Source organism: Melanaphis sacchari, unplaced genomic scaffold, assembly GCF_002803265.2.
Source record: "Melanaphis sacchari strain LSU unplaced genomic scaffold, SCAv2.0 Contig112_pilon_pilon, whole genome shotgun sequence".
Lineage (NCBI taxonomy): Eukaryota > Metazoa > Arthropoda > Insecta > Hemiptera > Aphididae > Melanaphis > Melanaphis sacchari.
In genome coordinates this window covers 166381-282510 of record NW_020270434.1, presented here as the reverse complement: position 1 = coordinate 282510, position 116130 = coordinate 166381, and the positions used below count along the sequence as shown (strand labels likewise).

Genomic DNA, 116130 nt, shown 5'->3' with positions numbered 1-116130 from the left:
AAAAAATAAAATATCGTAAAAATAAACGAAAGATAACAGATTATGTTCTTAGCTAAAAGTTTGATAATAAGTCAACTCACTCTAATATCAAAACAAAAAGTACACTATTGGAACTGGAGAACGAAAATTTACCGTGTCGTACGCGTGTGAGTCGGAAATAAGTGATAACACATGTGGGCGCGACATCCTCTTAACCAAACTCATTTTAAAAAGTTATCCATAGTCTTTCTTACGGGCGCATGTAAACTCCACCTCAAGTACCTTTTTTTACTGTAAACTCCGCCAGAAAAAAATAACAGGTAAAATTGAGTTCATGTAAACTCCGCCAGTGAAGAAAATCAAGTAGTAGTATAAAATTAATATGATATATTATTAAAAAAAAAAAGTTATAATAATAATATCATATCGTTAAAAATAGTACCTAATAAATAATCGTTATATCTAATAATACAAAAATATATATTTATGTCATGTATGTAAACTAAAATGATGTAGTGATATAATTTGTAAATATTCTAAGTCTTGTATTACTTCATTAGTATAGTATATATCATCGCAATAGATATTAACGTAATTAATGTGAGAAGGCACACGGCAATGTGAGCACTAAACACTGAACGAGTAAACAAAAAAAAAAAAAAAAAAAAACTGGTGGAGGTTGGGTTTTTTTTAATTAGACCTTTTATTACCTATCTTTTTATCTCAACCTGTACGTTCTGGTGGAGTTTACGATCGCCCTTTCTCACAAATAAATAAACATACACACACTCTTTGCGCCGTCGAAGTGCTTAAGCACGGTTGTCCATCAACAGCAGTCGCGGCACAGCGTAACTGGGCGACGAGGGTCAGACCCGACCGCGGCCGGCGATGCGATTACGTCGTCTCGCGCTAATGCAGATCGGCCGCCTCGTCCCGGATTAATAGGTCAGCCGACGGTTCGGCACCGGAAACGTGCTGCAGCATACCTGTGCTCGATTGACCGCCCCAAATGCGGTGGCTGCGGTCGCGGTGACCTTCCGCGGTCAACCTCCTTTGGCTGCAATTCTTGCGCCGCCGCCGCCGCCGTTGCCGGTGCACCTCAGACCGGCACGTGCACTTGCAACTGACGTAAGTCACCGTCGCTACAACCGCCGTCTTCCGAAAAGGTTTCCAATCGATCGGCAGAGTTATTATAGTGGTCGCCGGCCGGACGAACAATCAGAATAGATGCGAGGTTAATACGGCCATTCCCGAACATGCGTTTCATGCGCACCCAAACCGTCGGAGACGGCGCTTTTCTGTTAGTCACCGTCGACTGTAGACGGCTGTTAAGATATAATAATATTGTTATTTAGTGCTGTACTAAACATCACATAACCAGCGATTTTCAAAACTGGTGGCCGACCAGTTTTTTAGGGTCGCCAATGTATAAAAAAATATTTACGTATACCAACGTTAGTAACCTACCCACGCAATATAATGTTCACGTTTTTTAAAAATGTATTTAAAAAAACTTATTATTTTTTCAAATATTAGTTCCACGAATTTATCAAGTACTTATATTATTTTAATTATAGGTACATACAATAATAATAATAATATTAATTATCGCTACTTTTTAATGTCTTTCAAAATCTTGGTGACATTATAGGGGTTCGTAGCTTCAAAAAGATTAAGAGTAACTGCTGATATATTATATCATGTGTTCTTCGCTCAAACGTTCCAATACTTTTTTTCAACATTAGTATTTTATATTCTTTTTAAGGATAATATTTTAAACAACAAGTGAATAGCATTGAAACACGTCGAAGTCTTAACTGTTTTTAAGATTTTAAGAATATTAAAAATTATTATAAATACGTCACAGACGTGAAATTAAGGTACATAAACAGCAGTTATTTTGTTGAACTTTGTATAAAGTTGCTGTGTGCAAATTTCCTCACTACTTTGGCACATTAAATGGCAGCGTTGTATGGGTGCCGTTTAAAAGATTGAGGTATTGCACGTGGTGTTTTTTTTTTTTATTGTGGTATCCCCGTTAAGGCCTAATCCACAAAATTACAAACAAAGCGTCAATTTTATTCACACTTTCATCACCACCACTGTCGTTTGCTGTTAATTTACGACCAATAGTCGATAAAAGTCTTATTTTTTTTTTAAAATGTATCTATGTATATAATTGTAAAAGTTATTTCACAGAGTTATACCTGTCTTAACACTATTGACAATAATGTTGGAAAAATAAGAACGTAACGATAATATAGTAAAATTTGCAGTTTGAATTGATGGTAGATTTGTGGCTTTAGATTCAAACTAATTGAAAATATCAAAAGATTTTAATTATTTACATTTTTAAAAGCATACACTAATGACTTTTTTTATTTAAAACAATTCATTTTAATACTGTTAAATTTTTCCGGCAATAATATTCATAAGTTACACGCATCAATCTTAAAGAACTTCACTTCATATTATTTTCTAAAGAAAAATGGGTTTTTTTTATTACTAACACATAAATTATTGCTTAACAATTTAAAAGTAATAATTTAAAATATAGGACCTATAACATAGGCACAAATATTTTGGTCTTGCAGTTCGTGTGAGAGAAGGAACATATATATAGTATTATAATTAGTAAATTGTATGTGTTAATATTTAAATCACATATTAAATAAATACCTAAATGATAATCACTAACTATTTTTAAAACAAAATAAATTGAAGAAATATTAAAATGTTGTTTATTCATTTAAAATAATTAGTTTACTTTAAAGTTATACAGTTACATTTTTTTAATGTATTTTATTACGTGCATGATTCGTTGACTCTAGCAAGTAAAACAAATCCATTAAGTTTGTCTTTCATTAAGTTTATAATTTATTTATCTTATAGTTTTGTATTATTATTAATTTTAATAAATAAAATTCTGTGTTAAGGTATATGACACTTTCCAAACATTGAAGTTGTAACGGTGGCGAACTTATTAGAGAATCATAACCATTTAAAAATTCACAAATTTGTTGACAGAAAAAACACTAAGAGTTCACTTATTTATACGACACTCCATAGGCTTGGACAACGTGATACATAAGTAAATAGTAATACACTACATTATATATTAGTAATAGCTTTATTTTAGATAAAATATGAAATAATATAATAATATTTACTATTTGGTTAAACATAGACATAGATATCTCTACTTCTAAAAAAACACTCAGTGTTATGAAGATTTATGAATACTGTTGGGCGATTATTGTACATGAATGCGTTTGTATATATATTTAGATAGGTTTTGGCACAAAATATTCAGCCGTCATAGTGTGTATGTTGAGGTTTTAATTTGATTAAATTTCGCGTTTATTAAGTGTGAAATCTGTGACTATTGTATATTACCAACAAATTTTACACAATAAATAAGCGGTTTATAATATTATATAGTATTATATTTCACTGCATGTTTATCCGGTTATGAATTATTCTCAAATAAACATTCATTCCATTTATACGTTAGTCATAAAATAAAATAAATTAAACTTATAATACTATAACGATATTTTGTCTCGTTTTTTGTCAAATAGCACTGAAATTATAAAGTAGTGTTAGTTTGACTATGTACCTACATACTACATATATTATAATTAAGTTATAATACTAATTTTGAACCGACGAGGGCATATTAAAATATATTCATGAACAATAACAATAATATATAACAATGTTATAAATTGTAATATATTTATTATGATATTATGAAAACACTAGGGTTCGTTTTATTTTATTTATTTTTTTTTATTTACTTAACGGTATATTTTAGTTGACGGATAAAAACGAAAACGATACCTAAACGTTGCAAAGCAGCACGGTAATCAAGGACAAGAAACTCATTTTTTTATAGACACAAAATACAAAATAACAATTTTTATCTTGTAATAGAATTGAAAATGGAAATAATTATGTCTTTTATTAATACCAAAATCAATTATTATTCACGTTAACTTTGAGTAAAAGATATAATATGTATAGTATTTGTACTTAATTGAAAGGTGTTTGGAGTGAAATCGAGTAAAGTATCGCTTAACATACTATAATTTCTTAATTAAAAAATTAAAAACGACTTCCGTAAAACAAATAATAATTTATTTATTTTATAGGATTTTTTTGAAACAAAAAGAAGAATTTGTTCTGATTTACAACACCTCTACTTAAAAACAATTTATATTTTAAAACGTTTTTAGTTTCAACACCGGTTTTCATGGTTCGATTGTAAACGGCCAGACAAGTTATTTTATTAATTACAATACATTATAAAATTATAAACGTGTGAAAAAAATATTTCAAAGTATGCAAGGTAATTGATCAAAATGTTATTATTCATTAATAATTTAGTTGATAAAAAAATTAATCAAAAGCACTAGGTTAGCGAATCGCATAGAGTTATTTGCCGTGATAAAATAGCCTGTTGATGTATACTATGCATAAAATACTCGAATGTGTTGCCAGTTGCCAGTGCTGCCTTCAAACAAACCATTATAATAATAATATAATTATTATAATTATATGACCTAGTGTATTGTATACATTGTGTTCACGGTAAGAGTACCACTAAATATTTCAGTTCGATGACTTTATATTGAAATGGTGTTTTCACTGAATGATAGATAGTACTTAACTACACATTCTCAGACAAATTTTAAATTTGTAACACTTTCGATACACGCATATATGATACAACTTACTTTTTTTTTAAATGATAACACCATTTTTTTTTTTTTATATACTCGGTAGAGTATTTTTTTCTGATTACAAAATTAGCATATGAGACTTAACGATAAAATTTAATATTTACGAGTAATTTGTTTTTGACGAAATTTAAACTAAATTCAACTTAATGTTACTTATTAATATCCAATATTGTTAAATACCTGTTTGCACACAGATAAGATATTATAAATAAACACTTTTTTATCAAAATTCACTCTCATTTTTTTCAATCATTCTTCTGAAATAAGATAACTAATTGAAAGTAATGAAAACTATACAATTGTAGGTACACACTATAAATTTGAAATAAAGATTTAATAATTTGTAATTAAGTTTTACAGTTTTATCTAATGAATTGTTCGAAGTGTCCACCTTGATGTTCCAAACATGATTCCAAACGTATTAAAAATTCCCTTGATGTGGCAGTGTTTATTTGTTCTTCTTTCAAAATTATTACAAGCCAGTTGTATTTTGTTTTTTAAATCTGGGAGATTGATTGGTGGGTCTGCATATACAACATTTTTTAAATGCCCCCATAAAAATAAAATCCATTGGGATCAAGTCTGGAGATCTTGCTGGTCATGAAATTACTCCATGGGTACCAATCCATCGGTTTGGAAAAATATCATTTAAATATTGTTTAACAATGATGGCGTTGTATGCTGGTGCACTGTCTTGTTGAAAATATATATTTTCTCGCGTGGCTAATGGAACATTTTCTAACAGTAATGGTAATTGATTAACAAGAAAATCTAGATATTTTCTACTTGTAAGTGTTTCGTCGTAAAAATAAGGACCTACTAGTACTCCACCAATTAATTCACACCACACATTTATAGCCCAAACTGTCTAAAAGTTAGTTTCTCGGGACCAGTGTGGATTTGTATCGTCCCAAAACCTATCGTTTTGTTTGTTCATTATACTATTGTTTGTGAATTTAGATTCATATTATAAAGGAAAAAAATCATATTATTATTCTTTTATGATTGATTATTGTAAATTTGTTTTTAATAGAATTTTCTACTTAACTCAATTATAAAATGTAAAATTATAAATAATAAGTAATAATATTTGAACTATTAAGCTATTATAGACAGATTACCAAGTGCGGATATAAACATCTTTTATTGTGTTACCCATTTCATTGCCATACATAGTGTTTATTTATGTTATTTATTTTTTGGTAATTTTAAGCTTTATATATATATAATATATATCCAATAAGTTACTTATAAAAACTATAAATGGTGATTTTTGAGATTTTCAAAAATATGGTAAACCTTGAATTAAATTATGAATACCATAATTTAAATATTATAATTAGTCTAAGTAAAAAAAGATATGAATATTTAATTATATATTAAAAAAAAAATTATAAAATGTTATAAAATATGTTTTATTACTTTGAAGGAATTGATAATTTGCTTCTAATATTACATATTAGGTATAAATGCATGTAACTTAATTTACATATTTTTGAAGTGGATATAAAATAGTATTTATGATAAAATTATTTAATAAACAAATAAGTTGAATTCTATAAAACCTTGAACACGAACATGAAGATTGACCTATTTTATAAATTGTAGGTGGGTATATTGAATTCTACGAATAATTACTAATGCCCCACTATATATTTCCAATATAATTCAACAATTTCAACACACCGATTTAAACATTATTTATAAAGACGTAAAAACATACTATCATTGATTATTGACTAATGACACTATATAAAGGATTTTAAAATAGACTCACACCTCGCTATCTTAATCCTATTATATATATATATTTTTTTTTATTAAGGAAAAAAAGGAAAGCCTCGATGACGGGACCATTGGTTTTTTACAAGTTACTTAAACTACGTTGTACAATTTAATATTTTTCATAAATAATATTATGTTTTGGATGGCTTCTTCGTCTGGACCGAGTGCGTCGTGAAGGTGCTCAGGTATGTTGTACTTTATTCAGGCCTCTTGAGTGTCTCTGCATTCTGTGAGGATATGTTTTATTGAGGTTGGGTGTCTGCATGTATCACATATTTTGGGAGGTTCTTTTTTCATTAGATGTGCGTGCGTGTAGTGTGTATGACCTATTCTGAGGCGATTTAAAATGACTTCATCTCTTCTTTTGAGGAAGATTGGATTATTCCATTTTTCTGTGGTTCTTTTTATTTAATTTAATTTAGTGTCCATTTTTAGCCATTCGTTTTGCCATTTGTTTTTAAATCGGTTGTATATAATTGTTTTGATATCTTTGTCTAAGTTTATATTCCAGACGGTTTGTTGATTAAGATTGTTCGCTTTTTCCTTGGCTAGTTTGTCCGCCCTTTCGTTGCCAGTTATTTCGCAGTGTCCAGGTATCCATGAAAAAATTATGTTGTTGCTAAATGTATGGGTCAAATTGATAATTTTATTGACGATGATATTATCGTTATTAACATTACTAATGCTAGTTAAAGTGCTTATTGAGTCTGTAAAAATTATATACTTTTTATTTTGAAAATTAGTACTTATTATATAGGATATAAGACTTGTATAATTTTTAGAAACCATCCACGATGATTAAAAAAGAAAATGTCGGTTATCAGTAGTCGTAATGTCAAGTTGTCCATAGCGCTGTGTTACTTCATAAACGCGTACGTTTATAATAATCAAATGCATTCCAACAATAAAAATTTTACCTAAAGACCTCAACTTTTCTGATATTTCTAAGAAATGAAGTATCAGTGTTGCTCTTACAACTCCTCATACAAGCAAAAGTAGATTCTTTTCATTACTAACTATCCAAGACAACGGTGAAATGGACAATAATTCAGAAAACCACAGTTCTCAATAACCACAGGTTAGACCTAAACTTTCACGTATTTATGTTTATAACATTTTCGATTACATAAATGTTCATACATCATTAGCTAATATAATTTTTGAAAATTTATCTTTCGTAAAAACCAAATTTTCTCTAAAATTAAACTTAAACTCGATAGATGACTGTAGAACCGCAACAAAACTTTTTGATGAGTTCAAAATTGAATATCACACATATCAATTTCCTGAAAATAAATAACTATCTGTACCTAGTTATTATAAATCTTCCAGTAAACATATAGGAAGGTTGTATTTATAACGAACTTCAAAAACTTAATTTTGAAGTCGCTTCATTCATATGTCTTTAAAATCAGTTTAAATTTCCAATATCAATTGTAGCCATTTTACTATCTAAATCATCCATTGAAATATATTCTTTAAACAGACTTCTTCATTGTGTAGTTGTAGTAAAATCAAAAAACTCTCCAAGGATATCCCACAATGTACAAATTGTTAACAATTTTCCCATACCAAAAAGTTTTGTGATTTACCACCAAGTAGTTTCAAATGTGCGGATGGCCATCATTATAGTCAATGTCAGATATCAACAAAAGTCTCTTCAAAATGCGTCAACTGTGAAAATAATTTCCTAGTTAATTATAGAAAGTGTACATTCTATAAAGAAATATCAAAAAATAAAAATAAAAACAAAACTAGTATAAATTCGATTCATAGCAAGAATTATCCAAACATAAAAATTAACGAAAATACTCAAAATATACATTTAAATAAAGACAACACTAATAAGCATCACACATATACCTCTGTATTTAACAATAATAGTAAAAAGTTATGAGCAACGATATTGATAATTCGATACGATTCGATATCGTGCTACATTTTCGACACCGATATCGTTCTATAATGTATGATATATCGCGATATCTATCAAATTAAATAATTATTTTAGAAATACATTTCATATTTTAGATTCTAATAGTTTTAGTAAATTTTATTGTGTGTGCTGTGTAATAAACTATTAACTAATAACTAATAAGTATCTAATACTATTTGTTAATAATAAATATCAAATAATAAATTTTATTAATTAATTTTTAAAAATATAATTCGATATGATATCGATATTGAATAATACGATATTGTGATACAATATCGGGAAAATCGGAACGATATCGATATACAATATTATATCGTTGCCCAACACTAATAGTAATGGTAATAATTATAAAAGCAAATCAACCAAAAACGCAAATAATGATAATGATTTCATGAAAACTCTTTAACCACTAATTAACACAATATTTTGTTACTCAACTCATGGAGAAAATAATTGCGAATCTGTCAGTTATCATAAACAACTTAAATTTAAACACAAATGGATCTTCATAATACTTTGTTATTAAATTGAAACGCCAACGGTCTAAAAAATCTAAGGAATACATTATTAGCTTTTCTCAATCATCATAACATTGATATCGCACCCGAAATCCGTAATCTTACATGGATAAAATTGAATTTTCAAGCTACAAAATATACCGTGCTAATCGTGTCACACAATCACGTGCCATGGGTGGAGTTACCATTCTAATACGTAACAAAATCAAACATCAACAATTGCCCACACTCGTCCTTAAAAACATACTTAAAAGCCGTAGCAGCTTCAATTAACATAAACAATCAGTACATAATGGCTGGTGATTTAAATTCTAAATACATTAATTGGGGCTGCCGTGTTAATAATCTAAATGGTTCTAAATTATAAGCATTTATAGTCAACACGCCTTATTCAATTTTAGCTTCAAATGTAGGTACCTTAGGTACTTACATATTTCCTCACAGACATAAACCGAATGACCGATAGATTAAATATTTTAATGATTAAATCCGTTCCATTTACATGCGTACATGAACCTCTTGCTGAACTCGACTCGGATCACATTCCTGTTAAAATAACGATTAATTCACCTTATCTTTTCTACCGTACAAAAAATCCACTAATTAAAGGTAAACCAGACTGGAATAGATTTTCTAATCTTTTAAAATCTATTTTTTAAAATACCAAAAAGTATACCTAATACTCAAATAGCAGAATAAACTGCTGAACATTTGACGGATGTCATAACAGAAGCCGCGCAGATCTGTTCAAATTACGTTCACATCACAGAATCTACATAGCTCAGGCACCTTACCACACTCCGTATGTTTTGTTGTGACAAATCTTACAATTATGGCAGTTGTTTGCCGCAACTCGCGTGGGTAATAGGCGGTAGATGACCAATTTAAATAATATGTAAGATGATGATAATAATAATATAACACACCGTATTTTAGTTGTAGGGGACACAGTCCTACAGTATTAATAAGTGTATTAAAATTACTATATTACAATATAATTATATGTGTAAAGGGCGCCCCAAAAAGTATATATCAAAATCAATACAATGTTAAAATAATATAAATACACAACAGTACATAAACATTTTACACGACATGATAAAGGTTGTAAGTAAAATTACAAATTTAATGATACCGTTATCGGACCGGGATTAAGCGCCGACCGTGCGGAATGGACGAATCTCCAATACCCGAACTTCCCGGGCGTATATCGAGTCCACCGATTTTATATCGATTCCGCCGGCTACTGTTTATCGGTGAACAAAAATTTGCTATGTCGTACATGTGTAAGACATATTTATTAATTTTATTAAATAATATTAATTAGATTATACATTTTAATTTTGATTTATACATTTATACAATTATTATTATCATTTTATACAATTTAGACTATACATTTTAATATTTTTTAATATATTCACATATATTAATATTAATATTAATAATTATTGTTTTTTTTTTTTCATAAAAATTAAAAATTTTGTAATACTTTAAATAGAAATTTAATAATATTTATTATTTATTTATTTTATCACAACAATAAAAATATTTGGATAATTAAATCCTATAAAATTGTTATTTATTTATTCATAGAAGGTGCAATTCATTTTTTTATTTTTATGATGACGTAAACTAAAAAAATTTGGAAATCGCTGCTATATATTTAAAAATACATATATAAGGGGGGGATAAACTGTGTCCAGCAGACTCGATATGTAAATATTATAAACAGTAGCCAGCGGAATTAATAGTTGGCGGAATCGATGTGTAGATATTTTAAACAGTAGCCGGCGGAATCAATACAAATCTTTTTTCTAAACAAGTAGTTATGGCGGAATCAATAATTCCCAACTTCCCGTTCTTGGTAATGAAACGATGATGACGATGACCAATTATTAATTACCAGATTTGAACTCACCATGTGTCTCGGAGAATCGGCGTGCTTAGCTGGATGACGATGATGATAATAATCGCAAGAGGTTCAGCAACGACGCTAGATACCAACCACGTGAATTGTGGCGGACAGTAAAAGTGTCACAGTGCAGATGTAGGAACGACCGGGTAAAAAACATCACCGAATAAATAATATAACAGATACTCGACGTTTTGCGGTAAAAACCCGACGACACACATGCGACGTTTTAATACGATCTGTACGGCTAATAAAACCGAACGGCGACACCAAAAAAAAAAAAATTATGCAACTACAGTCACGTCGTTGTTGAGAGCGGTGAAAAAGATAGTGACACAAAAGTTCGTAGTGTCCGAAAAAGCCGATTCGCGACGGCGACACGCACGATAACGATGCACGGCGCGGAGGGTGGAGGGTACGAACAGCTGTCTCTTGTTGTGCAATATTGTTTATGTTCGAACACTGTATATTCACTTATTGGACGAAAATATTTGGTCAGGCGTACTTGACAAAATCACAGAAACCCTGTAGATAAAAAAAACACTTAATTTGCTCACTAAAGAAGTCCAACCAATGACCTTAAGAGTAAAGTACACCTTAGAACTACCAAATTATGCAGTCCAAAATACTGCAAATTACGTCGTGTATACTCTTTTTAACTCTAGCAGGTACAAAATAAGGCTCGGATTCAGGATATTTATTAGGGAGGAGGTCTTTTATATTATTATAAACGTCATATTACATAATTATAAATCAAAATGTATTAGAGTTGTTGAACTATGAAGTTCATCTTATATTAGTTTGCATTAAAAAAAAAGTAATTTTTCAACCAACAAATCTTATTAAAATTGGATATTTACGCGTAAAATAATGAATAAAATATATTGATTAAACAATTTTAGTTTATTTTTGTTGTAATTAAAAAGTATTAATCATAGAATGAAATACTTTGCTGTTCCTTAAATAATCTTTTTATACAGTCAATGGATTTTCAATATATTTGGATTAATTTTTAATTATTTATAGATATTTAAATTTTTGGAGTTTTTAGTGGTTTTTTTAAGTGCTGACAATCAATTTTAGGCTTATTTAAAAAGCTTAAAAAAATTATTTAAAGTTTAACTCTCAATTATAAATTCGTTCAAATTTAATGAAATACACAACTCGCAAACGAACAATAAATTGTAAAAGATGTTCGTATTAAAATGTATACCTATATTGTGATTATTGTTTTTTGAGTGGTATATTTATTTTGAGTCAAATCGATAGCACAATATACGAAAATTGACCTCACAGAAACAACTACAATTATTAACACTTTAAAAACTTATTTTAAATCTATATCAATCAGTAATCACTAAAACCTAGGCGCAAAAAGTATTTTAGTGATCAGGTTTATAGAATATTGTTTTATATTCATAACGATAATCTCCGAAACAGTAAGTACTACTGTAAGTGCCTGTTTTAATGCGCATTTTACAGTGAAATGTAACAATATAATTTATTTACAAATCGACATTGACACTAATGACATTTAACAATTCATGAAGTCGAATTCATAATAATAATTAAATAAAATAATTTTAAGCGTGGTCTGTGATGTCACGAAAGCTGTTTGAGGTATTTTTGTTTTAGGCCAAGCGACGATGCTATAATATTTGAGATCAGTTTACATTAATTTGTATGCACCGCCCGGTATAATCAATGTATCATATTTCTTTTTTTCTTCTATAATTGTACAGGTAGACATTTTGAAATGAGCATTAAAAGTTCATTATTAATAATTGTGATTTTCGACAATTTCTTCGTCTATCTTTACGTTTTATAATAATTTATACACACAACTGCCATTACAACCCCCCCGAAATCTTTTCATACGGTCAGCGACAACTACGATTATAACGTCGTCGACGTCGTTTATACGCACGTAAGCGCGCGCACACGTGTATATTGCACTGGAATAACGGTGTGCACGGTTTACTTCCAACCGCGTCTGCAGCGACAGTAATAGAACGACGACGTTGGCGGCCGCGGAGGACAACCGACGGCACGCAGGAGACTATGAGACAGCATCCGTTTAGCGACCGAATTGTAGTGCGGCGAACCGACAGCCGCGACCAGTGACGATGGAGAGCGCCGCCGAGTGCATTGGAATGATAGTGTCACCGCCGAGAGTGGACCTCAACGACGATCGGCCGTTCCACGCGAATGCATAACGCTCCTGTTCGTTTGTTCCGCAGCGCGCAAACGGTATATTGGCGCGCGTCGAGTGACCGTTTCAGTTGCAGTGTCTGCACGTGGCGCAGTCATGCGCCCCTCCCCATTGGGGCTGTAAACCGCGCACTGCCCCACCGGTTTACACTCAGACCCAGATCGATTCACCCGTCCCACGGCGTTGTTAGTATATAACTCGAGCCCGCATTTACCAACTACCCCGCGGCTCGCATTTCCGCGTGTTTATGCGTCCGATAATCTGACTTCATCCGTCCATCGTCGGAACCGGTCAGTCGGGTTCCGAATTTTGACGATTTTATTCAATTGATTGGGCCACGGAAAAAAAAGTAATTGGTTAGTCGAGTCCCGGAAAAAGTTAAAAGGTTGTAGGTGAATCCGAGTCCCAGGGAAAAAGCTGCACCTATCGGTATAAATACGTTTTTGTTCCTTTTTCGCTGTTTTTAGTAAATCTATGTTTTGCGTATAGTGTATGTATAGTGAAGAATTAATAGTTAACAGGTACCGCAGCTAGAAGATGATCTATTAAATCTCGCAACAGTATGAAAGAAGTTAATAATTCGAACCTTTCAGTCGGTGATTTAAAATTGAAAAAAGATTAGCTTAGCGTTTTTGTTATTGTTATACATAAAGCATATGCATAGGCTTAACCATAGAGTGTTATTAATTCTTTCAAGATTATTAAATCATTTTGTAACGGTAGTAACTGTTTTTTGATTTTCAAGGAAGGTCTAAATTCAAATTTTTAATACCGGTTGCGCCAATGCGATGTAACACTAGCACCCTGATTACCTTCAAAATTATTTTCAAAACTAACTAAAACAGGAATATCAAAAGACAATATTATGGTTATATATACTCATCAATGTATTTAGTAATAATCATAACACCAATTATTGTATCCAAGTACACTTTAGGATCTGAGCCAATAAACGCAATTATTATTTCACTTAAATAAGTAAGTATCAATTCATATTGACTAATTTGAAGTTGTCTAATTTATATATTGATGCTTTATAGGTTCTAATAAGTTCTATCATCTTATTAAGAATCCAAGAGTGGATAAAGTTGCTTTATTCGATCGATTTAAATTACACCATTGAATGCACTTTCAAAATTAGGGGTATCATTTTCAACTTTTTAAAAAATTTTAAATTCGAAAAATGTTCAATAAATTATAAGAGCTATTATTCTTTATCCAATTCAAAAAAAAATAAAATATAAATCAACTATAAATAATTTTTTATGTATTTTAAATTCTGATCAATTAATAGCAGATTTATAAATAATTCGATAGTATATTTTTGTCCTGATAGGTTAGGTTGTTTATAATATAGTAATAAAAAAAGGACTGGTATTTTTTTTATATAACATTTTGAATTTGAACAGGCTAGTGTTTTTTTTTTATTTATCTTTATATGATACCAAAGCTTTGAATCATATATGGCCTATTTGTGTGTTATACCATAACAATCATTAAAAAATTAATTTATTTTGTTGGATTTAATTTAATGATTTCTTGCTATTGATATAATTAATTAGTAAAGTATGTAAGTAATAAATCCATTAATCAAATTTCAATTTTTTCCCCCCATTGCAGCGTGTAAAATGAATGGAAATAGTTTATTTACAGTTTTAGGCAATAATCATAAAAATGGGTCACAGGAAATACAACAATAACTTTATAAGTTAGCAATATTTGTACAAAAAACTAGATCATAAACAAATAACATATTTAGCTAGTTAAGCATTCATCGTATATTTATTTAATACTTAATCAGGTCAAACTCGCCTATAAAAAGAGAGATGACCAAGGTGCTATTAAGACTTAAGTTATAATTTATAATCTGTATGTCTATTTTTGTATGAAATCTAGGTATTATTTAAAGGTTTTAATTATTGTTCGTATTATTATTGTTGATTGTACTTAAAATTATTCTTAACTTATGATAACATTTTTTTTTTGTATGATGCTGAGTTAACTTTATTCTAATATATTATTAGATTTTATCTTTATTTTTAATTAACGTTCTTTTATATTTATTTTTTTAATAAAGTGTTTAAGTGTGTGAATTTAAATATTACATAAAATTAATATTTTATTTAAATTTATATTTACTTTAATTTAAAGTTGAATTACTTAAACTAATAACTAATAACTGCTTTAAGATTTACAATAAAAAAAGAAAGTATTTTTTTGGAAACAGAAGTTTATATTGACGCATGATACTCTGTAATAAAAAATTTAAAATTTTGAAAATATGACAATTACGTATGTATATATTTATAAATGTATTTATATGTTTTGCCAGTTACCTTGTGGTTTTTATAATTTAATCAACTCAAAATTATTTATTGAAATATAAGAATCATGTTGTTATATAATTGATATTTTTTTAAGCTATTCAACTATGACTAGCTACTAATCTGATGGCATTGAATGCGATTTTTACTATGTTGCAAGCCATGAAGGATAAGATTCAAAACAAATATATCTAGTTTTACATTCTCTTTAGTATAAATAGTGAAGCGATCGGTACAAATTCTTTTTTTTCAACTTGCGTTTATCTTGAATCACACGCGTAATATAGCGAAGAATCAACGTCATGACTGTACCAAAATTTGGAGATGAACAACAAAAACCTGCGGTAGTGACAGATGATTCGAATTCAGTTGATAAGCCAAATTTGAAAGGAGATTGGTTGAATTTTTTCCTATTGATGTTACTGTACACGATGCAAGGCATACCATTAGGTATAGCGTCAGCAATGCCGATAATTTTGCAAAGCAACAAGAATGTTACTTACAAAGATCAAGTAAATATTTGTTTTGACACATTAAAAATTGTGTACCTACCTAATATCTATACGATTGTATACGATAAATTTAATGTCTAAAACAATTGATTTCAAATCTACGAATTTATACACTTGGCTGTTATAACATGAACGTGGTTATATACTGTTTCAGGCTTTATTTAGCTTAGTAGCATGGCCGTTTAGCTTAAAACTGATATGGGCCCCTTTGGTAGATGCTCTCTACGTGCAAAAGATGGGAAGACGAAAATCTTGGCTTATACCGGTTCAATATTTAATGGGTGCGTGTTTTAATACGAGTATAAATATCTATGTTACTTACGCATATTAAAATGAGAAACGAGTATCTCTTTAGATTAATTTATGGTTTATTTATATTAGCTGCATTCGTATGCAATTGTTAGTATGTATATTTTACGAATCCAAACATTTTAAAAACACTTATTGAATGTAATAGTGATATTTAATTTTTTTAATATATAGTATACACAGTTTACTTGTATTTAGTAGAGGATTTCTATAATTAAAGCCATTTGTGTTGAACAGGAGCATGTTTCATTTATATGGCTAGTAACATCGATGAATGGTTGCCAGAAACACAAAAACCGGATATACTGAAATTAGTATCCGTATTTTTCTTCGCGAAAATCTTGGCTGCCACACAAGATATAGTCGTCGATGGTTGGGCGTTAACAATGTTGAAGAAGTCGGTGTTATTTTTAACTATTTTTATTATTCCGAATAGGTATAACAACATAATGAATAATACATTTAATTTATTTTCACAGGAATAATGTGGGCTATGCGTCTACTTGCAATGCAACGGGCCAAGTGATGGGTATAATGTTAAGTTCTGTATTTTCTGTCTTGTTAACGTCAGAAGACTTTAGCAACAAGTACTTACGGATTAAGCCAGATGTCGGAGGAGTGTTCACCATGAAGAGTAAGCGAATAAAACTCATTTTAGTAAATCTTTAGTGGATAATAAAAAAAAAACTAATTGTCAAAATATAAAATATTTATTATTTCTTAATTTGTATAGGTTTATTCTATGTGTGGGGTATTCTATTTATATTAATAACGTCATTGATTGCAATTTTTAAAAAAGAAAAAGATAACAGACTAGAGGATGACCACGTAAAGCTCAACATTGTTCAAAATTATTCACTACTATGGGACATTTTAAAATTACCAAATATTCAATTATTGGCAATATCATTGTTGACAGCTAAGGTAATATCTAAACCTAATAAAAGCATTAGTAATTACATAAACCGATTAATTAAACTTTTTTACAAAATCCGGGGGTTTTAGAAATATTTTACTCTCGTTGGTTTCATAATTAATAAAATTAATCCGTTCTCTAATATATATTATTTATTTAAAGTTAACATACTTATTTATATCATTATTTATTGAACTTTTATAAAGCTCTGTTGTGATAATAGTTTATTACACTTCATGAAATTGTTTTTGTATTACAATTTAAATAAAATTTTTATTATTTCTTTATTTTAATCAGTAACAATGTGTATTACGTATTTTGGTATTAAAGATTGGATTTGCTGCAACTGACAGTGTGTCGATATTAAGACTCATTGATGCGGGAGTACCGAAAGACAATATTATGGTTATACACACAACCATGTTTGCTGTAAAGATTATTTTGCCACTTATAATAGCAAAATACACTTCTGGTCCGAAACCGATGAACGTATACCTATCAGCAATACCCGTCAGGTAGATAAACCTAAATATCTATCATATTTGAGGATATGATTAAAAATAATAATAATAAATAGTAACAACTGTGTTTAGTTATTAACAATATTATAATTATGAAATACCTAAACCACAATTAGGGTAAACCAATAAGTGGATATACATATCGACTACGATTATGTCATCTTCTATAGTTCCATTTGACAATTGGGTTAGACAGTGGGTAACATAGTGTTCCGATGGTAACTAAATCAATATAGAAACAATTACCTATTCCTAATTATTTGCTTTTTGCGTAGCATTTACATTATAGATAAAATACTTTTTATGGTTTAATTGTTTAATTGTGTATTTGAAATCTTCTATACCATGAAAAATTGAAAGCATAATATCTTTGTCCAGTGGGGGTAGTAACCATTAATAAATATATACTGTAACCGGAATGTGGCAAACAACTACGTATCATCTAAAGATAATAATTTTTGTGCTTATAATTCTATACAAACATACAGTAGTAATATTTCTATACGTTACATAATATAATCATTGTATAACCTAAGCTATATTGTTTCATTAGAGTGTGTCCTACTGTGTCCTACTGTGTCCTACTGTGTCCTACTAAACCTGTATCGAAAGTTAATTAATATTTAGTATTTATGAAATTGTAGTGTCAAAATATTTCATTGATTCTCATACGCCACATATATTACATACAAATATATGATTACCTAAATGTTAATTCTAAATTAACACTCATAGAGGCTTTTTTAATTAAAAATAAAAACAGGTACCTGTATAAGATTGTTGAGATTTTACGTTTAGATTTGGAGACAACGTAAGTATTGGATTTATACAAGGATTTGTGTTTTTTTGATAAGTATTTTCAAATGAAAATAAATACTAAAAAGATCCTTAATTTTTTTTTTCTGGCTTATATAAGAAGTTATCACTATAGCTAGAGATAAAATGTAAAAATTTACCAGTATTTTTTAAAAACACGCAGTAAAAATGTAATTCTTATATTATAAAGATATACTTATGAGTAGGTATTTGTTTTTTTTACAACATATTGACAATTCTTTAAAAATATTGATTTTTTTTTAATTTCATGATTTGTTATTGATTTCAAGTAATGACCTAAATATTTTTTATTATTATTAAAATTAAACACCAATGGTTTATGAAATAAGACGTTAATATTTGTTGTAATAAATTATTGTCATTATTAAATTATTTTAATAGTTTTTAACAATTTTTTGACACTTTTAATGTAAATTAAAAATTATCGAACAATTTAAAATTCTGAATAGAGCGAGAAATATATTGGTTTTACAATGATATATATATATATTATATATATTTTAAATACAATAAAATTGTTGTATCTGTGATCTTATTATGACACAGAAAATTTGTTCTGTAAAATTTTCAACATTGAGGATAATTTTTAAACCAATTTTAATATAAATTTTAGTTTAATATTTATTGTACAGAAGGCAAGTTTCCTGGTTTTTTTTTCTTATAACTTTTAAACTATTTTGAAATCATTTGTTACTATATTATGGCACAATAGTACATGCTTTCCATTTCACAGTTATAAACTTTAAAAAAATAGTGTTTCCAATAAAATTTAATTAGTATTTTGATTAAATAATAAATCACTCCAATCCCACCATTTACATTTCTACATTCCTAAAAAAATCTTCCGTATTTTTTATAATTGTATATGCGATGAAATTGAGTATATTATTATTATGATAATTTTATATTATTTAAGAATATTTTAAAGTGTCCTTTTGTTTCACAAAGCGTCGTAACAGATATTTTTTCCGTTACCTTCTTTTTAGATTTTTTTCTTAAATATAATATGCTCAAAATATTATCTTCTCTATAACACGGTTTATATACACTGTAATTCGTCAGGCATGCCTCTTTTTTATTTAATAATTCAAAATTTTAGTCTTGAACTTTTTAAACATATCTTAAGATCATATTTTAAAATAAATGAAATTTTTGTACCCCTTTGCACCAAATTTGGAAATTATTAACTAATTGAGTTTAAGGATTTTAACCGGTCTTCAAAATGAAACGTTTTGTTTATCGTGACAATTTTTTTCTTTTTATTGTTCAAATTTCGAATGTATTCAAATATATTTGGACACTTATTATATTTGGTAATGCGCGTAATGAGTAATATTCGAAAAAGATCGTGTAAATAAATAGTGTGATACCTTACTTAGCTGGTATTTATCACATAAGTTTAATCAATTTTGCGAAAAGCGTTGACTAGAAATCTATTATTGCCGAATATACACGATTTTTTAAACGCGGTTTTCGTTCCGATAATTATAATGATCGATTGAAAATTTTAAAGTTCATTTATTTATTATAAAAATCATTTAATTAATAATTTAAAGTGAAAAAGGGGTTATTTATTTTGAAAAAAAATGTTTGTTTAACCTTTGACTCCTCTATTAGGTACGTTAAAATCTTAAATATTCAAAAATATGGTATTTGAAAATTCTAAAAACTAGATTTTAAATAAGTGCATGATTAAAGGAAAAAAAGAGGGTGGACATATTTGGTAAATCACTCAGTATTATTTATACATATATACATATATTTCTGATATTTTTTGTTTGAAACGTAAAACAATTTAAATGATTTAAATCTCATTATTTTATTATCACTGTATTAGTTGTGATACTGCTAAATACTTGTATCCATACTGTATACTTTTGAGTGATTTGAAATACAATTTCAGATTACTTTGGAATATTTCATTTGTGGCATTTATTTATTATACACCAGTAATGATAACAATGATTAATGGGTTTGTTAATATTCCAATATATTACTATGCACTTTTAGTATTTATACTATCAATACACGATGTAAGTAATAATTTTTTATTAAATTAATAGGTAATTAAAATTAACATTATTTTAATTCAAATAATGTTATGGTAAATTGTATAGTAAATTATAAAAATATTTTGTTTAAATAAATAATTTTGTGATTTAATTTGTATATAGATTCTAGCGAACATAATGACTGTAGCTATATTGGCATTTTTCTCTCGAATAAGTGATTCTCGTTTTGGTGGTACTTATATGACATTATTGAATACACTTTCAAATTTGGGACATGCATGGTCGTCTTCAGTTGCTATTGGAATGATAGATTTTCTAACATTTAAAGAATGTTCATTAGATCGCAAGAATAATTGTTCTACCTTAAATCTGAAAAACGTAAGAAATTTATGAATAATTGATTAATGCATGTAATGACAATAATTAAGAATATTTATACGCTTGCAGTATCTATATGATAACATTCTAAAAAATTGTTCTGTTACATTTTTTCATAAACAAGTTGATTATTGTATTTAAATTTTAAATGTAAAGCCGAGGTCTGTATATTATATGGGCAAGTGGTATTTTTATGATAGATAAGAATCATAATATGTCAAGAAAAATATTTAAAATTGCAAAGTGTTCCAATTGAAAACGCAATATAATTTTTTACATAATATTATAAATTACTATAAATAAACAAAGCAGATAAAAAGTATTATTTATTTGTTTTGTTAATTTTTTGAAATGTAAAAAATATGGTTTCCATTTTTAATCTTTGTTTCAATCTATTTTTTAGGTTTGAACATTTTAATAGTATTAAAATAAATATTTAAGATATTTTTTTTTTTATTAAATTTATGACGATATTATTACCTATTTTATTTTTTCAATATAGGTGTGCGAAACAAATGGAGGTGATTGTAATGTTGTAGTGAACGGTTATTACGTAGAAACAGCCGTATGTACCGTGATCGGAATCGTTTGGTTTTTTATTTTCAGAATTATCCTTAAGAACATTCAAACTAAGGATTCTTCTCATTGGTTGGTCAACATAAAAAAACCTACCTGCAAGGAAAATAAAACAAGTGTAAATTAATCATCTATGTTCACTCTTAAAGTCATAATGAGTGAATATTTCGAATGTATAAAAATGTATTGTAATTTATTTATTTTTATTTATTATTTTAGTACTATGTATCGATAATTGTTATTAGGTTTTCTATTGAGAATTTAAATTATAATGTTATAGTAATGGTTATCAGTTATCACTTATTCATTTTATTTTATGTGAAATTGTACCATATTTCCTATATACTAGTTTGGTAAAAATAAAGTTAATCATTGTAAATTTAACCATGACGAAATCAAAAAAAGTTTTAACAGACATTTATTATGAACAGACTAGATTTGTACTCAAATACAGCTGATGAACAAATATTTAACATTTCTTATGATATTGGTCACCTCAAACGCCTAAAGATGTTCGATAGAGATACTACTTTAAACGTACATTATGTATTATTATTTGAAATTATACAGGTATTGTGTATTGTACTTATAATTACTTCAGATTATTTCAATAAAGAAGCTTTAAGTTAGTTAAGTATTTTCTACTTATAATTTGAGTAAAGATATTCAATAAATCATAATTTAATAGCATATGTATATGACTTACCAAATATTAATTTTATTTATTCATATAGTTTTATAATGTTGTAATTAAATAATTGATGCAAAGAAACCAGGTTTATTTTTTTTGGATGATTAAATTGAAATGATTAAATAAATGTATATAGGCGGATACAATGAATCGCAACAATGTGTATTATTCACTTTTTTATGTTAGAATCAAATGTATTACAAATAAATAATTTTAAAATGAAACATTTAGACTTATAGTAACTCAAATTATAATTGTTTAATATATATTTACTTTAGGAAGTTAACCTTTACGATTGATAATACTGTATGATTTAATGTTTAGGTACCAAGTAGTTGCGTGCCCGGCGATATTCGTTTGCGCACAGTACACAATTTTTTACCTAGAAACTAATAACTCGTTTACGTACAACTATTAAATCTCATTTCAATATAGTCTTATATTGTAATTTGCAGTGCTTAATAATGGACAAAATTAATCACATTTAAACAAATCATCAGAAATTGGCGCATGGCTTAACTGTTTTTCCGGTTTAAATTATTTACAAGCAGATGAAATCTCGGACGGCTTTATGGATTTGTTATCAAACGCGCCAACGACTATGTTTACCGAATTCACAAATCATACTCTGGAAAATTATATTTTGCTCGACTCTTATTTTCTTCCAGTTATGTGGGCAGTTGCATCAAATAATAACAATCTAGAGACATCAAATGGCGTGGAAAAATTTCATCGTCATTACGATAGTCAATTTTGCTTGTCACATCCAAAAATCTATCTGGTTATAGACATAATATTACGAATTCAATTAGAATCAGAGTTAAAGTTTAAATTTTAAATTAATAAAATAATATGACAAATTTAATTTAAATTAACAAAAAAAAAAGACATTTTTAATCACGTCTGTTGTATCCAGAGTACAGACAAAGACAGTTCTAAGCCTGTAAAAGTCAGAAGAAAAACGTTTGAAAACAATCTTACAAAGCAAGTAAACATTATTTTTGTAAGTTCTTTTGAGTTTTAGTAGGCTTTTGCTATAGTTTATGTGTGCAAACGAGTCTTATTTATGAGTTATTTATCGCATGTATTAAAAATTCGTGTGCGTAATTGAGTTGTACATTTATACGCAAACGAGTCGCAAAAAAGGTTAAATACACGCAAACAATCGGTTTGCCTTATGTGCCATATCACACGTTCCAATAAAAGATTAAATTAAATAGGTAGTAAATTGGCTATTACCATTAATATAAATTATCTCCTTATTATAATATCTCCTTTATTTTATTATCATGAAGTGTATTATGTTTAAAACAATTTAATTTATCTATTACTTAGAATATACTATTATAGAAGTATTTATTAGTACTTATATTAAAATTTTGTAATTTATATTAATATTGAATATTGAAATAAATTATTAATTAGTAAGTAGTTAATATGTTCACATTTTCAAAAAATTTGTTTATTTTTTGTGTAACTTAAACGACAACATTTGTAAAAATCGCTAAAAACTAATAAATATTTTGTAATTGAAGTTCATAAAAGCTGTTTTTTTATATCTAAGTTTTGAAAATTTAGTACAAAGTTCTTTACAAATAGCTTTTACAGAACCATCTATAAAATCTAATAAATATATAAAGGCAATTATTTTCTTTAGACATTTTAAGTTCAAATTTGAATGCAATTTATTTACTTAAAGATAAATAAATACCTATGTTGATTATTTTGTTTTAGCTTAAAAACATTATTCATGAAAACTTAAAACTTTTACTTATATTCTATTATTATGAATTTTATTTTAAACCTATGCAATGACATTATGATGTATTTAAAGATATTATCTTATTATACTATAAACTTAATTTTACTATTTTATGATGTTATTAAATGTTGAGTTATGTAAGTTGATATAAAATGGTATAAACACATATCTTTATAATAATAAAATAAATGCGATACTTTCGGTAAAAATTATACCAACCTATACTGTAATATTAAAAGTAAAATAAATGATTTCAATAAGTAAATATATCATAAAATAATAATTGATGATATAGATTGCCACTTTTACAGAATTTATTCACGCAGTATTGTATTTCATGTACAATGGTCAATGATATATCATTGAATTTAAATTTAATACACCTATAACAGTGACCCACTCGATACCAGTATAGCCGAACGGTATCCAATTGCCTACACTTTTTTTTCGTTGATCATATTTTTTGTTAAAAATCTTTGTTTCAATTATCTTAAATATGATTTAACTCTTTAAAAAGTACGTATAAGTAGGTTCAATACTTATTGAATGAGCGTTTTACTGAAGTAAGTCATCATAAAAATTGATACGTTATAATTTATAATACTTCATAGTTTTATCACTTTTTTAACATTTGTAATATAATAATAATTTGTATAAACACGCGTGTTATATAATTAATCTTGATATCCTATAAGCCATAAGGGCTGCCTAGTGAAATTCTCTCCCTCCCCCCACCTGGTCACTCTTCTCTAAATTCGTCGTTGCACCTTTCCTTTGTCTTAAAATAAATCAATATCCGTAAAAATGTTAATAATGTAATAAATTAAAACTCAATAACAGTATACATAAACATATTTTATGTGATGCGACGTATTATTTAATTTATTGTATACTGTATGATAAAGTAAAACGTGTATAAAATGGAATCTAAATAACGTAGAAACCTGACTTTTATGGTAAAATGTTACGATCTCAGTAAGCCTAATATATCTTTGAATAAATCGTTCCTTGAATAAAATGGAACCTGTTTAACGAGGTCATGGAAAAGATATTTTGCTATGTACCTGTATGGTATGGAAATATGTATATGCTACATGGTGTATTTTAAAATTATCAGTCAATGAATATAATCTATATCAGTAAAATAGAATATAGATTACTTTATTGCAACGCATTTGTCTTATCGATAAGTGTAGCAGTGTATGACACGGACTGCGTATACACTTATGTTCGATATGACATCCAAAAATAAATGTTTAATTCTAAATGAAGAAATTAATCTAATTAAGTTAAATGAAAGAGATAAATTACCAACAATAAAACAAATTTGTGAAAATTTAAACTGTAGAAAAAAATCAAGTATATATTATATTAAAGCAAAAAAAAAGAAATAAAAGAACAATGGATGAATGTTAATAAGCTTAACTATAAAAAAAAAATTTTAATTTAAAATTTAAAATATTTATTTATAATTTATGTTTTAGGAAATAGGAGAATAAAAATAAAACCAAAATCCAGTGCAAACGAAGAAATTAATAATTTGACTTATGAGTGTTAGAGCAAAAAATATATCGATCTCTAAACTAATTATCCAGTCTAAAACACGCCAAATTGCTGAACAAATGTCAACCACCAAACTTGAATCATTATTGATCTATTAATGATAATAATAATATTAATATTTTAAATTATATGTTATAATTTAATTGTATTTATATTATTTCAGTTATATTTTTAATTGTATGTTCACCCCAAGGTTAATATAATGATCAAGTATAAACTTATTTATATTTACATTAATTATTACGTTTATACGCACAGCTAAAACCGATTTAACACAATTCAAATTAGTTAACTGCCGGAGTTAAATGCATATAAATGGCTGTGAACTCGGTTTAATATCAATTCGGTTTGCCTAAAACGGTTTAGTTCATTCACATTTGAAATGCGCATAGGAAATGACTATGGGTATGCAAAATGCATGTAAACGGATCACACTAATATACATTATAACAACCAAATCAGGATTGCGACGTAGAGATACTAAAAATAATTAATTATTTATTCGAATTTAGGTAAAATGGTTTAAACTGTGCATATAAACGTTGCAACGTTAACTGGTTTTATGGAAGTGTATTACACTAATATGGTATTAGACGTGCATGTATAATTATTGTACCTATTATGACGAATTGATTCAATATAGATCAAGTTAATTTGAATTAATGGATGCATGTAAACAAGGTAAATGTTAGGTCTATTCTTTCGAATAGGGAGTGAAACACGATATATAGGTACTTTAGATAGTGTACTAATATAATAGTAATATCGTTTACTGTGTTGGATAAATAATCATTTTGAGTACATCTACGCTTAAATTAATTTAATAATAGTAGTGTTTCTTACCTTACTCAGTGTCTATTAAGATGGGAATTTTTTCTTATCCTCGTTAATACCCGCCAATACTAGTTTCAAATAATACATAACTTTAAAGTAAATATATTTTGGAGGTAAATACTGGTGCTAAATATTTTTTATCAACATTTTTATCGGTTTATATAAAAATGTTTATTATAATACACATCAATTGATAAAATATTACAATTATTATTACAACCAAGAAAATAAAGAACTCAGACCAAATAGTCCATGTTAGTGAACATTAATCATTAAAACTACAATTTTAATATAATAATTATATCAGCGCTATATAGCGAGCTTAATAAATATGTAATGTTTAATGAACATAGGGTTTCATATGAGGTATTATTAAAGATGTAGAAATAATGAGTATTCGGAACAATACACGATTCTGTCATACAATTTTTTTATGTCTTTATAATTCTTATATGTAGTAAAGAGTTAAAAGATATATTATGTTTTTTATACACATTTCATAAGTAACTTTACATCATATAATTTTATATTTATTAACAGAAAAATAAACTAATAAAGGTTTAGCAGAGTAAGAGGAAAATTATATTAAATTAATTTTTATTGTTAATAAATAAAAATAAATATACTTAAATATGTTGGTAATTTAATTAATTATAAATTAAAATCTCTTATTATGATAAATTTGAAAGTCAAACATTTTAGAATACCTACCCAGTATAATTCTCTACACTCTACAGTAATATAAACAAATATGACTGTATTTGGATTGAATTCATAACCTCAAAAATGTATTATTTATTCTATAGTAAATACAATTTATTATAATATTTGTGTCCCTGATGACAATAAACATGTGAAAATATTATATTTAAGTACTTAAGCACTTTTTTTTTTTTTAACATGAAAACGTGAGGGAAAAAGCCATCCGGTGAAAACACTTAAGCACTTTGAGTTAGTAATAAACAAGTAACGACAATAACAGAGTGCAGTATAAATTTTATTCGTTAAAAAACACTTATAATTCATTATTCCTTTAATAGTTAAAGATTTTAAAATCGTATGTACGTCATTAGTGTCCTTTTCTTAGATTACTAAAGAAGATCCGGCATAGTGAATATTTTTTATCATTAAATTTAAATTTTCAGTTGTTAGAATATTAGTATAATTTGCAATAAGCTATTTATGTGAAAGTTCACTTGGTCTTTAACAGACATAAATATTTTATTAATTAATATTACTTATTACACAAAAGATAGATATATCTTGGTTTTAAATTATTAAATGTACCTATATCAGGACTCAAATTCTATTAACAACGTGATTTGTTTATAAAACACCATTATATACACATATAATATGTCGATACTTATGATAAGATTACATTATAATATTAATTTGGAATAAAATTTAATTTAAAAAATGTATTTTTATATACCTATATGATTTATTACGAAACAAGTTTTATATTTTAATTAATGTGGTAGTATTAATTCATGCTAATATTTACAAATTTTACGTATACAATATTAGTTCCAGTTTATTAAGACTGAAAATATCACTTTTTCCTTTTCTAAAACTGTCCGGAAGTTGCGTTATGTGGTGAAATACATTTATTAAATGTGAGCGGGTGTAACAATATACATGTTTCTGACGCGTTATTTTTGCTTAGGTGAGAAGAACACAGGAACGTAGAGTACAAGAATATATAAATCATTGATATCTAGTCGGTCGAGCTTTGTTTGTCAAGTAGAGACAACGGTCATCTCTATATTTTTAAGTAACGTTTTTTAATTTTATTTACTATAGGTATAACAACCTATCTTATAAATAAATCATAATATTTTCTATTGTTTCAACTCGTACTCCGTTACTCCTATGATCTTTAATATACTACTCTCAAGAACAGGGTTACTCAGGTGATAGTTTACTGTATAATTTTGTTAATATTTAGTCATATAAATATCGGCATATCGCTATAATATCTTTTTTATTGCGTTAGTTTATGAACACAGGTCATAAGTTTCTATAGGATCTGTCATATTTGACTTAGAAAACTGTATTTGTATCAATTCAACAAATCGGTTCTTAAGACCGGTTCGTGTAGTGGGAGTAGCTAACCAACTACCTCTTAACTGGATAGAATTAGACATAAATATCGACGGTCACTTAACGGATGTAATAAACGGGTAGGTGTGTTGCAGGGGAAATCATAAACATATACACGATGTTGCGCAATAGCCGGTAACTACAGAATGTAGATTACGTTAAGCAGTTATTTTAACATCCCTGGAAAATATTTTAACATATTAAGTACTCATAATATCGATTTCAATATTTTTCATACTATTCTAATTTAAATTAAAGTATAGGCATTGCAATTTTAGACTATGATTTTAAGATATAAATATTATGTACATCGTGTCATTGTACATAGTAGTATAATAGGTACCTATACTGGCTATATCACGCATACTTAATTGTTGCAATATTCATTATTGGATATATTACTTGTATCATCTCTTTATTTGGCAAAAAGCGTCGAAAGCTTGAAGGCGGACAAAGCGTGTAATTTCATTTTTTTAATTACTAATGCTAAAATACCTGCAGACAATTTTAAAACCATTACCAGATCACAATATACTTGGCATAGTTATAGTACATAACTGTAATATGTAAGTAGCAGTGATATATGTACGGGTGGGTTTAACCTCCTCCCCCCTCCGAAATGTATTGTTATTACGGGCGTTGATTGTATAACTAGGAATGTTGAAATATTAAATTGTATTTAGTTATCATCCTGTAGAATTTAGTTATAAGTATTTATGCTCAACTGTAGAATCGATATTATAATATCTAATATTATTACTATTGTTTGGATTACATCACAACGTTTATTATTAAATTTTTTTGATAAAAAAGTAGTTGTGAATGAGCCTGAAAAAAGTGATCATATTCCTTGTTCATTTAATATAATTAATGACACCGACATTGAAAGTAATACTGATATGACTGATTTAATTGAATTAATTGAAATTCTTGATATTGGTTTATATATTTATAAGAATATCTAACAGTAAGTTGAAATATAATTTTTTGAAAAAACTATAGCAATCTCTTACTTCATACAACATTTCGGTAGTTTCAAAAAGAAAATTAAAATTTCAATTATCTTGGATCACGAGTTTCTCTTGGTTAATATATTCTAAAAAATTAGAAGGTTTGTTTTATAAAACATGTGTACTATTTACAAACGAAACTTTGGGGAAAGGTAGTTTTGTAAAAGCTGGTTATTAGCTAATAAACCATTTATTAGATGGAAAAATGCTGATATGTTAAATAAAATGATTATTCAACGAAGTAGTTCTGAATATGGCAACTCAATAGTATTAGGAAAGAAAAAAAATGGAGATTTTAGAATGTGCAATAACTAACACGTGCTAAATAAACATGTAATAAAATATCGATACCCACTAGTCACTACCGCTAATAGATGACAATTAAGATTTATATCAAGTAGAAAAAAAAACAAGAAAAGAAGAATTATAAAAAGGAAAAAAACAATGTGCAACAGATGAATAGCGTGGTCGTACGTTTATTTGGTTAAACACAAAACAAAAAAAAAAAGGAAAATAAGTAAACAGAATAATTGTCCAAAATGACTGGTTATACAACTTCAGAATGATTCTGAGAGAAGAATAATAAGTGTATTGTTTGTCGAATCGACGGTTATAGAAATGTGAAAAAAAATGCAACAGTAATATCGTCATTGGCGGTCGTGACGAAAAAACGAAAAATGACGACGGTGTTGACCGGTTCACGGTGGTGACAAAAGAGACCGATCGCCGGCAGCCGGTACTCGTCCGGCGCGACTTTTCTTCCTGTCCCGTCTAGGCCTTTATGGCGTTGGTGGGGGAGTTGACGATATCGCGTCTCTACCCGTGGTAATAGTGGTGACAGTGTAGATCGGTCGCTGCGGTGCTTATGCTTTGCACCGGCGACCGTTGCGTACTCTGTCAAGTAAAGTAACCTTAGAGTTATAGAGTATAAATCCTGTAGACTCGACTTATTAAATTATCCTTCGGACTGCACTCATTAACGTGGTCACCGAAGGACGGTCGAGTAAGCTCTTGCCGCAAGTATCTATATTTATTTGTTTGACGGTTTGAGAATCGAAAACCGAGATTCCTGTTATATATGTTGAGTCATTGCTTGGCGTATACAACAACATTTAGAGTACTTGTATAGAGTGCTAAAAACAATGAAAAAATAAACAGTTAGAGATCCGTTTGGACAAGATTATATTTTTTAAACGTGAGGTAATTTATTTTGACTATTATGTGAATCTAAATAGTATTCAACCGAATCTAAAATACGTGTTTCTATAATTGAAAATTATCCCGTGCCAAAAAATCATGTAGAACTCTTAAGTTTCATTGGCCTATAATTGTATTTCCTACGATTCATTCCGAATTTCATAATTGTTAAACCACTCTATATCTTACTTACAAAAAATATCCCATACGAATTTGGAGAAGAGCAGATAAGGTCGTTTAATTCTATCGAATTGAAATTTGGTGAACAATTATTGCTATATGTGTAATTCTAATTCAATAACGGAGCTTCACTGTGATGTTAGTAACCACAGATGGTTCTATTTTACTTCAAAAACAATCTGATATTTAGTAAATTTCATTCGATTTTTTATTATAACCATACAACTACCTGGTTCGAGTCGCAACACCATAGTTACGAACTAGAGATGCTATAGCATTTCATGATGATAACACTGCCCACCGGTGGTACTGTCGTTGTTAGTCCCCGGTCTGATGGGTCAGTAGTTGTGTGAGCGCGTCAGTGGACTGCTGTTGTGCTGTAAACTCGTGCTTTTCATAACGTTAGGTATATTAATTGAGTTTTCTTTTCTATATTTTGATGTTCGCACTGTACTGTTAACTAGTATTTTCTATTATAATAAACGAACAGTGTCAATAAATTGACTTGGTGCGTAGTATTTCTTTTGGATAAGGGCTGCAACCCTTCCTGTCTGTATAGTCTCTATAATATCTATACACACGTATGTATTTGCTCATATTTTTATTTATATTTGTCTGTGTTTAAATCTTTTAAGTCCATAAGTCTAGAAGTCTAGCTATAACCATTAGTTTTTAATAACTTTCAGTTTATGTTACAACATCCAAGCTCTAGTTATAATTAATATTGGATTAATCATATCTTTATGTTGTGAAAAGGTTATGTTCTTTCAAAATCTGCTCGATTTTATATGCATCATTTAGCCATTTAGCATTATGTTGAGCTTAAAGTTTAATCAAACAAGTCTTTAAAATCAATGTTGTCATTTTTCAGTGTTTAGAAATGGTATATATAATATTAAGTTGATTCAAATAAAATATGAAAGTAGGTATGTTATTACTTATTATTTAAATTAAAAAATATATTTAGGTACCTAAATTAGTCAAAAAATACAAGCGGCACTAGCTATTTGTATACATTTTAAATAATAAAATTGTACAACGATATGGTATAATCATTAGTTATTATCTATCTATCTACTGTATGAAATTTGTTTATAATTTTATATTATTAATAATAAATATTATGTCAAATTATTGAGAAGATAAAAACCGTTCCAATAATGGCATTGATTATAAAAATGCAGTACAATATACTGTATACACATTATATAATATTATCTTAATAAGAAGAAACAAATTACTAATGGCAATGGTGTTTTAGGTCAGGACACTGAAATTCTAAATGGCGTACCACTTGGTCCTATTATATTTATTATCTTTGTAAATAATATGTGAAATATAAATGTTGATGGTAAAATAGTAGTTTATGCTGATGATACGTGTATGCTATTTTTTAGTACAAATTGAGACAAAAAAATAAATTGAATTTTAATGAAGTAATTAAGTGGCTAAATATTAAAAAACTATCTTTACATTTTAACAAAACAATAATTATAGTTTTTTCAGTAAATAATATTTTAATACTGTTTGATAAAATTACTTTGCATAAATGTTCTAAAATGTCAAACTGTAACTACTCAAAAAAGAATATGGTCAAAAAAATCAAGATTTTTACTTGATTGTAACCTTAAATGAAAAATTTATATAGATAATATGATAGTTAAATTTCGTTCTATAATGTTTAAATTTAATATATTAAAACATATAATTTCACCTCATACATTGAGGATAGTATATCTTTATTTATACCAATCTATATTAAAATAATATGTCAATATGGTATAGTATGGTATGGTATAGGGTGGTGCTTCAAAAAATGTTCTTAATCCCTTAAGGGTACAACAAAATAATATAATCGTATATGTATAAGGAAAGACAATTTCATAAGGTCCCATATTCAAATTTCAAATTATGAAAAATTTAATATAATTCTGTTTGAATCGCTGTTAAAAAAAAAAAAAAAAAAAAAAATAGCTATAATGTTTGAACATAAAACATCTAATTTATTCTAACTATGCAAAATGATAAGCGTTTGAGTGGAAATAGATTATTTAATACTAAAATTATATATATTAGTTACTAAGTTTTGGTCAATAGTTCATTAATTATCTTAGTTTTTTTTAATTTTAACTGACGTATTTGACCTCATAGTAATATTATGAAATTAAATTAAGATACCAAACACACGTTTATTATTATCATAAATAGATGGATATCGTATAGATTATAAGGTTGTACAACAATGTATTAAACATATATTATTATTATTATTATTCATTGATAAAATTATCCCTAAAACCTCCCTTTTTTAATTAACAAAAAAAAATAATTAATATATTATTAGTATATATTACATGATTTAAAGAGGTTTTCACATAATTAGGTCATTTTTTTCTACTTTAAATATATTATGCTTAAATCTACTGTCACATAAAATTTGAAACACCCTGTGTATATTATATAGATAATAATATATACTAATGTATACAATAATATTATGTTTATGTATTATATGTAAAGTATGTATATACCATATACGTATTTTATGTTTCAATGAAAATAACTCACTAACCACATTATCAGGGTAGTATTTAGTATTTTTTTTTTTATGCAATATGGTTTTTCTTCTATATATTACATACCAGGCCGCTTATTTTATATAATAATATATTATTTTGTACCGGAGCTTAACTTAGTTTTCTAACTTATATTATACTCGTATGGTGTGACTGTGGAATGTAAATACTTGTCGAAAATGATTAAACTAATTCAAATTTTAAAATGTTTAATTGCCAGACACATTAACTGTAAACTTTAATATCTAAAATATTATTTATGCAATTCAAAAATAAAAATGAATTTTTTTTTGTTATTTTAGTTTAAGTATTAGCAAAAAATTAGGTATTTAAAACGTAAATAGTACATAGGTAGTAAATTAGTCAAGCGAAAATCGGCAGATAAGAACAAGTATAATCAACCGTTTAGTATATATTTTATATACTATTTAATATAAGCATGAATTTCTATTATAAAATGTTAATTTATTAATCATATTATATTAGAATAATTATATAATATGAAGGTGGTATCTATCGAGATAACAACAAATGTTAAAATACTTGTAATAGGAATGCATTGCTAATCAAAAATAATTGAATAAATTTTGAACTCAGTAAGTATCTATAGTTAATCTATATTATATTAAACATTTTTAAAATAAATTCTACTTTACCGATCCTGTTCTATATATTTCAAAAATTAAGTTCTATAAAACGCTATCACGCTGATAAATTTAACCTGAAGCAATTAATAAATTCTCTCATGGTAAACAGTGAAAAAAACAAATTAGCTTAATTATTTGATTTATTCAGAAACTTCAATTTAATTTTTAAATAAATTATGCGCATTTTTAAGTATTTATATTTTTCATACTCGATCATAACTCACTATAAAATAAAAAATCGTAAAAACCCAATGAGAGAACACAGATAATGTTCTTACTTAAAAGTTTGATAATAGGTCAATTCACTCTAATATAAAAACTAAAAACATACTCTTGAAACTGGAGAACGAAAATTTATTATGTCGTACGTGTTAAGATGGAGACAACACATGCGGTTGCGATGTAATATTTTTTCTATATTGATCGAATTTTTATTTTTATATCACTGCTTTCGAGCTTAAAGAACTGTTGATATCGGTTTTATTGATTCATACCTCTTACCAATACCAAGATTTTGTCCCCAATTGTTTAATAGTCTAAGACAAGTACGATACCATGAAGATAGCTAACTCATGAGTAGTCATGACTATTTGCTCAAACCAGCTGAATGTCTATAGTTTTAGTTTACTTACAAGTACAGCATATTAGGCACCATTATTGTTTTGCCTAAAAAAATGCGATCACTGTTTTTAGATTAACTGGATTATTACGCATTTGCGCATATTTAATACCTGGAATCTGTGCATTAATGTATAGACATTTCTTCTTATATATGTGATAAACTATAACTTAATTTATTATGGCTGGATCTAATATGTGAATAATGTTTTTTTTTTTTTATCATATTTACTATGTACGTGATTATGTTATGTATTCCCAATTAATATCATTAAGATAATTTTATTGTTATATTCTTATAAATAATATTGTGTATACGTAAAATAAATAATAAGTAATACGTTGTTAATAACCATCATAGTCTTCGGGCGTTAAATAATTATTATAAATTAGTTACAAACGACCAGAGGAACATATTATTACCGTCCTATGTTTTGAATTTATAACAAGTAATATTTTTTATATTTAATCAATTAACAAGTACTTACTATAATATATCATTATTACAATCTATTATTATATGTGTGAAATTACTTTGGTTATGCGTTTAATATTGCTCATAAGTCATAACTCACCTCAAAGGATAGACCATTTTCAACCTCGTGGTTCCGAATAACTAAATATACATTATATATTAAATAATAATCATAAAATAAATGAAAATTAAATTTAACATCATCTTAAGCCTTAAGATGATGGTTGTAACCGTTAACCGATAATATTGCGTGTTGTCAAACTCTGTCGTTAACTGGTTTTACTGATTTAGTTATGTTCCTACTTCAAATATATATAATGGACTGATTATTAATCTTTCAGTTTAACGTTGGACTTTGACCGATCACCATCTTACATACAATATTATACTTTCATCAAACCATCTAAATATCGCAGGAAATATTTACATCAAACATCATTTCTAGTATTTTTAATAAATGAAGCGTTAGATAATATTATAATATCTTAAGTAGGTTTAATGTTCGTTTTTAATTCATACGTAATTCGTCATTAAAATACTAAAAAACTTTTTTTTATATTTATTTTAATCTTTATTAATCGTAATCGATACAAATACGTTTATAATTGTTTATAAAATTCTTACTTCATGAATAACACAGTATTTTAGAAGATAATAATTAAAAAAAGAATTAAATATAAATATTTACATATATATATATATTATTTTTAAACTAAATAAATAATTCATATGATAAAAATTGTATTGTCGTTGATTACTTAATTAGATGAACATTATTTTGAATTGATATTAACAATATATTTAACAATACTTATTAAATACTTAATTAAAATAATCATATTGCCGTATTTTATTTTTGTAATTATATAACATGTAAAAAATATAATGAATATGGTATGGAAATATTCAAATAAAGTTGCATTATTTTGTTTACTGTTTAGTATCACCAATCCGTGTTAACTAGTTAAATTTAAAAACAGAATTGTTTGTTAACGACCAAGTTCTATAGAATAATAACAAAACATGAAAAAATTAATCAAGCATAATGATGATCCAACTGAGGTGTATATAGTATCGCTCAAATCTAAGTCAGAAAAACCAAACCTGGACGAAGATTTGTTTAATATAATCCTATTAATATTACTATACACAATACAAGGATTTCCTGTTGGTATATCCACAGCTCTTCCATTGATTTTACAGAGTAAAGGACTTATAACGTTTGACGATCAAGTAAGTGGATAGGTTTTTATTAACTTTTTTTTCATTTAAAGTTTAATTATTTCAAAAAGAGATTAATGTATACAAAGTCCATGTATTATAAAACACAAAATTTATTTTTAAGCTTCGATAAAGTAATTTTTTTAAATGTGATATTATTGATTACAATATTATAATATAATTATTAATTTAAAAACCACTGTAATGGATGGTTCATTTATCAAACAACACACATTATTTAAAAATCTATTAGCGTTTTTGAAAAACATGTTTTTTCTTAATTATTTCAAGTCAAAATAAAACAATTTTTTTAATTATTTATATATATATGTATTTTTTTATCGTTATAAGGTTTTTACTTTTTAATGACTGCATACATTTGTAATTTCATACTCTGAAGTAAAAACTTTTTGAAGTACTTGTTTTGATACATAAAAATCAAGGTTATTATAAATATTTTTAGTTTAGGTATCTAAACTAAAAAGTAGACTAGAGTAGATTAAAAAGTCTTAAAGAGTAGATTATTAGACCAAAATTTTGCAGGTATTCCATATACTTCTCCATTATGCTCTAATAAACTTTAGATATTTATAAATCATTAACTTGTAATAGCTTTGTACTGAAAAATATAAAAAAAAAAATCATTAATTACCTACCTACTCGTATAACCAAATTTCGATTTTTTTGTATCGAAATATTTCGGAAAATATTCTACTTCAGAATATGAAATTTAAAACGTATATTATCATTAAAAAAATTATTTTATTCTGACTAGAAATTAAATACATTTTTTTTTAAACACATTTTTAATATAACAAAATATTAAATAATATACTTTGAATAATTATTTAATTTTCAATACTGCTCGCGAAATTATTGTTTTTTTTTTTTTTTATTTTAGGCATTATTTAGTATAGCATTATGGCCTTACTGTATTAAACTTTTATGGGCTCCAATTATTGATGCACTCTATATAAACTCGATCGGTAGACGAAAATCCTGGCTATTACCTCTTCAAATATTAATGGGTATGTAAATTAATTTTTTAACATATACCTAATTGTAGGTATTTACAAGGTATAAAAATATAGAACAACAAAGTTCATATGATAAATTAAAATAATATTTATGCATTATACCCTTCAATATGGTATGTTAACATAGAACATAAACATTACTGTAATAATGTCTACTTACAAATTATTTACTTTGCAGTACCTGCAATACTTGTAAATTCAGAATTTATTAACTAGATTTTGGTAACAAACAGGGATCACATTTTTTTATATGGCCATCAATATGGATGATTGGTTGCCCGAGACAGGACAACCAAATCTTAAAATGTTAGTGTGTATAATCTTCGTCGTTAATTTTTTATCTGCAACTCAAGATATTGCCGTCGATGGTTGGTCATTGTCGGTGTTAAAGAAGTGAGTACCTCAAAAGATTTACCCAATTTACAATAACATTTTGAAATAGTATTTTTCTTGTTTTATTTTATGCAGGAAAAACATAAGTTATGCCTCTGTGTGTAATTCTATAGGAGTACCGATTGGAATGTGTACAGGTTCAGTTTGTTTCACTTTGCTGATATCTGAGCAGTTTAGCGTCAAATATTTAGGAACTTCTATTGGTACAGGAGGAATTATAACTATGAAAAGTACGAACATAAAATTAAATTGAATACACACATTGATTTAGATATTATTTCACACGATATTTTATTTATTTTCGTTAAGGTTAATTTCTATTACATAACTTACAATACTTCAAGTACCCAACAATATAATATATCTAAATATAATAATTTCTTTGTACGTAAAAAAAAGATAAAGCTTTTAATTTTTTAAATGATTGGTGTAGACATGGTAAATATAATTGTAGGTTTGTAATAATTTATCAGTAGCATACTTTTATATTTTAGTCATTTTAAACAGTTAACAGCAAGTTTAATAATTAGTACAGAAAATATAGATACTTTAATTTAGGCCCACATTTTTTCACCCACTGTTCTGTTTAGAATACAATTGATCAGCCCATCAAGAAAAAATTTAAATTGTGCGTATAGAAGATAGATCTCTACCGTATTTTTTTGTTTTACTTTATTAGCTAATGATCTTTTTTTTTTACATTTTTATCTAATCAGAAAAAAATCTTATTAAGAAAGTGTATTTTATTGAAACTAACTATTTTTTATTATTATTTTATATTTTAATTAGTTTTTTTCATATATTTTATTTGTTTAGGTTTTTTTAATATTTGTACAATCATAATTATAGCAGTTACAATAATCATCGGATTGTTTAAAAATGAAAAGTATACAATGGAAGATGACTACGAACAAATTAGTGTTTGTCAGAATTATCAATTATTGTGGGACATTATAAAGCTACCTCGCATTAGAGTATTGGCGCTAGTATTGTTTACAGCAAGGGTAAAAAATAATAATAATAAATCATACTCTCTCATATATTTATTTAATTTAAACTATCTTACTTAGAGACTGTAATATTAAAATAATAAATTTATACTACAGTGATTAAGTATATAATGAATTTTATTTTTAATATGTAAGTTTAAAGATATTTTTTTTATTGTTCTTAAAATTATATAATTTCTGCTTCGAATACTAAGGCCATTAGCAATATGTTTATTGTTTATATATATATATATATATATATATATATATATACATTAAATTAAAAAAAAAAAAAAATTTAAATTAAATAATTAGATATTTATGCACATTTCAATATTTGTTGGCTATATTAGATTTGATATTTTGATTAATTTAATTTAGAATTGTATTTGTGTTATTCATCTAAAAAAATATAACTTCTAACATATTTTAATATTTTTATGATCCAAATAAAATACGTAGATCTGAATTGAACAGTGTTACGTTTACATTAATTTATAATTTTTTTTTTGACATTAAAGATTTAAATATTCACAAAATATTTATTTCAGTATTTTACATAGATATTTATCATTTTAATAAAATATTTATTGATTTCGGGTCATGGTTTAAACATTTTATTCTTAATTTAAATTTCTAATACCTGAAAAATACATAATTATTTTTACATTTTATTAACATTATATATTATGTTTGATTATTATAACAATCACAGGGCTGTAAATAAAATAATATTTTTTATTTTCAGAATTCAAAATAAGTGAGATACAAATTTGATTTAACTATTCTAAAATATAACATTTTATTTTGCACATTTTTGTGTGTTTAAGTCAGTTCATATAAATATATATAGTGTGTTTTCTTTTTAAATGTCTTTATTATACCTATATTTAGTTGGAAAATTGTGATTTTAGATAAAATTAATGTATATTTTGTACTTAAATATGATATTATAAAAATGTTCATTATACGAGTACATAGTTTTTTTTTTATATAGGCTTTGTATTTATTGGCCTATTTACTAAATCTTGTAAGAATAATATTTAACGTTTGAAATTGAGTATATATGTATAAGTATACTCGTATAGAATTGAAAATAATATCTCTGCCTACAAAATAATTGATTTTTTTTTAAATATTTTTATTGTAAAGCTTATTAAATACCTACAAAACCTTGAAAATAAATGAGTAAATATATATGTATATATATATAAATATATAGTAAATACATAATATATTCAATGCAGTTATTAGATATTAAGAAGTACATAAATTAACTTTTCATTTATTAATCTAAAACCACGAAAACAATAAAATGCTTGAACAGAAAAAATAATTTAAGTACATTTATTTTTACAAAATTCTAATATTTTATGCTTACTATTTATTATATTTCTAGTAATATTATACATAATAGTTAAATTACGTTATTTGGTATATTTTTGAATTTAACTAAAAATATTCTTCTATTTTGAATGTATATTTTATGTCTTTTTAGAGCATAGTATTCTCGTTATTAATAAATATAGCTGAAGAACTAGTTTTAATAAGTAAACATTTTAAAATTTAAAAACTTAACAGTGTAACACTCATAGCAGTACTTAAAAAATATAAAAACACGTATTGAACTATTGGTTTATTGAGCTTTAAAGTATCAGCATTTAATTAGCATATATTATATAATATTAACATTTAATAAGTATAGTATTATTATAATGTAACATTTAAATATTTAAAATACACTTAATCTAATATATTTTTATTATAAATATTTCAGTAAATAATGATTTTACTGCAGTATTTGTTATTTTAAATGTTTTATCTCTGTATTTTAGATAGGATTTACTACTTTGGAAATTATACCAAACCTGAAATTAATTGATGCTGGTGTACCTAAGGATGAAATTATGATAATAACTTTAGTGATGTATATAGTTAAATTTTTTTTCCCAATAATTGTAAGTAAATATGTTACGAGTTCAAAGCCAATGAGTTACTATCTGAAAATGACACCTATTAGGTAAATAGATTTAGTTATAAGTTATCAAACATATATGATATTGTTATTGAATATTACGATTATTATACTAATTTATTTGAATAATTCACACTAATTTAGCAGTTATCAGAATTTTTATAATGTTATATATTGTTCACAACTGATTTTTTTAATTACGAAAAAAAATTAACATTATGCATCATCGATAACTAAAATATGAGTTATATTTAGTACAATATTTGTGGCATATCTACCTAATATAACAATTTGATAAGTTGTAAAAATTAAAAAGAAATACCATGACTTATACCACAAAGGCCTCTGTAAATATTTAAACGTGTACTGATTATGTGAATATAAATTGCAAAATTTCTTACAAAATTACCCTAATATCGTATTTATATAAATTTGACAATTTTCACTCTGAAAATAAAAATGTTCTTGTTTGATTACGTATAATATCTTGACCAAAAAAAAATCCTAATGACCTAATCTATTTTAAGGTAATTAAATTCTTAATTATACATATTTAACTATTGTTACAAGTTATAAATGTTATAATTTTATGATAGAAATAATATTAAACAATATATATATATATATATATATATATATATATATATGTATCACACATAATAAAACTTATTTATTATTGTGATATTATTTAGAGCCCACAGGACTAATAGAAAAAAAATTTTTAACACATTTTAATGTAATTTAAAGACAGTTAATTATTTAAGACATTATATATTTTAATAAAAATAAATGATCAAATATAAAATATTTAAAGTAATTATTATAAGCCATTAAATACCACTTAAATATTTATGATTATTTCTGATTTTTTTTTAACTAATCTTCTATTTTAAAACGTTTATCTGTGTACAAATTTTGAAAATATTTATGTAAAACTCTATGCAAGTTAAATATTACCTAGGTAAAATAATAATAAAAAAAAAAATAAATAATACCATAAACTTTTAATATGATATTTTAGTTATACTGGTACTAACATTTTTACTTTTAAAGTTAACCTGTGCGCGGGTAAAAAGAGCTCATCTAAGCCATCTTAAGTGCAATGAGATTAATGGGTGAAAGTTTTTATTAATACAATTTAATTTGTGAAATAATACTATAAATATATTTACCGACATACCACTAATTACTATGTACCTAATTAAGTATGTGATATGTTAATTAAATAACATAATATTTTATTTTAACAAAATTTTTTCCAGATTAATGTGGGGTATTGTATTTGCTGTGCTAGTTTATTATACACCAAATTTTATACAGAAAAAACACGGACATATTATTATACCGCAATATTATTATCTTATATTAGGATTAGTATCTCTTGTAAACGAGGTGAGTTAATAAATCTATAGACTATAATACTTCTTTAGTCTAAATATTCCTTTAATTATAAAAAAATTATAATTAAAGGAATATTTATATAATTATAAATAACTATATTATGTATTTCTTAACGTTAATATTAAATTGTAAACTATTTATTTATTTTTTAAATATCAAGTATTTTTAATATCTCTCGCTATATAATAATAAGAATGTATATATCGTTATAATTCACGGATTATCATTATTTAAGACAACATAGATATTTTTTTTAAATAATTTTAAGTTATTATAAAACAAAATTTTTGGACAAAAATGGTATTTTTACTATTTTTTTTATTACTGTCGGTTTTTAAATATTTTTTTTTATTAATCTTAATAAACCCGGAAACTAAGGCCATTATTTGTGGATAGGAACAGTAAGTTTTTTTGTGTAAGGTTTGATTGTAAAGTCTGGTTACTACGGTTAGAACACGTGTGTGTATGTGTGTGCGCCATTGATTTATCACTAAGAACTCGGATGGTCACCAAGCTAGCGACGTCGACCGATGCTTGACCTCAGAACACATAAGTGACTGAGACCAACTACCGCACCACACTAGGCCAAAATATTTTATTATTTTAAATGAAAATATACATTTTTAACTTCATACTTTTAAGCAGGACATTATTTAGAATATTTTGATCTATAAAAATTAAATTTTGAACAAGTTGTTTATTTATTGTAAGTACTCATTTAAAGTTTAGATGAACAGAGTAATAAACAAACATTTTGATATATCCCTGTACCATTTCACTCCACCATCTAAACATTGAACATTTATAATTTATAAAATACTTGTCCAAATTTGATTTTTATGTATCAAAGTATTTAAAAAAATATTTCTAACAAGGAATTAAAATTGTATATTGTCATAAAAAAGTAAATAATAAAATAATATTTTAAAGATAAAAAAAAAACAAAAACATATTTATGTTTTTGAAGAATGTTGTTTTTACAACCTTAAATTATACATATGTATATAAATATTTATAATTGAAATTTTATGTTGAATAGATCACCAGATATGAAAATATTTATCAAACAATAATGTTAAAAAATATGAGTTATGAAAAATAAAAAATAATATATCCTAATTTTTTTTTTTTTAGCTATTAAGTTTATTTTTGTTGCTGACACTAGTTGCATTTTTCTGTAAAATAAGTGATCCTCATTTTGGTGGAACCTATATGACATTATATAACACATTTTACTTTTCGGGTTGGTTAATATCAAATACCTTGATTTATAAACTGATTGATATTTTGACTTTTAGTGAATGTTCAAATGATATTCAAAATAAGTGTAACACAGAAAAGTTAAAAAATGTAAGATATTTTTAAATATTTTTTTTATAGAAATTAAATCGTTTATCTTTAATTATATTTTATGAAAAAAAATCTTTAAGTTTAAAAATTGTGTTTAATTTAAGTTAATCTTTAATTTTTTTTTTTTTTTTTTAGTTATGCACTAATAATTATGGAATTTGTGTAATTCATAAGGACGGATACTATGTAGCAGTATTCATATGCACGATTCTTGGGTTAATTTGGTACTTAAGTTTTAAAAATATTATAAAAAAATACCAATTAGTGGACCTTTACCATTTCATGGTACATAAGAAACAACTGAATGCTGAAGAACTGAACACACAATGAGTTATATCTTCAGCGTAATTTCAAACAATAACCATATTAAATACTTAAAAAATTTAAGTTTATTTTAAATATTTTAGTGTAAATTAAAACATTTAAAGTAAGATTAAAAAGATAAAATCATTTACGTTCTTAATACGTACAATTATTTGATTACATAAAATAAAATTGTAACATTTTTCTTTTTTTTTTATATATAATTACAAATGGTTATTTATTAAACCAATTTGTTATATTTTATGTATATTCAATAAATATTAAGTAAATTGTTATTGTGATGTAATGCGTATAAAGATTTAATAATAAGTTGGATTTTTTAATATTTACAAATGTTTATAAGAGAGTAGAAAATTTAAACTAAATATGTAAGAATAAGCGTTTAACTTATCTGTATAAGATGTCTTACAATATAAAATGTTTTTATTTTGTTTTTGTTTTTATACATGACTTAAAGTTATGTATAAAAAATATGATATTATATATTATATTTATATATTTAAATATGATTTAAAGTCATATTGATCCACCAGTTTTTGTTTAAATTATAATATATTAAATTAAGTATTACTCGTACTTAGATTACAATTTGATAATAAAAAAATTATTTATTTCTAATTCTCGAAATATATGCTTAAATAAATTAAACTTGAATCTCTGTTTGAGCTTGATGATTGGTTGAATATGTGCAAGTAATATTTCATAATTAAAAAAAAAATAATAATATCCCTTGTAAAATTTAAAATACTACAGTAGTTACAGTTGAGTATATAGTATTAAATAACTAAGGCTCTATTTTTATAAGTGTAGTTTTTATTTAAATATTTTTGTGGTCGTTTTGGCGGCATTTTTTTTTCTGTTTTGTGTTTTCAAATTGATATAATTATTGTTGTTGAGTCTTAATTAAATGTGTTTTAAAATACTAAATTAATTTATTAGTAACTACAAATGTATAATCCTTTTGGAGTTTTGCAGCATAAAAAAGATAGTTAGATAAATAAACTTAAGATTATATTACTGCAAAGTATTTTTTATTTAATAGTTGCTATTATACACAATTTAAAACAAAAATTAAAACTATGGTTTTAAACAGAAAAAAATCATTTTTTTCGCTATTAGATTTTTTTCTTATGGTTGATTATTGGTTTTAAATAAATAGTATAATATAAGTTATATAAAGTAATTTATTTTCTAAGATTTTTAAATGCTAACGTTAAACCTAACCTAACGTATAATAGTTATTGCTTTCTAAACACTAATAAGTAGCTATCGTATTCGACTAACTGCATAAAATAGGGAAGTTTACTATTTATATTGGAACAGCGGATACCAAGATCAAAATATTTAGAAGAAATGTGGAGTCAAATAATAATTTTCCATCTTAAAAATATCCTATATTAAAATATGTCTTATTACATTTTTTTGTTTTTTTCACTTTTTAAGTTTAAATTTATTATTATAGTTAATCATTGCACTTATAGCGCCAACTCTTGTACTCTCGTTACCATACCTAGATTATATTCAACTAACACATCACATAATATAATCTTATTTTTAGGTTTCTTAGATATTAAGTTGAGCAATCTAATAAAGTCAACGACATAGAAATATTGATTATTGTTATTATCAAATTATATAATATAGTAGATTAGGTGACAGTTTATCGTAGGAAGATATGTCTAACAAAGTTTATTTATTAAATATACATAAAATATAATAAATTGGTTTAATAAATAATCATTTGTAATGATAAAAAAAAAAAAAAAAAAAAATGTTACAATTTTATTTTATATAATCAAGTATGATTATCAATATTAGAATACTTAAAGATTGAAATATTTTTTCATAAATTTCTTAGATAAAAAAAATACCAAATTAGTGCACTGCAATATTGCCAATTGGGTTAAGAATTTATCAATTATTTTAATTGTATAAGTTTTTAAAAATTATTTTCTATGAAATGAAAAATTATTATTATTACTTAATTGATATATTTTTTATAATAATAATTCATAATTATCATTAATTCAATTTATAGTTACAATAAAATTTAGATATTTTTAATTTTGTTTAAAAATAATTAAAATCCCTTCTTGCGCTAACGACAATATCACGTTGAATGTACCAGTTCTCGTCCGATCACTGAAATTAGGTGACGTCGGGCGTAGTTATTACTTGGATGGGTGACTGCTTGGGAACACTATTATGTGCCGTAGGCATTTTTCTTGTATTGTTGTTTATATCATTAAAGATACAATTATGCAAAAATTCTTAATTTTTTAATCTTTATAATAATAAACCAGTCTTGTGTATAATACTTTTCAAGTGTATTTAGAATACGTAATTAATGTCATTTGTATTTCTTTATAAATAATTTTTAAAAGTATTCAAAACACTTAAATATCTAATAAATTCTTTTTTTTGTTATAGGTAATTAAATTATTTTTTATTAATAATTAAGAAAAATAATCCACTATTGTTGATATTTTATAGTTAATGGTCTTAAGTGAAATTATGAATGAATTAAAATTTGTTTTTAAAAATTGTATCTTATAAAATATAGATCAGTTAACTTGATGAACGAAAAGTACATATATTTAACGAAAAAAGCATTATCGATAGGAAAATATGAAAGTTATTATTAAACAAAATGTTTTATGTATTTAAGGAGTTCGAAAATACTCGTATATTTTGAAGAAAATTAAAATATACTACTCCATTCAAATAATATGTAATTTAGTAAGTATTTAAACTAATTTATCGACTAACTTTGTTCAAATGGTTCTTGTTTGGTACCACATTGATTTTATGCGTAATCGTATCAATTGTGAAAATATGAAATTATACATAAATACTTGCTGTTTGACCCAAACCTTCACGTCACAACACGATTGCATGTGTTCAGCGTAACGTAATAATCATTAAATTATATTTTTTTAGTATAAATACCTAATTTGTTTGAATTAGTCAAGTAGACGTTTTAGAAGGGCAGTGCTGCATACACATAGTACACGGGACCTTACGAGTTCACTTTTAATATCGATCTTTCAACCGATTCCCGACGCGAACGAGTAATATCGCTAATACCACGTTCAGAGTGCCGTGAAAGACACGTCAAGTGTTTAACCACGACTATAGTCTATACGTATAAAATACATGGGACCAACGTATATTATTATTATTAAAATATTTTTTTAAAACGTCAAACTCGAGCTCAAACGTTCACGTACCAGCTACCACCTATGTATTATTATAATTTAAAATAATAATATGCGCGTAAGTAAACGTTCGTTTTTATTTTACGCACACGATAATAATATTATTATTATACCTGTATCGTTGTAATACCGGCCGTGAACTTATTATAAAGCGTGTTTATACATTCGAATCGTTTGGCGTTTAAAAAAAAAAAACAATATACAAAATATAGGTACGCAAGGTGTGGTTGGTTGTATGATTGTGTTAAGGATTGTTGTTATAGTATTCGTAATGCGCCGTCGAAAGTATACCCATTACGAGAATACATGTTTAAGATTCAATTTAATACGACTACACTGAACTATTAATACTACTAACGGATAGAACGTAATATGTACAGTATCAACGTCACTTCGCAGTTACATGACTTGTATTCATTAAGTGAATTTACTCATACCTTTAAATGTTTCCACATTTTCGTAAGAATAATGTCTAATAGGTAAAGAAAATGAAATTTTTTTTTTAAATTAAAAATTAATTTTATTTCTTTACCCACATCGTGTAATCTTTCATTATTTGTCTATTAACATTGTTTTTGGATTAGTTAAAAATTAAAATATTTTGTTCTACCAAGGTTATTCTTAGGAATCAACGCATAATATAATCACGTTACTATCATAACAACCTAAAAACTAGTTACATAGACAATTTTTTTCTAAATATTATATTTATTATAAAATATATAATAATAATTAATATTATAATGTAAGCACATTTCGCTTTATTATTTATTTTATTTTATTTTATATTAGAATGTTTTCTTTAATATAATATAACAACTAATAAGGAAAAATATTTTGCACGATAAATTACAAAATTATTACGCTAAGAAGCCGAAGAAAAAATCGTTTAATTAAAAAATAGATTAAAATAATTCTAAAAATTGAAACAGATATAACTAAAATGCAAATATTTTATCATATAAGAAATTTAATAAAATAAATTATCAAGTAATAAATTAAAAAACAATGTTGAATGGAAATGTATAATTATAGATTATTGTAGTATTTTGAACAACTTTTATTACGATTTTTGATTTTTACTAAATAATTACCTACTCAATATTACTTAGATAATTTAATGAAAAATTTGTTCATCAAGTTATTGTTAAATATAAAATAATTATTCATTTATTTTAATAAAAATAGATTTAAATAAAAAATAAGAATAATATTAAATTGTACGATAATAATATTAATATCATTAATTATCTATGTAATTTTTTTCTTAAGTAGGTATTTTAATATCTATTTTATAAATAGAATTAAGCATTTAGTAATAAAGTGATTATATTGATATTAAATAAATAAATTATAGAAAATAAATTAACTAAATAACTAAGTGGGTTTTTATAATATAAAAATATAATTACTATAAATAGATTTAAAAGTAAAAATGATTTTAAAGTATACAATTAAAAGATTCACAATGATTAATAAGTAATGAGAATTAAATTAATTTTATTCACTTAATGAAAAGGGGTAAAACATGTTTCAGTATTGAGTAGGTAGTAAACTGTTATTTTCATCATAGTATGAAATGAGCGATTTCACTAAATTGATCAAACAATACTACAACGAATGATGATGCACGAAGATTGATTTAATTCATCTAAAATTAGTTAAATTAGATGTGATAGTCGTGGTAACGATCAGTTGCATACGAATAATTGCGTCCCTGATATAAAAATTGCGATTTGCGGCATACTAATTGCATCCCGGGTTTTTTATACTATTATACTAATAATTGCGTATTTGCGTCCCGATAATATTTAAAAACTACTAGGTTCAACTACACGGACAACAAATAGTTATGAAGCTTTCCATTCAAAATTTAACGGTATGTTTTATTCTGCTCATTCAAATATTAACAATTTTATTGATATACTTAAAAACGTACAAAAATATACTTGCATGAAAATTCGCAAATTCGCAATAGTAGTCTATTAAAAGAAATAAGACGTGAAATATGTTAAAAACAATAATTATTGTTAAGAAAAGAAATGATTAAATACGACTTGAACGAAATAACACGTTTTGTCCGTTTTAATTTTGTCAAAACTGTTTCGTTCAAATTTTTTCAGAGCCATAAATAATATTTTAATAGGTAACATACATATAACTTGCACATTATAATTTATGTTTTTACTATTTTTTTTTTTTTTTATATTCTTTTATTTTTATATTAAACGACGAAAACAATATTTTTAACTTACTTTAAGCAATATAATATTTATTTAATGTTGTTATTGAGACTTAAGTCTGTATTAATTGGGAATGAAAATAATGTATTTACATAGGACACAATTAGTGTAGTTATTATTTATATCGGGACGCAATTCGTTTTCACCATAATAATCAATGGAATAGAATATAGCCTATAATATCTAATATTATTTCGCTCAACGATTGCATTCGAAACTTTTGTATACTTATTGACCATAATATAATGATATTGAATCATCTATTTTTATTTTTAAGTAAATGAAAATAATATACTTTAATAGTATCTACTCATATTAATAATATTTACATAATATTCGTTTTTAATTATTTTATGTAATACATTTATAAGCGAGCTTATGTTTGATAAAACTGTTGGCGAAAACAAAATAAAACGTTTAAAAAAAAAAATGCTCGGAAACAAACGTAGATTAAAGACGGTAACTGTGTAGTATTATGCACAGTTATTATAATATAATAATGAGGATAATTATTGTAGTCAATGGTTTTCAAACAAAATTAAAATCTTGCATAAGTCGTAGAGGTATATTCAGGTATTTGTTGCTTTCGAGCACAAATAATTATTAAAGCACTCTATTTCAGTACGCATTAATAACGATAATAATTTACATACGCGCAACTAAAACTATTATTTTATCATTTGCTTTTCGTGTAACTACTGTTCTGTAATTTAGTTATTTATTAATTGTTTTTTGTCTCTCTCTCTCTTGCACACACGCTAGTCTGGTTGCATTACGTTAATGTAGCAAAATAAGAAAAATTCGCACAGGATATCGTTGCATCGACTACATTCTACAGTTATCGTACTTGCATTTAGTATATCGTATGTAAACAGAGAATGCCGCGATATTCGCTCGAATAGCTGTTTTCTGTTTTTTTAAACCTGCATGGCTTAAAAAACTTTTAATTTTGTTGATGCGGGTAAGACCTTATTGACTATTGTGGTTTGTAATAAAAAGCGCTTGTACACAAACGTTGTTTTACAGGCGTTCAGCATTTCCGTTGTATAACATGCTTTCTACACGTAAAATAAAAATAGTACCTAATCAACAAAAAAAAAAAAAAAAAAACTCTTCATTTGTGGAGTTCCGATGATCCTGGAAAAAGTGGATACCGATAACTCAAAATGTTGACTTCAGTGTACTTTTTTCCGACTAACTTTTAAATTCTGTTTCGGAAATTCGAAAACTAAAGACGCAAGGTGCAATGAAGTCATTTTTCTCTCCACCAATGCGATGACGGAACGTACAGCGGAAACGAGTATTGACAGCTCACGAAATTTCCGGTCGTTCATCGCAACGATGATAAATTCGAAATCCGTAGTACGATTTTTGTTTTGTTTCGATGACCGTTTGAAAACCGTGACAAACCGAAAAGAACCACATAGTATTATGTACCGAGATCAGCGAGGATTTGTTTTACCTACAACTATTATCAGTTTATCCGAGCGGATTTATTACGATGTATAACGAAAAGTCATCACCGCGGAAATAATAATACATCGGTTGATCTCATAAAGACTTTTTATCGTGACTCGTTCAGATCTGTAAGTACTCCATAATAATAATTTGATGACGACGTTGACACACAAAAACCGCCCTTTTTCTACGTACGATTACAAACTTGTTGGAACGAACGCTGAAGTTCAAACACCACGATGCTGTCGAATGTTATTATTATAATATTATTGTCGATCACGGAAACCGGTTGTCCACCGCGGCGTGGAAGTTAGGAGCGATAAATATTCGTCGCGGCCACGGATATAATATTAAAAAAAAAAAAAAATGTGTTTTCATATATTTGCGGTCACGGCACACGATATTATGTTATAACGTATTGGAGGGGTATAATATAATATTATTATAATGGTGGTTCATGTGTGATAACGATCGACGGATCGCTTTCAAAAAATGACGATACACGCCCGACGCGCTTGTGTTATTATTTATTACAAATGTTATTTTTTATTCTTCACACAACATAATTCAGGTATTAATATTATTTATTACCGTCGGCTACCGTCGTCGGGTAAAAGTGCAGTGAATTTCTCTCCGCCGTCGACTCGGTGACACGATAATATTATTTGTATATTATTATTTTACTGTGAGGCTGTTGTATCGTGTGTGTAATTTCCAATAAATCGTGCAATACAGCCAATATAATAAACCTCGCGTACTTGTCCCGATAAGGACCGGCCGATAGCAAATTCGATCGTTTTTACCGGCAAAACGGGAAAACGCGTTCGCGTTTCTCGCGGTGTTTACGCAATTATTTTCAGCGGGCGACGAAAACGCGACCATCCGTCGAAAGTAAATACCCGCCGGAAGACGTGAAGGTGAAAGATTTTAAGTGCGCACATGTGAAAATGTGTTTTATAGCATAAATTAAGTGTAAGTATACATGTAATACCTATATATTTTATTATTTTACGTTTGCCAATACGTCGATGATTGGTGTAGCACTGATGTTTGTGATTTTCGTCGAGAAATGATTCGTTGCAAAAAAAAAAGGAAATAATGTGGACAGTAAAATATTTCATTAAAACTATAATGTATTGGTTGGTATTATACGCTATATTATGTCCGTAGTAATTGGCATACAACAATATCACGTCAAATCCAACCTATCGTTAATTAACGCTCATCGATGACGTATGACCGTGGTTCAATAACTATTAAATCCTTAACTATGCTACATTTAGATACAAATAATAATATGAAATTTGTGTGTACATGATTGAAATATTATTATGTACCTGCGGACTTCTTTGTATACAGTGCGCCTATCATCTGCGGCGTCTTTACTTTTAATACAGTTTAAGTTATATAGGTTAATATCTCACCACTGCGTATATCATACGCCTACGTGATACGGTTAGGAAATGATGTGACATAACGTCGTATTTACGCGAATTTGCTCGTCGAACGTCCATAGTATAGTGTGTTTTGTAAACGAACATAATTGTACACGTGTATGTAACTCATTTAATTAGTGTGCAAATAATTCAAATGACCTTAAAAATGCCCACATTCGCATATTCCAATGTCCGCTTGCGATCCAAACCGTTATTGCAACGAGCTTGCACATGTACCTAGATTATATCTATATTATTTTAATAATATCCGTCTAGAACGCGATAAAACACGAACGCATTATTCAATACACTTTACGTACAAGTTCAATGTGTGTTAACCGACCTATACGATCAATATTGCATTGTATTAATTATTATCAAACGACAAACACGTGCGTTATAATACAATATTATACCGGGTGATTTTTTTTCCTATCTGCTAATCATCACTACAATATTGTAAGTTACAGCAGTCAGCAATGCTATAAATTATAATACCAGATATTTATTTATGACGTGTGTAAAAGTAAAGAAAGACTTATAAATAAATTACATCAAACGGGGATTTAAAATCAGAAAATCGATACACGGATGAGTTTAATGGATTCACTGCGTAAAGCATTTCAACAATTAATAACAATAACATTTACTATTGAGTAGGTACCTGTAATATTATTAAACGTTATGGCTACGGAGAAAGGGTGTTGTCGACTTCCGACGTTTACAGCATGTATGTTATATATTACATTATATCTGTATAATATGACACATAAATAAGTTGTTCATTCCGTGCCGCATCGGTGTTAAACAAATTAAATAATTCAATAAAATATTCGACAAATTGTTGAATTAACAGTGCTGCTGCTCAAGGATTACGATATGACGTGTTTGTTTCGCATATCGGCTACAATATGTCGTAGTTTTAAACGTTATGCATTACGTATAGTGTTACTATATTAATAAAATATTTGGCAATATTATGGTACCTATCTATGGGACTAGATCGTAGACTTTGAACGGTTTTATTACGCGTGTGGCTCGAATTAATGTGTAAATAACGGACAAACGCCTCTAGTTGAATCGGTGTTTTTTCCGCTTTATAATATTATAATAATTGTTGTTAATACGCCCTATTATTATATTATTATTGCACTCTAAATGAACGATGGACGTTTAAAGTTTTAAACCGAGCCGTAACATTAGACATAACTACTCATAACTCATTACAGTACTTACTTTGTATTGATATAAGACGAAGTGTGTAGTCGAAGCGTAGTGGATGACAACTACTGTGCGAGACAATAATGGGTTGGAAAAATGTTTCGGGCATAAATGATATAATTTTCAAAATACAGAAACATTAAAATAAAGCGTTAACGATAAGTGTTTTTCGCAGACACATTAAGCAAAAATACTGTTATTCCTTTTTTTTTTTCTATTTAATTTTTTTGTTTAACCTTTACATATCTTGTTCACTCTACTCCGTCTTATCGTCGATGCGAAAATTTGATATATGCTTTTATGTTTAACGGTATAGTATTTGACACGAAGAACTATTTTAAAAATGAGTACTCTTTTGGTTCCGTCGTCATAATTGTGCAGTACAGTAAATCATATAGTACGCGCATCACAACAATAAAAAAATAGCTGTCAATAGAATTTATACTTAATATCTATTAAAAATGGTAATAACAACTTAAATCTATCGTAAAGATACCTAAAACTAAAAAATATAATTTTTGTTCATTTGTACAATTGGTTTATAATAATTAATGTTAAGTATTTGATTTAATATATTATAAGTACAATCACAATACTTCTTAAATTCCAATGGTTTATGACGACGTAAGTCACAATAAAAAAATAATATTGATGAAAAATGAATTTGAGCGAAGATGAGGGTTTGTTAAATTTCAGCATACTTAGCTTGTATTAAATTTTAAAGCTACTTTACTCACAAAAAAAAAAATTATCATGCAGTAAACGAATTAAGACTAAAAAGTCAGCAATTACTGTATATGTTTATAATTACCACAAAAAAAGACAAAATATTTTTAAATTTTATCATGTTTAGAAAATTATAGAAAAAAAAGATATTTTTCATTCGACTCAAAATCTAAAGTATATAGTATTATATCTTCTACTACTACTTATTTCATAAAACACGCAATGGTTTGTAGTGTTTGAAATTGGCACACGTCCTACATAATAATACGCACGTCATCGTCCGAGGGAGGCTGTACGTAAAATATATTTTTTTTTCTGACGACCGTTTTATTTTTACAGCGTATACACAAGTACGCACGTACATAACAGTATAATAGATGTCTACAGGGTGTAACATATAGAATTCAAAATTTAAATAAACTTATTATTTAGGTATACATTTAGGTATTTTTTTTATCTATATTAAAATAAACAATTATAATAATATAATTGTTTTGATTATTCATGATCTTAATGATATCTTTTTTTAAACTATCGATTGGAAAAGAAGTTATTACATTGATGTTTAATTACATTTGTCAGTAAGTTATTTCTGCTACACCCTGTACATGTACGTATTATTCTCCCCTCGAATACAACCCTATACCTTTATAGTAAATCTGTCCGTTACTTCAATTTATAAGAAATGTTGCGCACCTCCAGCGACAAACAAACGCACATTTTAACGGGCCATACGGTGCCATGCACTATAACTGGTAAACATATACATAGGTAGACATGTACTCATATGCGCGTTTTGACTGAACAATGGACTTTGACAAAAGGGGCACCCGCCTATACATTAAAAAGGTTTCCCCCCAGTTCTTGCGCATGCTGCTGTTGTTATTCATATTCGCAATTCGTATAAAGCTATTTATATTTATACTCAAGAATAGAAATTTTTTACTTCGTACGATTCTTACGAGATGTTTTTTTACAAATTTTCTAATGTAGGTATATTAATCGATTTAACTGCTAAATATATTTGTTACGGACATAACATTAAAACATGCATATCATATTATATTTTATATAGCGGTTTTATATTTTACGGCAATTAGTTTTTAAGATGTGTTATAAAATTGCTGGTAGAAAATAAATCGTCAACTAAATATAATATGTATGTATGTTTATTGTTATTTATAGCTTATATAGGTAGTAGGAGGCACCTACTTGTACATTATTTTCCACTGTACTTTATTTGACGGTCTATACCGAGTGACATAATCTGTAATGTCGAATCTAACATCAATAATGACGTGTGATAAAACATTTTAGATAACATTTTACGGCGGTCCTTATATGTGCCCAAGCAAGTTATAATATTTTGCCAATCTTTTAAGTGTAAATATTTATGTTTGCAGAAAATGTCTTTTTTTGGAATTTTCATTTTATTGGTTCTAAAAATAAACCTATTGTCGAATGGTGATGCATTAATCATAAATATATACACATTCAATTTATTCGATTGCGGTATAGAGGTATACGTAAATATAATTATGTTGTAGCTAGTACTATGTTATTTTAAATGAATAAAAAAATTATACGTAGAAAAAAATATGAAAATTATGCCGAACACGAGAAAGTTGTATAGTAATTTATCGGTTTATTGATCCAATATTTGTATAATGTACCTACGCATTGAGTATCATTTAAGTACATAATATTATAGGTATTACGTTTACGTTGTTAAAAATAACCTCGTATTATAATTCAAGTGAGCATATCTCTTTAAAAATGTATAACTTTACAAATGACCTACGGGATTTTTAGTGCACATTTAACCATAATCTATGCATTTTTATTATACATATATTGTATCCCTATATAAATTATATATATATTGTATCGTGTATATAACGTAATATACACCTATTGGAATATGTATATTGTATATGTATGAATACATATATAAATTGCGCATGTTTTTAACTATCTTTCTCTCTTCGCGTTTTTACTTTGTAATTACACGTCGTTGTACGGTATTGCACGTCACGGAGAAAGGACGAATAATTATTGTTGTTGTGGTATCTAGCATAATATAATACAATATACGCATGTATAATAATATTATGTACCTTATCAAAAAAAAACCGCATGATGTGGCGTTTGATTTCCCGTGGATGATAATTGATTTATTGTAGTGGTGTACAGACGTCTACATACTTCGAAATACATATTAATTAGACGAATTAATGGAAACAAAATATATAACTAGCCAGTGTTATGTTTGTACACCGTGGCTGTAGGACATTAACCTCGAGAGAACGTCATTCCACGAACAGCAGCCACTTTATATATATATGTATGTCGCAGAGACAGACGAGTAATAAAGTAATAATATTTAAAATATATTTATATATATATATATATTATATGTTTCCAGTCGATGTATTCAAACGAATCGAAAACATTACAGAACGGATTTGCTAATTAGATGTCATTCATTTCTTAGTTAAGGCGCATTAAGTATAAGCAACTGGCAAGGTCGGTTTACATAGGCGCGCTGCCGGTGAGTTTTCGTACGTATTGCATTCCACCCAAACAAGTTGATCAACAAATTTAATTTCGTGCAAAACCATTCATTCGTATGTATTTATATCTATACATGCAATAGTTATGAACTTATTTGTGGCAGGTAAAAAATAAAAAGTGTTTTCGACAATATATTTTTGATTACGCCAAATTACGGATTCAGTGCTTGTAAAAATATTAATTGATTATATATTAATTTGATAAATAGAAATGCTTATTCACGTAATAGCGTTTTTAAATATTATTTGTGGTATTAATATTATCAAGTGGATAAAATTTAAATATTAATTTAGATACACCGAGTGACGAGTAGTATCGTTGATTATGTGTTGAATATACACGAATTTCAATTACATATTTAGTTCGTTATTACTCATTAGTCATTACTTATAGACTATAGTTACATCAATTATAATAATATTGAAATATGTATTGTTTTTCAATACAATACATGCTTAAAATAATTATTCACAATTACTAAAATAGATTTTATCTTTAGTATAATATGTAATATTATTTTAAAAATCTATTATGACAATCAAGTGAATAGTGGTTTATAATAAGTTCATAGGCCAGATTGATTTTATCTTTGATTACATCGATACCTTACTACTATACAAGTACAAAAGTAGTAGTACGAAATATTTAATGGATAATATAAAAATTAGTATAATTTTGGTATTCAAAGTCTACAAAATTAACCTTTTAATAATTTACGATCGGTCAGTAAACAATTTGTAAGTAAAAGTTTCTTTTTCTATTTTTATTATAAAATGTATCTAAAGAATAATAAAATTTATCATTTAATAAGTAATATTACGATAAATTTAAATTATGATTTGTCTAAAAAAAGTTTAAATAAGTAAAAATACGTATATGTTTAATATGTATTTTAAGCCCTGAAAGTGTTGATGAGCTTATTGGTTTTATAATGATTTTTTATTTGTCTCAGAAGACACTATCTAGAAGCAGAAAAATAACTGCTCCGATTCTCACTTTGATAGAAATTTCTTATAACAAATTTGATATTGTTGATACTTTCGAGAGATAAAAATTGAAAATTTTTAGTACTTTTTAAAATAATGTGATGGGGGAATACGAAAATTTGTTAAAATTTGAATAATATTATCAAAATAACTGTTAACTTTGTCTACCAAAAAGTAAACCGTCCTTGTTTAGTATTATTTTTAATCATATTGTATGTATTAAGATTCGTATACAATGATTAATTATTCAATTAAATTTAACACATCCATTACAAACTACAGAGTCTACTTAATGCTAAGGTACACAGTACACTTGATTCCTACAGCAAAGTGGTTACCTAATTTTTCACTTTTTAGTTTTTATAATGTTGAATACTTTAAATTTGTTCAGTCTAATTGAAAATTAATTCGTAACAATAATAAATACTGTTACTGCTATAATTTAATCATAGGTTTTTAATCATAAAAACAATTTGTTCTATGTTTTACTTCGTTATAATTGATATTTAAATACTATATAATATCTCTTTTGTGTTCTTGAAAAATGACTGTTAATGTATAGATGACTTATTAACTTAAATAAATATTTTTACGTGAATTAAATATCATAGCGTAAAAATATTATACAAATATGATTAATAATTATAAAAAAAAAAAATATAAATGTTATTAGGTAATAAAAAATAAGTTTAAACTATTATTATAAAGATCTTAGATCATTATATAATATGTAGCTATAGTTACCATAATACTTTATACATACCTACTGCAGGTAATCAAATAATATAACTATATAAGTTTAACTCACCGTATGTATAAAACACGCAGTATACTCGTACTACATAGGTCAAATATAAACTTTACAAAACTTATAAGTTATAACTCATAAGATATAAAATATATTTATCAATACAAATATTATTTTTATAAAAGTGATCTGAATTGTCGAAATTTATGTACATATAGTTGTCATAGCCACTATGTTATTTTAAAATACCTTAATAATAACACTATTAATTTAATGTAACAACATGCATCAGACAATTTGATGATAATAAATAGCAATTAATTATATATAATACGTATTATAAACAAAGACAAAATAGGCATTAAACATGCTACTCGTATAGCCGTATATGACTGAATTTATTATTTATATTATTTATAATATACCAGTATACCACTATATACTTTAAATAAATTGCAGCTTACATTATTATATACCTTATTCATTATTGTTTGTGTATTTTAAAGGATTTAATTATTTGAATTTTTATTTTAAAATCCTACTTAATATTTCAACGAATATGTAGTATATGGTATTCACTATTTAAAATAGATATTAAGCATTTACAGATTATTTTTCAAAACTTTTTTTTTTTAATATTGTAAATAATGCAAAAAATAATGTGAATGAAGCATATATAATATATATACAAACTACTCTTTTGATTTTCGTGCAGATTATATTAATGCCGAGAAATTCATCAGTCTGATCTACTGCAGAACATATATAAGTATATGAAATAATATTTAATTTGTTATAGTGAGATATTTACTGGGATTAAAATCTTTTATATTTAAATAGGATTTTAAACGACATAACTTACCATTGTATTCAAATATTTTACAATAGTATTTTATTTTTATCCTATACGTATTTTTACTATTTTACTCCATTTATATAATGAGGTGCTAAATGATTAGTCATCATGTCTGCAGATAGTAATTTCCAGGATACGCATGTCCATAACAAACATATGGCATAAGAAATTGGATACACATGTATCCTACCGAACATCCTAATGAACAACGTGGGTAGCTCGTAAGATAACATTTTCGCTAAGTTAAAGAATTTGCTTACATGTATAGTTTTTTTAAAGCAAGACATTTGGTGCAAATTATAATATGGAAGGTATAGTCACACACGTGGATGGATTATATCATACTAATATTTTACTGGCTTTGTAGCATGTTTGTGTATGCTATTCATCATTAGTCCGTACAGTAATTTATTATATTTAATTGGTATATCTATATATATTTTAATTAAAAATCCATTAGTCACTAATCTTCAGTTTTATTTGAAAAAAAGTAATTGCGATTATATCAAAAAATACTTTGGAATTAAGTGTTAGTATTATAATAATATATTACTCAAATAAAAATAAAGAAAAAAACGGTCCATAAAAATGTGTTTGGGTCAGATAACTCTGATAGTATCCTAATAAATAGCGTTAAGGATTATTTTTATAATTTTTTTTCATAGGTATTAAGTATTCCCACGTAAAATGTATCTTCATAACATAATATTTTCATGCTATTTCATTGTTTTATATCTTGCACTTCCGCTGATGTAATCTTAAGGATTTGATAAAAGTTTATAATGCCATAATATTATGATATATATTTTTGTTTATACATTAACGATTTACTAAATTATTTCAATGTCTATAGTACATAGTTTTTTCATATTTATGTTTATCCTAAAATAATTCATGATAAAAATATTCAACTGGAAAAAACAAGTCAAGTTGTGCACTTATACATAAATCATGATTTATATAATAGGCACCTTCTCTTCTTGTTTACCTTGAAACGTTGTAACTATTATAACAACTGTCATCAAATATGCGTGTACTGCATATTATCATTAATATAATATTAACCGTAACTATAAAAGTGTGTTCAAATTTTCCAAATTGCATACATGTTTTAGAAAATCAGGCACTAAAAATAACTATTTTGGAGATTTATTTTAACTTTAGTTATGAATTAGATAAAAGTTTTTAGACTAGAGTATTTCAATACAACTAAAATCCAAAACTTTTTTAATATCCTGTGTCTATAAAATTAAAGACATTAATTTCAGTTTATGTAATTTTTGTTAAAAATTAATCACTAACATTATTATTTATTTGTTATATGCACTAAATAAATAATCTAATTATTCATCGTATTATGTCTTGTTTTAGAATTCTGTCTGTTAGACAGACTAATAAGTACCTATTTAAAATATAATATAATATTTTTTGTGTGCTATATAGTATACCTGAATGTCAGTTTCAAGCGATATTTACGATTTTCATTGTGTGTTTCGATGAAAATGCACGTATATTTTGTAACAAGAAATATGGTTGTGTTAGAAATTTTGTTAATATTAGTAATTACATTCGTTTAATGCTCTATTTGTAAATACTCATTATTATTCAATGTTAGATTAATTAAAACAGTAAATTAAACGCATAATAATCTTTATCGTTATTATTAAGTAATTAAAAAAAAAAAAAAAATTATTTTTGTAGTTAACATATTATGTTATTTAAGCTATTATAGTTATAATGAAGTATAATATGCTCGTATATATTATATATTATATATATACATTTTTTTTGTATAAAAAATGATTAATTAAATTAATTTTGTACATAAAAATATACACTAAGTCATTTTGATGACAAGTAAATAAATGGAGGGAATAATAGTGTTGGGAAAGCACTTTGTAGTGCTACCCGACAAATTAAATGAGTTATTCTTTATTAGCCAAATCCATTTAGACGTTTCCGTGGAGTATTGGAAATTGTGTGGGAGGATTGTTGATCAATTAACGGATTTTTATGATGGTCAACTTTGAAAAAAATTAAAAATGATAGGATTTAATTGTTTGGTATGAAAAGCTGCAGAGCTGAGCTACCTACATTAAAAATTAAAAATTGATGCAATTTATGAGTTAAATTATTGTTGTTCTTTGTGGTGTAATTGATTCTGGTAGAATCGGCGTATCTTTGCCATTAATAAAGAATTGTTTAGTGAATTCGATGAAATAATGGACCGAGAAGAAGAGATGATTTACGAAGTGAAATTGACTGGGAGGCTTAAATTATTCTGAGGTTGGAAGGTTTTGTAATCCTATATTTACATGTCATAGGACTACATTGATCTGATAATAATTTTATAAATTTAGATTTATTGCTTTTGGATAACCCAAAAAAGTAAGCAGAACAGTAAGAATTTAGAGTTGACTGGTTTTCTTTTATTTTTAAGATTTTAAAAATTGATTTAATCATCATGTTTGTATACGTCTGTATTTAATAGATACATATAATTTATAAACTCCTTTCAAAAATTAAATAGTAAATTTACCTAAAAACATTTTGCTACTGTATTATATTCAAGATAATTTTCCTGAAACATCTTACTATCTCAAAAAAAAAAAAAATAAAAAAAAAATAGAACCATCAAGCATTATTCATTGACACCGCTTAGAGGCGGTTTTAGTTATCCTCCAAAAATATTTATATTTATACTTCTTTAATCATATTTTATTTAACAAATAAATCATATTTATTTAATTAAAATTGTATTTATTTTTGTAATAATGTGAAATTGTTATTATATAATAAAATGTAATAAATTTTATTGTACAATAATTTGATTAATATTATTTATTGACAATTAAATAAAAATATATTAATCTTATAAAACATAAAATATGAATAAATATAAATGCAATTTGAATTATCTTTATTACCTTTTAGAGGAATATTAGCACAAGTTTAATACTTACTATATGTTTGTAGGGAGATTTACGTAAGCATATTATGTTAACAATATATTTTTAGGGGAATAAATAATATTTTAAAGGAGTTAATATACAATATTATAATGTGTATAGTAAAATTAAACGTATTTTTGGATTATTTATTTATTAATTTGGATGAATTTGTTTGAGTAAATAATTTATTTTAACTGTGGCTATATATATATATAAAAAAAAAAAAACAAGTTGAAATTCATTATAAAATAATGATATAATTCATTATGTAGATGTAGAAATAACTATCTACAATAATATAAGCTATGGATATATTTCAGTGTTTAGATAAGCTATTCAACATTATAACGATAATAGTGCGATGACAATATAATTAAGTAATATTTATAACTAACATGGATAATATTATATATTTATATATGTATAGATTTTGCATGAGTTACTATTTAAAGCGTAAAATGTAGGTTTGCTGTAATATAGGTGTTACAGGTGAATTATTCTTGACCTCGAGTTTGTACAATAAAAAAATACAAATCAGCTGTTCAAAGGGGGTATTTTTATGTTCTTAATTCAATATCATAAAAAAAGCAAATCTACGTGTGAATTTTCCTTTTCGTGTAAGTTTTGCCCAATCATTGTGGTTTTAATTAAGCATTCAACGGTTAAATGTATAAGTGTCATTAAAATATTGATATAATAAAATATACTTAAAATGTCTAATATAATATAATAACTTATAAATTACATATTTAATTATATCTTTATATGCTTGTTTATAAACATATGATAATAAATAATAATAATATGAGGTTTGTAATTATTAATTTATATACCTAGCTATAATATATTTTACATAATACAAAAATATGTTTCATTTTATGCGTGTGGTAATCTTAAACCATGTTATTTTATTATTGCATTATACTATCATAGTATGTATAATAAATAACAATAAGAGTCCGAGTTGTTCAATTGAAGATAAATTATTGTAATTTAATGATGTTTGTCGTCCATTGCTCAACACGATTAGTACGAATAACGAATTACGGTGCATTCGTCAGTACCTATTGTAGTATTGTGATATAACTTAAATACTTATTTGTATATAAATATTAAGTATAACAAACGTACTAACGTTTGATATATTGTTTTGACATAAACTTCATAAATTATAAAATTGTTTAGGTATAATATACTTATATACCATGACACTATAATATGACATTAAATAATATAAATGAATAATAATAATATTATAAATAATAATGATAAATGATCACTTATTTAATTCAGTCCAAATAATATCGAGGATTTTGTTACATTATACGATAGATGTCTAACATTAAATTTTTATTTCCTACTTGGCTGAATAAGTCATACAGTATTTTTCTCATTCAATTTATTCTCTGTGAATATCCTATTGTAGACTGTAAATCTAAACTTAGTGTACCCAAGCTTATTTTAATTTTAGAGATCTATGATATTTTAAGTTATACTACATTGTTTTTTTTCTGATTAAAAGTGTTTTATTATAAGTTTAAATATCCAAGTAAATTAAAAATGTTTATAATTTTTTATAAGCCCTTATACGTTACGGTTATATTTATAATTATTTTTATTTGATTAATATTATTTTATGTATAATATGTAAATATATCCGATACCTATAGGTTATACACCATAATTATATTTTAATTGAGTTGTTTGTTTTGTATAATTATATGTTGGTTCTTCGAATTTTTATTTAAGGTAGTTAGTTAAACCAAATTTGTTTTTCTTTTGTATTACTAATGTAGTACCTACTTAATGCATTATACAATAATTATTTTGTTTATCATAACGTTATTTTTATCGTGTATTTTTCTCTCGTAATGACACATAGTGATTTTGTGGTGCAAAAGTTATTCAACAGTAATATCGTGTTGATTAAAAAAAAAAAAAATTGTCGTTGTACAATTTAAGATTATATTTGTAATTCAGTATTCACCTTTTAATTTAAAACTTAATTCAAAATTCTAACAACCATTTTAGGTATACTACTATGTATAAAATTAAATTATACAGAAGCTTATCTTAAATAAAGGCAACGATAATTACTTATTTGTAAAAATGCACTAATTTATTTCCTTTACATTTTATAAAATTATACGAGTATGTAGTTTGACAACGTTGCAAATTACTGTTTGCTGAATCTGGATTTATTGAAATTCGTATTCTTTGATCAATTGGAAAATTGGCCAATGTTTAATTTAGTTTACCGAAAAACATAATATAACAGACATTCATAATAATTTATATTCAAGCGTAAGCGGATTATGAGAGGGGGTGGGAAGAAGAGGCTTGAAGCATAACTTATATATTATGTTGTTGTTTACATGGACAAAATATTTTTATTCGTGTTTTTTTTTTAAGTTGTTAAAAATATAAACGTTTTTACATACAAAAATAAATTTGTTAAAAATACTTTAAATATTTAATGATACGCTGATCAAACCATTATACGCATTTAATATGGTTACACACTTAAAGCGGATTACTTGTTGTATGGGTATTTATTTTCCGTTTCAAGTGTACGGCTTACCGTTAAAATTAAAACTTTCAACAACAAAGCCAGGATCAATTTTAATCGACGGATTCGGTTTTAAACAATATACTTAATATTCAGGAATGTATATAAACGCGTCTTTGTCAAACCTCGTTGCTCTTTTAGCGCAATAAAATGTGGACCGAATGCTTATCACATATTTATAATTAACATAATATATTATGTTACCTATTCACGAAACGAGGCCCTATTCAGTGTTTTATTTCCGATCCCGTTACACCGTGTTATTTTTCAGTAAATATCATTGCGCATTATAAAAAATATAATGCGTGCGCGTGTACCTACGCTGTATGCGCACTCGTGGACCAGACATTTGTTTTGTTCTCATCGCCGCGTGTTGGACCATATTTGTAACGATACTCATAATATCATTTCACATATTCGGTAAAAAAACAAATTTCTTTTTTAATAATTGCCGAGTGTATTACACCGTTGGTGATAAGGCGGATATTATCAACGGGCGGTAATAATAATTGGCAGAAAACACGACTATAAAAAAAAAAAAAATTGTCGTCGCAAGACGCGTGTCGAGTTAAATAATATTAATAATAATAATAATAACGATACAAAGTAAAAACGATTTTGAACCGTAGCGAGGCAGGTAAACAGCCATTACAGCCGCCGACGACAGATGGCGCTGCTCGGTTTTGCCGCGGTTCAGTCTCCCGACGACGACAACGACGACTCCCCGCTCCCCGACCGGTCCTCGGCGCCGACAACACAGCGGTAACCACGCATCGACACGACCGTCGACGGCGCAGAGCCCGCACGGCGTCCGTCCAGGTCAACTGGTTTTTAATCGCGTCGTCCGTTGCGTGTTTTCCTTTCTTTTTAAATCGTTTTTCGTTGCAGTCGCTGTTCGCTACCGTCGTCATAGCGCTTCGCGAGTATTCCGAACGCAGTGTGGTGCAGCGTGTTAAAGCAGTGTGCAGGTGTGAGTCGATCGGCAGTTGATATTTTATTTTTTCGGGCAGCGTGCAATACGCACGACGCATCGCCGGTAAACGGGACATTACACTGCACAGGAGCCCGGTGTTGGTCGGTGTCGGCAAACAAACGAGGTACGGCGACCAAGTGTTTTCTCACTATACCGCGGTTGTTCGTTTTAATTACGATTTTTTTTTTTTTTTTTTTTTGGCACACCTGTTGCCCGTGTCCGTGGTGCGGTAATCTTATTTTTTTCGGTTTTTCGCGCTATGCGTTTCGCGACGGTTTATGCGAACATCGCGTCGTCGAACACCGCTGCTGTGGCGGCGACTAGTCGGTAAACGAGAGCGCGGCTGTTCCGAGCCGACGACATTTATAGTTTTGACACTGCGGGGCCTATCTACGAGGTTACCTACCGCTCGTATTATAACGGTCACCGTCCGCCGTCGCCATTCGGTCCATAGTCGAAATGCTGTGTGCCGAGGAACTGATCGGCGGCATCGACGAGGCGGACGCGTCGGCGTTCAAGTCGCCCATCCGCAGACTCGGTTCCACCAGAAAGATACTGTACTTCAACAGTAAGTACTGAACACCGCAATTTCACGTCATAATGTATATAATATTATCACGGACCTGGTCTTAGCCTGTGGATTACTATTGTTATATTACCTATATTACACTACGTGTCTGTTTGGGTTAAGGCTATAAACGAGGTTCATAAAAACAACCGCAATACGAGTAGGTACAATAGGTATATGCATTTATTTAAAAATACTTTTTAGTTTTCTGTGGTAACGACTGACATACGTACTATTAAGATATTTTATTTGTAGACTGGCTGGTGTTCTAGATTAAAAAAAAACCGAATTACTGTTTGGGAAAAGACTAGAGAAGGTTTTGGTAAAACGTATTTTTTTTATCAAATTATGTTGCGAACATTTTATTTAATGATATATCTTTTTTGATTTTGGTGTTATCAATCTATAGTCTATATTGTATGCATGTGTGCCTTCGAATATTTATCACTTGTTTCGTAGACCGAAACGGTTAATCGAAAGCGATATCCTTATGTCATCCGTTTACCGCCGTATAGTCATCACAGTCTGGTGACATGTTAACACGTATCATAGGTAGTAGGTACCAGGTACCTATTGGCTTCTGTAGTAGGTACATATCTGATTTCCCGTTAGTTTTTTTTTCCAACGTATACGGGTTTATGGTGTAGGTACATTTTAAATGGTTTTCATTTGAAAATATTGAAAAATACGATCAGTCTACTGGTAACAGTTGACTAATTTTCGCGATGATGAATTATTTAAGTATTATATTTAAAGTAAAGAAAGTAGGTATTTTGATTAAAAACTATAATAAAGTTTTGTAGACTACGAAAATTGAGAAATTATATACTCGAGAATTCATACGTTGTGTGAAAATAAAACTAAATAGTAGATTTTAACTCTGTGAAGTATCTGAAATTGATTGTATCCCAGTAATATTTGTCCAACTGCAGGTTGATAATTGAAAATATTTAAAAAATATATTTCTCAAACTTTACATGTCAATAGTAAATTTTTGATAGAAAAAAGTGTCTGTGTGTAATACCGTCTATTAATAAACACGGAAAAAATAGAACTAGGTACCATTGGTATTGTTTAAAATTTAAATACGTATTTAGAACATACACAAAATATATTGAAGTATACAATTATTATAGGAATCCGTATTTATTTATGCGAGTATCAACAAGTGTAAATAGTGAATTTTGATGATGTTGAAAGTGAAAGTAAGTTATTATTAAATATTAGGGACTATGTCTTATGAGTTATGGAAATACGGTAAAAGGTACCCACTTTGATTTGATAACATTATAATATTTTGATTGAATTGAGATAATTAATTAGTAAATATATTCTTTAGTTGTATGGTATTAAAATATTAAATATCTAATATTTGGTTATTGATGTAAGCACATAATATTGTATAAAGCACACAATATCAATTTTACCAGAACATAATTGGATTAGTTTTTGTGAAGCACACTGTCGTCGATAGTGACTGGATAAAGTATAGTTATTACTTATTGTCTTGTATGGTCACTCGGTATGTTTAATTTAAAAACAAAAACTAATCGTTTACTTGTGTTATGATAACTGATTACCTTTGTCCTTTCAGTACTATATCTTAATCTAAAAATTAAAGGAAAATGTCAGTTTATTTATTAAATTGTGCATTAAAAATATAAGGAGTTAAAAAAAAAAAGGTGATGGTAATCATTTGTTTTTATCAAGAAACCTTCATATTATAACTCTTATTTCTAATTCTATTTTTTCTTTAATTGCTAACATAATTTTATACCAAAGTTTATCCAAGTACTATTTATTATACTACGGTAAAATAGAATGGTTACAATTTATTTATGTAATATATTGTATCTGGGTTGATTTACGGTTTTGTGTGTGTTTTTTTTTATTATAAAAAAACTGATAATCAATTATGCATTAAATATGATAATATTTGCAATTATAAAACAATGAATTATACGTTTTATTACTATGATTGAATGATCGATTGGTTTTATAGTAAGTACCTGACACAATTACTCACATATAATATTATTTAACTAGGCAGTTGCTTATTATTAGTTAAAGTATGTTTATGATAACATACATCACTTGATAATTTGTTATATTATAATTATCATAAAATAAGAATACAGAGAAATTATAGAGAAAATATACTAATAGTATAATAGTACTATGTTAATGATTTATGCCTATGTCATACTTATATCATGTGTTATATAAATTATATAGTAATTGAATATATATTATTAATAAAGGTGTTTTGATATAAAAAGTATATGTAATATAAAGGTTCTAATAAAAGTTGATTAAGCCCAAAAGTGTGATTTATTATAAGATATGTTTTGTATCACGTACACTATTATTTTTATTGATTTGACAATTATTTGAAAAATATATACTTAGAAATAACAAATTTTCGTGGTCATGTGAATGTTATATTATATCCATCAGTATTTCTCTTTTTTTAATACTATATTTTTAAATAATAACTATATTAATGTAGATCTAATGAATGCAAAATATTAGTTTTTATATGACTACGTGTCTATGTCCAATCATAAAATTAACATAAAACTAACTTCAGTCCCGGTTTAGTACTTAAACAGAAATACGTATTGTTATTTTGAAAGAAATATTAATTTTTACGATACGGTTTTATTTTACTTTTCATTGTGAAAAGCCAATGCAGCTGCACAGCGTATTCTTTATCGAAATATCTAAATGCGTTTGTAAAAGAGGATTTATCGTAGTCGAGCCAAGCTAGAGTTTTAGGGCTGCTATTGTTAAGATATTGACAATAGGGTGAATGATTTTTATCTAAACTTCTTGACACTGCTTGCATATAGATGCCTCGTGTGTAATGGTAAATTTAGTTTAAAATTAATTTCTGGTGTTCAAAAAGGCTTCTCAATTTTATATTGTTGTTGATCTAGTGATACACTCGTATCATTTTAAACAATTGACAATATAATATTTCCGTTGATGTAGGTGAGTAACATTTTGATCTGTAGAGTGATTTTATTCATAAGTTCTATTCTTTAGTACAATTATTTTTAATTTTTCAATAATGATAGTAAATTTTGTTTCATACTATTATTTTAAGTGTAACTGAATATTATTTAAAAGAATACCTATTTATAATTTTTGTAATTTTTTTACGTTATATGTTTGGTTTTTAAAGTTCTACTGCAACGTCAGGTAATATTCGTTGGACCATTGCTTATTTATTACAGTTATACTTATATTTTATTGGTGAAATATTTTACGTTTTATTTTTTGTATACGTTGATTAGTTAAATTAATAATAGGTACATAGAAACTGTATAATTTTGAGTTTATAATAATTTGACGTTACATTTTTTATCACAGAAGATATTTTTAGGATAGGTTGATTCAAGTACCTAGTTTAGAGTCGTAGAAAGATTCCCTAAGATTAATGTAATTTAATATTTGACAGGCTGTACAGGAATTATATTTTCGTATTCTCTGGTATTTGAAAATGATTGAGACTATCAATGTTGCCATTCAGTATAATATTATGCCCGTTATTGTTGAAATTATGATAATAGATGACACGAACAAAAATAAATAAATAAATACCTGTCAATGAACATCAATACATTTTCATGTATAAATAATAATCAAGATACTTACTACGTAAACCCTACTTCGTACAAAATTCGTTATTGCGGACTTAGTAGGACGTTCAGCTGCTGTCAACGGCAGATATTAACGTGACTGTAAAAGATGAAAATATCTATAGGTTCTGTATGTTTTTGTTGGTTTTTTTTTTCATCACTCCACGTTGGTGAGCAGATGTTCATATTATATCCTTTCCCTACGAGACGGCCACCACCATTGGGCTACCATATGGCTGTGAGTAGTTTTTGACACAAAACTAATTAATCATTTAAAACAGTCAAATATAATATGTCACATTGTTATTTCCTAATATTATTCGACCAACTTTATGAGTATTTAATGCAATTACAAAACTAATATAACATAAAAGCGAGCATAAAAGTAATATAATATTTAGTTCTCCATATGATATAGAGATTTAGACTATAGTTTATAACTTTTAATTATACAATTATATTTAATTAAGTTAAAAAAAATGTCAATAGGTGCCTATTTAAATTGATTTTAAATTCCAGAAAATAATAATAAAATATTTTAGTTATATTAATTAAAATGTTTTTAATTTATTTAATTAAAATATAACGATATATTGTACTTATTATTTTATGAAAAAATTTATAGTTTATTTCAATGAATTTAGTTGAAACATCCTGTTATGATCATTTATTAGCAAGTTATAAGTAATTTATTAAAAAAATCTTTTCATATTTAATATAATTTTAAAATATTTGTTTTATTTTTTATCATGTACTTGGTACATATTTAGGTATAGTTACTATTTAGATTTTTTTCCTTTTTTAAATTACAATACGAACAGTAAAAATTAAAATCTTTGAAATTGGTTTTATTTGAACATTTTAATGAATGCTGATCAAATATCAAATCAATAGTTAATAAATATAAGCATATATTTAAAGATAATTATTCTTGGGAAATAAAATTGTAGAAAACATTAGAAATTGTGAAATACTTCGCAAAAACGTTGTGCATTAGCTGCTATTCTTAAACTTAATAAAAAAAAAAAAATCTAAAATAATAATAATAACAAAAAAATACTGATGATTATCCTTTATATAATTTTGATTTAAAGATTATGGTTTTATTTGTGTTTCAACATTAAATAGAATTTAAAATATTTGTATAATATAATATTTGGTTTGTGTTTAATGCATGGAAATGTATAAAATTAATTAAAGTATTACCCATATTTTTTTTTATCGTTTTTATACTTAAATATAAATAAAATTAATTAACATTTATTTAAAATAATTCAAAAATAATTCATGAAAGTATGGTAAATATCTTAAGCAGAAATCAGCTAATTTAAACTTGTTGACTTATATATTATGTGTTGACTAATATTTTTATTTCTAAACCATTTAAAATTATATTTCTATAGTTATTTATTTTCAGCGTAAATTTATTAGTATTATTATGTTAATATTAGTCATGGGCTTATGATTCTAAAAGAGAAACGATAAACTTAACATTTATTAACATGTGCTAAGAATTATTTACCATTGCTTAATGTTTAATGCATTATTTTAATTAATAAAAATTCAAGAATTGAAAAAAAAATCCTTTTTAGAATTTATAATTTTCATTTAACAATTTAATATAATGGTACCACGTAAATAATGTTTTGGGTATTATTTTATTCAATTTAGGTATAATATGTTAGAATTCTTAGATTAATAATATTAATCGATTGTATCTAATTTGTTTCTAATATTTTATCGGGGTTTGATGTTTATTATTTGCCAGATTTACTATAAAAATTGTTTTAAGTAATTGACATATAAAATATATTATATTAATTATATCTATGTCTAGTATAGTAAATAAGTTTAAGTCAGACGTCAGTAGATAGTAATAATTTCTATTTATATTTAACCGCGTACTTATAATTTGTTCAATCATAATTTTTAACACTTATATAATACGGTTATTATTATGTTACTGTTTCTATTTGTTTTAAAAATATTGTAATACATAGAAATTGACGTAATTTCATGAGTTGGTAATTGTAATAATAATATTAATTGGTATTTATATTTACAGTAAAAATATTAAGTTTCAGTATAATTATTATTCTACAATAAACAATTAAAGTAAATATATTATGATTAAAATAATTAACTAAATCTGTAAATTAACCGTTTAGAATTGAAATTTTTTTCTCTGATATACAGTTTATAGTTGCTTAATTTTATTTTGTATATAATATTAGTATAGTGTTCTGCAATTAGCTTATAAATCATAAATAAATAAAAAATTAGTGTTTTTTTCACGCTTAATTATAAATTATAATGTTAATTTTTTTTATATAATGTAGTAAGTAAAAAAAAAAAAAATAATGCGTTTTGGTCAGTTTATTTTTGTTCTACTGGACCATATTATATTAGATATTTAATAAAAATTAAACTTGTTTTGACTATATTGTAATAGGTTTATAGTTTAGTTTTTGGAGAGTATCGAATTTATAATTTTTATGAACTAATTTCTTAATATGCATAGTGGCTTACTTTTTTGTATGAATTGAGGTTTTTAATAAGTACCTAAAATATTTCTCTTTTTTAGTGTTATTTTTTTATTTGAACCATGACATAGACTTATATTTAAAATGAAACTCTTGAGAACTATTATAGTGACATTGACGTGACTAGCAGAACAAAAGAAAAATAATACTCGAATGAAAAAACCCAGATGCTGAAGTAGTAGTGCTGTTAGGATCGAGGGGGTACAAGAAAAAAAATTGACACCATTTTATATTTTTATCATTATTATTATTAGACTATGATGATTGCCATAATATTATCATATAAATAAGTTGTATTTGTAGAGAAATCGATGTCAGTAAAATTAAAATGAAAACGAAATATTCCTTAATAAGTTTGTAAAACATTTAATAATTTATTATATAATTAGGGAATTAGATTATGCTATTCATTTGGGAAGAGCCGGGGATTGATTAAAAAAAAAAAGAGAATCATCACCAAGGTAAAGGCGCAGCTCCAGTTTTCCATTAGGTTAATAATGAGGATGTAACGGATTAAATCGAAAACATATACTGTACAACGAAGTGAACCGTGTAATGTGCAGCAGACTCATCTGTATTGGGATGCATATTATAAAAGTAAAGTTTTTAGAAAATTACTGATCTTTAAATGTTTATTTATATAATTAGAGAAATAAATAAAGTAGAGAAATGTAATATACATTAATATAACTAATAGTTTATATGCCAATAATTATAATGTATTATGTCAGGAAAACCTACGAGTTTTTTATTCATAAAGAGCTCTCCGGCTAACAAATAAATATAAATGAGGAATAAAGAAAATAATTAGAATATTATATATAAGGTAAATTTGTAAACAAATATAGATCCTCTATTAAATAGACCTCTATTAAATTACACACATTTTAATGGATATTTTATAAATTATGAATATTTAATGTTTATTTTTTTTTTGGTTATCTATTAGTAAAGTCAAAAGTTTTTTCTATTAAATATATTGCATTTAATAATAATATATTATAGCTTATACACGTCGGGATATTTTAATTATTAACAGTGAATAATAACATTATTTTTCTGTAATTTTTACGAAATATAAGTTATTATTTTTCTGAATAAGATCCAATTATTATATTTTACAATTTAACAAAATAATATCGAATATTTAACAATATTATTGCATATTTAATATAATATATGGTATTGGGAAATAAACAAATTTAGATACTTAATAAATAAATAAGTTTTCAATCTAAATTATTATTATATGTATGCTTATTATTATATTTTTTACTTAATTTACATGGAAATAGTAAATTATGCTGTCATAATTATTTAAAAAAATAGATTTATGGTATTTTTTGATATTTTTACAGTTTTTTTGACAATATTTTATACTCCTCAATATACTACCAATGCGTAGGCGTTTGCAAAGTAATTCTGGCGCACACTGTAAAATAATAAATTGAATGTATGCAACTTGTGTGAGTCAAGGTTTTCGGAATTATTTGTCAAGGTCATGTTCTACGGGTAATAATATTATTATATTTTGTCCCTCACGAACGCAGGAAATTGTTGATATTCAATATGTTGTGCTTAATTCATTTCGGAGAGATGCCCCTATAACTTTTTCTCGTGACGATTTTTTATACATATTATATATATAGCATTTAAAATAATGATATAATATATTATTTTTATAATAAATTAATAAATGTATTATCTTAAAGTTTTAAAAATACATAAATTAACAGTGAATGCAGATGTGCATAAATATTGTTTATCTGTTTTATTTAATAAAATAATATTTAGAGTCTATGTTTCAATCCAAAGCTAATCAAATAAATATTGCAAGTAATATGATGTGATTTATTTAAATGCATTTGATTTGATTTTTTTGGTGTATTATTAAATTTTTTTGAAAAAATTGAAACTGAAATGTTTTTTTTGGTGTTAAGACTATAAAAATTGACAAGTCACTTCTACAATGAATTACTGTAATAATACTTTATTTTTTATTGTATAATTTTACAAATTATTCCTTTTTTTATGGTCAGGTTTATATTTTTTGCAATAATTTTAGTCTTTCCGTAAAGAACCAGAAAATAAATTAAATATTAAACACGTTAATCAATCGATATATATAATTTTATTAAATTAGAAATTTTAGAATTCCTGTTGTTCAAAATAATGTTTTTTTATGGTATTTTTTTTTATTTTATATAATATGTTTATTCTAAAAAGGTTTTACACTTAAAATCGTGTTTCTATTTTTATCTATTTTTAGATTTTGTTATTAAAATTGTCTTGGTCCTTAAATTTGGAGCTTATTACACATAACATATTTTTATGTATTTTCAATAGAATAGTTTTAAAATTATTCTATCTAATATTTATTATGTTAATAACATAATTTTATTATTTGAAAAAAAAATACGATTACAAAAAAACAGTTATAAAACAAAATTATATTTTGATAACGGGGATTAATGCAATTTTTACACCTAAGCTTTAAGTTAATTAAGATCCAAAAGACACCAACAAATCAAATCATTTTTTTTAACTTATTTTAATTGATATTATCTTAAAAAGGTTTTGTGTACGCTGTGCATAATAAAATGTGTTTTTAATCTGTACTTATTACAAATTATTATGCTATCATGTTATTTAATTCTTGCGTGAGTGTCTTTTTGTGGTTTGAGCTCTTTAGGGGTTTTTTTTTTATTTAATAATTGACAACATATAAGTTGTATTTTGGTATGTTGTACACTACGTCACTTTCTCTTTTTGGTTCATATTGAATTTCTATCATGTTTCGGCTTCATACGTTTCTCTAACCGTAAAAAATCGGCAGGTCTATTGTGCATTTAAAAATACAATAGGTGATTTATTTTTGAATATGTTTTCGTTGAGTTCATACATATTGTATATTTTATACATAGACATATGTATATTTAATACACACCTCACTAAGTTCGCTAAATTTACAATTAAATCAATTAGAAATGTATATAAAGGTTAATTATTTCCTACGATTCATTCGATTTAAATGTCATTATATAATAATATCGTACATGGATTATTTTGATTTTTTTGAAAACAATTTTTTAGTAACCCGTTATTTTGGGTGGTCATATTGATGTATAATATAAAATGGTACACTTTGTTAGTAGACCATGTGTTTTGAAACTCTGTTTTCTGTTCATTTTCACTCTTATATCTTAACTACCAACATCTTGATTTAATTTGAATGTGTTTATGTTCTCGTATATTGTGTTAAATTATATAGACTATTGGCTAACGTATTCAGTGTCTTATTTTCGCTTTATTACATAGGCTTGGTCAGTACCTACCTAATTGATATTTGGTTCAGTTGTTTTTTTCTTTTTTTCTTTTTTATTGTCTGTTAAAATTAATTTAAGATTATTATCTTATTATTGTTTATTACGATTTATATTTGTTGGTACCTAAATACTAAATCAGGTAGTAATCACTAAAAAAAAAAATTAATTATATAAAGTAGGTCCTATCTATAATATTTATTTTTTTAATCTTAAGTTTACGACAGTAAAAACATTAAAAAAAAAAAATCAGTAATTCAAATATTCTTTTCTATATCATATAAGTTATTTATTTGAGTACCTAATATTATTTTTAATGTTATTTCAATGATACAATTGATAATTTAAAGTACAAATTTAAAATGTATATGATTAATAATCATTAAGGTTGATTCATTAACTTAAATGTTAAAAAACATATGTGTTAATTTATACCTAAATTATTAGGTACTGCATTTAGACAGTTAGTGAATTGGCAACATTGTAAATAGCAGCGCCTAAACGAAATAGCTGTTCATATTACATTAAGTAATCAACCTACCGTAAAGTCTCTTGGTACAATTATTCTAACATATATTTTTTATAAAATATATTTATCTATAAATACAGTATAGTATAATGGCTATCTCTAAATTATGATAGTTTAAAAATATTTATATTAGCTTTTTAAATAAATAATGACAATTGATAATTCATATATTATATATATCATTTAAAATGTTTACTTTTTACTTTTATTATTATTTTAAATATAAATACAATTTTTTATTGTTATAGTTTGGCAAAAAAAAAAAAAGTTAATGGATTATTTCGATCAAGTGTATCATTAAATAGATTTAATGATTTTTTTTTTTTTTTATTATTATTAAAAACATATATTGTATACAATATTTACATAAATAATGAATTAATTATTTCACGTGTATGATAAATATACAGATAAAAATAATTTTTCTTTTTAAATTTAATAAGGCTTTGACATCAAAGGTCTTTAGCCTACATTAGATTAATATGAATAAGTGTATATTATAATTTTTATGAATATTGACATGTTAAGTGTGCTTACAATTTATGACTTATATTTATATTATGAATAAAAATAATAATTATTTAAATAATATATTATTGTAAATTTAAAGTTGTAGGTTTGATGTACTGATTCAAATATATATTTAATTAGTATATTTTGTATTGGAATGGGGAGGGTTTAAAGTATTGATGATATTTAATAAAGTACATTTATTTACAAACAATCTAGTTGGCTTAAATAGCTGTTATGTAAAAAATGTATGAAATATCTATTTATTTTAAATATTTCTATGATATTTGTATTATGTTATTAGCGATATTATTTCGTATATGTTCTAGATTTGGTTGTAAAATTATCGGTGCCATAAAACGATATAACATTTAAATCTATTTTGTGCTAGATAGTGTGTTATTAAAGATTTTATTAATGATTGATTCATGACATGGATTCAATCCATATTTATACACAAGTCACGTTTGACACCAGGTTTTCTTATGACTTAATTTTTTCAACATCCTGGAACATTCTCATATAGTATGTTATGGCTCATTGTAATTCGAAAATAATGTCTCTACATTTTACATACATAATACATATATATAATACGTATAGTATTAGTGTATTACTATTGTATACGATCTAGACCATTGAAACGATTTAAACCCCGTATTACCTCGATTTGATTTCTAGTGTACTTATAACTAAGTATGTTTTATAGCGATGGGAAAATACGTTTTTTCATATCATTCAAATTTGATTTTTGGATAGTAAATTAGCTATGCCCCGTATGAACGCACCCGTGGGCTAGGGAGGCGGGGGTTGGCAATGACGTCATAATGTTATTGAAATCCTGGTGTAGTGTGGTGTGGTAGTGCGTAAACAGCGCATTTCCCCTGCGGCCAACGGCGACGGTCGGAAAAGCGCATGATCCGAATGGGATAAAGCGGGGAACTCGGTCTAGCGGGCGGCACACAGCTTCCAGTATCTCACTCGCAACAGTTGTCGACCGTACTTTTTGTTACGTCTCTCCGCGTTGTCTTGTTGTAAATAAAATATATTATCATATATTATTGCATCATAGGCTTCGTTTTCGGTATCGCGCGTCTGTGGTACCAGATCGAAAACGTACCGATGAGTTACGTGGCTGGCGAATAACATGTTCCAGTGTATTGTTCAGCCCAGGAATACGTGGAGCAGGAGTAGCCCTGAACTTCGGGAACTTAGAGTCGTCTATCCAGGTGATATTCATCATGCATGTACTTGTATTTTATCTACTTCGTATATTCGTTGGTTCTCATGTTTCCGGATCACAAAGCGATAAAAGGACGATTAGCGCTCGAGAAACGGATATCATGAGCAGTGTAGACTGTAGAAGTGAATCGCACGTATAGCTCTTTGTGATATCGTTGCTGTAGGTCTTACCATACTGGCCCGTGACTGTCATAATTACCATAACTCTACCATACGCATATGGATATAGTCGCAATAGTAAAAAATATTTCGGATATACTCGTACACGGTTGATGGTTCATTTGTCACGTGCGTGTGAGCCAAACGAAATTTGGTTTTGCGTAGTTAGCTCGTGTGTACCGTAAGCGTATTTCGCTGTTATACGCATGGCAGGACGTGCCGGAGAGATCGATGACACCCGTTGTGGCGGCGGTGGCGGTAGAGGGCGGCAACGTTCTCCCACCGGAACGTCCGGAACCGATTGTCTGTGATTTCCGATATTAAATGTAATCTCAAATGAGAGATTCCTTTCTCAAAGTAATCAATCTTGATGTTATTAATATATTTACTTGATGTAATTATGCGTTGGTACTTCAATAATACCTATTGGTTTTATGAAATTCAGTATATTAATATACTTTCACTAACTCTTTCATTGAATTTTATTATTTTAAATAGGATAAGTACCATTATTTTTTACAATAAGGATGAATTAGTTTTGATTTTTATCTTCTTATTTATGTATTAAAATTTCATTCCAAATTCATGTAAATTGTAAGTACAACGATAGTATTATTGTTGTTTATTAAATATTATATTAGGTATATCAAAAGTAAGGTAAAAATAAAAGAAAAAAATTGTTAAATTTTTGCATATCTGAATCAATTAATCGTTATATAATAATAATTCTTGAAAAGTAAACACATTTAAATGTTTATTAATTATTTTATTTTACTGTTAATAATAACTAACTATAAAAACTATTTTGAGTTTTAATCTAAATTTATTTAGATTCGTTACTTAGGTATGCTTTTAATTAAAATTATATCATAAATATTGTTTGTTGTAAATTGTAATATCTATTATTTTATAATAAAAAATATATTATCTTAACATTTTCATAAATATAATAATCAAAGCTTACAAAAATAAGATAACAAAATGGTAGTCTAGATTGTATAATTTTGAAAAAAAAGTAGCATGGCCTAGATATAATATAAATTTATGTATAATAAATCTTGTTATTTTTAGTAGAAGGGAAGATAAAAACAATGGTAAAGTAGCACAACTACAAGTGGCTTACAATGTTTTTTTTTAATGTCATAAAACGGGTTGTGAATATCAGCCAACAAAACGTTAATTTCACAAACATCTCTACTCTTCGACTTACATTTCTTGACCTTATACTGTATTATACAATACCATATTATATTACTTAAAGATAATTTTAAAATTGGTTGCACAATGCATTGTAACTCCTAAGTAATTTTTTTTTATTAAATATATTATGCAGAAAAATTGAACTGACATTCATGTTTTGATATTAACAAATAATTTAGATTTTATTAAGTATACAAGTAAATAATAAAAATGTTTTGGGTTGATCAATATTATTATAAAATGTAATATAATATACCAATAAGTATCTATCAAGTACACAACATTTGCAATATTATGCTAAAGCCTAAAATTGTATGTGTAAATTTCAATTCAATTATCTAAGGTTTTCTTTGTAATTATTATTAAGTTTGGCTTTTTTAAGTTAACTTTATACCAATTTATAATACTATTTAAATTTGCAAAATGTTTTATCATACATTTATACACATAAAATTCTTTAATTTTTACCACTTGTTTATAATTATAATTATAAAATAAAAAGTGACTATGTTTATTTTTGTTAATAATGTAAGTGACCTACTTAAATTAATATAACAAAAGTAGAGTTTAATATTATATGATATTCGTTATTTTATATCATTTATTTAGAATATGAATATTTTACAATTTCATGAAACTGTTGGCAATTATTTTTGTGTTATTTATGTTTTATATTCATATGATTCATATATAACTTCTTTGTATTTCTCCACCCTAATTTTTGTTGTGCATTCAAAACATTCAAAATCAGTGATTTTGTTTGCTCTTGTCAAATAGAACGACCATTAAAAACCCTACCCTCATAGCTATGGACAAAAGATGGTTGAAATATCCTTATATTTTTCCCTTTCTGAAAGCTATTTTTTTTTTTTTTTTTATGATATTGTTGAACAAATAAAAATAGTAATATTTATGGGTAGAAACGTTGAAAAAAATAATTCAAAAAATCAATACGAAATTAGGATCGTTATAGGTTACTTCATTTTTATAGATGTCATAAACTTTAGTTCGTAAATCATCATTTTCAAGTATAGATGACAACATTATAGGAAATGGGTTTTATTTTTATTTTCGAAATTTTAACTTGTTGTGGGTATTTACTATTCTGTAATGGCTTTCGTCAAATCAAGATTTATAATATCATGAGAAAAATAAACTTCATTGTTCATACCCATATTCTTGTAATGCTACCTACTTCAATAACTTGACTACTCATGAAAGTTAACAATTAGTATGGTCATTAAAGATAAATACATATGTATGTAATCGTACGTTATAATTGTAAGTTTGTGTAGATTCGTGACTATATTGCACTCGGGATCAACTTGTCAATTTGTATCAAAATTATTTTACGATGTTAGTTCTGTTTTTAAAAATCTATCGTGGTACCTATCTATATTATGTATAGCTATTAGGTATTAGTACATAATTTACAGTGCATGATTGCTTATACTAATAAGTGAATGAATTAAAATATAATATGTTTAACTTATAAACAAGCTATTGGTAGACTGAATTTGAATAACTAGAACGACTGATATTTTAAGTTTAGTGGCAAACAAGTTACTAGAATCGTAAATCAATAATTCTATCAAACAAAGAAAAATATGTTAATTTAAAAATATAACTAAACATTATTTGACACTACCTATGTGTAGTATATAACGTATTAACCTTTTTTATTAACGTATTTAAACACTAATAATAAAAACGTGTCGTGAGAATTAAAAAAAAAAAAAAAACTTTAAATTAATAAAAATGAACAATAAGTATATGAGGGTCCTAGGAATTAAGGAAGTTGTATTGAGTAGGTATATAAAAAGATTTAAAAATCAGAGAAAATGGTTTTCCTGAATATGTTTTATAAATAAGGATACAAAAACCATATGTATTTAGAATTTAATTCAATCCAAATTTGAAATTTTATGTAGGAAAATTTGGCTTAAAATTGTATAGTAAAAATTCAATTTTAGGGTTGAAACTTTAAACTATACTAAATTTTTACTTTTTTGATACGTACCATCTCAAATAAATGTCTTTTGCATTGGTACATTTTGTAATAGGTAAATAAAATATAGTTTTAATTAAAATTATATTTTTTAGTTATTAAGAATATTTTGCATGTAATAAATTAAAATTACAATGCCTGTAGTAACGTTTAACCGATACTCAGAAATTCATTTTCAATTTTCATAATTTTGAAAGTAATAACTTATTGAAATAATATTTTTTAATGTATATGGTGTGTAAGGTTCTATGTAATACGTATTCATTCTTGAATGTTTATGTTATGGACAAAAAATATTTTATTTACTACAAGGTTTGTTGTTTTTTTATGAAAACAAATGAAAAATAAGTTACGTAAAAAAAGAGTATATACTAGATGTGGTTAAAATTATTGCATATGGTTTTTGTCTTTCTGAAAATAGGAACTACATTTCCGTCAGCAATCATCCTTAGAAGGGGTCGGCTTACAGTTGAAGGGTGACTAGTGTGAGTCACGCTATGTATCATTTCTTTTTCCCTCGCACTCGTCGAAAGACTGATGTACGAGTACATTGACGGTGCTTCGTTTTTTTTTTTATCAAAATATTTTTTCTCCATTAATAAAATTGACTCCGTGTAAATAATTTTATTATTTTTGACGTTTAGGTCACCGAATCAAATAATAATAATTTTTGGAAATGATAAAATATTGGATTGCAATTTTGTCGAACGAGCCAATTGTTATTTTCTCGTAGCTTATTACTCTCAACTTTTGGAGCAAAAACATATGTTAGAATTTCATTTTATACGACTATGGTAGTAAACAACATACGATTCTTTTACAATGTGTATTAATATTTATATACATCGATGTATCCGTATGTTGGATATGACTCGTCTGGGTTCGTTCTATTTTTCAACGCTTAGTCAACTGGTGGGAACATATTGCACTGTGTGGATATTGCGTTGTTCTAAAACCCTTTCTTGTCCTTAAATTAGTTAAGTATTTAAATTTGTTTAATATTTTTTATTTTTGTATTGTTCTTAAGATTAGCTTACTAAAATCGTATTGGAATCGTTTCATTATATTAAGGAATAAGGAATCAAACAATTAATTGATGTTTACATAACTTATTTATACGTTACGTCACGTATGTACGTATAAAAATAAAAATATCAGTTCATGTTTTTAACATACTCGTATAATTGTTTATTATGTACGATATAATAAGAAAGACTCCTATCATAAGGGCAATTTGAAAGCTTTTGAATTAAACTTTGATCTTAGTACAAATAATGTTAAATTAAGTCTGATTATAATAAATGAGAATGAATATATGAATACTTTATTTATTTTATATATTTTTAAGTAGGTATATCTACACAAATATGCGACTATCATAATATGAATATTAGTAATAATGATTAGCAACTTGACAAAAAGTAATATATTGGGAAAAGCAAAGAGACAATTGTTTTGTATTCAAATGACTTTAGGGTATGTTGATTTTTCACTTTATTTAGAATAATAATTTTATTAAACGTGAATAGATTAGCATTTTTTTATACTTCCGGGCACGTCCGATCATTGTGCGTTTTCGATAGGCTATACCGTCTATACTTGATAATATGATATACATTAAAATAATTATTTATCGTTTAGATAAATACAGATATATTTTTTTGCTGATTTATAATAAAATTAAAGTTTTTATACAAAAATCACTTTGGTATATTATATTATTTGGTGGTAATGATTAATTTTCGATATTTTCATGTTTCAATAAAAGTTTTTGTGCATATCTTGTACGTTTAACAATAATTAATAACGATAAAATATTAGCTGAACGCATACGTGTACGTAATATATGTAAGTAATTTATTTTGTCGATTTTGAGGTACAATTGGTATAGGTGTCAAAATGGAAGAAGATGGCGTCCGTCACACTATATTGCATTATATTCGATTGCGTGTATGTACTACGTATACAATTTTGACGAGGAAAAATGCGGTCGTACCTTATATAATGGCATATGCCATTAAACACAACATTAAATTATTATTTTATTTTTGAACCTATATCTAATGGTAACAATGCGACGGTAGTGGTTGGACAATGACCGCGATTCCGTTATGACCGTGGAAACCCCGCTGTGTGCCGCCGCCACAGTAGTTTTCTCGGCGGATATGAGGTAGCGTGGCGGTGGTATTCAAAACCTGTAAAAATACAGTTTATTTATTTTCTTTCGATTTTTTTTTTTTTTTGTGTTCGATTGAACAATTCATTCTATTATTTCGCGCGATCGTCATAGCTGCCGATAGGAAAACGAAAAAAAAAACACATAATAACGATAGAACAAATTATAATAAGTATATCTATATATATCTAACATACCGTTCACTTCCACCGACTGCGTCGTCGTCGTCTGTTGTTGTGTATTGAAAATTTCGTTTTACCGTATAGTTGGCATAAATCACGTAGTATACCTTCCCACCATCACCGCTCTGCCGATGAATAGTCGTATGCGGGAGAGTGCACGATGCGCAGCCAACGCAGACAGTTAACGCGCACGTGTCGTACGGAATAGTCTCCGATATCGTATGACGTTCTCGTGCTCAATAACAATAATAATTAATTCGTATATGTTTTTGTGTGGGTGAATATCGTATTAGTAAATTAACAATAATAATTTTCATATTATTCAATTCGCGTGTGTGCGTGTGCGAACGTTATGTGCGTGTGACGGTAGAGTTTATGCGCATTCGACCCGATTTTGTCATAATACTGCATCAGTATTATTATTATATTATAGAATGGGGAAGATGTCTTTGGTCACTACGGCTGTCACCGCCGCAGACGAGAGGACGATGACCGCCAAGGGTAAGGTACTAAGGGCCTATAACTGGAGGTTTATAATAAATTATGGTCGTCGTATAAACGTGACGTGTACAATGGCTTCTGACACGTTATCGTCTTACCCGGGGAGTCGTGTTGTGAGTACAGTTTTTTCTCATCCGGATGTGAGTAAAATACTAAAATGGAATATAAGTAGGTATACAAAGAAGAATCGTTTTATATTTCATTTATTTGAACGCACCTATATGAGGCAGATGGTACATTATATAATGCCCTACTATAGCGTAATTTCAAAAAAAAAAAAAAAAATTGATGTTGTAAGCATTGAAATAAAAGCAAGATAGTATTAACATTATTCATATTATATTTATGTGACTAAATTGGCTATAATATTGTAGTGGATAGAATACTATACTAAACTTGTAATTCTAATCGCAGAGTCTTACACGAATGCGAATTTTTTATTTATATTTGTTTTCTCTTTCTCGATAAATTAAAGAACTTAATTCTAGAATTAAAATTATTTATTTCTGTTCACATTAATATTTTTATTGTTATTGTTAGTAAAATATCTTTGCTTGTTATAGCCTATAGGTACCAAATCAAAACATAATAGTGTGTTGTGTCTACATCTGTCACGTAGAAATTACGAGATTAGAGTTTACTGGTTGTAGTTTCTACTAGTTATTATATTATTTATTTTACATTTTCATGTTTAAAAACTTAAATTACTTATTAATATTATTATTTATTTTATCATAATTTATCTATGGATTATTAAAAGTTATTTAGTTAATTTTAAATTCATTATTTTCGTCACAGGTCTTTAAATATTGCTTACAATTAATTTATAATATTTTTTTACAGCTATTTTACCCGAAGTTTTGATGTCAGTGTGGGATTACCTTGAAACTTTTATGATGTCATATCATTATTGTTATAGTGTGGATACCGGGTACCTAAAATAGTGCAAAGTCATTAATAGTTCTGTATGGGGTTGACGGTTGTTAAAATATTTGAAGGTTATTTTATCAATTTAGGGTTTTTATAACATTTAAATACTTTTTAATAACCAGCTCCACTAAAAATAAGTTAATTTAATAATAAATATAAATTAATCGGAATTTTATTAACAAAACATTTTGTATAATAATATGACGAAGTTTATTGAATACTTTCTTGGGCCATTGTAACTAGGTACAATAATAATAATGCTAATCAAAATTACTTATTACTTATTAGTTATTATATTTATAATATTTTATATTATTTACCTATCGCTATCAGTGAAAACTATGTGATAATAGTAGAATATTATAATTACGTGTGTATCTTTTGTTTTGGCTATTATTAATTATAACGAGATTATCGCGATTGGATCTTGTTCTATTAAAATAGGTATGTTAGTATATTCAATAAAATCGAGTTAATGTTAATTACTTATAAAGTATAAAAAAAAAGTACAACTTAATTGTCAATGCTCAATATTATGTGTTCTTATTTATTGAAATCAATTTTAAAATTCTTGTTTTATAAGATGCTAATTTACGAAAAATAATTAAGTAAATTAATTTTTATTACACAATTGATTATATGGATCTACCATTGTTAAAAAAATTATAATGCATCGTAGGTTAACACGATTTATTAATTAACAGATCTATTTATAAATAATGTATATTATTTAACATAGAAATATTACTTATACCTACTATTTTATAAACTACCAATTTAATTACTTGCCTTAATGAATAAATATTGCAAACATTTTAACCGCAATTTCATAATCATAGAAATGTGTCTATTAGTTTATTTTATGTTTTTAATTTATTGGTAATCGTTATAATGTTAATATTATTTTAAACGATAACTTTTGTAAAGAATAGTTTTAAACCTAATATGGATATTCCTTTTAAAATTATACATGTTTGTATTTGATTAAAATTATTTTGTATTGACTTTAAATAATAAATTAATTTATACCATGTAAATATTACAAAATATGTAAAATGTAAACTGTACCTAGATAACTGAACTTTTTATTGAAATATCCATCTAATATAAAGTATATTTACAAATTATAGTTAGCGTAGTTCAAAAATATATGAAGTTATAAATTGATAAAACTATCACAATACTTGTAAATAATTATTAAATTTGAATGCACAAGTCCATAAATATACCATTTAATTTTTAGAATCCTTACATTGAATTATGTTAATTTAATAAAGTTTTTTGAAATTTATAGCTGTGTGTTATTCGTTTTCGTTAATACGAGTATATATAATAATTACAATTTATAACAATACAGTTTTTTTTTTTTTTTGTTATTAAGATTTTATTTATTTTTAAAGTTGAATTTTTCCATGCTTGTTATACATATCCGGTATATATATAATAACGAGGTCAGAATTTACCTCGGTCTTCCGTTTAAAAAATCACTCCCATTGTTATTATACATTTTGACTATTGTAAGATATAACATTATATGTATAGTACTATGTACAAAGGCCAAAGGGTCTAGCAAAGAGTTGTATATAATTAATTTCTTGTAAGTTGTAGATATAATTACGCTGCAATACCTATCTAGTCTAACAAAGTTATTATGTGTTTCAATATTTAATTTAACTTTAAAATTAAAACATATTTTTTTTAAAAATGACCGAAGCTCTAAATTTATATGATATTATAGCATTTTATAAATTTTATAAAAATTACGTGTCGAATATTTTATGACATCTAACATATGTTATATAAATGACGTGTCGAATATTTTAATAGTTTATGATATCGTATTAAGAATATAACGCAACCTAACGCGAAGATGCATATTATTACGAAAAAAGTTGACAACAACATTTAATTATAAAAACATATAATAATAATTTTCCTTTTAAAACCAATGGTGAGTCATGATCAGAGACTATAGACGATAGACGTTCCCCTTTTGGCGTTTTTGATCGATTCCGTTTCTTTTTTTTCATTTTCTTTCTCTCTTTTCACTCCAGAGAACATTAGATATATATATTTTATAAACGTACAAGGGCTGCTTCTTTTCCCCTCAATATGGCAAGGTTGTTTGAATTGGTGATTAATTATAGCTGTTTGACTCCACCCTGTACCCGTATTCCTTAACGAAAAGAGCTCGGTAGATTTTCTGTATGTGTTCGCTTTAAATAAGCAGCATACACACGACACGTTTCACGTTACCAAGGGTTAACGAAAATGAACTCGAGTAATTTTTATGTTTGTAACAAACTGATGAATTAACCACATGGTTATCCAATTAAAGTTAGGATGTCACTTTAAACTCGATGCACAAGTATTAAATACTTGTGTTTTATAGAATAACGTATTATGACGTATTCGCTCTTCAGCAATAGAAGATATGAACTATTTAAATTTTTCGGCTATCGAAATACATTTATTCATTGACTGTTAGATCTGGACAGGTTGCTAGACAATTTTATTTTCATTATTGGATATGTTTGTGCATTGCATTAAAAATTCTTCATAACCGGCGTCATTTAAATATAACTACTTAATATTTATCGGGTACTCTACCTATTCTGACGTATACAGAGGAAGTTGTGTGACTACAGCGAGTACTAATTTTGTTTTGAAAATGTTAATTGGCAAACCGTTGATAGGCTGGTAACCAACAAACGTGCACCTTTCTACACCCTGTGGTCCCCCATTATAATGTCGCCTTTATCAAAATTAACCGTTGAACGTTTCGTCAAGCGATATCATCTAAATTAAATATTGTTATTATTATTCGTTGTTCGTGTTCCCGTGTTGTAACACAATGGGTGTACCATTATTATTGACTGGCTGGTAGTAAACAGCACGGTATAATTTGTTATATTATATAGGGTTCCCAACGAGTCTCCAAATGGCCCGAATAAAAGACCGATAATGGATCACAGGACGTGCAAAGTCGGGGTCTATGAGTATTTTATTCGGATGTAATATTATCAAACTGCCTGCGGTCACGTAATTTATGTTATGCTCGTTCAACGCGCCGCTGGTAAAATGTGCATGGCCAATGATGACGTATGCAGTGCTTTTGAATGTCATACGGTGCATTTACGAAATGTCCGCACGGGCTGTACAATACGGCGTGTTGCGTTCTATTTTTAAAAATTTGAATCGTTGTTTCGCTGGCGTATTTTTAAACGACGTACTGATCGACGCCAACGTACTACGAAAACCGCTCTCGTATCACTGAACGGTAGGTATTATAATGTGTGTAGTTATGCTTTTGGCGTTTTGGCGATGGGCGGAGAAAAAGCATGCAAGATGAGCCCCAAGGTCGTGCCTTTGTTTTGTCGTCTTAATGACGAATAAATATTATAGATTTGATTTATTAGCTTACCCATACAACTCGGTTAATCTGTGTAAAATTATTTTCTCGACTCGTTAAGCAGTTGGTTTACAATGAGACCGAAACAATCAATATTTACTACAAGAATGAATATGGTTACTTGAGAATTAAAATAGGGTAGTTGTGAATTACAAAAAAATAGTTGAACAAAGAGTGTGCTTTAAATAAAATATGCGAAATCGTGGTTCTAAAAATAAGAGTGTTTTTAATAAAGAGAAAAGAACTTAGGGATGATAAAAATAGATTTTAAAATTATCTAAACGGATATGGGGGAATTTTTAAATGGCATTAATTATTTTAAAATAAAAATTACGACATTATAATTTTAGTAAAAATAGTTTCAACCCTAATCTGTTGCTTATATCAATGTATAATGTATGTATATATATATATATATGTATATGGTGTTTAGTTTAATGATATTAACTAAATCATGTAGAGTATTATAGTTTTTTTTTTTTTTTTATAGTTTATAATATCATTATGTTACCTTTTACAGTTCTATATGTAATTCTTTATTATTGCACAAATGCTTTGAAATTATTTTAAATTTGACCAAAGTGTACCTTAAACATTTGGGACTGTGATTCAATAATTTATACAATCTACAAGTTTGGGCATCAAAAAAATAGGTCAAGTCCATTTAAACGTGTTTCTAAACATTTACGAAATACGTTAATTTAGAATATTTGACCTCTAACAGAAGAACAGACACTTCTCGACCAGGGATAAAATTATAATTTCCAAACTTGGCTGTTATACTTTTATGAACTAGCCAAGGTATTAATTTAATATTAAGGCAATTACATTTATTTAAAGTTTATTATTATCACGGTAAATAAACCGCGTGTACTGAATATCAATGATGGGTTGACCGTCATTAAGTTATCGATTTGTATCAACAATAATAATTAATAACATAATCGATAATAGCATTCATATTATTATATGAGTACGTAGGTACTGGATATATTTTATCTGCAGCTTATAATATTTTGTCATAGTTATAATAATTATAATATCTGTGTTACGTTTATTTTCCGCTTGTTTAAATATTATAATGTACGTTGTTGATACTTTTTTGACACGTGTATTCAATGAACACAATGGACACTCAATGGTTCGTGTATAATATAATAGTGTTTCAATAATGAAAGAAAACATTATTCGTTATCATTTTTAGTTACAATTTACAATAACTATATGCATATAACATTTTACTCGTAATTATATACTCGAGTTTTTGGTGGGTATTGAAATCTTTCTTGATTAATGAATGGTTATACCTATTCACTGATGAATCTTAGAATATTTTTATTTTTTTATCATATATTTTATTATATTATATATTCGTATAAGGATAAAGCCTTACAAGATCAACTTACATGAAGCACCTGATTACCGGATTCATTGTGGAGGAGGGGGAATCATTTAATTACATCAAACTCGTGCTATCCGGTCTAAGGTAAAAGAACTGTGTTCAACGAAATCTTAAAACTGATTATTGTACAGTCACTATATTTCTTTGCACTTAACTGTGTCTTTTTATCACAATTTAAGTTATTATCAATTTATATATATACCTATATACACGTTTTCTATTCTAGTCGTGACATTTCGACGCATATTCTATCACTTGCGTACCACCCACATCAACACAATATGTACATTATTGTAGATCAGTGACAACACTTAAAAACATTAACATTATGCGTGCATATGGGTTTAGTATATTTTAAATCTTTTGTATATATGTTTATTGGATTTGAAATAAATGAATAAATATTTATCATTGACTACATACTGATTCTGTGCGTGATTATCGACAAAGCATTTTAAAAATAATTTGATTCGTATACATTTGGCGCATACCACTGTTGGGTTATTGATATTGTTGGATCAACTGTGACAACTTCACTTAGGATTTACTGCCATCCCTAACGGCCCAAAGGACGGAAATGTTTCAAGGGTCTCACTATTCAAACACGTTCTCTTGTTCTACTCAGATGTGTTTACCCAAGGAAGGGTAACCTAATATTGGTCGGCAACAAAATGGTCTTTAATGTCGTTTATTTATGGGGTTTGAATATATATTTTTTTAGTTTAAAAGCAGATATGGTGACCTCGGAATATTGGGAACGACACCACTATATTTAGACTGAGACACACTACCTAAGATATTAGGACATATGATTAATATTGTCATTTTCATCTTAAGTAAACAAAAATATAATGAATGAAATTCTCATTTATCCTTGACTATTTAACAACATGCGTGGTTTTACGGTCGACTGTATTAAGATATATTATTTAACACCTATGTATAATGTCTATAATATGTTAATATATTTCATCAGAATTTTATTCTAGACGATACGTTAATCGTATTATGCAGTTAGATAATTTATATATCTAATAGTTGGAACTCCTGATATATATATTGTATAATTCAGTTTACAAAAAATACTATCTTAAATAAAATATTTTTAATTCTTAAGTGAACAATAAAACTATGATTTACGACGTTATTTTGTTTCATGGACGACGGGTGTGTTTAAATTAATTAAATTGTGTCTTATTTGTACACGAAATTAATTAATTAAAATACCTTCTGTATCTTCTTCATTTATATACCTATAATGTCAAAACTAAAACTATATCCCAAATTTCATGTCAAGATTACTTATACTTGATTTATATTTATATTTGGTGTACATTTTACCATATAGGAGGTCAAAAGATCATTGTGTGGTCCACGTTTTTGTTGTTGTTATTTTTCAGTTTTATGTGTATATATTCCAGGCTATTGTTAGAAATGTTTAATTCCGTTTGTTTTCTCTGCGTAAGATAGCTGTTTTTTGATTTTCATTCGGGAGAGTCACACGATACATATATTATTTGTGTAGAGTTCATTGTAACGAAAAATCATAAATAATAATACAATAATTACAATTATTATTTGTTATAGGTTGCTAAAATAATTATTTTGTTCGTTGTTTTTTTGTTTTGTTTTCGAGATTTGTTTGAGGCGTTCCAATATTAATTCAATATTTTTATCTTTTATAGATATTCGCCTCCAGCTTAACGAACATCTACGATGTCTAGACAGTCGAGTGGAAGCACAGGTGTCCTTAGTATCCGAACTTCAAGATTACTTCAGAAGGCGGGCCGAAGTAGAAATGGACTACAGCAAAAGCTTGGATAAGTTAGCTAAAAGCTTACAACTTCGACACAAAGAACAAAAACAAAAGTATGAAAATATATAAAAATATTAAATTACTATTACTATTACTATTTTTACGTTACAAAAATTGAAGAAAAATTCCCGTATATATTAATTATTTGGCTAACATATTTAAGTATTTTTAATTATTTAATATTTTAATATAATAACAATAAATTATTTTATTTTTATTTAAGTGTAATCAACGCTAAATGATACTTAATATTATTGAAATACTTAAAAACTCTTTGCAAGTAATCAAGTAAATGCTTTATTTACACACACACACACATATATATATATAAATATGTTTAATATCTTACATTTTAATAATTAAATGTTAAAGTTTTATAATCTATGTATCTACAATCACATCTTAATATTTCGAGATTAAACATAACCACATGTTTAAAACCACAATTCATAAGCTGTTATTAACAAAATAAAATCAATTAAAAAAAAATAAACTATTAATCATAATAGATTAAAGATAATACATGAATATATTATGTACATATATATCATTTTTTTAATATAGATACTTTTAATTGAAATATATAACAGTATTTTGTAGAACTTAGATGATATTAACATTTAACTATTTATTAAAAAATTTTAATTTACTTTCATAAAAAATAAACAAAATATACATTTAAAAATTAAAATATTGTGTGATCATTAACATCATATTATACCATTATACTCTCTATATTAGTACAGTATCTCAGGATGTTCTAATTTAAATAATTATAATTATTAAGTTTCACTTGCTACTTTTTGCGTTCTACCACATACACCCTATCATCGCTTTGGAAATTATAATTTGAATGTAGAAAATAATTTAATACGTGAACCTACTGTAAAATATACGAGATAGTGTGGTATGTTTAAAAATTATCATATAGTTTGGAATTAGTATTACTAACTATACACGTCAATAACAAAACACATTAGTTTAGGTGTGTGTGTGTGTGTGTATCCTGCGTGTTTTATTGTTAACAGGAAGGAATGTAAATAAGTTTTTTCATATTTGTATTGAAAAAAACCTGCATGTATAATATCGTTAACCTTGTGTGTACTTAGGAGAGAACAGTGGTCGTTGTTTACTAGCTACTCGTGTTGGCAGCAACTGGTGTTGCAAACGAAAAATCTCAGTAAAGATCACGGAGCGCTTAGTGAGCTTTATTCTACTCATCTAGTCAGCAGATTGTCTCAGGTCACAGAAGATGTGCAAAGGATATATAAAAGAGTTAGTATAGAAAATTAATTCAATGTAATATTTGCTAGGTCGTAAACTTAACTAATTATTTATTGTTATAACTATTAGTGTCGGGAGATTTGTTACGAAATCCACGAGGAAATATTACGGGTTCTCCATGAACTACATACCACGATGAAAACGTATCAGTCGTATCAGACCGAAGCCAAACAGGCAGAAGCGAAGCTTAAAGTGGCTGAAAATCAAAGACTGAAAATCGAACAGGCAGTTCCTAAAGAAAAACTAGATAAGTCGAAAAAAGTTAGACTTATTGGGAAAGAAGTTCAAAAAGTAATATATTTTTATTTTTTGAAATTTTAATTGTGTTTTAAACGTTGTAATTCTTATTTATAATTTAGAGAAAGAACAAATATTTTGATGCTAAACTAAAAGCATTGAAAGCACGCAATGAATATATTCTGTGTCTGGAAGCAACCAATAGTACAGTGCATAAATATTTTGTCGATGACTTATCCGATCTAATGGATTGCATGGATTTTGGATTTCACCACTGCGTGACGAAAGCTTTAAAGATGCAGACATCGGCGGAAGAAGGCCGTATTCATTCCATGCAAGCTGGCCTAGATGCTACTAATCTTGTTGTCTCAGCTATGGACTCTGGCGTGGACAAACAACGATTTTTAGAATTTAATCATACCGCGTTTATGATACCTAAGAAATTTGAATTTCAAGGACAAAAAGATGAGGTGATTACTGTGTATTTTAAAATATTGCTTGTATTTTTCTTACAACATACTTATTTCCACTTTTTTAGTATGCGGAACCAGAATTGCAAAAATTGCTCTGCGCTGATATGGAAACGAGGTTAGAACAGCTGAATCAAAGAGTAACAAGTCTGCACACGGAGTCTGACGAGGTGTGGAAAACACTGGCTACTGCCGAAAAAACTCTTTTGGAGATGCTTACTGCAAACGATTACGATTGTAGTAATTATTTCGGCGAAAAGGCAATTCCAACAAGCAAGCCACCTGAAACCATTAGTATTAAGTTGCGAGCTGACAAACATGAGACTGAAGAATTTTATCTAACCGTAAGTATAATGTCATACTACTGAAAATATAAGAATATTTAAGATTTTAGTCTAATATGTGTATAAAATAAATAGATAACATACATATATTATAAAATATATACACTATGTATACACTTTATATTTATTTTCCGTCAAGACATCTTAAAATAATTAAACATTATATTTATTGTTAATGCTGCACACATGTGGAATATTTTTATATTTCTCCTTTGTTCTTTGTTGTAGAAATTACGCGATTATCTCATGAGAACGAGTAGAATTGTACGTCTAGATGCCAAACAACAGCACATAAACGAAACGTTAACATCCATATGTTGCAAGCGTCCCCAAAATGGCAATGTCGATTTGACGCCAGCTAAACTGACGCCTCAGCGTCCGTTACACAAACCGATTGTCCGTAGAAAAAGGATTGGTAGGTTACAGATGAACGGTCAACCAAAATTGTTCGGTGGATCTTTGGAAGAATATTTGGATGCAACAAATCAAGAGATACCACTGGTCGTTAAAAGCTGTATTCGAGTGATAAACTTATACGGTAATATTAGTTATTATATTTGTTATAGTTTTCATTGTTAATCCGATATTTTTCCCACAGGACTTCACCATCAAGGAATTTTTAGAGTGTCTGGCTCGCAAGTGGAAATTAACAATTTTAAAGACGCGTTCGAAAGGGGCGAAGATCCGCTTGCCGACATGACAGACGCTTCTGACATAAACTCCGTCGCTGGAGTGTTGAAATTATACTTGCGTGAACTGCGAGAACCTCTGTTCCCGATTATCTATTTCGATCAATTTATGGAACTTGCCCGTAAGCATAGTTTTTTATTTTTTAGAATATGCAAATAATATTTTTTGTTTAATAATTGTAAAAAAATGAAAATGAAAATTATATGGTTTAAAATAGTTTTCAAACGTATTTGTCTAATAAATATAAATTCCATAAATTAAACTATTCATTTCCTATACATAAAAATATAAAATATATAGTGTACTTACTAAAGTTACATTTAGGTGTATTAACTTAGTTTATTGTTTAAAATGATTTACTTATCCATATTTTTATGAAATTAATTTTTGGAACTATATTTGATATATAATCTAATATGTATCAATATATGTATTTAAATATTATGTATAATCAAAATTAAGAACTAAATAAAATTAAAATTAGGATAATATATTTTAATTTATTTAACTAAATATGCATATAGGATAAATGTGTTTAACGGGCTGCTTAATTTAAATATATCATGTATAGGATGGGTATTGAAAAAATATCATAGAATGTATTTTTTCTGTAGGTACTTTCATAAATAATTATTAACTATAAAATTTTAATTATTAACGATTCTTATAATTTGTGTGAATAATATTATAGTTTCAAGTTTAATTTTATGAAGTTGTTTTTCATATACCGTACAATTAGCTTATTGTCAAGTGTTTATGTTATTTTTTTATATAAAAGTCTTTATATTTTTTAGAACTTGAATCACGTCATAAATTTGTGTTGAAGATTAAAGAACTTGTTCAAAGCTTTCCAAATCAAGTGGTTGTTATGTTGAGATATTTATTTGCGTTCCTAAATCAGTAAGTTTATACGCTTGGTAGTTGTACAGGTGATAATTTATTCAACATTTGCATATTATTTTAGTTTGTCCGAGTTCAGCGATGAAAACATGATGGATGTTTACAATTTGGCTATTTGTTTTGGTCCAACATTAGTGCCGGTTCCCGAAGAAAAAGACCAAGTTCAGTACCAGAACCTGGTCAACGATCTCATAAAAAATATTATTCTATTCCACGAAGACATATTTCCGTCGCTGTCGGATATTGGCGGGCTTGTGTATGAAAAGTACATATCCCGCGAGCCTGATGACGTGGACGTGGGCGATTCACCTTCTGACCATGCCCAAGAGGACATCGACTCTGAGGTTTACCCATCAGAAGACGGTATGTAGCGGTTTAGGTATAAAACTCATTGTTAGTCAAAGGAAACAACTGAAAAAAAAAACAAAGCACAACAAAAACGTGTTTTATTGATTCCAACGAAGCGAAACCGAATATAATGAGATCAAATAACATTCTATAAAATACGAAAACTAACGAAGCATAGCGATTTGGTGTTGGACTTGACGTAAATGATTTGAAAATATGAGTCACGATTTATGGTAGTACTACATTATAAATTTAATTGGGTAACATCGATAGTAAGTCAAGTCATTCAAATCACGTTGATACTTGGTAATAACTTGAGATATATATTGTAATAGATAAAAAAATCTTTTTCGTGTTTATAACTAATTTAAGATAATGATTTATTATTGATTTTCTACGTAATTACTGAAGACGAAACGTTTAAGTATTATCATTCATCATAATTTCTTTATATTCCGTATAGTTTTTTTTTTTTTAAATATAATATTATTTTAAAGTATTATTGATATTTGTTGTCAATTGTTTAATAATTCATCAATTTTAATGTTAATTTTATATTTTTGATAACACCAAAAATGAATTTAATTTACAATTGTTTTTAAAGTTTCCAAATGATTCATTTAACTCTATTTTATAGTAGGTTAGGTATAATACAATTTATAAACTTTTTTCTTTGAATTTTTCAATTGTTTGATTTGAATTCAGTTTCTAAGTTCTAATTCAAAAAAAAATATTACAAGGCATTAAGGTTACTTATATGTTATTGTATTATTTGTATTCGTTTTAAGAATATATTATTAAATGTATTGCTGTTAAACACAATAATACCATTAAATTTGGAAATTACCATGATATATTATTTTAAAGAAATATTACCAATCACACTATTCAGTTTTTTTTAATTTAGCGAACAAATTTCGATTATATTATTATCATATAATAAATTTATTTTAAAAATTGTTGATCATTAACTACGTTTTTTTTAAGACTATCAATATTTAAATTTGTCTGTGTTCATTGATCACTTTACTCATCAAAGTTATCCATTTAAAAATTATTATCAACTGCAATATATATTTATCTTTGTTTTTAAATTAAGATAGATGTAATGTAATGCATTAAAGGGTTCAAAACTAGTTCTAGACAAGATAACCGAAGTGAAACGAGTGTCCAATATTCAGTCTCTGTAATATCCTGACTATATTTTATTTTTATTTACAATACCTATTTATTTAAGGACAATATTATAATTCAATATTATTTATAAAGTTTAAATAATTTATTTGTTACTAAAATGTGGTTACATTTTTTAGTGAGTCATACATAGCTTACAAGAAAAAAAATATTATGATAGAGATAATTAAAGTGGTTGCCTTAATTTTTGAATTGGTCGTGCGTCACTTGAGATTCAAAATTATTGTTATTAGGTAATGGCTGATAAAACTGTTTTAAAACTTTTTTATAACAATGAATCCAGTCTATTTCCTTGCAGTCACACACGTTTCGGTCTAGAACGAATACATTACAAAAGTACATTATCATAAAATATAAACAATTAAATAAATATTTTGTATACAAGCGCCACAGAAAAATGTGCCAGTCATAAAACTACATCTAACAAACTCATACATTAAAAAAGTATTTACATTGAAAAAAATAATACATATTTTATATTAAAATATTATTTTATTAAAATCGCATTTTTTTTTTTTATACAAGCGTAAAGACCGTGAAGCTAAAAATAAATAAAAAATCAGATCTCTTTAGGATGGTTTTTCTCCTATGAAAAGAGCTTTAATTAATTATATACCTATTAAATTGTGTTAAAATATTGCTATGCATTATTTAAAATGTTTCTATTTTAATTTTAGAATGCGAAAGTCTTGAAGCTACAGCACAGCATGATTTTGTTGCTCGTTCAGAACGGGAATTAAGTTTCAAGAAGGGTGAAACTATTGCTCTTCATACACAGGTTTCTGGAGATTGGTGGCGCGGTTGTGTTAACGGTCGAGAAGGACTTATACCTGACAAATATATTCTTCTTAAGATCAGGTAAACGTCCTAATTCAACAATCATTAATATAACTATAGAAAGGGACTTTTAAAAATAAAGCTCTATCGTAGAAAACTATTGTTAATCTAAAGGCAAAATAACATTTTATTTTTATTTATCTTGTCCTGATAGTATAATTCAATTATTAACTTCAAACATCTTCTATTAATATAAGTATATAATTGTATTGTATTCTAGTCATTCAATAATTATCGATAATATTATTTTATACAACATATAACATTTTTCCGGGACAGATTTTTATAGCACCGTAGTATCCAAGTGCATTTCAGACGCGGTTATTATTTTATTTTTAACTTGATATCTACCGTATGTCATACGATCAAAACATACTCTAAACCAAAGTATCAACCTAAATCGAGTATAATATACATTACTATGTTACTGTGCCTGACAAAGTTTTCGAACTCATACAAATACATTTATCAGAACTTGTGGTTGTTTGTTTGTGCACAGGGACGAAGAACGCGAAAAACCCGTGACCGAACTTTGCGCCAAGTCCATCACGTCCTCAGACGATTCGACCAGACGGCGGACATCCAGCTCTAACGATTCGGTGCTGTCCGAGTCCGCAGCATCCGGTTACTCATCGCCGCCGCTGGCTGATGTGCCATGGCCGCCGAACTCTGCAGGCTCCGGGAACTCCGCTGGCAGGAATTCGGCATCGTCTTCGCCACACCGAAGCGCCGTGGCCGACACGCCCACTCACGAGGTACTTGAGACCACCGTCTGAGTCGAATGCATTTTACGTTTTGTTCTGCCAGTTTTTCAACATTATTTTTTTTATTATTATTCTTACTCTATTTATAGAGTTATCGTAGTTTGAAAACGTTTTTTTTTCTTTTAAATTTAACTATAATTTTTATTTTTATTATTTTTTTTTTTTTATCTTAAATTATTTTTTGAAATTCTCTTCTTCCGTATCCTTTGTATTTTATTTGTGTAGTTAATAATTTTATAATAATTATATAATATTATCGTAGACTTCGCGTGCATACCGTACATAAAAATTTTAATTTTATGTACCTATACTTGAGTGAAAAAATGATAATATATTGTATACGTAGATGTTTTGTTTTGTTTACGCGTAGAGGTATTTATCTATAAATTATTACAATTGTCTTGAGTGTGCGTATGTGTGTTTTACTTTGAAAATTCCAGCTGGGAACGTTGTTATTGTTTTTTATCACCTATACGTACTTACTGTTGTATTGTTTAGTGTTATTTTTTTAATTTTTTTTTTATTAAGCATGAAATCTATTTTTAAACTTTATTTTTACGATTTGATTACTTGTTCTCAAACTATTTTCATCCTACAACGCTTGCTCGCGAGCTTTGCATTTTCTGTGAGGCTTCTTGCTCACTTTTGCTAGTCCGCTTTTAGAATCCGAAAATTAATTAAGCTCACTGCAGTTCGTTAACTGCAAAACAGATATTAGTGTACATTATTTATACTATATAATATAAACGACACACTTTACCAACGTAAATATTACTGTATTATTATTATTATTTTTTTTTTTTTAATTGCTATTATTATTTATTATTACCTAGTAGTTTTAATTTATTTTTACCAATAGATTTTTATAAATATATATACGATTAAATATAATTTAAACAGTGTTATATAGTTAATTACAATATTGATGTAATTAAATCGTAGAATATTATCTCAGTATATAGTCACAGGAGTAAGTCGTGTTCCAACATTTTAATGTTTCGTGGACTTTTTAGGTTTATATCTACAAATATTTTTTTATTATAATTGTTTTACGCAACACATTTTGTAAATCGCGTATAAAATTTTACGAAAAATATATAATTAAGAGTATATTATATAGGTGGTATATATACATTTATATTATTTGTAAAAATATTTTTTTATTACTATTAAACGATATGTCTTTATTTTATAATATTTATGTCAGTTTCTTATTATTCACTATAGTTATATAGAGCTAATGCTTTGGTCGACGGTTGCATTTTGCATGAACATGCGAACTCCCATTTACGTGTACGGTTAATGAACTAAAAAATTGCATTCGAGTACATAGTATACGTTTGCCTTTAGAAAGAAATAATATCAAACGTTGACCGCTAATATTACTTGGACCATACAGCCGAATGCTGATCGACAAAAACGATGTAACCGCAATCTCAATTTATAACGTACTTACTTGGGATTAATCGTGATCAAAGTGATTCGAGTGTTTGGTAAAAATCGTGTTTGATGCATTTACTTTCACGCGTAATAGCTTATGATGAAATACATGTTACCGCGATATATATATAAATTGCACGATAACGTAAGCGGTTGCTAAATAATAATGATGAGAAGAATAAGAAAAATAAGAAGAACAACAAAAAAAGAAGATTAAACGATCCTTATTATAATATAGACGTTTGTTCGGAGCAGAGAAGTAATAATGATCAGAAGAATTCGAGTTTTTTATAGGTAAATCTAAATAATCTGGTTGAAAACTTGCTTAAACGACTTCTTGATTATTCGCTCAAGAATCCGATTATATCTAATGAATAGGTATAGAAGAAAAAAAATCATTAGCAATTTAACAAAAATACACAGTTGAAAAATAATTAAGCAAATGGCGTCTCAATAGTTGTAACGCCGAAAAGTAATTTTATAGAGTAAAAAACTTGTTTGAAGAATCTGCAAGAACAGTAAATGTAAAATATATCCAAATATACAAGGTTATTCATCAAGTGTGCTTACCCATATATTTTAATATAATAATGAATTTATTCAAAATTTGATTTAAATAATTAATTAATTTTAAATTATTTAGATTTTTTATACCATTGTAAGATTATAATATATAGTGTCTTTTTTTTTTTCAAATGAGACCAACCTTTTTCAATGAAAATTGTTATGCAAAAGACTTAACAATTTTTAGTGTTTAAATAAAATTTCTAAAAATGAGTGTCTAAGTTATTAATTTTTTACGTGACAGATAATTATAGGCCTTGAAAATAAAATTAAATAAAATACAAAATAGAATGTGTAATATGTAATATTAATCTAATTAAATATTTTGTAATAACAGATAAAATAATAATGTTTAATAATATGACTAGACATAATATAGTATATAAAAATAACTATTGATTATTATACGCGATATTCCTACTAAAAAAAAAAAAAAAAAAACAATTATTTTTGGTTCATTCCAATTTCTGTGATTTTAAATACTATAAAATTAAAAATGCCATTAATCTAGCTTTGCATGGACTTATTATTTTTAGTACCTATACTAATTTAAATTCAAAAAATTATCCGTTGTAATTGTTTTAAAGTTATCGGCTATCATTTAGTGTAGTTCTCATTTGAACAAAAAACAAGTTTGTATCACTATGCCTAAATGGTATAAAATGATCTTAAAATTTGAAAAAAATGTTCTCCTAATGGTTTTAAAAGTTAGATTTTGAATAACCTTATTACTGAAGGAAAAAATGTAGGTGGGTGCTTGGTAAATCAATCCGTACAACATATACATCGTATTTGAATTTATTTGAAACTATACATGTTCGCAATCTTCTCGATGATTTATGCATTATATTGTCAAAAGTTTCTTACGTTGCAATGTCACTTGGGAATTTGAAACATTTGAATCACACACTAAATAATGAACATGAGGTCACAACGAGTGGCAGTAGTGATGTCAGGTTGTCAATTTGCAACTGAAGTCAGAACGTCTACACTTTGATAAGGATTGACTGGATTGCAATACACAATTAGGATTATCAGACGAAACTGTATCCCGTCATTTACCGTTGTATATGATTAGTACCCTATATCGTTAATGAACTTCGATCGTTTCTATTTTTTCGTGTCGAAACGAGATCTATAACCGTATAGTGTATTTCAGAGCGTCGAATACCTCTAACAAGATAGGAATCGCATCAGAACCACTAAATTTTCGACAGTCGACATTATATTATTTTTAATTTAATTTATATTTGTATTATCTTGTTCCCCAAAATGCGCGTATCTAGGACGTCTTAATATTTTTCAGGAAACGTTGAAACATTATGCATACACGGAGTTTAAATTATTTCACTATGACCTTTGAAAAGACACGTGTCTTGCAATTTAAATTAAAAAAAGTTATATTTTTAGAAACACGTGACCCCCGCAAGACTGAAATTACAGCTGCATCACGCCAATCTGAATGTAATGTGTATAGAGCTACAGGAATAATCTTTATAAAGCCAAGGACTGCACCCATTCAACGTCAACATGAAGTAAACTGATTATCGTTAAATTGTTACTACGCTGCTGCCGTACAGTCGATCTGAATTTTGAAAATGATTTACAAGGTTTCTATCGCCATCACGAAACCAACAGATTAACGTCGGGATGGCACAACAATGCGTCGTTTGTTTAATCACTACTCACGAATAATGTAATACAATAATACAATGTGTATAGATATAGGCGTATTTCTCTATTTCATGTATTATAAGTGCCGCCGATACGTTTGACAAAATATGGATATTAATAATAATCCTCCATAAAATTATATCATTTTACATACTAGTTGCACGAGGCATCTGTTTTTGCACGATTATGGTATTGTTTGTATTGTCTGTAAACCTATGTGATTTGTAGGCGTGCGTATAGTATTTATTATACTTATCGAATCTTTTTATACCATAATTAAGCTCGGCAGAAGGCATTTTATTGAGTACCCTTAGTATGTTGCTCGTTTTGTCTATAATATACCGTATAATATTTAGCTTGCAAATATCTATAAAATATAGGGTGACTTTTATTTAATACGCTCAGTGCTCAACCCCCTCCCCCATTTGATTTTAATACTGCTGTCATTAAAATTTTATTATCTGGAATTTTCAAATTTATTTAAAAACAATATTTTTAAATACTTAAGATTTTTGTACCATTTAAAAAGTGTTCTGTGATAACACAAACTTCTGTTTTTTTTTCTAATGAGACCTTTTTGTCTTTTAAATATTTATTTAGAACAAGGAGATATAGTCTACTTTTTAATTTATTTAAAAATTATCGTAGACAATCTATGTTAATTTAAAATCATTTTCTAAATTATAACTAATAAAAATTAAACAAATATTAAATGTAAATACATTTATTTCAATCTTAACTTTTAAGTATAACCATAACCGGGCTTCTGGGTGGCTATTATATCATGGAATATAGTCTTAATACTTAAAGTTTAATAAGTTAGAGAAATTATTCTTCTGAATTTGGATTCAGATATATCAAAATTTTTTAAAAAGATATCAACTTAATAATTTTAAGTTGAAAAATGTAGTTTTTATTTGAAAATGGAAGTTAATACCGAACCATTACTCGTATACTACTGGACACTCCTTAAATGGTGCAATTATAAGCATTTCTAAATAAATTTTTTAACTACTTAAATATTAAAAAAATTTGAAAAATCAGATTTTGAATAATTGCAATATTAAAGAAAAAAGGAATTTGAACACAATTGTATATCTCACGCGTATTATAATTTGATGCGCTTTATTACCATTAGACGCTGATTGTTCCTGCAAATTATTTCTGTTGTACCTATATGGCTATATCGTTTGAGAATAAAAGTTTTCGAACATAAATATACCGCACAGCACGTGATACAGTTTGCAATTTAGTATTATCCTAAATTTATCGTAAATTATAAGAAATGGCTTTTTTTTAGTTAAATATTCAAATCATTTTGCATGTTTTGCTTTTTTAGATGTTTAGATGAGTTTGTTTGAATTTTATTTACACGCTAATATAATATCATTAAGACAACCGTTCACTACGTTGTAGCTATAATAAGATTTTGAATTTCCAATACCATTTAGTTTTCATAAATAATTTATTAACGTTCGAATATTTCTTGTATTTAGAAATATGCGAAAGGTGAATCCTTTCATATGAAAGTTCAATATAATGTTACCAGTAAAATTACAAAAAAAAAACGTGATTTTCTGATTATTATTTTCTTTAAAAGATAATATTTTACTTACAAAATTTACATATTGTGTCATATTAACAAATTGTAAATTTAAAATAACTTAGTATGTCAATAAATTCTTAGCCATTTTTAACTTATTATTCAAATCGACCGTTTAAATGTAAACGTAAAATCGTTTTCTATGCATTTTGTTGCGATCAAATTTTTACAGACATATAGTCACTGTGAATAGTACTTGTTATTGTACACTATACTTGCCGGTGAAATGATATTGGTTTAACTGTCGTGTTTTGGAATGCGTTTATTAGTGTTTTTTTTTTTTAATTATATTATTATTATTATTGTACATCATAAGTGAGTGGTATAATATAATGATAAGCGTGTACAATAGTAGCGTTAGACGTTTAATATGGCTATGGCTGTTACTGTTATTGTTGTTGTTATTAATTTTACAATCATGTAATGTTATCGTGATGACTTGAGAAACTAACAGGCGTGGACGGGCGTGTGCGTGTGACGTTTTGCAGATAGGCAGCACCGACAGCTTGGACTCGGGGAAGGACTCGGCGGTGGACGAGCAGTCGCCGCTGCACGACGGTAGCACGAGGGCCGCATACAGGCAGCCACCGTCAATCCTGGACGGGCGGCGGAGGCGCGGAGATAAGACATACTCGACGTCGTCGCCGCCACTCGTAGCCGCCCGCGAACATCACAACCGGTCAAAGTCGGCGGACTGCTGCGGCGTAAGCGGTAGCGGGGACGATGACGGTTCGCGGGCTAGGACTCACGCCAAGAGCTTGAGCCTGGGCGATGACTCGTTCGACCACAAGATTCAGCTGTGGCGGAAGCGGGCCGATTCGCAGGGGTCCATCGACCGGAAGCCGCTGCCTGCCGTCCGACACCAGCTTCAACAACACCACTGCATCGCCGACATGAAGGTTCCCGGTGGCGCCCCGGACCTGGTCATGGATCTTCCAGCCAGGACTTCTGGCGGCGGCCTGTCGGCGCCTCAGGACGCGGGCGTCGCGGCAGCCGCGACCCAAGAACCCGACAGCCCGGATATGGGCACGGCCGCCGAGCGTTTCGCTAAGCAGAATCAGTGTACATTAAAGAAGTACAGCAAACCGGTGCCCGCGATGGTGCCACAGCTGGCCAACGGCGACAAGCCCGAACTGCCACCCAAGTCGACCAAGCCGCCGCTCAAGGCCAAGCCACAGATATTTAAAAAACCCGTCTTCCTCCCGATCAGTAAGACCAACGATGGACCAGCGCCGCCGCACGCTTAAGCACCGTGGCGTCAATTCCGAGTTATGGTTTTCGAGCGCAAAACTCTTAACGTCCCGTTCAGACGGACGTACGAGAGCTGACAATGGATAACGATAATAAAATCTATACTTTTCCATTTTTTTTTTTTCATACCATTAACTGAGTAGGAGTATCCCGCTCCCTCTAGTGACTGTTCCCCGGGATTCTCCTTAGATATTACGCAACTGACACTCGTCAACCCACCGTTCACCGTTTGGCACACCGTATGATATAGTATTATAGTACGATATATTATGTTATTCATTTAAATTCTTTGTTCAAACATATATAGTTACAACGATCGTATTTCTAGTATTCTTCCCATAAGTCGTCATCATTGACGTTATCATTTTTTTTATATCCTACACTATATGCCATTATTACATACCTATACGCATAACGATATAATATAAATCTTCGATAAACAGAATCATTCCTTTTTCAAACTATCCTTTTTAAAATATAATATAATATACATATATAAATATTAATTTAAACATTATTTTTTATTGATAAATATAATAATATATATACATACCTACTATGATATTATTACAGATAATCATTACAAGTCTATGTGGGAATTCATCTAAGTCGATCGTGTGCGTGCGTGTGTGTTTCCTACATCTCAGATTATTTACAGAAACATACATATAATCATATTTATTAAATAAAACCTGATCTCATATAATATTATAATAAAGTATACTCAAATTATTACTCAAAGTTACTACTATATAGATTCTGGTGGACGGATTTTTTATGCGACAACGCGAAGGACTAATAGTTTTTTTTTCAATTTACGCTCAAATCGCGTTTGAATAATAAATATGTGTGTATGTAAAAGTAATTTACTAGTGCTCGTTTAGTTTGTCCAGACATTTTTTTGTCGAGACTGTGTTAAATAAAATTCAATCTGAAACACTCTCGACGAGACCTGTCACGAACGTCTGAATTTAGAGAGGATCAAATCGCGCTGCTCCCACGTGGACAATAAAACGTAATGAATTGTCGAGCTCATTCAATTGTGTCGAGACTGAAAATATTTTCGTGCTTTTACCCTTTTTGCAAGTGGAACGAGACTGATTGTATAGTATTTTATGAAGAGATCATGATAATATATAGGATTTGTAGATTTTGTTTTGTACGTGGAATTCAAGGGGGAAAAATGTCAGCCAAAATTTATATTTAAGTAATTTCCAAATTGGTACCTGTGTCTAATGTAATGTTCCGTTCCGTTTTTAACCGATCTTTTCGTATATAATAATATTTACTCATTGTAAGGTAAACCTCACCAGGACACCAACAAAACGTTACACTGAAATAATAAAATAATAATTATTTTATGCGCAGATACTGTGGGAGCCGGGAGGGTCATATCTTATAGAGATTAGAGATATAATTTCCCTCGCCCAAAAATCGTATAAGTAATTTATCATTATGAGATTACTTCGTTTTGTATTACACTTTTGACATATATTTATAAAATAGCCTTATAATATAACATTATACAAATTCCTTTCTAATAAATGGTCCTTTTTCAATTTTTAATCTTAATTACGTGCCAAAATTTATTTTCTTTTTGAAATTTTATAATTCGCATTCATTTGAAATATATTATATAGGTACCTATAAATATATATAAAATAATATGTTATATAAGCGTACTTCCCGAAAAGATTTTGCGTACTTACATCAAAATCGTATTATTATATTTATTTATTTTTACTTTTTTAACATTGTTGTAATATTATTTTTATTATTATTATTATTATATTTTATGTTGCTGTACTTTGGAGGGTAAATTATGTTAACGAGTGGGTAGCGACGTCTAATCGTCAACGTATTGGCCAACTAAAATGTATTTTCCATTTTGATATTGTTTTAAAACCGTTATTTTATACACGAATTCATTATTTTATGTCGACAGGGTGATACCATAAACATACTCGTCCTCCGCCAAGATTTGCGATTAATATAATATTGTTTTACCCATAAAAATATTTTTTTAACGATTATTATTGCATTATTGATATATTATGTTACGATCCGCGTATAAAATTCTAAAATTAAGAAAAATTATTTATTTTTTACGGCGAATAAAAAATAACGTTTGATATTGCTTAAAAATATCCCCAACAGACACATATTATATTATATTAAATATATGTACCCTCGTGACGTTTTTTCAAAATATAATAACTATTTTTGTTCCTATATTATAGTATGTAACATAGATATTTCAATGCCGATTCGGTTCCCAAACGTTCCCCTGTTTTTGTACGCGCTCTTGATTTGTGTCTCGTGTACTCGAAATGTCTTGTATTTATTTTTAGGGAATGAGACATTTCAGCGCGGATATTATATCGGCGAAATGTCAATTCGACGATATCCGTTTTGGCGATACGTCAAGGTATTTTTTGGGTTGTAATCAATTCGGCTATATACTCATAGCGATGAACTAATATCTATAATATACAGTTTTGTCTCACTTTACAGAGAGTGTTGTTATTGTTACTACACGATAAGATGATTACGATAATCGATAATTTGTGGTTGATCTGGCTGTAGACCAGTCAGATAACTTTTAGCCTATCACCGGGATCGATAATTTTTTATATTATTATTATTTACATGCGATTTGTATGTGCTGTTAAGAGAACTTCTTGATAGTCAGAGCGCATTTATATATCTATATCTAATATCGATTAATAGTTAAATATTATACTTTTATTATTATTATTATTATTATTTATAAACCGTTATTTGGTATTATTTATATAATAATTTATAAGTCACCTCATTTATTGAACTTTTGTGTGAATATATAATATTTGTTTTTTTTTTTTTTTTAACCATTGTACGGTGTGAGTTGTTGAGCCAACTACCAGCTAAGATCTCGACAGCGCTTACATTAACTATAAATAATTATAATTATTTTGATTTATTTATGAATTTAAATGAATATGGTATTTATTTCATTATAAAATACAATTTTACATTATATTACAATTTTTTTTTTACTATTAATTTTCGCCGAAACGGACATCGTTGAATTGACATTTTGCTAAACGTCCTAGATCCTTATTTTTACGAAATATGTATGATAATATATCCTAGTGTTCTATCTCAACTCTTAATCTGTCTATTATCTGTCTCTCTCTTTCTCTCTCCGTACATGTTTAATGTATTTAATAATTAACATTATATATTAATAAGTGTGTGCATGTGTGGCCCAGTGTGTGTAGTGTATATTACGTAGTATCTCTGTGATCGGGAAATAAGTATTAATAATTGTGTTACGATACGATTGTCGTATATAACCCGGAAATACAGTTAAGTCGAATCATCATATTATAACACGAACAGTGTATACACGCGAATATGCTGACTGAGTTATATGTATAGTCTTTCATTTAGGATATTTCGGTATAAATAATACCGAAATTCGGTATTAATATTATTCCGATATTAGTCATGTTAACCCTAATAATATCCTAACATCGATATCACGCGTATTTCATTCACTATGAAGGGGGTAGATATTCATCGAAATTATAACCATAAATATGATCATTTTTTCAACTTGTAATACTTTGTTTTATCAATAAATTGATTAACTAAAATGATTTAGCCATATTAAAATCTTTTTTTAATTTGGCTAATAAAATTTATTTATATAATTATACTTCATTGTTACATTTCAAAATTAACTATATATATTTGATCGATTTTTCATTAATATTTTTTTCTCGCTCGATCGTTGATAAACATTTTAGTGATCGAATGGTAGGTCTTCTTACGGACCTGGTTAGAGTAAAAAACTCGTTGGTACTCGTATATTGCTTTATTTTACGAAAGAAAAATCAGAAAATATGGATGCTCGTTTAAAGGATGATAATTAATAGCGTTGAAAACTTTTCCGATTTGATGCAATACCTAAAGGATTTATTGACGTATCGCGTATATTATGACCAAAAACGATGGCCCGATCGAAAGTCATGTGTTTCCTGACTTTTTTCTCTGATTAAAAAAGTCTCTCCACGTTTTTTTGTGTATTCTTATCGAGCGCTTTTATTATATTATAATATTGTACATATTGTGTACGTTTTTTTTCCAGCGAAAATCCATTACGTCATTTTTACGTTATTATTCAACTTTCACACATACAATACCTTTGTGTAAGTGAATAACGTACAACGACGTTGCGCACAAAAATTCCGACTACTATTTTTATTTTATACCGTCGTCGTAGTCGAAGACGCCGGCACGTGCGATACACATCCTTCCACCGGTCGTCTTTTGATGATATAAGTTCGCGCAGTCACCGGATTTAATCCCTTTTTACACTAAGCGAAAACACAGAGTCAAAAATGCATTATTATTAGAAATGCACGTTTGTTCCAAACGAGAGATTTGCGCGTGCTCGTGCGTGTATGTATGTACGACAACGATATTTTAATAAAGCGTGTGATGTTGTGTACTACGATATAAGCTATACCGCTGGGTGACACACAAATACATATTACTACTCATTCACTCATATGTACGTTATAATATTATATTATACGATATTGTGATTAAAAATTTAACGGAAATTTTATGATTTCAAAATAAAATTCATTATTATACAATATCATACTTGTCATCGTGTATTGTTGTATTTATTTATTTTAATTGTTGTGGCATTGATGAAACCATACGGTAAGAACTTGTTTAATGTTATGTCATTATTGCGTCGTGAGATTTTAAAGTGCGCATGATTATAATAAAATATTGTAGGTTTGGCATTGTTTTACACTACTTGAATATAAAAAAAATATTACGATCGACGTAGTTGTCGGCATCATGCGTCTTGGTATGAAAATTTTTTTAAAAAATGACGAATACAAAGTTCGACTACGTCAATTTGACGGTCGGCGTTGGGTTTAAATCGGACACGGGAAAAATCCATCGTCGTATGCATCTGGAGTAGGATCACCGCAGAACGGCGAGAATGACGGTATAGAGGTGCTATTATAATGCATAATGTTGTTTTGATTTATTAAATTGTATAGTGCGTGAAAGTCGAACCGTCTTGGCTGAGAGGTGTGAGTGGTTGGATGGTACATGCGTACGGTGTAATAATATGTATAGAGAGTTTTGAAGATGATGAATCGTGTACGCACAGTGGGCACGACTACGCTAATAACGGCGGTGGCGGCGGACAAAAACCCACGAAACTTTGACACCTTAAGACCGAGACCAGGAAGACGTTCCGACGTGGGATCGACTCGCGGGATGTAAGTAAGTATATAGCTGCAATAAAACACGACTACGCCAATAATTAATTATGTATTTCGTATTATGTTATATAAATATTAATATAACTTTGGTGAACGGGAGTTTGACGGACGGATTATCATCGGGGGAAAACAACTGGTAGCAGTGATATTATGGTCGCGCGAACAACCAGCTGTGTCGTTTCTTGTTGGATTACCAAATAAGAAAAATTATTATTATTATTATTATTTTTAAAGACAATTAACTGCGAATGCGTGTGTGACACCACAATTACCTATATTTCTATTTGACGTAGATTTAGTTGTGTAACGGAGACTGTTTAAATGGGTGAGATGATAGGTAAGGTTTATTATGGAAATCGTTAATGAAAACATTTTCAAGGTGTCCAAAAAAGGTATCACGAAGAGTAGATACGTGCCAAGTGCGTATGAGCCATATGATTGTTTTTGTAATAAATGGTAATTTGTCATTACAGCTGTACAACTTAAACGCATTACTCTAGTAATTTCTACATGCACATATTTGTACTAAAAATAAAACTTTTAACTATCGACCTATTTATCTTTAGGAAATCAATATTTTAAATTATCCATTATTATTAGTTATTATCCATATTTTTACTCATTACCACATTTATTTTAATTAATTAATTTTATTATTGTTATTTATTAATTCTTGATTATGACTATATTATAATAGCTCACATCAGGAAAAATACATAAGAAAATAATATATGTTTTCAGAAAATATATCACTTTATTAGCTTATAGTCAGTACGATGGGCAGAATATTGATAATTTTTGGAGCAAAATAATGTCCGTTTCAATTCATTTAATATGTTTTGTTAGCAGTTGTATATTCAAGATGACGTGCGTAGGTACATATTGTTAGGTGTTCAAATACAGTATTATATATTATAATACTGTATAATATATTTATAAAAATGTCTCAAAAACTTTTCACCTTTCACTTTAGATGAGATTAGTGAATTTTATTTTCAACGTTATATTATACATTGTTGTACATGGAGTTAAATTCAATGACTCAATATTTAATTATTGTAAATAATAACTATATTATGGAATTATTGATTTAAAAGGAATATGTTAAAATGTATTTGTGATTGAGAAACCATATTAAAACGACTTAGCTGAACATACCAAAATATAAATACATAGAAAATCCTAAGTTTAATAAAGGGTGAACAAAAATGTTAAATGAGTTAATTTTTAATTAACAATTAAAAATCGAATACGTATTTTGTACATTATTTCTAAATGTATTTCTATCAATATTTTCTTTTTTTTTCACATATAAAGAAGGAAGGCAGAAATACATAGATTAATTTACTTTTCTATATTATAAACTATTATTATTTGTATTAGTATACATGGAAATGTCTCCTGACTCCTAATATTAGTGTTTAAAAAAGCGTAACTATTAATCGTAAATTTATTCAAAAAATGAAAATAGGTATATGTACGTAAAATGGTTATAACCTCAAAATAATATGATATTCCTTAACTATCTATACCTGTAATATGTATGGTGGTTAATATTTTAACTAGCTTAAATTCCCAATAGAGTTTTATTGAAATACTAACTGCAACAATTTATCAGACAGCACGCAACTATGTAATGGTATGGTTAATTATATTATTGTATTAATTTCGTTCTGTTAAACATGCATATATTATAGACAAAGTAGATAGGAAAACAGGAAATATATACAGTATTAAATTTTAGTGGTAAAAGTAAGATAATAATTTATATACATTGTCCGGTCGGAGTAAAAACACGTCATCGCATGTATTATTTGTGAGGAATATATTATTTTAGTATTTGTGTTTCCTGAAAAAAATAAGAAATATAACAGAGTAACTATTAGTAAACAAGAAGTCGACATTTTTTTCTTTAGTATATTTCACGAATTTTCGATTTTCTGTTATGTAAAAATATAATTTTATTTTCATCTCGTCAAGTTATTTGTATCATATTTTTGAAACTTTTTTTTCAATCATGACCTATTTCCAATTATTTATTTGACTTTTATCTGCTATATACTTATCGTTTTATTTTTGTCGCATTTATTCATAACAAATTCTCGGTATTTATGTAGACACTCAATCTTTAGCGTTATTCGTTGATCGATCGATATTTTGCTATAAATACGGCAAAACAAATCGAACCATCGCTATATTACACACTATACACGCAAATACTATATTTCGATAAGACATTTTCAAGCTTAGGTTTAGTGGTGTATACTAGTTTATCATTTATATAAAATATTTATTTGGCTTTAAGTGATTTATGAAATGTCGGCGGGTATTGCTACACCTAAAACTATAGTGTATTCCTTAATGTGTGCTTGCGAACATGTGGTACCTGCGTTTTAGAATTGTCATCATTTATACAGTCTAAAAATATCGAATGCATGTAATGTTATATAGTATGTACATAGAGTCACAAAAATAAAAACAAAATAATGATACGTCATAATAAATTGTGGTTTGAAACTAAAATATCAGTAAAGAATAAATTCGATTTCTATGTAATTCGTTGACGCAAACGTATCTCAATTAACATTAATTATCGAGAAACGCATGTATCTGACAGCTATTTGTTTTATGATTTTACACAGCCAACGATAATAACATTATATCCGATGAGTTTAATCCGATTATCTTCTTATGTATTAAATCGAATGGGTTTTAAATGTGGTCGAATGCGATTTTTTTTTTCAAACATATTTTAAACCATCAACTCTCGCTGTGAAACCCAAAGTTATGATATATTTTCATGATTCGTGAAATATGTAAATCTTAGTGAATGCCGTTCTTATAAAATAGTTATTATGAGTATAATCGGTCAATAATAAGGTGAACACAGGTGAAAACAAAGCAGAATGCAAACATAAAAAAAAAAAAAAAAATGCATGTATTGTAGCATATTATCATGTAATAATATAGTAATTTATTTGATAATAGCTGGATGAGAATATTGAATTTTTCCATTTATCATAAAAACACACGAGGCAATTTATTTTTTAACACCATAAATTATTTTATTTTTCATGGGTAGTTTTATACAATCTATATAAGCTTAATGGATTATACAATAAAACGATTATTTGGTATAAATGTTTGTTTAATAATGAATCAAAATTATACGAAAATGCATCACTTAGTTTTGTTTGCCGTCCATTGGTGACACTCTCGGACAACAAATCCTTGAAATGCTTGAGAAGAGGTAGTTAAGTCGTACGAGCATAATAAAATAATTTACATAAAATTTACTATTGATAAAACCAAATGTGTATAAATCGAAACACTACTATCAGCACCTGCGTCATATCTATGATAAAATGATGTAATAAAGTTTAGCATAAATAAAATGTTTGTGATATGTTCACGCTCATTATGTATCTAAATATATTTAGATAAATTATTGGTATAATTAAGGAAATAGTTGTATGCTTGTTGAGGGAGAAGGGGAGTTAAAAAATTCTAAATGAAAAAAAATAAAAGAGTTTATTCTATTCCAATTGTTTATTCATAATAGTTAGTAAACTAAATTCTTACGTTTAAAAGTTAAAAATAAAAAGAATTACAGTTATTTGAAGTTAATAGTTTAAATCAAAATAATGTGCTATAAAACATTTTTAGTATTCTTGCATACTTTTATTCAAATTAAAATGATTATCAAACATTTTGAAGTACCTACCTAGTAAAAATATTTTATGAAAATAAAATCATTCTTACAGACATATTTAATAAAAATTAAAACAGTTTAGTGATTTTAGACAGTTTGACTAGCCATTAAACATTTATAAATATAAGAACTTCAAGTAATTTGTTTTTCCTAAAAGTTGGACCGTTCATATTTAATGTATTTATAACAGCGGATTATGTTTTCCGATGAAGCTGACATGAAATAACACATTTGTAGTATATAACTTTAAGGATTTGTATAAATGAATAGATAATTTATTCATATTATTCTACTTTATTTTGTCGTATATAAATTTTACTTCAAATAACTATCGACTTTAAAGTAAATATTCAACTAGATTGATGAAAAAAATAACAATTATACGTTCATTTGGTGTTACTAGTTTACATAGGACTTCATGTTACAATATTATTAATGAATGGTAAACAGTTTTAGGGCTTTACAATAAGCCTCGAACGATTGACATATTTGAATGTCTGAAATTCAGATGACTAATTGACGGTTGAGCCAATTGAAAAAAAAAAGTTATAAAAGTTATAAAGCAGTTAGATACGATGTATTAAAATACAAACATTAATTTGGTTTAAATTAAATGCTTTTAAATGGTTTTAATCATGCACTTTTTAAGTGCTGCGAAAATAAACTCTTGCTAAAACCACACGAAAATAATTGTGCTGTTAAATACATAAATTAAAATATATTACATATATGTTTATATAATATTTGTAAAAATGCGTTTTTATGCGTATGTAATATAAACGGCATTCATTCGTACTCTGGATTTTTGAAAACTGTTTCAAACAATCTGAAAAATAAATAATTGGAATTATTTTAAAATACTTAAATCGAAGAGACGTCACTAAGATATTTTTCGCTGATAGATTAATTTTTTTACGCTTTATAAAATGTAATCTCTTTTATTTAAGTTTAAATTTTTTGATATTGAACGCCGAACTTAAGTCTTAACCACGTAATAGAATTATTATTTTTTTTTTTTTACTTTTAAAGAAAATAATGAAATAAACCAAAGCCCATTCGTTGAAAAATTGTTTAAAGTGACTTTTTTTTTTTTTCATTAACTCGCTAAGTTTTCTCGTCATGATTTCGATCCGAATTATTAAACAGTTTTGAACTTGGAATTATTTTATAAGATACTTAGAGTAATTATTGGTAAATATTTTTATTTTTTTTTTATTCTCTCGAATATAAGAATAATTAAATTGTGTTGTTGTTGATGGTATTTTATGTGTAATTATTAAATATTTTCCATATAACTGTATAACGTGGTAATATACTAATATTACTAATATTATAGTAGGTTAAATGTACAATGATCGATTAGTAACAATTCTGAAGAAAAAAAAAATTTAAATAAGTATCAATCATAATATTTTTTATCTTTGGAATTTAGAAATAACATAATATTGGTAAGTACGAAATATTATGCCTATTCCTTCATAAATTTTATAAAGTTTATTCGTATTACTTGTCTCCCCACAAACTTATACCAATTTGAAAAATATCTATAATTAAGCTCGACTAACTACAAGCTTGGATTCACTTTAT

General features: G+C 27.0%; 3 protein-coding genes and 1 pseudogene across 6 annotated transcripts; all 4 read left to right on the top strand.

The window, feature by feature from the left end:
- Positions 1–15481: 15481 nt before the first annotated feature.
- LOC112603865 (acetyl-coenzyme A transporter 1-like) lies at positions 15482–22091 on the top strand. Of its 2 annotated transcripts, XM_025352658.1 has the most exons (10): positions 15482–15929; positions 16084–16210; positions 16476–16635; positions 16718–16872; positions 16972–17162; positions 17485–17669; positions 20416–20545; positions 20687–20902; positions 21405–21423; positions 21509–22091. In XM_025352658.1, the coding sequence occupies exons 1-10, from the start codon at positions 15720–15722 to the stop codon at positions 21562–21564; spliced, it is 1449 nt and encodes a 482-aa protein (XP_025208443.1). In that variant the 5' UTR covers positions 15482–15719; the 3' UTR covers positions 21565–22091. The 2 variants fall into 2 exon arrangements, with proteins under 2 accessions (XP_025208443.1, XP_025208442.1); XM_025352657.1 differs by having other exon boundaries at positions 21405–22091.
- Positions 22092–31178: 9087 nt separating this feature from the next.
- Positions 31179–43899, top strand: LOC112603866 (acetyl-coenzyme A transporter 1-like). The gene is made up of 10 exons (XM_025352660.1): positions 31179–31402; positions 36079–36370; positions 37260–37386; positions 37629–37788; positions 37864–38018; positions 38605–38792; positions 40613–40797; positions 42015–42144; positions 43288–43503; positions 43639–43899. Exons 2-10 carry the CDS (start codon positions 36161–36163, stop codon positions 43831–43833), a joined length of 1566 nt encoding a protein of 521 aa, XP_025208445.1. The 5' UTR covers positions 31179–31402; positions 36079–36160; the 3' UTR covers positions 43834–43899.
- Positions 43900–45924: 2025 nt separating this feature from the next.
- On the top strand, positions 45925–46046 carry LOC112603889 (annotated as a pseudogene).
- Positions 46047–65619: 19573 nt separating this feature from the next.
- LOC112603884 (SLIT-ROBO Rho GTPase-activating protein 1-like) lies at positions 65620–107591 on the top strand. 3 transcript variants are annotated; one of them, XM_025352685.1, is made up of 13 exons: positions 65620–66354; positions 91801–91984; positions 93041–93206; positions 93285–93506; positions 93575–93922; positions 93991–94266; positions 94495–94804; positions 94865–95077; positions 95751–95856; positions 95921–96219; positions 98076–98256; positions 98735–98990; positions 104769–107591. In XM_025352685.1, exons 1-13 carry the CDS (start codon positions 66246–66248, stop codon positions 105525–105527), a joined length of 3429 nt encoding a protein of 1142 aa, XP_025208470.1. In that variant the 5' UTR covers positions 65620–66245; the 3' UTR covers positions 105528–107591. The 3 variants fall into 3 exon arrangements, with proteins under 3 accessions (XP_025208470.1, XP_025208471.1, XP_025208472.1); XM_025352686.1 differs by lacking the exon at positions 65620–66354 and adding an exon at positions 77886–78132; XM_025352687.1 differs by lacking the exon at positions 65620–66354 and adding an exon at positions 84048–84371.
- Positions 107592–116130: the final 8539 nt, after the last annotated feature.

Excerpts from the sequence above, each read along its gene's own strand:
- LOC112603865 (XM_025352657.1), top strand. The coding sequence starts at position 15,720 with ATGACTGTACCAAAATTTGGAGATGAACAACAAAAACCTGCGGTAGTG. Across the intron at positions 16,873-16,971 it reads AGGAGTGTTCACCATGAAGA|GTTTATTCTATGTGTGGGGT; the intron begins GTAAGCGAATAA and ends TAATTTGTATAG. Across the intron at positions 20,546-20,686 it reads TTATACTATCAATACACGAT|ATTCTAGCGAACATAATGAC; the intron begins GTAAGTAATAAT and ends ATTTGTATATAG.
- LOC112603866 (XM_025352660.1), top strand. The coding sequence starts at position 36,161 with ATGAAAAAATTAATCAAGCATAATGATGATCCAACTGAGGTGTATATA. Across the intron at positions 38,019-38,604 it reads AGGAATTATAACTATGAAAA|GTTTTTTTAATATTTGTACA; the intron begins GTACGAACATAA and ends TTATTTGTTTAG. Across the intron at positions 38,793-40,612 it reads TAGTATTGTTTACAGCAAGG|ATAGGATTTACTACTTTGGA; the intron begins GTAAAAAATAAT and ends TCTGTATTTTAG.
- LOC112603884 (XM_025352685.1), top strand. The coding sequence starts at position 66,246 with ATGCTGTGTGCCGAGGAACTGATCGGCGGCATCGACGAGGCGGACGCG. Across the intron at positions 66,355-91,800 it reads AAAGATACTGTACTTCAACA|ATATTCGCCTCCAGCTTAAC; the intron begins GTAAGTACTGAA and ends TATCTTTTATAG. Across the intron at positions 94,267-94,494 it reads CTGAAGAATTTTATCTAACC|AAATTACGCGATTATCTCAT; the intron begins GTAAGTATAATG and ends TCTTTGTTGTAG.